Genomic DNA, 126,737 nt, shown 5'->3' with positions numbered 1-126,737 from the left:
CACTCATATCAGTAGCACCATCTAATGCATTACTATTTACCTCTGTAAACTGAACGCCATGGCACGATGGTACCAATATAACACCATCTCTCATCGCGTTGTTCATTTTTACGACATTGTGTTATTAACCTTATGGCCTGATAACATGTGTACAACATTCTTATTGGGTGGAATTGTGAGGGGGGGAAAAATCATGAGCTCACCAAACATATGGGTAGGGTGTGTTATTGTCTAAGTGAGATTACAGACGGACCGCTGTGTGAGATCAGAGGAGAGACTGGCTGAGGGAGAGGAGGGTAAAGAGGGGAGAGAGGGTGGGGACAGGGCAATATGGGGAGGGGTGACTATCTGACTCACAGACCTTCCAGTAAGTCCTATAGTCTCCCGTTATGAGTCAGCAGCTGCCATGATGGCTCCCCTTTGACCCGACTGGGTCCAACATCGGGACTTTCTCTGTTAGACAACTTAGACTTAACGACCCCGCAAAGTATTCTGTCTGCAGCCACTGTCGGAGGGCAACACTATGGATTACAGTCCCATACACACGCACACAGCACTATGGAAGGTCACAGAGCTCTTTGTGTCTCAGAGTGATGCCGGACAGTTACTAGCTGGATCGTAGCCAGGAGTTAGACACTCTTTTGGTGGAGTCTGGAGTTGTTTATATGCCCCCTACACCGCGCCCCTTCCTCCACCCTCTGTTTTCCTCCTCGGTCTGTTTTCAATGAGGACTTCTGGTAAAATGGAAAAGTGCCAGTGGAGGTCACCGTTTACTGATCAGGAAACTGGGGGAAATCATGCACCCCCACTTCCATGTTCCATGTCCTTTGCAGAATATTATGATACATAAACAAGAGGATAGCTGTGTTTCATTGGAAATGTGTGTGAGCCTAACCCGCAAGCCATGTCTCTGTTTGGAGATGGCCCAATGGGAACATCTGGGCTTGATGAGGTATGCAATTCAAAGGCCATTTGAAGGTGATTTACTGTACTGTGATTTACTACAATTTACTGAAAACTATGCATATGTTGCAGATGTGTTTCTCCTAGTTTTAGTGATCTTGGCACCCAGAACCAAAACTTGCGTGCACGTTGTGCAGCTCCTTAAGAGACCATCGTTTAAGTGGAAAATGCCTTGTATTTTATATCCATCCCCAACAAACTATCATTGTGTTCTTTTATTAAACCAGGGCCAGTCTGTAGGCGTTGTACAATGGGGTTTTGAGAAAGTATGTTTACTCCAGTGGCAAGGCGTGTTTGTACACCATGCTATTGTTTCACAACATGTGCTGTTTTCTTTTCTCTGTGTGCTGGGTAGAAAGTAATTGGGCTAAAAGTGTTTTTCAGGCAGGGCCAGGGCCTTGCTGCAGGTGCATGGTTAGACCCGGAGGAGGGGGAGGCATTTGAACGGGACACAAACAGGAAACGGTGTGTTCTCTGCAGGCTTGTTGTGGGACACTCTGGACTCACTGCCTGTGTCTGAAATTGGACCTAAAATGGTACCATTTCAGATATACCCATGGCCCTCACTATAGTTAATCCTCAGTCTGAGAAGTTCAGTGAGCCAGTCTGCCAAGTTAAACATTCTGTTTACTGAAGTGTGTGTGTGTGTGTGCGCGTGCGCACGTGTGTGATGATTTGGATTCATTCTATTATTATAGTGTCATGCATCTTCAAGGATGCACAGCACACATGGGCTTATTATAAGGGCACAAGGTGAGACCCAAATGCAGACACAGGAGGCAGATGGTTGAGCTCCGATATTTATTATACCAAAAGGGGTAGGCAAAAAGGCAGGTCAGGGACAGGCGAGAGTTCATAAACCAGGCCAGAGTCCAAGCAGTACCAGGAGATAGGCAGGCTCGAGGTCAGAACAGGCAGAGTGGTTAGGCAGGCGGATTCGGCGTCAGGGCAGGCAAGGGTCAAAACCAGGAGGGCTAGGAAAAAACAGAGACTGGGAAAAATAGGAGCTAGGAGAAAACGCTGGTTGACTTGGCAAAACAAAACGCACTGGCACAGGGAGACAGGAAACACAGGGATAAATACGCCAGGGACTAATGGGGATAACAGGAGACACCTGGAGGTGGGTGGAGACAATCACAAAGACAGGTGAAACAGATCATGGAGTGACACTTATAATAATAACGTTCTATTATATGTATTTTCTGTAGCAAAACAAACCAGTGGATGGATGTATGCACACATTCACTTCCATAAATACAATCATGCAAAACTAAAAAAACAAACATTGAAAAACAAAACAAGAACCTGCAATTTCAGCTATATAGCTTATCTTGTCAAACTTCAAGTTCTGGAAATAAAGGAACACTAATTTTCTGAAAAGCCATTCAAGTTTCTCTTTGTCGATTATCCAGAATAATTCTGGTGTCTGGTGTTGCATTTGATCAAACAAAGCTACTCATCATGTAAAGAACCGTAAAATAAAAACAGCAATTAATTCTCGACCTCCCCCAAATCAAAGACTGGACATAGCCGCTCCTCTTCATCTCTTCATCCCGTTCTCAACTGGGCACACAAGGACTTCTGATTTCTGGTTAGGTGAGAGGTGACATACAGTTGAAGTCGGAAGTTTACATACACCTTAGCCAAATACATTTAAACTCAATTTCACAATTTCTGACATTTAATCCTAGTAAATATTCTCTGTCTTAGGTCAGTTAGGATCACCACTTTATTTTAAGAATGTGAAAGGTCAGTATAATAGCAGAGAGAATGATTTATTTCAACTTTGATTTCTTTCATCACATTCCCAGTGGGTCAGAAGTTTACATACACTCAATTAGTATTTGGTAGCATTGCCTTTAAATTGTTTAACGTGGGTCAAACGTTTCGGGTAGCCTTCCACAAGCTTCCCACAATAAGTTGGTGGAATTTTGGCCCATTCCTACTAACAGAGCTGGTGTAACTGAGCCAGGTTTGTAGGCCTCCTTGCTCGCACACTCTTTTTCAGTTCTGCCCACAAACTTTGTATGGGATTGAGGTCAGGGCTTTGTGATGGCCACTCCAATACTTTGACTGTTGTCCTTAAGCCATTTTGGAGGTATGCTTGGTTGTCATTGTCTATTTGGAAGACCCATTTGCGACCAAGCTTTAACTTCCTGACTGATGTTGCTTCAATATATCCACATAATTTTCCTCCCTCATGATGCCATCTATTTTGAGAAGTGCACCAGTCCCTCCTGCAGCAAATCACCCCCATAACATGATGCTGCCACCCCCGTGCTTCACGGTTGGGATGGTGTTCTTCAGCTTGCAAACCTCCCCCTTTTTCCTCCAAACATAATGATGGTCATTATGACCAGAGGAAATTTCTCCAATTTCTCCTGTGTGGTCCCATGGTGTTTATACTTGCGTACTATTGTTTGTACAGATGAACGTGGTACGTTTAGAAATTGCTCCCAAGGATGAACCAGACTTGTGGAGGTCTACATTTTTTTTCTGAGGTCTTGGCTGATTTCTTTTGATTTTCCCATGATGTGAAGCAAAGAGGCACTGAGTTTGAAGGTAGGGTTTGAAATACAGCCACAGGTACACCTCCAATTGACTCAAATGATGTCAATTAGCCTATCAGAAGCTTCAAAAGCCATGACATCATTTTCTGGAATTTTCCAAGCTGTTTAAAGGCACAGTCAACTTAGTGTATGCCATCTTCTGACCCACTGGAATTGTGATACAGTGAATTATAAGTGAAATAATCTGTCTGTAAACAATTGTTGGAAAAATGCACAAAGTAGATGTCCTAACGGACTTGCCAAAACTATAGTTTGTTAACAAGAAATTTGTGGAGTGGTTGAAAAACGAGTTTTAATGACTCCAACAGAAGTATATGTAAACTTCCGACTTCAACTGTATATGGTTCTGGATCATAACTGTTTTTGATCAGGTTACATATACAGTGGGAGAACCAGTATTTGATACCCTGCTGATTTTGCAGGTTTTCCTACATCCAAAGCATGTAGAGGTCTGTAATTTTCATCATAGGCACACTTCAACTGTGAGTGACGGAATCTAAAACAAAAATCCAGAAAATCACATTGTATGATTTTTAAGTAATTCATTTCCATTTTATTGCATGACATAAGTATTTGATACATCAGAAAAGCAGAACTTAATATTTGGTACAGAAACCTTTGTTTGCAATTACAGAGATCATACGTTCCTGTAGTTCTTGACCAGGTATGCACACACTGCAGCAGGGATTTTGGCCCACTCCTACATACAGACCTTCTCCAGATCCTTCAGGTTTCGGGGCTGTCGCTGGGCAATACGGACTTTTCTATTGGGTTCAGGTCTGGAGACTGGCTAGGCTACTCCAGGACCTTGAGGTGCTTCTTACGGAGCCACTCCTTAGTTGCCCTGGCTGTGTGTTTCGGGTATTTGTCATGCTGGAAGACCCAGCAACGACCCATCTTCAATGCTCTGAGGGAAGGAGGTTGTTGGCCAAGATCTCGCGATACATGGCCCCATCCATCCTCCCCTCAATATGGTGCAGTCGTCCAGTCTCCTTTGCAGAAAAACATCCCCAAAGAATGATGTTTCCACCTCCATGCTTAACGTGATCTTGGGGTTGTACTCATCCTTCTTCTTCCTCCAAACACGGCGAGTGGAGTTTAGACCAAAAAGCTCTATTTTAATCTCATCAGACCACATGACCTTCTCCCATTCCTCCTCTGGATCACCCAGATGGTCATTGGCAAACGTCAGACAGGCCTGGACATGCGCTGGCTTGAGCAGGGGGACCTTGCGTGCGCTGCAGGATTTTAATCCATGAAGGCGTAATGTGTTACTAATGGTTTTCTTTGAGACTGTGGTCCCAGCTCCTTTCAGGTCATTGACCAGGTCCTGCCGTGTAGTTCTGGGCTGATCCCTTACCTTCCTCATGATCATTGATGCCCCACGAGGTGAGATCTTGCATGGAGCCCCAGACCAAGGGTGATTGACCGTCATCTTGAACTTCTTCCATTTTCTACTAATTGCGCCAACAGTTGCTGCCTTCTCACCAAGCTGCTTGCCTATTGTCCTGTAGCCCATCCCAGCCTTGTGCAGGTCTACAATTTAACCCTGATGTCCTTACACAGCTCTCTGGTCTTGGCCATTGTGGAGAGGTTGGAGTCTGTTTGATTGAGTGTGTGGACAGGTGTCTTTTATACAGGTAACGAGTTCAAACAGGTGCAGTTAATACAGGTGATGAGTGGAGAACAGGAGGGCTTCTTAAAGAAAAACTAACATGTCTGTGAGTGCTGGAATTCTTACTAGTTGGTAGGTGATTAAATACTTATGTCATGCAATAAAATGCAAATTACTTACTTAAAAATCAAACAATGTGATTTTCTGGATTTTTGTTTTAGATTCCGTCTCTCACAGTTGAAGTGTACCTATGATAAAAATGACAGACCTCTACATGCTTTGTAAGTAGGAAAACCTGCAAAATCTGCAGTGTATCAAATACTTGTTCTCCCCACTGTATATACAGTGCCTTGCGAAAGTATTCGGCCCCCTTGAACTTTGCGACCTTTTGCCACATTTCAGGCTTCAAACATAAAGACATACAACTGTATTTTTTTGTGAAGAATCAACAACAAGTGGAACACAATCATGAAGTGGAACGACATTTAATGGATATTTCAAACTTTTTTAACATATCAAAAACTGAAAAATTGGGCGTGCAAAATTATTCAGCCCCTTTACTTTCAGTGCAGCAAACTCTCTCCAGAAGTTCAGTGAGGATCTCTGAATGATCCAATGTTGACCTAAATGACTAATGATGATAAATACAATCCTGTGTGTAATCAAGTCTCCGTATAAATGCACCTGCACTGTGATAGTCTCAGAGGTCCGTTAAAAGCGCAGAGAGCATCACGAAGAACAAGGAACACACCAGGCAGGTCCGAGATACTGTTGTGAAGAAGTTTAAAGCTGGATTTGGATACAAAAATATTTCCCAAGCTTTAAACATCCCAAGGAGCACTGTGCAAGCGATAATATTGAAATGGAAGGAGTATCAGACCACTGCAAATCTACCAAGACCTGGCCGTCCCTCTAAACTTTCAGCTCATACAAGGAGAAGACTGATCAGAGATGCAGCCAAGAGGCCCATGATCACTCTGGATGAACTGCAGAGATCTACAGCTGAGGTGGGAGACTCTGTCCATAGGACAACAATCAGTCGTATATTGCACAAATCTGGCCTTTATGGAAGAGTGGCAAGAAGAAAGCCATTTCTTAAAGATATCCATAAAAAGTGTTGTTTAAAGTTTGCCACAAGCCACCTGGGAGACACACCAAACATGTGGAAGAAGGTGCTCTGGTCAGATGAAACCAAAATTGAACTTTTTGGCAATAATGCAAAACGTTATGTTTGGCGTAAAAGCAACACAGCTCATCACCCTGAACACACCATCCCCACTGTCAAACATGGTGGTGGCAGCATCATGGTTTGGGCCTGCTTTTCTTCAGCAGGGACAGGGAAGATGGTTAAAATTGATGGGAAGATGGATGGAGCCAAATACAGGACCATTCTGGAAGAAAACCTGATGGAGTCTGCAAAAGACCTGAGACTGGGACGGAGATTTGTCTTCCAACAAGACAATGATCCAAAACATAAAGCAAAATCTACAATGGAATGGTTCAAAAATAAACATATCCAGGTGTTAGAATGGCCAAGTCAAAGTCCAGACCTGAATCCAATCGAGAATCTGTGGAAAGAACTGAAAACTGCTGTTCACAAATGCTCTCCATCCAACCTCACTGAGCTCGAGCTGTTTTGCAAGGAGGAATGGGAAAAAATGTCAGTCTCTCGATGTGCAAAACTGATAGAGACATACCCCAAGCGACTTACAGCTGTAATCGCAGCAAAAGGTGGCGCTACAAAGTATTAACTTAAGGGGGCTAAATAATTTTGCACGCCCAATTTTTCAGTTTTTGATTTTGATTTGTTTTGATTTGTTTTTGATTTGTTAAAAAAGTTTGAAATATCCAATAAATGTCGTTCCACTTCATGATTGTGTCCCACTTGTTTTTGATTCTTCACAAACAAATACAGTTTTATATCTTTATGTTTGAAGCCTGAAATGTGGCAAAAGGTCGCAAAGTTCAAGGGGGCCGAATACTTTCGCAAGGCACTGTATGTGTGTGTGGGTCTCATGTATTAGTCTGGTGACTTGTCCTGATTTGGACATTAATGGGGTGCGTACAGCTGAACGGGAAAGAGAAGGGGGGATGGGGAGGAGGAGGGAGGGAGTGTTCAGGAAGAAGAGGAAACTAGAAGAGAACACCCTAGACAGAACTGTTCCCACAGACCCCCTCCTCCTTCGTCCATCCCCAACAAGAGAGGCGGTTTGGACTGGTCTGGTTCAACACTGAGTGCATCACAGCACGTCACAACAAATAATGCATCTTGCCTTGCCACAGCAAACATTGCCTGTGGGACAAGAATGTTTTTAGGACAGTTTGTTTTTGGAGGGGACTTGGCCACTTTTGCATATTTAGTCCAATTTCTGTCTATTTACTAAACAGTTGAGTTCCTAAATTATCCTAATTGCGGTTTTAATGATACCACTGTACTTTGCCTTTAGATTATAAATAGCCTTATCCCAGTTTTGTTTATACTTTTGCCAACTCCATTGCCATCATTGTCAAGACAAACATTTGGCATGACGAGTGACAAAGAGTGGGCATGACGGCTCAAACAGACTGGCATTTGGGCTATCTGCCTCCTGGTTTCAGACAGAATGATTGCTATCAAGCATTAGTTACCATGTCTTTATTTACCCTACGAATCAATATTATTGTCATCCTCTAACCCTGCTAGGACTGCCTGCGTGTGTTGGGCAATGGACAGTTACTTCTCTTAGTGCTTTAGGGTACACGGTACCCTATGCTAATTCAGTTAAATCAGCAACACAGTGAGAAATCATTCAATATGGCTTGAATGGGTACTTACTGTTCTGGAGGAGAGGAGAGCGTCATGCACTCGCTTACATAAGACCTCCTGTTCATACTGTAGCCTTCCGCCCGAAGGAAACATGAAATCCAGATTTTACTGGACACTCATCATACCCTCAGCCCCTGATTCACTACTCACCAGGCGTATGGTGTGTCGGCCTTAACAAGCCCCAGTGCAACCTGACATACTGAGATGACAGACACAATGAATGACCTAATGGAATAGAGTTGACGGAGAATCTAATGGGATTCCATAAGGAGTTCTATGAACTTGTTTTCGTGTTTGGTAGGGATTCTGCCCAAAGGGAACACGAAATCCAGATCTCACGAGACACTCATCATACCTTCAGACCCTGACTCACCAGGCTGTGGCATTGTGTAGGCCGCAATAAGCACCAGTGTCGACTAGCTGAGGCATACAGGGATAGACCGCCATAGTGAAGTAGTGAGCACAATACTTGTTACACTGTACTTACACAAGTAATTACACAGTAATAAAGGCATTGTAATGTGAAGCGTTATCCACCTTACTGTATGGCGCTAAATAATTGTGTAATAACATAGTAATAACTATGATAATTACTAGTATAGTAACCAATAACAAGAAAAACAATGACCTGGTTATTACCATGTTGTTACCCAATTATTCAGAGCCATGAATAAGTGCTACCAAAATATCTAACGGAATAGAGTTGATGGATAATCAAATACGCATTTTTTTTTTTTAACAAATCTTTGGAAGGAGTTCTTATAACTTTGACACCGTTCTGGTGTGTTCTGTGCTTAAAAATGAAACACGTTCAGCTGGGCTGACCCAAGCAGCACATTGTTTGTGCCCTGGCTGAAATGCTTTCCAATAGCCATAATTTGTTTCTCATTGTTTGTGTTGAGGTATGTGGAGGAGGAATGTTATGAATAGTGGAGTGAGGGGTTGAAGGCAGTGCCTCTCTGGGACTGTTTTCCTTTTAGGTCTTTAACAATGTATCCAACCTAAGAAAGTGGAAATGGGGCCAAATGGTCGGAACATTAGTAAGCGCAGCCGCTGTTGTCAGCCATTGTGCTTAGTGGCCCTGTCAGATGCATCAAAGTGACGCTTGAGAACGTGAGCAAAGCACTCTTCAAGTCACGACAGAAACAGATCACTTCAGCGCGGTTAACGTTGAAAGCGGAGTTTGAAAACAGAGTGTTCCAGTGGAAATCTCTCGTCCACTTTGGCAATACTTCTTTTTTTTAACACCCCACTCTTCCCCCATCCTTCCTTCCTCATCTTTCTTTCCCCTGTCCCTCCATGTCACTCTTCAGCTGAAGTGCTGATCTTAGGGAAATGGAATCAATCTGTCTATATGGGTGTGCACCATGTGTAAGTGTTCTGGACAACGTAAAAGCAGTTGCGTTTGTAGGGGCCAGGGGAACATTTTGATGTGAGAAAAACCACACACAGTGAAGGGTTTGAATAAATATTGTAGTTGGAGACGTCCCAATTAGAGAGTTATAGTAGGCTGGGTATCCACGCTGTTGGCTCCACCCTTCAGTGGCTACGTCCCGCCATTTGGGGGGGGGGGACACAGTGTTTTCTCAATAAGCCACAAAGGGCGGGGCCCCCCTCCCTCCTACCCTCCTCTGCCACCCTCTCTGGTTACGCCACATACGTACCACACTGCCACAGTGCACTATGGACATCAGTGGGATTAGATGAATCCACCACAGACTCCCTCCAGTCCCGTCTGAGGGACTAGTGAAGCACCTCTCTGCCGGAGACATGCATGGAAACAGACAGAATGGGGCCTCCGGGGCTTTGATTACTAATCCCTCCTGATCAGAGGTCCACACTCACTCAACACACTAACTTAACCTGCTCCAGAGCTGCAGGCAGGCAGTTAGGCAGACGGGCAGAAAGAGCAGAAAGGCAGGCAGTCAGAGAGAGCATTGCTGAGAGAACAGGCAGGCAGGCAGTCAGAGCAGGGTGGGCAAGCAGGCAGGCAGGCAAGGTGGGTGGGCAAGCAGGCAAGCAGGGATTTATAGAGCGCCGTGCATTTGAGTGATCTGGTCTAGTGAGAGACAACACACAGCCGGGAGAGAATCAGCTCGGCTCATCCGCTCACGCCAGATAAAGCACCAAGCAGCCCCCTCTCTCCACCCACCTTCCATCTCCTAACTCTCTTTATTCTAGCGTAAGACAAAGCAGTTGTGACTCAGACCCATTGCAAACCAAGTTGAAGTTAGTTAGACTAGAGAGATCTAATAACTAGAGACGTCCTCTATAAAGGGTGCCAGCTGGTCTCAGCATCACATAGCGTGAAGGGAGAGGAGGGGAGACGAAAGGGGAGATCAAATGTCAAAAGAATTCCAATGAGCACCCGGAATCTTCGAGTAGGGCTTCTCGGCTCGCTGTTCCCATTGAGAGATTTCCAGATCTCTACGGGAAGCTCTTACATTACAACAACTCAAGCACTGCATAAAGTACAGACCCAAAAAATGGGTCATTTTAAACTATTTCAACAGAAGAGTACAAGAACTCAAATATAGCATTGCAACAAAGTGCAGGTCGTCTGTAAAGACAGAAAGATTGCTGATCTTAAACAACTTTCAGCTGCATTTAAATGTCTTCGTTTTTTCCTCTGCTCCTCCAGAGTTGCGTAATCACAGTTCTTTAAAGGCCTCTCATCCACCACACATTCTTTGTGGTATAAAATGCTGCCTGCAGGCTGGAAAACCCCCAGAATGAGTGATTCTGTGGCACTGTAGCACTTAGCTCTGGCCTCAGCTCAGTGCAACAGTCAGGGGTGTCTTATGCAATCTCTTAGCCTACGCGAACGGCCACAAATAGTGTCTGCTATGCACTCACAGCCGTATGATTTCCCCCACATAGACATTTGCATTGCATCGATCTGGAGAGGCTTTAGTTTCAGTTGATAGATTATGCACTTTCATTCATCCACACACACCCATGAATAGAGCTGTTACCGTATCAGAGGTTGAATGGAGGTCATTGTGTAGGATAACTTTCCTTTTTCATAAAGCCACTTGGCTACACCCGTTCCAATACAATACATCTTAATTCATTTGAACGTAAAGTCTTTATGTTGCGCTGCCACAGTACAGTACCCAACCTGACAGTTGGCTCTCACCCAACCAAATTACATTAGCTTACTGGCTAACTGCATCCACGTTTATGTTCAACTTCACCATCATTCCTCTCTCTCCTGCCACAGCTAAAGGACTAATACGGTGTTGACTGTGGAGGGAACACTTGGTCTATAACGGACACACACAGGGCTCTCTCTCTATCACAGGATACAGCTGAGGCCTGCCTTATGTTGTGTTAAGTTTGAATAAGTCAACGGTCGCGCTGGTCTTAACCTCCTGTGCAGTGCAGTGGCCTGTTTAAGCTGTTCTCTCCCACACTCTCGTTTTGAAATGTACCAGGCTACTTTGAGTCAACACAAATTAAAATGCCCCTCTGTTACAAACCACAAACATGTTTAAGACTATATTATGGGATTAAAATTGATTTTCTCCCCAAATCTACTGTTGTTTTGTATGTCCCTAAATGGTTTAATACCTCAAAACATCAAATACTTGTTATATTTTTCAAATATAAAGTGTTTCACCTGCTGTCGAAGACTTAATGTTGCACATTACAGTATATCCAGTCGTCTTGTACAGTGTAACATACGTGAATGACCATGGAGTTAATGATTGAACAGCACTCTCTGATGGCCATATGTGGAATTGTCAGAGCAATGTGAATTTCTTGAACTACACAGATGTCGGATCTTAATTTGAACTCTCTCGTCGAAGGAGGAAAATAATCCTGCAGCAAGATGATTTGAATATCTAAATTTTTTTTTTTTTAAATCTCTGCCGGGGGCCAGCTGGAAGCGGCGTTCGTAGGCTACATGCAGGCTACAGGGCATCTTGTGTGAATTCATATTTGCAGGTGGTAGATGTATTTTTGAGCACAGGCACTATGGCGTTAGGGCGGTATTGTGCTGTTAGTGCTATACTATTAGTCTTAGTCCTGTATTGACACTTTGCCTGTTTGATGGTTCGTCGGAGGGCATAGCGGGATCTCTGATAAGCTTCCGGGTTAGAGTCCTGCTCCTTCAAAGCGGCAGCTCTAGCTTTTAGCTCAGTAGGGATGCTGCCTGTAATCCATGGCTTCTGGTTGGGGTATGTACGGTGGGGACGACGTCATCAATGCACTTATTGATGAAGCCAATGACAAATGTGGTGTCTGTGCTAGCAAAACAGTCCTCTAGCTTAGCATCTCCTTCATCTGACCACTTTTTTATTGATCTAGTCACAGGTGCTTCCTGCTTTACTTTTTGCTTGTAAGCAGGAATCAGGAGGATGGAATTATGGGCAGATTTGCCAAATGGAGGGCGAGGGAGAGCTTTGTATGCATCTCTGTGTGAGGAGTATAGGTGGTCCAGAGTTATTTTCCTTCTGGATGCAAATTTAACATGCTGATAGAAATTTGGTAAAACTGCATTACAGTCCCCGGCTACTAGGAGCGCCGCCTCTGGGTGAGCACTTTCTTGTTTGCTTATGGCGGAATACAGCTCATTTAATGCTATCTTAGTGCCAACCTCTGACTGTGGTGGTATGTAAACAGCTACAAAGAGTATAGATGAAAACTCTCTCGGTAGGAAGTGTGGTCTACAGCTTATCATGAGAAACTCTACCTCAGGCGAGCAATAGCTCCAGACTTCCTTAGATATTACAGCTGCATGTTGATATTGTCGTCGTTCAGCCACGACTCTGTGAAGCATAAGCTGCTACAGTTTTTGATGTCCCATTGGTAGGTTAATCTTCCCAATAACTCATCCATTTTATTGTCCAAAGATTGCATGTTTATTAGCAGAAATGAAGGGAGTGGGGGTTTATTCAATTGCCTCCTACTCCTCAGAAGGCAGCCTGCCCTCCGGTCTCTCTTTCTCCGCCTCCTTTTCACATAGATCACTGGGGGTCGGCGCCTGTTCCCGAGGGAGCCGTATATCCTCCGCCTCGTCAGAGTTGTGAAAGAAGAAAAAGGATTCTGCTAGTCCGTGGTGAGTAATCGCAGTCCTGATGTCTAGAAGTTATTTTCGGTCATAAGAGACGGTAGCGGCAACATTATGTACAAAAATAAGATACAAACAACGCAGATAAACGAACACAATCGGTTTGGGGTCATGTAAAACGTCTGCCTTCTGCTTCGGTGCCATTTTACTATTAATGATGACGGTTGTTGATGCCTATCTACTGTACATAAAATGATGGTTGTTGATGTGTATGGCTGCATTTCAGATACATTTTTGTACATTAGAATGTTGCAGTAATAGGACCTAGGCCTAGCTTTTGAGCAAGTGAGCAAGATAAAATTATTTTGATTGCAAGCCCTTATCCCTACGACTCGACTGCCCCCGCTTGGAGAGAAAAATAACTGTTAATTTTCAGGGACTAATGAGGCTCATTTGAATTTCCTGATGCAGCAGGAAAATTCTCAGTGACAAAATAGCGATCAAGTTAAGATTAGACACCTGTAGTAGGCTGATGTACACTACTGTGTCTTTTACCACAATAATGTTCATGGCTGAGTGATTATGCAGTATATGTCACTGGTGAAAACTGAATAGCAGTAGGCTAATTTCATGTCTACCGGTATGTAATAACAAAATGCATGTGTTTCAAGGGCGGGATTTTTTTAATTAGTTTTTGGAGGAAAACATTTATTTAGTGCAATAATGTTGTCCATGTATCAGTGGACTGCACTACACCAGTGCCTAGAAATGTATATTTACTGTCTATGGCCTAGCCCTAGGTGAAGTAGCAGGGCGGGACTATAGTCTATGTCCCTCCCCCGACGTTGTTTTGCATGATAGACGCACAGGTAGGCTACACAGTGCACTCTGCCATTAAAAGTTGTGAATGAGGGGATGAATTATAGTGCCACTTTGTGAAAACAATGGAGTTTTATCAAGTATCCAGAATTGTCTTTTAACAGAAAAGAATGAAAGAATAAACTATGGGGACCTTCCTAATTTTATTGAACAAGCTATTTATTATCAAGCTTTTTCTTCTGTTTCTCTCCAGCGGATAAGTCCGCGAAGGTAAAGTGCAGAAAACCTGTGTGTTTTTTTTTTGCCTTATCAAACGTTATCTCGAATTTTCCATGATTATTATTAAGGTATGATAATGTGATTTGCATCTATCTATTTCATTGTTGACTCACTTGTATGTTGCAATGTAAGCCAACTGTAGAAGCAATGTAATCTTTGTTTGCATGCGATTGCTTGCATTCAGGAATTTCGATGTTTAGATCAAACCACATTCATTTGTCAGATTGTAATAATACTGCCTGTTGTTCAGGCCCTGAAGCCAGCATATGCATATAATAATTGGTACCATTGGAAAGAAAACACTTAGAAGTGCGTAGAAATGTTAAAATAATGTAGGAGAATAGAACACAATAGATATGGTAGGAGAAAATCCTAAGAAAAAACAACTGGAATTGTCTTTTTCTGAGAGACCATCCTCTTAGAAATGCAAGAGAATGCTTGCATTTTGTAAAATATGGTGCAATTCCTATGGCTTCCACTGGGTGTCAGCAGTTTATGTTCAAGGATTCAGGCTTGTATCTTCAAAAACAAATAAGAAATAACAGTTTTTGTGAGGACACCGTCTTGGAAATCCGTTTCATGGCGTGTCAAGATGAAATTGAGCACCAGCTAAAATCGGTTTCCTATTGAACATACTTCTTTCCGAAATAAATATTCTAGTTTGATTACATTTTAGGGTGTCTGAGGAGTAAATACAAACATATTTTGACTTGTTGAAACAAAGTTTAGGGGTAGATTTTTGGATTTCTTTCTCTGCAATTTGAATGAGTGGATTACTCAAATCGATGGTGCCAACTAAACTGACTTTTTGGGATATAAAACATTATTTTATCTAACAAAACGACACTACATGTCATTGCTGGGACCCTCTGGATGACAAATCAGAGGAAGATGTGAATGTATGAAACTTGTGCCGGTGGAAAAATATTTTGATGTGGGGCGCAGTCCTCAAACAATCACATGGCATGTTTTTTCCCCCGCTTTGATAGCTACTGTAAATCGGACAGTGCAGTTAGATTAACAAGAATTTAAGCTTTCAGCCGATATAAGACTGGATTAAGGTACCTATAAGTAAGTATATGTTCCTAAATGTTTAACCGCTATAATAACTATTAGAATTTATTTGAATTATGTGCCCTCCAGTTTCAACAGAAGTTGTCCCACTATCGGGACACCGATCCTTATATGAATCCAATTAATTAGGATATCTAGACAAGGTAGGAGGACAACTCTGACACCAACCATGTCAAGAGCATGGCATATTATTTCTGTATGCAGAAGTCTCCATTCTCCAAAAACATTGTATGACTTTGATGCCCCAAACTGGACAGATGGTAACTAATAGTAAACTGTTTATAAACTAATGTAAAGTGTTATCCTTGTAACGTTCTGCTGTTTCCATAATAACAGATGTAGGCTATAGTGTCAGTGAGTTGCAACTGTCTGATAGTGTTTCCCCAAATAGACCTAGAATAGTCAATAAAATGGGTACTTTTTTTATGATGCTAATGTGATGCCAATGACTAACTCGTGAAAAACATGCAGTTCTGACTTAGACTACATGTTTTAGGTCAGCGTTTGCAAAGTTGTACTGTCTGGCCTTATTAAATGGCACATTTCCACTATTCAGTGTGCAATCATCAAATACCAGTTGTCACCATTAGTCTGGCCTTACCTGATCCTTTTACTCCATGGGGACTGGGTGGGGAGCATACTGTAGGTTGTCCACAAATGTTCTCTACACACTCTCAAGTTCCTACCATGAGTACTTAGTGTCACATATGCTCCCTCTCCGGCCTCTAGGTCACCAGGCTGCTCTTATGGAGCACACCTGTCACCATCGTAACGCGCACCTGCGTGTCATCAGAATCACCTGGACTATCACTTCCCTGATTACCTTCCCTATATATGTCACTCCCTTTGGTTCAACCCACAGGTGTTATTGTTTATGTCTCAGTTTCCTGTCTGTGCGTTGTTCGTGTTTCTTGTTTTGTTCATTTGTTTATTAAATTATACACTCCTTGAACTTGCTTCCTGACTCCCAGCTCACTCGTTACACTTCAATTCTTCCATCCATTGGCCTACTGCTCCAGATATTCAGAATCTGAATGATGTCTGGTCAGCACAAGATGTCAAGTTTTCCAGTTAGGCCCCAGTTAGAATAACACTCAGGGCACGAGACCTTACATTCATTTAATTCAGATACAGGCGACAAAGGTCACATGCTCAACAGTAGCGAGCACTTTGTCCTTCTGGCAAAGAGATCAATACTGTTAAATGCAACCTGGTATCAGAGCATTTGGTATCATTCTGTACGTAAACCAAGACACTCCATTTAGTGTGGTATGTGTAGGTCGTCATTGTAAATAATATTTTTTTCATATCTGACTTGCCTAGTTAAATAAAGGTTAAATAAAAACATGTTACGTTTCATATTAATTTGTCCATCATCCATTTCATATGAAATGTTACGAATTACAATTCATATATGTTACTAATTGCAATTTATAAAATTTGTTACTAATTTTAGATATGTACAATGTTACGAATTTGCAAACGTAGCCTGTGATATGTAACAAATTCCAATTTGCTGTTGCTAACATTAGCTAGGTGGATAACGCTAACGTTAGCTAGCTTTAGGGGTTAGTACCTAAAAAGTACCTAGTAAGTAGTTTCAAAGTTGCTAAAAACCTAAAGTTGCCACGAGATTCAAACATTCGACCTTTGGTTTGCTAGACATTCATGTTATATGCCGACCTATCCACCCCACCCTTCTTTCGTTATTGCCTCATGTAACCATACCAAACTAATTTGAGTGTCCAGGATTTACATTTACTATGTTTTTTTATTTAACAAGGCAAGTCATTTAAGAACAAATTCTTATTTACAATGACGGCCTAGGAACAGTGGGTTAACTGCCTTGCTCAGGGGCAGAATGGCAGATTTTTACTTTGTCAGCTCGGGGATTCAATCTAGAAACCTTTTGGTTACTGTCCCAACACTCTAACCACTAGGCTACCTGCCGCTCATGTTGGCTCTAGTCTATGAGACCAGGCTGTTAAATGGGATGCTGCAGAAGAGCATACCTAATTTTGCTGGCTGCAGTAAGCTAAATGTTTGTTGTTAGCATTCACATGTGCTTTAACAAAGGGAAAAATAAACTTGGACTAAATTGCTACACTTGCATACAGTGTTTTATGCAAGTTAACTAATTATGAATATCTAGATATTTTTTTTTACCCCGTTTTCTCCCCAATTGGTAGTTACAGTCCTGTCCCATTGCTGCAACTCTTTTACAGACATGCATCCTCTGAAACACAACCCAGCCAAGCCACACTTTTTCTTGACACAGTGCCTGCTTAACCTGGAAGCCAGCTACACCAATGTGTCAGCAGAAACACTATGTCATCATGCATTGCACCTGGCCTGCCACAGGCGTCACACTGGGACAGGAACATCCCTGCTGTCCAAACCCTCCCCTAACTCAGATGATGCTGGGCCATTTGTGTGCTGCCTCATGGGTCTCCCGGTCACAGCTGGCTATAACAGAGCCTGGACTCACACCAGGTTCTACTAGCTAGCACTGCGATACAGTGCCTTGGACCACTGTGCCATTCGGGAGGCCCCCAGGCTGGAATACCTTCTGAATGGTTATTATGGACAGGTCTCTTTTTCAAATGGTTATATTAATTATATTAGACATTTTTTTAGTGCGGACCAATCACACCTTTAATTCGTCTGAATTCATGTGTTTACGTACCAGCCAAACTTCTGGGAGAGCACGACGGTCCCCTTTTGATGATCTTTTTAAAATGGTACCACCAAAATGGTGGCACAGTGGTCTAAGACACTGCAGCTCGGTGGTTGAGGCTTCACTACAGACACCCTGGTTTGAACCCAGGCTGTACACAACCCGGTTGTGATTAGGTGTCCCATAAGCGGCGCACAATTGGCCCAGTGTCGTCTGGGTTTGGCCGGTGTAGGCCGTCATTGAAAATAAGAACTGACTTGCCAAAATAAAATATTTTAAAATGATCTTCAAATGAAAAATAATTAAATCAACGTAGGCCGTAGTGCAGATGAACCGTAGTTCACTTGAAGAATGGTCTGTGGCAATCGTTCAGAGTTCTAGGGGAGTCGCGTCAAGGCTACCCACAACATCCGCATAAGAAGAGACAGAGAAAACTGGTGACAGTAGGATGTCTGAATCATAAATAGCTTTGTCTGTCAGTCTATGTTAAAATTGTGGTATTTGTCGGTAGGTCTACTTAGGCTCAAAAAGTCCAGGGCCACTATTTTTAGGGGTAACAACACTGAAATGGGCCTTCCGTCACTTGGGTTTAGAGCAGTTTGCACTTATCAGTACAGAGCTTCAGGCCATGTTTCCAGAGTCTGTCAAACACCTCCTCGCACTGCTGCAAGTGAGAGTCAATATCTAGGGAGTCCACAATTATATCGTCATGGTAAACCAGTAGAGACTGCAATTTATCCACTCAGGAAATGTTGCATTAACCCAGTCCTTCTCAAATAGTGGGGGGCTCGGAGCGATGCCAGGGGGGCGCGTGTGACCCCAGGGAACATGCTTTTTTTTGCAGCAGGGAGTAGAGTTTTTTTGCACTGAACAAGAGCACACAGCACAGAGCAGGAGATATGAAGTGCAGATAACAAACCCTTAAGAGACACAATGGAAAAATATTTAACAGGGATGAAAAGAAAGGCGGAGAGAGACGGAGATAATGAGACAAACGTAAGTCTCCCGAAAGCTAAGACGATGAGATATGATGAAGCGTATGTAGCGCTTGGCTTCACTGTGACTACGGTGGGGGACGAGGAAATATGACGAAGCGTATGTAGCGCTTGGCTTCACTGTGACTACGGTGGGAGACGAGGAGATATGACGAAGCGTATGTAGCGCTTGGCTTCACTGTGACTACGGTGGGGGACGAGGAAATATGACGAAGCGTATGTAGCGCTTGGCTTCACTGTGACTACGGTGGGGGACGAGGAAATATGACGAAGCGTATGTAGCGCTTGGCTTCACTGTGACTACGGTGGGGGACGAGGAAATATGACGAAGCGTATGTATGTTGGCAGCAGGACAGCATGAAGCCAAATAAATGAAGGCGTCACATAAAGACATTACACCCCAATCACGCTGATAAGCTGCTTGAGTTTTTTCGGGGAAAACGTGCCGAATATTGCCAAAAATCATCCCGCTTTGTGAATGCTACTTCAGTAAACCAGCGAGCACTGATAGCATCATATAAGGTGGCGTACCAAATTGCCCAGTGCAAAAAAAGCCCCACTCCACAGCAGAGGAGTTGATACTGCCTGCAGCATTAGACATGGTCTCTGTCATGCTGAATGACGCAAGTGCTGCAAAAATAACAACTATCCCTCTGTCCAATGACACTGTCGCCAGACGTATAAATGACATTGCTAACGATCTTAAAGAACAGCTGGTAGATAAACTCAAAGACAAACGTTTCGCCTTACAGTTCGATGAAGCAACAGACAGCAACAAAGACTGTTTGTTTATCTCTCATGTATGTTTTGACATGACAAACTCCCTGTGTGAGGATCTACTGTTTTGTAAATATGTCAGAGACAGAGCCAGAGCTGAAGAGCTATTCAAAATGCTGGACAGCTTCCTGACTGAGAATGGGCTAAAGTGGGAGAACTGCATTGGGGTTTGCAGTGATGGTGCACAGACCATGGCAGGGATGAGAAAAGGACTTCAGGGCACTCATCAAGAAGGCCTCACCTAATGCTGAGTGGACACACTGTGTTATACACAGAGAAGCACGGGCATCAAGGCACCTTTCCTCTGAATTAAGTGAGGTTATGACTGACATTGTAGGTGTAGGCAATTTTATAAAGACCAGACCTCTAAAAACGAGTCTTCTCTGCTATCTGTGAGGAGATGGGAGCTGAACATCAAACTGTGCTGTTTCACAGTGAAGCAAGGTGGCTGTCACGAGGAAAAGTCTTGTCCTGAGTTTTTCGAGCTCAGAGAGCAGATAAGAATGTTTTCGGAGCAGGAGCACAAGTATGACCTCACAGAAAAAGTTAGTGATGAGAACTTCCTGGCAAAACTTGCCTACCTGAATGACATATTTGGAAAGCTAAATTAACTAAATCTACAGCTTCAAGGGAAAGATAAACACCTCCCTCAGGTCACAGACAAGATCAGCTCTTTCACTCGAAAGCTTGCAATGTGGGGCAGGCGACTTGATGAAGGAAATACTGATTCATTCGAGAACCTGCATGAATTTGTTGACACTACTGACTATGATGCCACCTCAGTGATTCCATATATTTAGGAGCATATTTCATCACTGATGGGATTCTTTAAAATGTACTTCCCTGAAAACAGTTCCAAATATGACTGGGTGAGAAATCCTTTCAATGCACCAGCTCCAACTGGTTTCAGCTCGGCAGAGGAGGACCAGTTCATTGATCTGACTCCACATTGAGTCTGACTCCACATAGAGACTGAGGTTCACATCACAGACACTGAATGAATTCTGGCTGAGTGCCATGGGCATTCTTCTTCCTTTTGCAACATCTAATCTTTGTGAGACTGGCTTCTCTGCTGTTGCTGCACTGAAGACCAAGTACAGGTCCCAGCTAAACATTGAGCAGGAGCTGAGAGTTGCAGTATCATGCTTCAAACCCCGCTTCGAAAAGCTGTGCTCTGCAAAACGTGCTCATTGTAGCCATTAATCCTGACTTCCTCATTTTGATTTAAAAAAATCAGCACAAATTGTTTTATTCATTTTTGTTTTATAGGTCAAAGTGTTTCATATATTGTGCTCCTGAGTTAATGTTGCTGATCAATTTGAATTTATTATTATTTATTGATTATATTTAATTGTATTTTTCAGTATCAAATGGTCAAAACATTTTTACAGTTAAAATACATTTCAGGCAAATTGATGCACTTTAAGTCTTTTCTGTTAGACTAAAAAGCAATGTTAATAAAGTTATTCTTTGTTGTAAGTTGATCTATAATTCTTTCTTTTTTCTTTTTTTGTTTTATTTAATGTTAATAAGGATACAATGTTATGCAGAGGTGTACTTATAGCAAATTTATAGACAAATGATACTATTTACAAATCCTATACTATTTACAAGTCTCGTCTGATGACCATCCTGACAGTAGTGGACAGGTTTTCCAAAGCCGCCCACTTCATTCCTCTCCCCAAGCTACCCTCTGTCAAAGAGACGGTGCAGGACGTATTCCGGATCCATGGACTCCCAGTGGACATGTTCTCCAACCGGGGTCCTCAGTTCTCGTCCCGTGTCTGGAAGGCGTTCTGCACACTCATTGGGTCATCAGTTAGCCTGTCCCAGTCCAACGGCCAGTTGGAGCGAGTCAACCAAGACCTGGAGACGACTCTTCAACTGCCTGGTCTCTGCCAACCCCACCACCTGGAGCCAGCAACTAGTGTGGGTCGAATATGCCCCCAACACCCTTCCATGCTCTGCCACGGGTCTCTCGCCCTTTGAGTGTTCCCTGGGTTATCAGCCCCAGGTCGGCATACCCTTGACCCAGATGTTTGTCCATCGCTGTCGTCGTACCTGGAAGAGAGCTCCCGTCGGGTCTTCTCAAGACCATCTCCAGGTATCGACGACAAGCAGACCGCCACCGGACCCTGGCTCCCGGGTATCGTCTCAGGCAGAGGACATGGCTGTCCACCCGAGATCTGCCCCTCCGGGTGGAGTCCCGCTGACTTTCCCCCTGGTTTATCGGCCCTTTCACCATCTCCAAGATCCTTATCACCTCTGCTGTTCGTCTTCTGTTGCCCCGTACCCTCCGTATACATCCCGCTTTTCATGTGTCTAGGATCAAACCCATGTCTCACAGCCCTTTGTCTCCTGTTTCCAGTTCGTTTTGTTTGTCAAGCCTACCAGCTTTTTCCCCTTGCTCCTGTCTTTTTCTAGTTTTGAACATTCTGACTGCCGTTCTGTACCTTGTCAAACAACCCTGGATTATTGACCTCTGCCTGCCCTGACCCGAGACTGCCTGCTGTTCTCTAATAAACTTTTGTTACTTCGACACTGTCTGCATTTGAGTCTTCTTCTGAAACGTGATAAACTCCATATCTGACATGGTAGAGGTGTCTTCTTTTTAAGCCCATAACCATGTGTGTGAGGTGTATACTTTTGTTTCAAAGTAGATTTGTTTAATACTACCAAGAATCACTCTGTGTGACCCTGATTTAACCTACTGCAGTAAAAGGAAAACAGGAAAACAGATAATGTCTTGCAGAGGAGAGCTAGTTAGAACTCTTCTGTGAGGAAGATACAGTAGGTGAGAATGATCAGAGGGCAGGCAAATTTTTAGTATGAGGGGAGAGGCTCTCTCATTCGCCACTCGACCTGTCTGTCTCCAACAGATGTGTATGATTGGTTCTTAGAGCTATTTAGATAATCTAGTGAATCCCACTGGTGAGATGTCTAAACTAATAACTGAAAGATACTACTTTTTGCTATTGTAAAATGCCAAACTTCCCAAATACCACCAAATAACTGAAGTAATCTCACGTCTTTCATCTCACCTCTTTTTTTTCAGGTAACCCATAAGGACAGCCTCCCCTCTGAGACAGTGTTCACGGTGAAGATGGCTCCATTCCATGGTTTCCTGCATAGGTCAACACCTGTGAGAAGATCACCACTACCAGGGGACCAGAGAGTTTATCCCAGGAGCATGTCAACACTGGCCACATCCAGTGCCTCCAGGTAATGGATTATATGACCAATGAGGACAACTCTGGAAAGTGTTTTCATGTAACTCTTTATATTCTGTTATTCAAATGCACATCTTGTCATGCAACGTTCTATTTGCAATTCAAAAGGAAATTAAATTCCAATTGATTTCATTTAAATGTCATTAAATTCAGGCGGATCCGGACTAGAGCCACGACATTTTCCTCCTGGACAAAGGCCAACGGCATCACAGAGGTCCATGACATCAGGGTCTCTGTGGATATCATCCCGCTCTATGTCTTTAGAGTGACCCCGGAGGAAGGGTCATCAGAGGCCCTGACCAAGGAGGTCATACAGGTCAACAACAGACACTTCTCTCAGCTCCACCTTACCTCTACCTACATGTACAAATGACCTTGACTAACCTGTATCCCCGCACGTTGACTCGGTACCGGTACCCTCTGTATATAACCTTGTCAATGTTATTTCATTGTGTTACTTTTTCAACAAAAAAATGTACTTTAGTTTATTTAGTAAATATTTTCAGAACTCTATTTCTTGAACTGCATTGTTGGTTAAGGGCTTGTAAGTAAGCATTTCACGGTAAGGTCTACACCATGTATTGAACATGCATGCATTCCTGGACTCATCATTCCTTTCTTCACACGCAAACAGGTTAGTAAAAGGTTGAAGGTCATCTACTGTCAATTCTTATCTTCTTCAGGAGGACTTGATTGATGTAGAACCCGTTCTACCGGTAGGGTTTTGAGAGTAGTGTCTCTGCTTGGGCAGATAGATTTCCTAACTTCTGGGTCATTTCTGTGGTTTCAGGTGGATTCAGGACATATTTATTATGTCCTTGATGGAAGTGATACACTGGCAGAGAACTTCAACATCATGGCCAAGGACACCGACATCCGGAAGCACAGCTAGCCCTACACGATGTTTGTCCATGTGATGCCTGTCAACGAGGAGGCCTCAGTCATAACAGCCAACGGGATATTAAGGTTGAGTGTTTTGGTGTGTTTAAAACACATACGTGTAATAACAGAGATGGAAGAACTGAAATACGCATTGGAAGGAACTTGAGAAACTGGCCCAAAACAGAGTGGAGAATGTATTACCTAAAAGTTGCTTTAGTCTCATGGTTTTGTGGATGCGATTTATGAGGAAAATGTGTCATTGGATTCTATCTTTAGGTGAGTTGAGGAAACTGTGTCACTGGGTACTTAGCAACATCTTTTACTTTTCTTCTGTCATGGAAAACCATTGTGTAAGTGCAGAGTGTTTAAAGAGTTTAAAGAGTTTAAAGTTTGCCCTAATTCATCCAATACTTCACATTCTCACAGCTACCCAACACCTCTTTAGAGTAGCTGAGTATGATAATAAGAAAATGAATGACCTATGGAGTATAGCGATCTGGGAAAGGAGATAATCCTAGATTTTTTTGTTCACATTTCTGAGCCACCATCCAACAGTTCAATCTGTGTTAATGAAGTGCCCAAAATGTCCACCAGGAGGCTCACATGAGCCACATTTATTTCCACCTACAGATCATTCAAGGGCATCATAGCACTCTACCCCACAGATATAATTGTGTCACCATTACTTCCAGGTGTGTGTTATGTTATGCCATGTTTTGTCAGGGTTTGGGTAATGCTTTAACCCTCTGTCCTCTACTGTACCTTTCCCCCCATACAGGTGTGGGTGAACTCAGTCACAGAGATCTGCGTAGATGACCTGAGTGTTGAGGACAGTGACTCTCCTCCTGAGGACCTAGAGTTCATCGTAACCCCGCCTAGCAACATACACCGGGCACTGAAGAGCTCCCCCTCCAGGCACATCCTGAACTTCACCCAGACACACAACCTTTGGGGACAGCCGGTGTTTGTGCACAGTGGTGAGAATGCTACAGTAGATAAATATCATTAAGGGTGTAGCTTTGCCCTGAGACATGGCTGTAGATTCTACAGTCCTGTTCAAGGCAAGGGGTCGCTGCACCTCTGCCCTTATGGCAGCTGAGGTTGGGTGTGCTGAATAGGACACTAAAAAGAAAGACTGCATGTGCAAGGGAGGATTTTTAGTGGCTTGTGAAAATATTCACCCCCCTTGGCATTTTTCCTATTTTGTTGCCTTAGAACCTGGAATTAACCGGGGGGGTGGGGGGGGGCATGCCTACCACTTTGAAGATGCTACAAAAAAAAAATAAACTTGAGCGTGCATAACTATTCACTCCCCCCAAAGTCAATACTTTGTAGAGCCACCTTTTGCAGCAATTATAGCTACAAGTCTCTTTGGGGTATGTCTCTATAAGCCCATTCTTCAAGGCAAAACTGCTCTAGCTCCTTCAAGTTGGCTGGGTTCCGCTGGGGTACAGCAATCTTTAAGTCATACCACAGATTCTCAATTGGATTGAGGTCTGGGCTTTGACTAGGCCATTCCAAGACATTTAAATGTTTCCCCTTAAACCACTCATGTGTTGCTTCAGCAGTATGCTTAGGGTCATTGTCTTGCTGGAAGATGACCGTCCCAGTCTCAAAAAAGACAAAAGATAACCCTATCTGATTAATTCCCTCCTTGCCTGGTCCATGAGATTTGGTGGGTGGCCCTCTCTGGGCAGGTTTGTTGTGGTGACATATTCTTTCCATTTTTTAATAATGGATTTAACGGTGCTCCGTAGGATGTTCAAAGTTTAGGATATTTTTTTATAACCCAACCCTGCTCTGTACTCCTCCACAACTTTGTCCCTGACCTGTTTGGAGAGCTCCTTGGTCTTTATGGTGTCGTTTGCTTGGTGGTGCCCCTTGCTTAGTGGTGTTGCAGACTCTGGGGCCTTTCAGAACATGTGTAAATGTACTGAGAACATGTGTCAGATCATGTGACACTTAGATTGCTCGACAGCTGGGCTTTATTTAACTAATTATGTGACTACTGAACTTAGGGGGTGAATACATATGCATGCACCACTTTTCAGTTTTTTTTATTTTTGATAATTTTTTTAAACAAGTTATATTTTTCATTTCATTTACCTGATTTTGTCTATTTTGTGTATGTCCATTACATGAAACGCAAAGAAAAATCTATTCAAATGACATGTTGTAATACAACAAAATAGGAAAAACGCCAAGGGGGATGAATACTTTGCAAGGCACTGTATGTTTGATAGTGAAATATATCACACCTGAGAAGAATGGTTTGGGATTGTTTCACCATAAATTAATAAAGATTGATTATTAATGCAGGTCCCCTGTCAGGAGGATTCCACTTCCAGGTCAATGATGGGGTGAACTTTACCCGCGTCAGATCTTCAGTGGTTCTCAGCCTGGAGAGTAACCACGCCCTCACGGTGTTCCCAGGTAACACAACATGAAATGGATATATAGACCTTGAACCAGACACTTAAGGTATTCCCAGGTAACATAATAGGAAATAGAACTAAAGCCTCATTCTCTAGCCTGGTCCCACATCTGTTTGTGCTGTCTTGTCAACTCACGTGACAGTGACCATAGGTGTTGGCAAGACAGCACGTACAGATCTGGGACCAGGTTAGTAAAGCCTTAGTCTTTCTGCTGCATAATAGAGTCATTCTCAGCCTGTACTGAGTCAAATGATCATGGTGCGAGCGGAAGGGGGCATAGTCCGACATTATACAGTAAAGCAGTCCAATCAGCCTTGAAACCATTCTAATAGTGATACAGTATGTGATGCTTCCTGTTATCTATGCATACTTCAACAACAAAGCTTATCACATGATATTCTCAGTTTGTCTGCCTCCTGTTTATGTTTTCAATAGTGCAATGTTCCTAGATATCCTGCCTAGCAGATGAGGCTTGTGGGAGGAGCTATACAGTGAGGGAAAAAAGTATTTGATCCCTTGCTGATTTTGTACGTTTGCCCACTGACAAAGAAATGGTCAGTCTATAATTTTAATGGTAGGTCTATTTGAACAGTGAGGGACGGAATAACAACAACAAAAATCCAGAAAAACGCATGTCAAAAATGTTATAAATTGATTTGCATTTTAGTGAGGAAAATAAGTATTTGACCACTCTGCAAAACATGACTTATTACTTGGTGGCAAAACCCTTGCTGGCAATCACAGAGGTCAGACGTTTCTTGCAGTTGGCCACCAGGTTTGCACACATCTCAGGAGGGATTTTGTCCCACTCCTCTTTGCAGATCTTCTCCAAGTCATTAAGATTTCAAGGCTGACGTTTGGCAACTCAAACCTTCAGCTCCCTCCACAGATTTTCTATGAGATTAAGGTCTGCAGACTGGCTAGGCCACTCCAGGACCTTAATGTGCTTCTTCTTGAGCCACTCCTTTGTTGCCTTGGCCGTGTGTTTAGGGTCATTGTCATGCTGGAATACCCATCCACGACCCATTTTCAATGCCCTGGCTGAGGGAAGGAGGTTCTCACCCAAGATTTGACGGTACATGGCCATGTCCATCGTCCCTTTGATGCGGTGAAGTTGTCCTATCCCCTTTGCAGAAAAACACCCCCAAAGCATAATGTTTCCACCTCCGTGTTTGACGGTGGGGATGGTGTTCTTGGGGTCATAGGCAGAATTCCTCCTCCAAAACACGGCGAGTTGAGTTGATGCCAAAGAGCTCAATTTTGGTCTCATCTGACCACAACACTTTCACCCAGTTGTCCTCTGAATCATTCAGATGTTCATTGGCAAACTTCAGACGGGCATGTATAAGTGCTTTCTTAGGCAGGGGGACCTTGCAGGCGCTGCAGGATTTCAGTCCTTCACGCCGTAGTGTGTTACCAATTGTTTTCTTGGTGACTATGGTCCCAGCTGCCTTGAGATCATTGACATTATCCTCCCGTGTAGTTCTGGGCTGATTCCTCACCGTTCTCATGATCATTGCAACTCCACAAGGTGAGATCTTGCATGGAGCCCCAGGCCGAGGGAGATTGACAGTTCTTTTGTGTTTCTTCCATTTGCGAATAATTGCAGGTGTAGGTCTACAATCTTGTCCCTGACATCCTTGGAGAGCTCTTTGGTCTTGGCCATGGTGGAGAGTTTGGAATCTGATTGATTGATTGCTTCTGTGGACAGGTGTCTTTTATACAGGTAACAAGACGAGATTAGCAGCACTCCCTTTAAGAGTGTGCTCCTAATCTCAGCTCGTTACCTGTATGTAAAGACACCTGGGAGCCAGAAATCTTTCTGATTGAGAGGGGGTCAAATACTTATTTCCCTCATTAAAATGCAAATCAATTTCTAACATTTTTGACATGCGTTTTTCAGGATTTTGTTGTTGTTATTCTGTCCCTCACTGTTCAAATAAACCTACCATTAAAATGATTGACTGATCATTTCTTTGTCATTGGGCAAACGTACTTAATCAGCAGGGGATCAAATACTTTTTTCCCTCACTGTAGGTGGACGGGCTCATTGTATGGAATGGGATAAATGGAACGGTATCAAACATATGTAAACCACGTTTGACACCTTTCCATTTATTCAATTGCAGCCATTACAATGAGCCTGTCCTCTTACAGCTCCTCCCACCAGCTTCCACTGCTGCCCAGATAGCTGCACCTGAAAAAAATAATAACATGAAATTGCTACTTGGACTGCCTGTCTGTGTTCTAATGTTATTCTAGTAACGTTACAACAGACAAAGAATTTTGGTCATGTCATTTATAGTTATAGCAGAAGTTTGTACAACATGCCTTTGACCAGACAGAGACGCACATGCTCAGAAGGTACACCTATCAGGAAGAGGCATCCAGAGAATCCGTTCAAGGAACCACTCCATAGATGTCATCCTTACTTTACACAATACTGTTTTTTTCTATGCAGGCTCAGTGAAGATCAACTCTCAGAATGAACTTCTGGTGGTTACCAATAACAACGGTGAGAAAGGAGGTGACCACTCGATTCTTTACAGTGTTACCAGTCCTCCAAAGCTGGGGAGCCTGGTCAGAAAACAGACAGGCAACTCTACCGCAGAGATCTCCTCCATCACACAATAGTGGAGTTAAAGGGGCAGTGGTGTCTAAATGTGATTTTTCTGTGTTTTACACCTACTCATTCAAGGGTTTTTCTTGATTTGTACTATTTTCTACATTGTAGAATAATAGTGAAAACATCAAAATGATAAAATAATACATATGGATTCATGTAGTAGCCAAAAAAGTGTTAGCATTCTCTCAACCATCTTAACCTGGAATGCTTCTCCAACAGTCTTGAAGGAGTTCCCACATATACTGAGCACTTGTTGGCTGCTTTTCCTTCACTTCCTTCACTTTTCCTGCAGTCCAACTCATCCCAAACCATCTCAGTTGGGTTGAGGTCGGGTGATTGTGGAGGCCAGGTCATCTGATGCCTCACTCCATCACTCTCCTTCTTGGTCAAGTAGCCCTTACACAGCCCGGAGGTGTGTTGGGTCATTGTCCTGTTGAAAAACAAATTATAGTTCCACTAAGAGCAAACCAGATGGGATGGCGTATCGCTGCAGAATGCTGTGGTAGTCATGCGGGTTAAGTGTGCCTTGGATTCTAAATAAATCACATACAGTGTCACCAGCAAAACACCCCCACACCATCACACCTCCTCCTCCATGCTTCACGGTGGGAACCACACATGATGAGATCATACGTTCACTGACACTGCATCTAACAAAGACATGGTGGTTGGAACCAAAAATCCATTTTGGACTCATCAGACCAAAGGACTGAGTTCCACCGGTCTAATGTCCATTGCTTGTGTTTCTTAGCCCAAACAAGTCTCTTCTTCTTATTGGTGTCCTTTAGTAGTGGTTTCTTTGCAGCAATTCGAACATTAATTACATAATTCATGCTGACTCCTCTGAACAGTTGATGTTGAGATGTGTCTGTTACTTGAACTCTGTGAAGCATCTATTTGGGCTTCAATATAAGGTGCAGTTAACTCTAATGAACTTGTCCCCTGCAGCAGAGGCAACTCAGGGTCTTTCTTTCCTGTGCCGGTCCTCATGAGCGACAGATTCATGACAGCGCTTGATGGTTTTTGCGACTGCACTTGAAGAAACTTTCAAAGATCTTGAAATGTTCCGTATTGACTCATCTTCATGTCTTAAAGTATTAATGGACTGTCATTTCTCTTTGTTTATTTGAGCTGTTCTTGCCATAATATGGACTTGGTCTTTTACCAAATAGGGCTATCTTTTGTATACCACCGCTACCTTGTCACAACACAACTGATTGGCTCAAACGCATTAAGAAGGAAATTAATTCCACAAATGAACTTTTAACAAGGCACACCTGTTAGTTGAAATGCATTCCACCTCATGAAACTGGCTGAGAGAATGCCAAGAGTGTGCAAAGCTGTCATCAAGGCAAAAGGTGGCTACTTTGAAATATATTTTGATTTGTTTATTAACACTTGTTTGGTTACTACATGATTTCAAATGTGTTATTTCATAGTTTTGATGTCTTCACTATTATTCTACAATGTACAAAATAGTAAAAAAGAAATAAAAACCCTTAAATGAGTAGGTGTGTCCAAACTTTTGACTGGTACTGTATTTCCACACAATGTGGTTGGAATAATACTGTGAAATTGTGGAAATTATGGTAATACCTTTTTAAGTGTAAGAACATTTATTGAAATGTCAGCTTGTTTTCCATGGGTGGAGTTTTGGCCTGGCTGGTGACATCAGGCCGCTATAAGTTAATAGACCGATAACAAAGAGTTTCAAACCTCTCTGCCAATAACATCAAGTTTTCAGGTTACATATCCCTCCCATTAATTAGCCTCTTTTCTTTTTTGAATTTTAAACCCTTTTCACCCCAATTTCGTGGTATCCAATTGTTAGTAGTTACTATCTTGTCTCATCGCTACAACTCCCGTACGGGCTCGGGAGAGACGCAGGTCGAAACACAACCCAACCAAGCCGCACTGCTTCTAAACACAGCGCGCAGCCAACCCGGAAGCCAGCCGCACCAATGTGTCGGAGGAAACACCATGCACCTGGTGACCTGGTTAGCGCGCACTACGCCCGGCCCGCCACTGGAGTTGCTAGTGCGCTGACAAGGATATCCCTACCGGCCAAACCTTCCCTAACCCTAGGCCAATTGTGCCATGGGCCTCTCGGTCGCAGCCGGCAGAACCTGGGTTCAAACCCAGAGTCTCTGGTGGCACAGCTAGCCTTAGCCCACTGCGCCACCCGGGAGCCATTAGCCTCTTCTAATTAGGCCCCTCACTCAGACCACTTCTATACAATCCTTCCAACATTATTGCTTGAGAAATTTATTTTTGCTAAGATGCTATATGTTTAATTTCAACCATTTTAATAAAAAAAAATAAGACTAAGATACTTAACTGTTACCCAAAATGATTTAATATTGAGATAAAGAAAGCTGCATTGGACCTTTAAGAGAGAGAGAAACCACTGTATTAATGCCTGGAATGGGTGTTTTCTTTATAATATTTAGTCATGTTGATTACAGTGACTATAATAGCCACTTGGGTGCTTCTACAGGTAATATGTACATGATGCATTTATAGTGTACTTGTAACTGCCCCTTGCATTTTGAAGTTACAATATCCCTGTCCTTCTCTTTCTCTGTTCTATTGTTATTTTAAGTGAATGAGGGACTGATTAGTTATGAGCAGACCCATCCTGAATCGGTGGGATGGACTACTACAGACTCCTCCACATTCACAGTGTGGTCACCACCTGAAACCTCTTCAACCCCACATTTTCAGCATCCATGTTTCCTATGAACCCTCTCCCGCAGAGCGCAACACCATCCTCGCTGCTAACACTGGCGAGTTCTGTATTCTGTGCGGTCAGACAGAGGGTTTGTTATAATGGAGAATTCCTGTAGTGGAAAAGTCCATATTAAGCTCTTAATAGCAGAATTCCTCCTTTGCAGAATTCTATTGCATGTGCATCCATTGTCCAAATCCATCTAAAGCTATTGTTTGTTTATTTGTTTATGTAGACATTTATTTCCCACATTTAAAATATAAAATCTGATTAGCAATGACAAATCGGATGTTGATGGATGTTCAAATAAAGCTGTGTGTGCTATTCTGTCTCGCCAGGTGCAGTGACTGAGGGTGGTTGCGTTGTGATAGACCAGATGAAGCAGCATTCCCCAAGAGAGGATGGCTTTCACTTCAGCAGTGAAGTCATAAACTTCTTTGAGGAAAAGCTCATGATCATTGGAAAGCAAATTTTGGACTCCTCTTTAAAATCTGCGTATTCCTCCAAAGCTCAGCTGAGTCTGCACAACTCTGTCAGGACCTAGGATCAAGGCAGACGCTCAAGTTTTTTAATACTACATCGCTCGACAAATTGATGAAAATAGTAATGCCTCTAAACCTTCAACCTGCATACTGGACCCTAATTTAAACTAAGCTACTGAAAGAGCTGCTTCCTGTGCTTGGCCCTCTTATGTTGAACATAATAAACGGCTCTCTATCCACCGGATCTGTACCAAACTCACTAAAAGTGGCAGTAATAAAGCCTCTCTTGAAAAAGCCCAAACTTGACCCAGAAAATATAAAAAACTATCGGCCAATATCGAATCTCCCATTCCTCTCAAAAGTTAGAAAAAGCAGTTGCGTAGCAACTCACTGCCTTCCTGAAGACTAACAATGTATATGAAACGCTTCAGTCTGGCTTTAGACCCCATCATAGCACTGAGACTGCACTTGTGAAGGTGGTAAATTACATTTTAATGGCGTCAGACCGAGGCTCTGCATCTGTCCTCGTGCTCCTAGACCTTAGTGCTGCTTTTGATACCATCGATCACAACATTCTTTTGGAGAGATTGGAAAACCAAATCGGTCTACACGGACAAGTTCTGGACTGGTTTAGATATTATCTGTCGCAAAGATATCAGTTTGTCTCTGTGGATGGTTTGTCCTCTGACAAATCAACTGTACATTTTGGTGTTCCTCAAGGTTACGTTTTAGGACCACTATTGTTTTCACTATATATTTTACCACTTGGTGATGTCATTCGGAAACATAACTTTCACTGCTATGCGGATGACTCACAGCTGTACATTTCGATGAAACATGGTGAAGCCCCAAAATTGCCCTCCCTGGAAGCCTGTTTCAGACATAAGGAAGTGGACGGCTGCAAATGTTCTACTTTTAAACTCAAACAAAAAAGAGATGCTTGTTCTAGGTCCCAAGAAACAAAGAGATCTTTTGTTGAATCTGACAATTAATCTTGATGATTGTACAGTTGTCTCAAATAAAACTGTGTAGGACCTTGGCGTTACTCTGGACCCTGATCTTTCTTTTGTCTAACATATCAAGACTGTTTCAAGGACAGCTTTTTTTTCCATCTACATAACATTGCAAAAATCAAAAACTTTCTGTCCAAAAATGATGCAGAAAAAATCTGGGTTAGACTCCTGCAATGCTCTACTTTCCGGCTACCCGGATAAAGCACCAAATAAACCTCAGTTAGTGCTAAACACGGCTGCTAGAATCTTGACTAGAACCCAAAAATGTGTTCATACTACTTTAGTGCTAGCCTCTCTACACTGGCTTCCTGTTAAGGCAAGGGCTGATTTCAAGGTTTTACTGCTAATCTACAAAGCATTACATGGGCTTGCTCCTACCTATATTTCCGATTTGGTCCTGCCATACGTACCTACACGTACCCTATGGTCACAAGACGCAGGCCTCCTTACTGTCCCTAGAATTTCTAAGCAAACAGCTGGAGGCAGGGCTTTCTCATATAGAGCTACATTTTTATGGAATGGTCTGCCTACCCATATGAGAGACGCAGGCTCGGTCTCAACCTTTAAGTCTTTATTGAATTAAGTCTTTATTGAATCTCTTCAGTAGGTCCTATGATTGAGCGTAGTCTGGCCCAGGAGTGTGAAGGTGAACGGAAAGGCCCTGGAGCAACAACCCGTCCTTGCTGTCTTTGCCTGGCCGGTTCCCCTCTCTCCACTGGGATTCTCTGCCTCTAACCCTATTACAGGGGCTGAGTCACTAGCTTACTGGTGCTCTTCCTTGCCGTCCCTAGGAGGGGTGCATCACTTGAGTGGGTTGAGTCACTGACGTGATCTTCCTGTCTGGGTTGGTGCCCCCCCTTGGGTTGTGCTGTGGCAGAGATCTTTGTGGGCTATACTCGGCCTTGTCTCAGGATTGTCTTTGATTGGTGGTTGAAGATATCCCTCTAGTGGTGTGGGGGCTGTGCTTTGGCAAAGTGGGTGGGGTTATATCCTTCCTGTTTGGCCCTGTCCGGGGGTATCGTCGGATGGGGACACAGTGTCTCCTGACCCCTCCTGTCTCAGCCTCAGTATTTATGTTGCAGTAGTTTATGTGTCGGGGGGCTAGGGTCAGTCTGTTATATGGAGTATTTATCTTGTCTTATCCGGTGTCCTGTGTGAATTTAAGTACAGTGGGGAGAACAAGTATTTGATACACTGCCAATTTTTCAGGTTTTCCTACTTACAAAGCATGTAGAGGTCTGTAATTTTTATCATAGGTACACTTCAACTGTGAGAGACGGAATTTAAAACAAAAATCCAGAAAATCACATTGTATGATTTTTAAGTCATTCTGAGCCCGAAGGGGGACCTGAGCCCTAGGACCATGCCTCATGACTACCTGGCCTGATGACTCCTTGCTGTCCCCAGTCCACCTGGCTGTGCTGCTGCTCCATTTTCAACTGTTCTGCCTGCGGCAATGGAACCCTGACCTGTTCACCGGACGTGCTACCTGTCCCAGACCAGCTTTTTTTCAACTCTCTAGAGACAGCAGGAGTGGTAGAGATACTCTGAATGATCGGCTATGAAAAGCCAACTTCCATTTACTCCTGAGGTGCTGACCTGTTGCACCCTCCACAACCACTGTGATTGTTATTATTTGACCCTGCTGGTCATCTATGAACATTTGAACATCTTGGCCATGTTCTGTTATAATCTCCACCCAGCACAGCCAGAAGAGGACTGGCCACCCCAGCCTGGTTCCTCTCTAGGATTCTTCCTAGGTTCCGGCCTTTCTAGGGAGTTTATCCTAGCCACTGTGCTTCTACACCTGCATTGCTTGCTGTTTGTGGTTTTAGGGTAACAACCTGACCAGCACCAAACCCAAATTATTTTAGTTCATCCTGGATAAGTTCGGCATTGCATACCAGCATGACGACTCCGAGACGATCCAAGACGTGTTCACCTTCGATGCTTGACTGAACCGCATTGGCCGTCCTCCCCAGGGACCCTCAGACCACAGCCTGATAGTGACAGAGTCCTTTGACCTCACGGTGACCCCCGTCAATGACCAGCCACCCCTGCTCCAGACCAAAGCCCCCAGTCTGAGGTTGGTGCAGGGGGACACACGGTGGTCTTCAGCCCTGAGAACCTCCAGGTGGAGGATCTGGATGCCCCTCCAGAGGAGATCCACTTCAAAGGTCTATACTTGTTTTTATTTTCAGTCATATGCTTCGTGCCTTGCTTTACACCCGCCCGTGCATTATTTATACAGGACTCACAGCCCCTCGTTGTTTATAACCTACTTATTATTGTTGTCATTATTACAGTGATTTTATTTTCACCGGTGTCGTTTACACTATCAATGTTTGTGATCGAATCAACGTAATATTAGCTCCTTTAAATGCAACATACCAAAACAAATCTAACTATGCACGACTGAGATTTTATTTTAGGCAAGGCGCATCGGAGGATTCTATGGCATTGACAGGCATGTGCGGTCGAGTGTAGATGCGCTTGTTTTGAGATCAAAGCGCAGATCCACGTGGAGTCGCGTGTGCACCTTTGTTGATATTCTTTGTTAGTTAGTGAACTATTAGCCCGGTTATAGCACCTTTCTGGATAGCAATGCTGGAGTGATTGCTTCCTACAAGAGCACAAAACGTGTACATTTCTAGCCATCTTTGAAAAGCTTTATGTCTTAAAGAGGCAGTGTTGTATTTTGAGACAGGCTTGAATAAGCTAAGAAGCCAATAGGCAGAGGATAGCATAGAGAACCGTACAAAAATGTAGGCTGTCATATTAATGGCATGGAAATAATAATATATTTTATTTTGTAAAGTGGTTTCTTGCATCACACAGCATTTTCAGTCACCTACTTGTCTGTAGAACAAATCGATAAAAAGGTTGTCAAGCCCCGCACAATGTTTTTAAAAAGTCTTATGGAATTAGGCCTACATTGAGCTATTTCAATCTATTTCCATGTGAAACTGTCAGGGGATTAATAAATGGTAGGCCACACTGATAGGCCTTCATCTCCAGATCTCAACCCAATAGAAAATCTTTGTAGGGAGTTGAAAGTCCGTGTTGCCCAGCAACAGCCCCAAAACATCACTGCTCTAGAGGAGATGTGCATGGAGGAATGGACCAAAATACCAGCAACAGTGTGTGAAAACCTTGTGAAGACTTACAGAAAGCATTTGACCTCTGTCATTGCCAACAAAGGGTATATAACAAAGTATTGAGATAAACTTTTGTTATTGACCAAATACTTATTTTCCACCATAATTTGCAAATAAATTCATTAAAAATCCTACAGTTGAAGTGTACCTATGATGAAAATTACAGGCCTCTCTCATCTTTTTAAGTGGGAGAACTTGCACAATTGGTGGCTGACTAAGTACTTTTTTGCCCCACTGTATATGGCTCTGTTTTTAGACTACAGTAGATCTGCCTTCAAGGTGTCTTTAGTTTAAATGCAGTCAGCCAGCCATCATGTGATAATGATACAATAGACTTGACTAACACACTCTTTTGTTTGTAAATAATAATACTTCATCCAGTATTTTTTGTATCCAAATGATAACTGTATCATGCCTGTGATTCGGGCATGCCATACCCGAATCAGTGTTTTAAATGACTGAATGCATAGTAGCCTACTGTACATACAAATAAATACAGTCTGCGGTCCACTATTCCTATGGAAATTAATATACAGTATTACTGTGTAAATCTGTTATCACTTTTCTGTTTGACTCAGTATCATATTGTTCCTAATTCTAGTGAAATTCAAATGAAGTGACTTGGCAGATGTCTCTGGCCCTGATACGTTGTTACCATGGTAAGTCTGTACTTAGATCAGATCTACACCCTCGGGGATAGCTAGGATGAGAACACCCAGTGTCTTTTCACACATACTCCACCCCCGTCGATGAGCATTCTGTGCTGCAGCTTGCAGAAATCACATTGTCATTTCAGAAGTTCTGCATGTATTGCAAAAGACGCAGATATCCTATACAATATATACGTAATTATTTGGCAAAATATCTGTGTATTTTTTCAAATTAAATATACATGATATATACAAAAGTATGTGGACACCCCTTCAAATGAGTGGATTTGTCTATTTCAGCCACACCCGTTGCTGACAGGTGTATAAAATCGAGCACACAGCCATGCAATCTCCATAGACAAACATTGGCAGTAGAATGGCCTTACTGAAGAGCTCAGTCATAGAATGTCACCTTTCCAACAGGTCAGTTTGTCAAATGTCTGCCTTGCTAGGGCTGCCCCGGTTAACTGTAAGTGCTGTTATTGTTAAGTGGATATGTCTGGGAGCAACAACAGCTCAACCACGAAGTGTTAAGCCACACAAGCTTACAGAACTGGACCACTGAAGCGCGTAGCGCATAGAAATCGTCTGTCCTCGGTTGCAACACTCACTACCGAGTTCCAAACTGCCTCTGGAAGCAATGTCAGCACATGAACAGTTTTTGGGAGCTTTATGAAATTTGTTTCCATGGCCGAGCAGCCGCACACAAGCCTAAGATCACCTTGTGCAATGGTTGGTAGTAGTGTAAAGCTCACCACCATTGGACTCTGGAGCAGTGGAAACATGTTCTGTGAAACACCATCTGGCAGTACGACGGACAAATCTGGGTTTGGCGGATGCCAGGAGAAAGCTACCTGCCCGAATGCATAGTGCCAACTGTAAAGTTTGGTGGAGGAGGAATAATGGTCTGGAGCTGTTTTTCATGGTTCGGGCCCCTTAGTTCCAGTGAAGGTAAATCTTCCGCTACAGCATACAATGACATTCTAGACGATTATGCGCTTCCAACTTTGGGGGAGGCCCTTTCCTGTTTCAGTATGACAATGAGATACTGTCATAATGAAATGGTTTGTTGAGATTGGTGTGGAAGAACTTGACTGGCCTGCACAGAGCCCTGACCTCAACTCCATAATTCACCTTTGTGATGAATTGGAATGCTGACTGCGAGCCAGGCCTAATCGCCCAACATCAGCGCCCGACCTCACTAATGCTCTTGTGTTTGAATGGAAGCAAGTCCCCGCAGCAATGTTCCAACATCTAGTGGAACGCCTTCCCAGAAGAGTGGAGGCTGTTATAGCAGCAAAGGTTGGGACCAACTCCGTATTAAGTCCCATGATTTTGGAACGAGATGGTCAATGAGGTCATGTAGTGTAGGTTGTGTTGATGTTTTATACTTTGCATGCTGTTTATTTTGTAACTTGTGCCAGCCCAGTATTGCATACCTTTAAACATCATCTTAAATGAGTAGCCTATGTTGGTCTTGACTGACCTTTTTAGTTTCCTTAAAGACTATAGTACAGCTTTTGTTTCTTTATATCCTTCCATTAAGCACTACACTTTTCCACCAGACCAGTTCATGGGGGCGATGTGGGCTGGACTGGGGAAGAGTGAGGTACACACGAGGGGGAGGATATGATTTCACATACACAAACTCTGTTTAAAGGGAACTCAACAAGGTTTAAGGAAGATTCAAAAGTAACATTCCACAAACATTGCAATATGCTTCTGATTACTATCAGAAAGGACATCGGGCCCATTTTTTTTTTTTTACAGTTAGGAATATGATTTAAATCAAGCTCTAACAGGCTTAGTCTGTTTCCACAGAGAGGGACAACCCAAGAGCCCCAGCCAGTGGAAATAAAATGTCTTCCTTTGTTCTGGGTAATGAATGGACTTATACTTCTTTGTGAGCATGAACAGTAACTTCAAAAAGGTGTCGCCACAAAACAGTCTTCAATGATTGTGGACAGTGGACATTACATAAACTGTCAGTTCGGATCACATTAATAATTAAACGGGTATGATGGTAGCGGAAATCCCTCCAACTGTATAGAGAGACCGTGTTTTTGACATTGATGCCATTGCAGTTTGGCTGCACAGTTCAGAAGACTGCTATAATAGTCTGTATTTCACATTTAGAAACACCCTTCACAGCCAGACTGCAATGTAGTCGATCTCAAACATGCAGTCCTTCTGAGAGAGAAGAACAACCAGCCTGTGTAGCAATGAGTCATAACTGAATCAGCTCGTTGTGCTGTGCTTTGAACTTTGCTCTGAGAGAGAGAGCGTATGACCAAAAGCCGTTTGGTTGCTGCTTTTCCTGACTAACTTAACCCACCCAGGCAATGTTTGTGAATGTGAACTTCCGTGAGGACAGACTTGAATAGGGGTCTGGAGGATTACTGTTTCCCTCTTACTTCAAAAACGTAATGTGTATGTCCAACGATTATCAGGACATGGGCAGTGCTTGATTTGGGCTGGAGCTGTCCGGAGAGCCATACCAGCGCCTCTATAAAACAAAGTAGCTCATCACCGGCCCAGAGCCAGGACTTGAACCAATTTTTCTCTGCAGATCCTCTCATGCTCTGTCAGGTTGGAAGGGGAGCGTTGCTGCTATCGGGTTCAAGTCCGGGCTCTGTCAGGGCCACTCAAGGACATTCAGAGATTTGTCCCAAAGCCACTCCTGCATTGTCTTGACTGTGTGTTTATGGTTATTGTCCTATTGGAAGGTGAACCTTCGCCCCAGTCTGAGGTCCTGAGCGCTCTGCAGCAGGTTTTGATCAAGGATCTCTCTGTACTTTGCTCCGTTCATCTTTGCCTCGATCCTGACTAGTCTCCCAGTCCCTGCCACTGAAAAACATCACCACAGCATGATGCAACCACCCCCATGCTTCACCGTAGAGATGGTGTTAGGTTTCCTCCAGAAGTGACGCTTAGCATTCAGGCCAAAGAGTTCAATCTTGGTTTCATCAGAACAGAGAATCTTGTTTCTCATAGTCTGAGAGTTTAGGTGCCTTTTGGCAAACTCCAAGCGGGCTGTCGTGTGCCTTTTACTGAGGAGTGGCTTCCATCTGGCCCCTCTACCTTAAAGGCCTGATTGGTGGAGTGCTGCAGAGATGTTGTCCTTCTGGAAGGTTCTCCCCTCTCTACAGAGGAACTCTAGAGCTCTGTCAAAGTGACCATCGGGTTCTTGGTCACCTCCTTGACCAAGACCCTTCTCCCCCAATTGCTCAGTTTGGCCGGGCCCACAGCTCTAGGGAGAGGCTTGGCGATGGAGGCCACTGTGTTCTTGGGGACCTTCAATGCTGCAGAAATGTTTTGGTACCCTTCCCCAGATCTGTGCCTCAACATAATCCTGTCTCGGAGCTCTACGGACAATTCCTTCGACCTCATGGCTTGGTTTTTGCTCTGACTGTCAACTGTGGGGAAAGGGAAAGGGGGATACCTAGTCAGTTGTACAACTGAATGCCTTCAACTGAAATATATCTTCCACAGTTAACCCAACCCCTCTGAATCAGAGGTGCGGGGGGCTGCCTTAATCGACATCCACGTCTTTGGCGCCCGGGGAACAGTGGGTTAACTGCCTTGTTCAGGGGCAGAATGACATATTTGTACCTTGTCAGTATTTATTATAGATCCAGTCTTCCTGGGGTCTGATAAAATTAAGGCAGTTATACAATTATTATTATTTATTTTTTTACATTACAATACATTCATTACAGAATAGTTTACTATTTACATTTTTGACAACTTTTACTTCAACTACATTCCTCAAGAAAATAATGTACTTTTAAATGTGCATTACTTTCTTTAGGAATGTAGTGAAGTAAAATTTGTCAAAAATATAAATAGTAAAGTACAGATACCCCAAAAAAACAACTTAAGTAGTACTTAAAAGTATTTTCACTTAAGTACTTTACACCACTGAACTTCGGTAAGCATAATCTAATGGATGGACTTGGGAAAAGACAGCTCCTGCACTTCTTTCATCCCGAGTCAAGCACTGGACATGGGTGAGCAAACACAACAAACCCAGTTCAGCAAGATAGCTGTATGCTAACAAGAACAACAAACCATTTAAATTCCTTTCAAGTGTTTCAGATGTAACTTGACCCAGAGCTAGTGGAAAAGGAATCTGGTCTAAATAATGGACGCAATGGAGGTGGAGTAACTTGACCTATTGGGAGAGGAGAAGAGATGGTGTCCTATATCAATAACAGTGGGCCTGGTAGTAGTACCTGAATTGCAGCCATGCTGTCTGCTAAATGTAGACCGGGCAAACATGAGAAAAAGGACTACACAGTGTTCCTTGTGTGATCAAGTGAATATACTGTGATAAAGGTTCCTTCTACATGTATTAGGCTGTTCAGGGGCGATGTGTGTCAAGTCATCTAGCACTACCCTAATCAACCTGGTAAAATAACTTACATACATTAGACTTTTGGCTGTCATCCGACAACTGTGTTTTGGGAGGATACCAATCAATGGTCCTTCAATCGTCAAATTCACATGCAGTACATGTGTAGGAGGAAGGATTTCATTTCAACAATGTCCTTCGACACCAGGGAATCCCACAGAGACATCATTTGCAGTATTATTCTGGCTGGAGTCTGGAGTTATTTGTGCGTCCATCTCCATTGGGAACAATACGAAGGAATAGAAAAGCAGGTGTTCTGTTCTCCTCCAGTGTTCTACAATCTTAAAGCTTGTTCCTGGCACAGAGCTCTCTGGGAGGTCTCAAATAATGAGGTTCAGAAACTACAACAGAATATTGAAATACCAACCCCCCCATGGTTGCCCCCTCTATGATAAGACACACACACACACACACACACACACACACACACACACACACACACACACACACACACACACGTCATTCATATTTGCCATGAAACTGAAATTGTTATATTTGTTCAGAGAAAAAGGCAAATAAGGGGGATTCAATGCAACAGGTTAAACATGTATTTTAAGAGATATCTTTGCAATTCTATACAGTTTCTTATGGAAGACATCCCACTCATTTCATGAAGTGACACGTCTTGTATGTGATGACTTAACATATCCCGTCAAGCTAGACTACGCGATCAGGTTTTGCGGACAACAACGTCAACGAAGGAGTGTCTTCAGTATCTTTCTACCCCATTTTCCCCCATCCGTCACTGCATCACCTGCATAGATCCACTCACTTCCCACTGTAGAATGGATGAATAATCTGGTCACGGAGAACTGAACAAGTCATTCAAGTGCCCCATCTCCTCCGAGGCACTTTATTTATCATCTCTAGCCATCTTTCTTTCTCTCCCTCTCTAAGTCCCCCTCCTCTCTCTCCCTCTGTCCCCGCCATCCTCTCTCCATCCCTCTGTAGCCACCCTCCTTTCCTCAGGTCCCTTATATTATGTATTCGTCGTACTTCTGCAGTGCCTCCTCTAACTTCCCAGTGATCTTCTGGAAGAAGCTGATCTGCTGCTGGAGGTGGTGTTGCATCTGGCTCTTGAAGTCACGTACGCGCGTACGGTGGAAGTGCTGGATCTCAGCCAGCGTGGCGCAGGAAATGATGTTACAACGCTCGTTGATGGTTGATCCCTCCCCTTCCTGCTTCTGGCACTCCTTCACTTTGGTAAGGGCACCTGAGGAGAGAGGTGGCGGAGAGGGAGAGGGGGAAAAAACGTGGGTGGGAAAGGGGGCATGGAAAGGGTTTCGAGAGAAGGGGTGTCAAAACTATTCCTTAAAGTGGGGGAAAGGAAAAAATGATATCTTTAGTCATGCAAACTCTAGTTGAATCCTAAATCTGTCTCTGAAAAGTTTTTACATGACTCAGGGAAAAGAGTTGACTGTGGTTTCATGCCCTTTCTGGCCAATAGAGTAGTAGACTGAAGCCAATGCTCTACTGTCTCACTCACACAGAGTTATAATCTTCTAACTAAAAGCAGTCTGTCTAATTTACAACTTATTGCACTGTGGAGTATTCAGGCTAAGAGGTTCTCCAAGGCCGCAAACACAGAGCAACCTTTTTACTAAGTGAATAGCTAAAGAACAGCGATAGTTTTACAAGTTGTAAATGAGATATGAACAGTACAAATGTTGCAGTGAAGGACACATACTTGAGCTTTGAATGTGTAAGTGGAAGATCTGACTTAAGACTTGGCCGCTGCCTTACTGAAATAACCTTCTCTACAGCCATTAGAATAGACCCTTATCTGGGGAATACAAAATACCACACACTCGTCACACTCACGCAGTCAGTCTCCCACGCAAACGTGGATGAATAGACATACTAGTGATGTGAAATGAACTTGGTTATTTTCAGCACTCGCATGCGATTACAGTACCAAAGCACCAATAAGTTGAACTGTTTCACCGGTGCCAGTGGGAAGAGATTTGCCCAGGCATATTGTGGAGCAGCTCCCCAGATCCCCACCCTTGGAGAGGAAAATAATTTAATCCTGAGGCTGCTTCCATTCCGACATTCCGACATTCCCAGGGCAACGCCGGACAAGGGGCCCCGGAATCTCCTCCTCCTCATTCTTTTCAGATGTAGGATAACCTAACCTTCGACGTCTCAATTGAACTTGGGACTGCATAGCGTGTAACAAACAGTTCCCCGTATTTGTGTATCTCCTGTGTGATAAATCAAAGTGACAAATCAGAGAATGTTGTCTTACTTGGTAAAAAACGAGAACGAGAGAGTTCCGTTGAACCGTGTGTCCTTCCTTGAAGACTAGGCCTATCTGCAGTATCTTCGAGCCCTGCGCTCTGATTGTAGGCTCCTTTATCAGAGTTCTATTCAAAAAGTTACATACTTCAGCATTTGTCAGATGTTCGTGGTTTTATGTGCCAAAGCCCCAACCTCTGATCTCACTCTCTAGAGTGGGTGTGAGACAACATTTCTGCAAGGACAGGTAATTACATATCATGCCTTCCAGTCATGTTCGAGTGCATTACTCAACAGCATAAACTGTAACAGCAAACTTTTGCCAGCAAGCACAAAAGTTTTACATAATACAAAACATGTGTGCATCAAGCTCCCGAGTGGTGCAGCGGTCGAAGGCACTGCATTGCAGTAGTAGACGTGTCACTACAGACCCTGGTTCGATCCCGGGCTGTATCACAACTGGCCGTGATCAGGAGTCACATAGGGCGGCGCACAATTGGCCCAGTGTCGTCCGGGTTAGGGGAGGGTTTGGCCGGGTCAGGCCGTCATAGTAAATAACAATTTGTTCTTCACTGACTTGCCTAGTTAAAGAAAGGTTACATAAATAAATGTTACATGAACTGACGCAACATTAAAAACATAAAGGATCTCGATGCAAGGGACTTCACGGAATGCCAGGGCAACATTGGTTTTTTCTCATCATTAACATAACATCCGCGTGACATGACCCCTATGGGGGTAGTGACCAAAGAAATCAAATACCTATGAGGCTACACTCAAATGGCCATGGTCAGAGGGGGCTTTGACTGGTCTCTGGACTATGGCATTTCTATGGCATAGACCAGAGACAGCTGTGACACCGTACTGTACCTTTCTGAACATGGATGATATCAGGGTAGTTGGCCAGGTGTCCCTTGTACAGGTCCAGCAGGTCCGATATGGGGTCCAAATCCTGTCTGGGCTGCTCGGCAAAGTAGTCTCCTATAACCTCGTAGGCCTCTCCTGTGAATGCTATGGCACGGTTCAGTCCTACGGAATAGGCCTGTTGGTCCATCTCAAAGGCTTGGCCCAGCAGTTTGAAGGACTGGCCCACTTTCTGATACTCTTTCTTGAAGCCGGTGATCTGCTTCCTGGCGAACTCGTTGATGGTAGCGTTGACTAACAGACAATTCTCATCCATCTTCTTGGTGAAGGCTTTGAAACCGTCTATTTTGCTCTCCACCTCCTGTAGGTCCAGTGGAACGGCCGGGGTGGAGATGGTCAGGAAGAAGTTAGCGCCAGTCAACTCATCCTTCTCCGCCTTTCGCTTGCCCATCTTCCACGTCTTCTCGTCTGTGCTGGGGCAGGTGAGGAAGTGCTGGAAGACATCACACCTGGCCAGGACAGGATGGCTCGTCATGTGGTTCATCCACCATATTAAACCTTTTCTGCGCTTGGAGACAAAGTCCTGTTCGAAGCGCCCCGTGGCCTGTTTCTCGGGCAGATGGGGGACTGATATGACAGGGAATCGTTCCACTAGGCGGGCATAGAGCCAGTCAAAGTGCTTGTACCTTCTATTCACCTGGCTCTGGGTATGAGAGGGCGTTAGTCTGTATGACATGTAACTCTTCATGCCTTTGAATTTAGTCTGTTTGGTGGGGTCATCGATAGAGCAGGCGAATGGATATGGGTCTTCTTGCCACTCTGGCCCATACTGGCCCATGACAACACAGATCTTATCCCCGTCCTTGACAAAGGCAGCCGCCTCGCCCAACACAAAAGCCTCTCCGCCTGATTTCACAAAGGTTGAAAACCTGTTGAGGTTTTTACTCACTGTGGCTGAACTTTTGGCTTGGGCACTGCTACGTCTCTCAGGTAAACTGGTAGTGACCGTGTATGCTGTGGAACTAGTTCCATCATTGTCATGTATCGTTCCAGGTTCATCCGCCACAGTCGAGCTGTCATCCCAGTCATCATCCCAGTCGTCATCGCTACCTTGACTGGTCGGGTAACTGTGGTGCTGTGGAGTTTGCACAGGATAAGCAGAGTGGGAAGAGTTCGGGACTGTAATGCTCTCAGCACGAGAGTGGGACTGGGAATGGTATGATGAATCATATCCACTTGATGGCAACTCGGCTTGACCATGACCTGCCGACATGCCATTGTTGTTGGAGGAGGTGTCAGATAAATCATTTGTGAGAATCTCCACATATGAGGCTGGAAAAAGACCAGTCTCCCCTCTGCTGTTAGTCCCCTCTAACCATCCCTCGACATCTTGTTCGCTGTACAAAGTAACAACTTCGTTCTCAGTAATCGATATCTCTCCTGGATTTTCGGAACTAAAGTCGTACAACGCTCTCGCTCTAAACGCCATAGTTTATATTTAAAAAAAATAGGAGCGCGCGAGACTGAGTACTGATATTAATTAGTCATGCGAGCGAAACATGGGATCACCGTTTCACTTTGTATTCAGCACCAACCTCTTTAGTTTTTAGTTTTAGTCCTTTGCAATCAATGCGGCTGTAGAATCTCGTCCGAAAATAAGTTTCGAGTTGTAAAACATGTGCCTGTAGTCTGTAAATTCATGCGTAAAAAGCAAAGAACAATGTCTTATTTTTCTTCATGAATAGGTAGGAGGGAGAAAGTCTTATTCCAGATGCTTCAGGCTCGTAACAGGACTAGTCCTCACACGTAATAAGCCTGAATAGTCGAGGGTGGAGCTAGTTCTAGGTTACATTCAACCTGGTTTTAATGTCTATGCATCCAAAAGGCAACACAGCAGCAGTCACCAACAGATTTGGTCAAGTTGCCATATTGTTGCCGTATTGTTACAATGTTGCCATATTGTTATGACGTCGTTATAATTATTATTACTGCACTATGCATGCAGTGTGCATTGGGATTTTGGAAAAATAAACGTAACCATTTCATGCAACTGGAGTCTGTCTGTTTTACTATTCTGAGAAGTTTTGGGCATTTGCAACATCTAGGTAGCCTCTACTGCGAGATTTTCACTGTCCCCGTATTTGTTATAGCATTCAAATTAACCAAGAATAATCTAAACCTGAAATTATACCACGGCTGTGTGATAATGTAACATAGGTCTGTGAAGTGTGGCCTAACATTGATTGTTTCTCTGTTATCTATGTTATCCCATAAGGTACACCTCATATTCATAGTTTATATATTGTACATTTTCATTAGGCTACAATGCAGGAGTGTAAAGTACTTAAGTAAAAATATGCCAAATCAAATGTATTTATAATTAAGCAATAACGGCCGAGGGGATGTGGTATGTGGCCAATATACCACAGCTAAGTGCTGTTCTTATGTATGACGCAACGTGGAGTGCCTGGATGCAGCCCTTAGCCTGATATATTGGCCATATACCACAAACCCCCATGGGTCTCCGGATCCTCAAAAAGTTCTACAGCTGTACCATCGAGAGCATCCTGACCACTTGCATCACCGCCATGTATGGCAACGGCTCGGCATCTGATGGCCATACAGAGGGTAGTGTGTCCGGCCCAATACATATATACTAAGCGGTGTCAGAGGAAAGCCCAAAAAATTGTCAAAAACTCCAGTCACCCAAGTCATAGACTGTTTTCTCTGCTACCGCACGACAAGCGGTACCGGGGCGCCAAGTCTAGGTCCAAAAGGCTCCTTAACAGCTTCTACTCCCAAGCCATAAGACTGCTGAACAATTAATCAAATGGCCACCCCAGGACATTGACTCGGTACTGGTACCCCCTGTATATAGTCTCGTAATTGTTATTTTATTACTTTTTACTTTCGTTTATTTAGTAAATATTTTATTAACTCTATTTCTCGAACAGCATTGTTGGTTAAGGGCTTGTAATTAAGCATTTTACGGTAAGGCCTTTAAAATATTTTTTAACCTTTATTTACTAGGCAAGTCAGTTAAGAACAAATTCTTATTTACAATTACAGCCTAGGAACAGTGGGTTAACTGCCTTGTTCAGGGGCAGAACGACAGATTTTTACCTTGTCAGCTCGGGGATTCGATCTAGCAACCTTTCGCTTACTGGCCCAACGCTCTAACCACTGCTGGTCTACACCTGTTTTATTTGGCTCATGTGACAACACAATTTGATTTGATTTATTGCTTTTAAAAACTGGTTACCAATGTAATTAGAGAAGTAAAAAATAAATGTTTTGTAATACCCGTGGTATACCATGGCTGTCAGCCAATCAGCATTCAGGGCTCGAACGACCCAGTTAATAAAGCAATTTTTACATCAGCAGATGTCACAAAGTGCTTACACAGAAACGCAGCCTAAAACCCCAAACAGCAAGCAATGCAGATGTAGAAGCACAGTGGCTATGAAAAACTCCCTAGAAAGGAAGGAACCTAGGAACAAACCTAGAGAGGAACCAGGTTCTGAGGGGTACCAATTAAGTCGTTTTTGAGGGTATCTGTACTTTACTATTTATATGTTTGACAACTTTTACTCCACTACATTCCAAAAGAAAATAATGTACTCCATACATTTTCCCTGACACCCAAAAGTACTCATTACATTTTGAATGGTAAGCAGGACAGGAAAATGGCCCAATTCGTGCACTTATCAAGATAACATCCCTGGTCATCAATCTGCTGCCTCTGATATGGCAGACTCACTAATCAAAATTGCTTCATTTGTAAATTATACTGAACAAAAATATATACGCAACATGTAAAGTGTTGGTTCCATGTTTCATGAGCTGAAATAAAATATCCCAGAAATGTTCCATAAGCATTCTCTAAAATGTTGCACACACATTTGTTTACATCTGTTATTGAGCATTTCTCCTTTATCAAGATAATCCATCCACCTGACAGGTGTGGCATATCAAGAAGTGTGCAATGGGTTTGCTGACTGCAGGAATGTCCATCAGAGCTGTTGCCAGAGAATGTAATGTTAATTTCTCTAGAGAATTTGGCTGTACATCCAACCTGCCTCACTACCACAAACCACTTGTATCACATCATGTGGTCGAGCGGTTTGCTGATATCAACATTGTGAAGAGAGTGCCCCATGAACAGAGTGCCCCAAGCACAACTTGTATCGTCACGTATAAACCACTAGAGGTCAAGACACGCACATTATTGGTGGGAGGAAATTCTCTTACTTTGAAGATACAGTTAATTGTCATGGTTTTCAAATAATAAAACCCCGATGTAACGATGGTGACTGGTTTAGTGTAGCAAATGGGACAGCCTTGCAAAAATGTTTAATCGTTCAAGTAAATGAAGCAAATACTGTACAAAGGTCACGCGAAGTCAAATGACGAGTGGGGGAGGTCATAAAATTCAAGAAAACCAACTTAAGTACGTTTCCGGGTTTCGACCAAGTTCCAAAACGGTGGTTGAGGTTTTGATTTGAACCCATCCAACTTTAATCGATAATATAGCATCAACAACATTTATTTTGATGTATAGGGTTTAAAATGTCTGCGATATATCATATAGTCAGGTGTATCCAAATTAAGACTATAGCCGGATATCACCGTTTCGCTCGAATATCTTTCATAATGCGACGCCTGATAAAGGTCTATCACTAGTTACCACAGCCACAAAATGGCTATATAAAATGGCTATATCGTAAAAATCCATGAAAAGACAAACGTGATTTTTGGTCTTAATATAAGGGTAGTGTTAGCAATAAGATTAGCAGTGTGGTTAATGTTAGGTTTAAATTGGATTTTACGAAAATAAATTATAGAAATGGGCGGGTTTAGCCATCATTTTGACTTTGTGTCTGTGGTAACTAGTGAGACCCTGAAAAAACTATCCATACTTCCTGCAACATATCCTGTACAGCCCAAAATCGGATTCTTGCTAGGGATAAAGACCAAAACAAAGCCAGGTGAAAAGAAGGTCGTGCATAGAATATCATGTTTAGATTTATGTTAGCTAGTCTATAAGAAAATAGCAATTGCATAACCCACAGGGTTTCAACGCGTCGAAACCAACACGCTCTGCACACATAGTGTCTATATTGCTGTTTTTGGCCAAGGTGGGGAATACAAAGGCTAAATAGTTTACACCAAAACAATATTTGAATGCATCCATTTTACCTGGAATACGCCGACCCCAACCAACTTCGTAGTTGAAATCTCATTTTTTTTGAAGAGCACGTCAAACTGAAGAATTTCATGGATTATCTGGTATGGTATTTTCCTCTGCTTTTCATGCTGCCATGTGTGACTTTAGTTTACCTTAACTTCAGACAATTAGCCAGTTTTTGGTGTTTTATAATTGATTGATTGAACACCGTATAAAGGCTTTTGGGGTCAGTCTATCGATCTGATCTGCTTGGAGGAGCGCTAGTTTATTGACCATTTTACACCAACAAAAATTGCAACCATTAAAACTGGGCCAACAAACAATCTTGGACTGCCTGTAGTTTTAGCCATAATAGGCTAGTAGCCTAGTCATAATGGCTATTAGACCGGCTGTTTAAAGCTTGAGCTCATTCTAATATTTTTTTTATCACATTATATGGTCTTCATCGTATGTATGTATGTATGTATGTATGTATGTATGTATGTATGTATGTACACTACCATTCAAAAGTTTGGTGTCACTTAGAGATGTCCCTGTTTTTGAAAGAAAGCACTTTTTTTGGTCCATTAAAATAACATAAAAATCATCAGAAGTACAGTGTAGACATTGTTAATGTTGTAAATTACTATTGTAGCTGGAAACAGCATTTTAAAAAAAATGTAATATATACATAGGCGTACAGAGGCCCATTATCAGCAACCATCACTCCTGTGTTCCAATGGCACGTTGTGTTAGCTAATCCAAGTTTATAATTTTAAAAGGCTACTTGATCATTAGAAAACCGTTTTGCAATTATGTTAGCACAGCTGAAAACTGTTGTTCTGATTTAAAGAAGCAATTAAACTTGCCTTTAGACTAGTTAAGAATCTGGAACATCAGCGTTTGTGGGTTTAATTACAGGCTCAAAATGGCCAGAAACAAATAACTTTCTTCTGAAACTCGTCAGTCTATTCTTGTTCTGAGAAATGAAGGCTATTCCCATGCAAGAAATTGCAGAGAAACTGAAGATCTCGTACACAGAACAGCGCAAACTGGCTCTAACCAAAATAGAAAGAGGAGTGGGAGGCCCCGGTGCACAACTGAGCAAGAGGACAAGTACATTAGTGTCTAGTTTGAGACAGACGCCTCACAAGTCCTCAACTGGCAGCTTCATTAAATAGTACCCACAAAACACCAGTCTCAACGTCAACAGTGAAGAATAGGCGACTCCGGGATGCTAGCCTTCTATGCACACCTGGAATTGTGCAACATTTGGCTATTTATTCTTTTCACAATTCTTCAAGCTCTGTCAAATTAATTGTTTATCATTGCTAGACAACCATTTTCAGGTCTTGCCATATATTTTCCAGTAAATGTCATTTCTCATTTCTCTCAACTTGGCCACTCAGAAATGGACTCTTTGGTAAGCAACTCCAATGTCAAATCTAACTTTATTTGTCACATGCACTGAATACAACAAGTGTAGACCTTACTGTGAAATGCCAAATGTGCATTTGGCCATGTGTTTTAGGACATTGTCGCGCTGAAAGGTGTATCCATATCCCAGTGTCTGGTGGAAAGCAGACTGAACCAGATTTTCCTCTAAGAGTTTCCCTGTGCTTAGCTCCATTCTGTTTCTTTCTTATCCTCAAAAAACCTCCCCAGTTCTTAACGATTACAAGAATACCCATAACATGATGCAGTCATTACTTGGCTTGACAATATGGAGAGTGGTACTCAGTAATGGGTTTTATTGGATTTGCGTCAAACCAAGCACTTTCTATTCAGAACCAAAGCTTAATTCCTTTGCCACATTTTTGTAGTATTACTTTAGTGCCTTGTTGCAAACAGGATCCATGTTGTACAATTAAAAAAAAAAAAATTATATTCAACGTCAGCTTTTTTATTTTTTCATCTACCAATAGGTGCCTGCCTTTGTGAGGCATTGTAAAACCTCTGGTGTTTGCTGTTGAATGTGTTTTTGAAATGCACTACTTGACTGAGGGACCTTACAGACAGTTGTATGTGTACAGAGATGAGGTAGTCGTTCAAAAATAATGTTAAACACTATTATTGCAACTTAATATGTGAATTGTTAAGCACATTTTTATTCCTGAACTAATGTAGAGTTGTCATAACAAAGGGGTTGAATACTTATTGACTCAATACATTTAAACTCTTCTTTTTTTATTCATTTGTGACGTTTTTGAAAAACATAATTCCACTTTGACATTCTGGAGTATTGTGTGTAGGCCAGTGACAAATCTAAATGTAATCTATTTTAAATTCAGTCTGTAACCCAACAAAATGTGGAACAAGTCCAGGGGTATGAATACTTAATGAAGGCACCGTATTTCCAAATATGTATGAAAGTTAGCTGGCTGACTCATTGATTCTGCTTTGTCGAAGGAGATGGCCACCCATAAGGTAAGCTCATGTAAATGTCTGAAGACATTCTAGGGGTCAGAATGGGGTATGGTGGACATCGCAAGATTGTGGCCATCGAGGGGGCTGTCTATACCAGCCCTGTTTGTGTTTAGGGGCTATATGGCTAATGCTTTTGACCTGTATGTCAGTATGACTGTCTTTTTCTTAGTTTACAGGCATATCCACAAAGTTCAGTACTCCTGCATGAATGCAGAATTACTCCATTCATTAGCTCGTTGTCCCTTGAACTGTAAAGGTCCTTGTGTTTTCTCCCATGGGAAGAACTGATAAGAAGTTGTCGTAGGATGGAGCTCTTCCTAAAGGAGTAACTAGGCTGAAAATATCACTGCAAATGTTGGCTGCAAACCAACCAAGGGAAAGATAATGATCTTGCAGTGAAATCAAATCCATTAAACAACAGGTGTGGACTAACAGTCAAATTTTTACTTACGGGCCCTTCCCAACAATGCAGAGATTTTTTGGGGGTGAGAAATAATAGAAAAGCAAAAAAGTAATAATAGATACAAAATGAGGAACAATAACTTTTTGAACCAGGTAATTGAGGTAGATGTATATTTTTATTGAACCTTTATTTAACTAGGCAAGTCAGTTGAGAACAAATCCGTATTTACAATGACTGACGACGCTGGGCCAATTGTGCGCCGCCCTATGGGACTCCCAATCATGGCCAGTTGTGATACAGCCTGGAATCGAACCAGGGTCTGTAGTGACGCCTCTAGCACTGAGATGTGGTACCTTAGACCGCTGCGCCACTCGGGAGCCATACATATAACTACGAATAATGTGACCGATAGTAAATTGTAGCAGTAGTAAACTGTAGCAGTAGTGTATGTGATGAGGCAAAAAAGTTAGTGCAAAATGGGTAAATGCAGATAGTCCGGGTAGCTATTTAATGAACTATTTAGCAATTTTATGGCTTGGGTAGAAGCTGCTCAGGGTCCTGTTGCGGCAGCAGAGATAACAGTCTATGACTCGGGTGGCTGGAGTCTTTGATCATTTTTAGGGCCTTCATCTGACACCGCCTGGTATAGAGGTCCTGGATGGCAGGGAGCTCAGCCCCAGTGATGTACTGAGCTGTCCGCAGTACCCTCTGTAGTGCCTCGCTGTTGGATGCCATGTGGGTGAAAATGGAGTACAGGAGGGGACTAGGCATGCACCGCTGATGGGCCCCCCATGTTGAAGGGTCAGCGTGGTGGATGTGTTGTTGCCTACCTTGTCAGGAACTCTAGGATCCAGTTTCATAGGGAGGTGTTCAGTCCCAGGGTCCTTAGCTTAGTGATGAGATCGGAGGGCACTATGGTGTTGAACACTGAGCTGTAGTCAATGAACAGCATTCTCGCATAGGAGTTGCTTTGTCCAAGTGTGAAAGGACAGTGTGGAGTGCAAGAGAGATTGCGTCATCTGTGGATCTGTTCGGGTGGTATGCGAATTGGAGTGGGTCCAGGGTGTCTGGGGTGATGGTGTTGATGTGAGCCATGACCAGCCTTTCAAAGCATTTCATGGCTACAGAAGTAAGTGCAACGGGGCAATAGTAATTTAGACAGGTTACCTTTGCGTTCTTGGGCACACGGACTATGGTGGTCAGCTTGAAACGTAGGTATTACAGACTGGGTCAGGGAGAGGTTGAAAATGTCAGTGAAAACAGTTGCCAGCTGGTCAGCACATGCTCTTGAGTACACATCCTGTTAATTTGTATGGTCCTGCAGCCCTGTGAATGTTAACCTGTTTAAAGGTCTTACTCAAATCGTCTACGGAAAGAATGATCACACATTCGTCCGGAACAGCTGGTGATCTCACGCATGGTTCAGTGTTGATTGCCTCGAAGCTAGCATTGAAGGTATTTCACTCGTCTGGTAGGCTCATGTCACTGGCATCTCGCGGCTGAGTTTTCCTTTGTAATCCATAGTAGTTTGCAAGCCCTGTAACATCCGATGTGCTTCAGAGCCGGTGTAGTAGGATTCGATCTTAGCCCTGTATTGACGCTTTGCCTGTTTGATGGTTTTTTAGAGGGCATAGCAGGATTTCTTATAAGCGTTTGGGTTAGTGTCCTGCTTCCTGAAAGCTTAAGCTTTTCGCCTTTAGCTCAGTGCGGATGTTGCCTGTAATCCATGGCTTCTGGTTGGGATATGTACGTACAGTCACTGTGGGGACAACGTCGTTGATAGACTTATTAATGAAGCCTGTGACTGATTGGTAAACTCCTTTAATGCCATCAGATGAGTCCCGGAACATATTCCAGTCTGTGCTAACAAAATCGTCCTGTAGCTTAGCTACTGCTTCATCAGGCCACTTTCATATTGAGCGCGTCAATGGTACTTGCTGATTTAAGTTTTTACTTGTAAGCAGTAATCGGGAGGATAGAGTTATTGTCAGATTTGCCAAATGGAGGGTTAGAGAGAGCTTTGTATGCGTCACTGTGTGTGGAGTAAATATGATCTAGTTGCACAGGTAACATGCTGGTAGAAATGACATAAGACTGATTTCAGTTTTCTGCATTAAAATCATCGGCCACTAGGAGCGCCGCCTCTGGATGAGAATTTTTGGTTTTGCCTATGACCCTATACAGCTCGTTGATTGCGGTCTTAGTGCCAGCATCGGTTTGTGGTGGTAAATAGACAGCTACGAAAAATCTAGATGAAAACTCTCTTGGTAAATGTTAGGGATGCACGATATATCGGTGAACATATCGGAATCTGCCAATATTAACTAAAAATGCCAACATCAGTATCGGCCCGATGTCTAGTTTAACACCAATGTGAAAAACCGATGTCAAAGCTGACGTGAATACCAATAGAACGTAATGACGCCACATAAAATGTAATACTACACGTGCAACACAGCATTCCTAACCTAGCACACAACGTCTGCTGTGTGGCTCGAGCAGTCAAAAAGTCGAGCAGTCATTTGAAAGAGTAAGAAAATTTCAGCGAGACAATTCAAAGGTGAAATCCATTAACGTCAAGATAATGGAATTCATTGCCCTTGACAATCAATCGGTCTCTGTTGTGGGTGATGTTGGCTTTCGCCGCTTGGCCTAGCACCGGTACACACTACCAAGTGCGCTATTTTTCAGATGTTATCCTACCGGAGTTACACAGTAATAGCATCACTGCTATTAACTTCACAAAATACACACTATGGAACACCGTTTAGAGCTTTGCTTGTGTCAAAAAAGATACATTAGCACTGTCAAAGCTATACAAAAAAAAGTCTGCAAACACCAGCCACGAACGATGTGTTTACAATACCGTGTTGGTAGTAAAGCATAATTTGCTCGACCTAAACTTCTGGGGTAGCTAGCTTTAGCTTGGTAACGTTACCTAGCTAGCACCAATACAACCAGCCTGAAAACAATGACCAGTAGAAACTGTAGTCATTTTCATTATTCTTAGCAATGATTTAGGAATCCTTGTGAGTAAGTATTAGCTAGGTTGCCGCTTGTTATTCACCTATTGAAATTGAACTTCAGTTCAATAAATAAATAGCTAGCCAGCTACTTAACCCTGTTTCCCAAAGCTAATGTTATTAGCAGCCAGCTAGCTTCATCTGTCTAGTGAGGCTCAACCGGCGTTTGCCTTCAAAATAAATGTGTCATTGGCAGTGATGCAAATGAATACAAATGGTAGAATTGTGCCATACCTTTATTTTGAAGGCTAACCGCAAAGGCCACTATTTTGGCTAATCCTTATTGTGGCTAGCTTCACATCGATGGGTCCAACCACCATTAATCAAATAAGAACTGTGTTATAGATTAGGGTTATTTTAAATATTGACCCCAAGCTATATAGTTAGCTAGCTAACTATAGCTACTGGAACAGATTTTTGTTTTTGGGGAAGAACATTGTTTGCATCTGTAACAGTATAACTTTAGACCGTCCCCTCGCCCATACCCGGGCGCGAACCAGGGACCCTCTGCACACTTCAACAACAGTCACCCACGAAGCATCGTTACCCATCGCTCCACAAAAGCCGCGGCCCTTGCAGAGCAAGGGGAACCACTACTTCAAGGTCTCAGAGCAAGTGACGTCACCGATTGAAACGCTATTTAGCGCGCACCGCTAACTAAGCTAGCCGTTACACATCCGTTACACATCCATCAGCTAGCTAGCTTTTTTTTTTATGACCAGCACTGTAGGTTCACAAGACAACTTTACCAGGATCATAGCATACGTATCGATGAATCCTTGTGACATATGAAATACGAGTGAGTGTAATCAATGTGTAATAACTACGTAAAAAATGTTTGAACGCGTTAAATTATTATGTGACATGCAGTCATATTCAGGTCCTGATTGGTCAACAAGCTTATTTCACATGTCAAATAGTGTTATTTTACGTGTATCTTTTTTGATTCGAACCAGGGACTGCCTCTTGCACTGAGATGCAGTGCCTTAGACCACTGCGTCCGTGTGTGTGTGTGTTAACTATTTAACTGTGCTAGAATGCTTAAAAGGCCGCAAAAATTTTAAATATCGGTATCAGGTTTCTTTGGCAAGGAAAATATCGGATATCGGTATCGGTGTATCACTAGTAAGTAGTATGGTCTACAGCACGTGCCAAACTCGCTCCACGGATGGCAGAGTGTCTGCGAGTTTTCGTTCCTCCCTTTTACTTGATTGATGAATTTTAAGGTCACTGATTGGTAAGGAACTAGGGCTGAGCGATATATCGAATTAATTTGATGAATCCTAATGTGTTTTTGCGCGATATTCCAAGAGCGTTTATGTCCGCTTGTTCTCATGTTGTATTTTTGGTCTCGTCTCTCTCGCCCCTTTTTGTCCTGTGTGCACCTCCCCAATGGGAGTCATTGTCCCAAAGGTGGGAAGGCAGGTGACAAACTTAGGAAAAAAAGGGATTGTTTGGGTAGGCCTTCTCTTATTACTGTTACAGATGATGAGGTTTTATCTTTGGTGTTGTGGTATGGGCAATTCCACGTTCACTTAAAATGTATGCCAAACAAAAAAACATTGATTTCACAGTTTAACAAACCATACAGCTCTATGCACAATGACTACTTTTAACAATTTACACTGAACATTTGACAAAAACACCATTTACTGGAAGAACTGTTCAGATGCCAACAGAGTTTTGGTAAAATCTCCTTCAGTTTTTTTTTTTTTTTATTGTTTCCACGTTTTTCAAAAACCCTGTTAAATATCTGAAACGAATTAAGATTCAACGATGTCTGCAGAAAGAATGGGGTGTCAGCTATGACATGACACTGACAAAATGTATTTAGATTATTGAACTACAGTAAGTGTAGTGGATTTACACCCTGTAACTCCTGATCTGTGCAACACGGAAATGCATAATTATGGATATGGTGATGAATCCTAAATAGGAACAAATGTATAAATATGCAATATCCACCTTTGCATATTTGAGGTATTATTTTATGCACTGGCTATTATTTGCCCCCAAGCATGACGACATTTGGTTGCGCCGGACCAAATCTGAACGTAGACGTCTGTTTCACAAGTTCGGACATCAAAGCACAGCTAAGTAGAGTACAGCACATAACAGTAGAGTATACTAGTGTACAGTAGAGTAGGGCTGGGCGATATGGCCTAAAACTCATATCTCTATTTTTTTTTCTAACCTTTGGGTGATTCACGATATGCATCTCGATTTAAAACAAATTAGAATTATCTAAATAAACGTTGTACAATTTTCAAAGTCAAATATACTGCATTGTAAACAGCAATAATCGAATGAATTCAGAGTTTGAAATTATACCTAGGCTGAAATATATGCCTTCCACAACCGTAAGACCCCACTAATCATTTCATTATTTTGTCAGTAATCACTGATCTGGCTTTCAGGTCTGTGTATAAAAACCACGCATAATGCACATTCAGTAATAATCTAGCAGGCATTATAGAAAATGAACACCGCTAATATTTATAAATCAAGTTTAGCCAAGTTGGATCTAGGTATAATTTCACAAGCTCTGAATTCAGCTAACAAGGTAAAACAGTTGAATGGTTATGAACACACCCTTCTGTCCGTCTCCAACTGCCTCCAACAGCATGCCAGCCTGTCCACTTTGTTCAGATGTTGAAATAAAGTGGCCTACCTTATTTCTCGGAATGAGAAGGAGTTGCCAATTCCTTATATAATTGTTTTATGCTTATTGCACATTTATAAAACACAGACTAAACCGCTAGTATGATAATCTTTATTTGATTAAAATGTTACTAGCGATACGTGGTACCGTAATTGTGCACGAAACAAACTGAGTGTTAATTTTCCAGAATGAATGTTCATTGGTACATGCGTTTTATTATTGTCTATTATGATTGAAATTTGTGGAGTTGAAGCATATACAAGGAAAGGTTAACTTCTCCTCTATTACAGTAAAAATGATGTCTCCGTGTTTCGGTGTCCAAATTGCGAGTTGAAGCTGTTTGTCAGAGAGGAAGAAGTGATCTCTCATCTTTTGTTGTTGTGAGTGGTAGAGGGAGGGGCTTGGGAGAAAGAGGCGAAGAGAGAAGTTTCACTCTCCTAAAAATTTGTCCCAAAATAAGCCCCATGCGCTTATTTTGAACCAAAGCTTGTCGCCTGCCTTCCTGCCTTTGGGACAACGACTCCCATTGTTAGGGTGGAGACCATGAGAATCTCGTCATTATATACAGATCTCGGGTGTAAATGGGAAGGTGCCCAGCACAGAAGGAGCAGACGAGACCAAAAAAAAAACACATGAGAACAAGTGGAAATGAACGCTCATAAAAACTAAATTTACAAACAACCTCGATTCTGCGATACAGGCATTTGGAATATCGCACGAAAACATACATAGGAATTAATCAGCTTCATTCAAAATATCTCTCAGCCCTACAGTAGAGTTCAGTGCAGTAGAGTATAGTTCAGTACTCAACTCTAATGTATAGTACTGTACCGAACTATACTTACTTACTTTTCTCTACTGCGCTCTACTATGCTGTACTGTATAGTATTGTGCTGTCCAAACTTATGAACCCAACTGTGGTTTGTAACTACTTTAATTTCCCATTGTAGCCAATGAATTTGCAGAAGAATTGATAAACAAAATTGATATCAGTAAAAACACGACAACTAACTGATAAGTCTACTTTGACCTGTTACTTCTGTGAACTTTCATTATCCTCCTTCCTTATGATGGAGAGAAATTAGAAAATATCTTAAAGACACAGTCAGTGCCTTGAGAAAGTATTCACGCCCTTTGACATTTTCCACATTTTGTTGTTTTACAAAGTGGGGTTAAAATGGATTGAATTGTAATATTGTTTTGTCAACAATTGTACACAAAATACTCTTAATGTCAAAGTGGACGGAAAAATGTAAAAATAAAAAAAATTATGTAACTAATGAAAAATAATACACTATGTTTTGATTAGATAAGTACCCCCCCCCCACCTTAGCTACATTCCCTTTCTTTTTATCCTGAAAACTCCCCAAGTGTACAGAGGAGTTGGCAAGACGATAGGATAGTGATATTACTGTGCATGGAGAGGGACTGAACCCCACTAGACTGGATCACAGGCAATAAACAGTTAAATTAAAGATTAGCTACTCGCTCTCCACTCTCCAGTCAACTCTCTACTTAACCTCAAGGATTACAATTTTCCATAGAATTTGTTGAGGGAAAACATTATTGGAGCCCTGCAGTGCATCACAGCTGTTATGATGGAAAAAAAAACATCCACGGGAGATTTTCAGCTTACATGGAATGGGTGGACCCGTTGCCCTTAACGGTTGGCACGGAGACGAGTGTTTTTTCAACTGCCAGTTGTGTTTTTTCAGATAGCTTGGCTTCCTCCACTGTGTGAGGTGGAGGAGAGGGTGGGCGCTTCTTTTATTGTTATTTTATTCACATTTTTACAACTTCTGTCTTTTCCCATCACCACAGTCCTTTCATTTGTTGTATTATGGACACGGATTCATTTCTGGATTTGACCTGACATTGTCAAATTCATTTTTTTTGAATGGCACAAAGTTATCTGCCCTTAACTCACAGAAGGAACAGGTCACCTCCATGAAAGAGGCTGTTGATTCGGGTCAAGAAATGTATATAGTGCACTACTTTTGACCAGAGCCCTTTGAGCTCTGGTCAAAAGTAGTGCACTTTATAGGGAATAGCATGCTATTTGGGATGCAGCACCACCTGTTTAACGCAGATGATCAGATGGTGACCTTTGATCACTGAAGAGATTTGAATGTCCACAATGCCTGAATGACTGAGCAGGGCAATAGGACGAAATATCCACACGGTTCAGTTGACGTCATGGCCACACTTCATGCTTGCAGCCAGGCCTAGTTTTGTTACCTGGATCTTGGGAAAGATCAGCGATATCACAAAGGCTGCGTTCACACCAGCAGCCCAATACTGATCTTTTTTTCCCCACTAATTTTCCCCACTTTTGACCAGTTACCTCAGATCTTTTCACAGCAGATCTTTTTCTGAGCTGATTGGTCTATGGGCGATTTCCACGGCAGCATAAGCTATTCTCACGTTGAAACTTCATTGGGAGGAAGGATGTTGTATCACATATCATTTTATATTGTTCATTATCTCAAACTGCATACTCATCGGATAAACTAGGTCTACATCCTCTTAAGGAAGTGAGGTCATTTTGGATCTAGAAGTCTTAATTTCAACTCTCTTTCTTTGGATGGGATTTAGAACCACAGGTGAAAAACAGTTCAGTTCTAGAGTCTCAAACATTCCACTCTCGCTTCCTGTCCTCTCAATGATTTTCTAGGCCTATTACAAAAATAAGTACCTTTTCTTGACTAGTGAGTTTTGAGTCAAGTATCTGTCCTTTTTTTATGTCTTCTGTTTTTCACAAGTCAGTCTTAGTAAGACATCCTTATAATAATGACGCGTGGACTTTTCCAAGTGCCTCTGCCTCCTTTCATCCAACAGTGTAGCTTGCAGTCCAAGAGTCCCTGAAGAACTCTGAGAAATTGGTTATTGGTGAGCGGTGTGGAAACCAGTTTGTAAAACATTACCAAGACAGGAAGGAGTGAGAGACTAGCCCATTGGTTCACATTCGTAGGGAAAGGTTTTGAGGATAGGAGTGTGACACAGACCATGAGAGAACAGACTGTAAACAGAGGTACCTTTTCCAGATCTGCTTCTAATAAACTCCTCTGCAGGGCCTTGACAGACTTGACCAGCTTACTGTAGCTCAGTGGAATCAGGGTTTGGAAGGCCGGAGGACGGTAGATGTTTTTTTGCATGTTGTTATAAGGATTTTCTTTTTTTTAACTGGACATGTTGACTGTATTATGAAGACCTGTTAATCTTCAAACTGGACATCGAGTTGACGGGACCGGTTATGTGTGATCCGCTAGTCTAACCCTTTGTAGATCAGACATAGCCTAGCACCCATAGGTCTCGTATAGTCTGCTGAATCACCAGTGTCATAACTGTCGTTTGATCGAAATTAGTGTGAACAGATTTCCTGTCTCTCTCTCTCTCCTCTCTCTCTCTCTCTCTCTCTCTCTAGCCTCTACTTCCCAGATGAAGTTGCTGAGAGCTGGCGATGGGCTTCGTTGGATCATAACTCTGACTAGAGTCCTGTCGCTTTCCTCCTGCTGCTGCTCTGTCTCACTCTGTTCTGTCTTCCTCTCTGACTGTGTCCTCTTGTCTGTTGCTGTCAGTGGCTCGTTAAGTTGTTGAGGAAAGCGCTTGCCTTTAGCCGTGGACAATGTCTGAGTGCATGCATCTCACCCTATGCATTTGCAGGATTGGCGCCTATACGGTAAGGACAACAGCATGTGTCTTTAGCATAATAGCTTTGAGTGCACCTTCCTCCGTCTCTGTCCTGTCTGTTGTTACGTTGGTGATAAGTCTTATGTCGGTTGATAAGATTGTGTGATCTTCCATGACCCCCCCCATGAAATGTATATGAACTATTTCCTTCTGCTCCTCCCTTGGAATGTGCGTTGATTGTATACTTGGCCTATTTTGTGCTTGTACTGTAGCTAGAGAGAGCAGCTAGTGCTGTGGGCAGAGAACCACCTCTGCTCCAAGGCCTCCTCTCACACTCTAGGCAGGATTCCAGAAGAGAACTCTGATCAGGCATGTCCAGTCGTGCCTTCCTTCAGGAATGCTCTGGTCTGTCTGGCACAGAGTGATCAGCTGGAACCCACCTGATCTCTGACATTCCAGCTGTGCTGGGAACGAATCTTTTGATCCCAGAAGTCGGGTGGCAACGCTTCCCCTGCTGCTGGACTGAAGTGCATCAGATGTGTGTTAAAGGAGCTAGAGTAATATGAGTGTGGTGGTTTGCTGGGTTTATGTTCAGTACGAGGTTGCAGTATGACATGGAATCCAACCAGTGCCAGAGTGTGGAAATGTCTTAGATGTTGTGCTTGGACTGGAGTCAGTTGTTTATCACGTGTGTTTTATCAGATGTTCCTGGGCCAGTTGACCTTTTGAAAGATGATGACCTATCAGCAAGCCATCCGATGGAAAAAATGTTATGACGCTGTTATTACAGTACACTGCCTGCTTCGTTTAACACTTTTCAGCAGTTATGTTTGAGTGGTTTTGAGCTATTTTTCTTTAGGGGGGGGGGGGCTCTGGTTAGGCCTAGGCCGTGTGATAATAGGTAGGTTTGGTTGAGTGGCCAGCGCTCGTGGCTGTGGGTGTTAATGTCTGTCATTAGAGCTCACTGGTCTTTAGTGGAAGTGGTAATTGTGTTTTAAAATCGCTTTTATCTGCCTGATCTCTCCCTAAAGGGGGAAACGGGATAACCGGAACCTTGTTCTAGAAGTTCACAGATATCATCATTATTCAACAGCCTTGGGGAACTGTGCTCAATGAACTGTGAAAAAACAGACATATTAGGCTACTCGAAGACGTGTCACATGCAGTAGGCAACTAGGCCGATTATTATTATTATTATTATTATTATTATTATTATTATTATTATTTGACCCTGCTTGTCATCTATGAACACTTGAACATCTTGGCCATGTTCTGTTATGATCTCCACCCGGCACAGCCAGAAGAGGACTTGGCCACCCCTTATAGCCTGGATCCCCTCTAGGTTTCTTCCTAGGTTCCGGCCTTTCTAGGGAGTTTTTCCTAGCCACCGTGCTTCTACACATGCATTGCTTGCTGTTTTTGGGGGTTTAGGCTGGGTTTCTGTACAGCACTTTTTTCACATCTCAAGTTTCCTACGACAGGGAATTTGTAAAGGCCTGAAAGCTGTCAGTTCAAGCGTGAATGGTGAGACTTAGGCCTATGGTGATTATGAAATATTTATGTGGTCTCAAATCCCAACCCCTGTTATGTGTTGGTATACAGTTGATGGGTCATACAGTGGAGTGGAGATAGGTGATGTCTGGACTCTGGAGGGAGGGGGATGCTGAATACAGGCTACTGGGCTCCACCCAGCTCACTGCACTTCCTCACTTTGATAAAGCAGGATGTGGCAGGCCGGCCTGTCGGTCATTCCACCCCACCAAGGGGAATATCCCACGGTTCAGTTATTCAGCTGAGATTGACCCTGTCGTTATGCGGCCAAGGCAACCACCCCTATGGCCTTCTGGGAAATGAGGGCCTTAACAAGCCCAAACAGGAAGCTATTGGAGAAAAACATCCACTGAATGGGCTGTTTGAGTTAGGGGAAACAAAGATTGATGTCTGCTTTGTGCTTCTCACGGGTCTGGAACATTAACCCATAGGCCATGGTGGAGGCAGCATTGTTTGCCAGATGTGAGACGGGGTGGCTGCGGCAAGAGACTTTGGTGGAGGAGGTAGACTGACCAGTCAGTTATCCAACATACTGACTGGCCATTCTACAGTTAATCAAATGTTTATCCAACCCCTTTCGTGAACAAGATTCTGATTTACTCAGCTGATGATTTACAGATTTAGCTCATGATTTACCCTCTCAACAGCTTTTTCTGTTTTGCTCAGAATTTGAGTTACGATCATGCACCGTGTGTACAAAACAGTAAGGACACCTGCTCTTTCCATGACAGACTGACCAGGTGAACGCTATGATCTCTTATTGATGCCACTTGTTAAATACACTTCAATCAGTGTAGATTAAGGGGAGGAGGCAGGTTAAGAAGGATTTTTAAGCTTTGAGACAATTGAGACATGGATTGTGCGTGTGTGTACCATTCAGAGGGTGAATGGACAAGACATCATATTGAAGTGCCTTTGAACGGGGCATAGTAGTAGGTGCCAGGTACACCGGTTTGTGTCCAGAACTGCAACGCTGCAGCGTTTTTTCACACTCAACAGTTTCCCGTTTCGTATCGAGAATGGTCCACCACCCAAAGGACATCCAGACAACTTGGCACAACTGTGGGAAGCATTGGAGTGCAACTCAATTAGGACGGTGTCCTTAATGTTTTGTACACTCAGTGTAGATTAGCCAGAGCTCTGAGCCTTAGCAAGACTGTCTGAATGCAGGGCCAGCCAGGGAGAAAAAATGCATTGCTTCCCAAATGGCACCCTATTTTCTCTAGTCAAAAATAGTGCAATATATAGGGAATAGGTTGCCATTTGGGATTCACACTAGCTTTCTCTGCCAAACCGAACGGACGGACGGCATGTGAATGATACTGGGCTATAGACAGCAGGGGACCACCTCACAGTTTAGCTCTTAGCAGGAGCTTTGCGGAGTCTGACGCTAGTCGTAACATCCTGAAATATGAATACAGAAACATCCCTCTGTTGCATCATGTAGCACTCTACTTCACCACTGAGTGGAGAGAGAGTACGTACTGGAGAGGGCTAATGTCCTCATGTACACTTCTCCAGGTCTATTGGATGATATGGCATCTATACTGTACAGATTTCCTGATTTCCTTGGGCTATGGTATCTCAAAGACATATATAATCTCTTTCAGACATGTCGTGTGAAAAGAAAGGGATCCAACTTCTTTCTCGTAAAGGTGCGTCTATAGATCAGCATTGATGATATGTCCATTCACAGCAGACAGGGATTTAAAGACCAAATATAGTTTGAAGTGATTTAAGCATCTCTGCTATGTGTTTGTGTGCTGTTAATGTGTATTTCTGTAGCCTTTTGAATTTTTTCAATTCCAATTATGCACTTCCTCAGTTCAGTTGAGTCCCAGTCTTTATAACCTCCAATTCAAAGTCCCTTTCCTGTTTCCTGTTGTTCCCCCGGTCTCGTCCAGTTGTCAAACTGGACGGATTCTCTGGCCTTGGCCTGGCACTGCCCACGGTTACCATGGCGACCAGAATAGGAAAACTCACTTCACGCTGCGGGCTACTTCCTGTTGCGATTCTGTACCTGTGGTTTTGCATTAGGTCTAGCCTCGTGGTTCAGCCTGTTTGTGCTTTAGTGGCCAGTCAACGTTTGTTCATTGCAGTCTATGGTTCATTGTCATGCCAAACAACAACAATCATCATGATGTATCATAAATAGCTGTATGTTACAGCAAAGAGCCAGGCTAGTTTTGCATTAGCGAAGTTCTTCCCCCATGTGCAATACAGGATGTTTGTTCAGTCTGAATAATTTAGTGTGTTTGTAACCAGGGTTCCATCCAACCTTTTCATGCAAGTGAATTACATGTCGGATAAATACAAAATGTCACGGCAGGCATGATGGAAACAGCACATTTTGTCGGTAAGCTTTCCAAATGTCTTTTTTATTTTATTTGAAATATGCTAGACAGGGTCTGATCTTTTTGTGTCGGCAATATTAATTATGCGAGAAATGGCAGTGGAAACGACATGTCGTGTGGACCTCCCACTTACGCCTCAGGAAAGCATGCAGTTTATTAGGCTACAGGTGAAATAGATTATGATGCAAGTGCAAGGGGGTGAGCTTGATGCTCCTTTCCAATCAATATTGAGGGTCTTATTGTGGTGGCGTGATGATCAATGCCTGGCTGCCGTTTGACAAGTCAAAAAGAAAGCCTTGCTATTTTGTCCATGATAATCATGTAGGCTGTATCTGCGAGTTGTTGGGTAGAGTGCAGGTGTCAATACCACAGTGGGCACATTCGCTATATAATGTAACAAAACCATCAGTGGAGTTGAAAATACGACGATAAACTCATTTAACTTGTAGTTTTTATTCGGTAAATGGGAATTTGAACGCAAAAGTTATTTTTTATGGGCACTATGTCATCACGCACAGCCTTTTATTCGTCCATCTTTTGAATATTCACATGAAAATCTGTCGCCAACTGGATGGAAACCTAGCTATTGTGATGACGAGGCAAACCTGAAACTACCAGATCTTTTAACTTTTACACTGTCTCTCTGATTTAGGATCCTAAGCATTTCCGTGTAAAAAGCCCCATGAGCACTAAAATGTGAAGTTCATTGGAGGAGCATGTCAAATTATGTCTTGAATGAAAGGTAAGAGTCTATTTTTGAGAAATTAAGGCATACAGTGTTATAATCAATCAAATATATACACTGCCTTTTGGCAGTGATTACAGCTGAGTTTTTCTGGGTAGGTCTCTAAGAGCTTTCCACACCTGTAACATTTTCCCATTTATTATTTTCAAAGTTCTTCAAGTTCTGTCAAATTGGTTGTCCATCATTCCTTGACAACCGTTTTCAGGTCTTGACATAGGTATTTAAACAGATTAAGTCAAATCTGTAACTCAGCCACTCAGGAACATTCTCTGTCTTCTTGGTAAGCGACTCCAGTGTAGATTTGGCCCTATGTTTTAGGTTATTGTCCTACTGAAAGGTGAGTTCATCTCCCAGTGTCTGGTGGAAAGCAGACTGAACCATGTTTTCCTCGAGGATTTTGCCCGTGCTTCGCTCCATTCCGTTTATTTTTTATCCTGGAAAAACTCCCTAGTCCTTAACAATTACAAGCATACCCATAACATGGTGCTGTCAATTAGGTTAGTATTGTGGAGTAGCTACAATGTTTTTGATCCGTCCTCAGTTTTCTCCTATCGTAGACATTAAACACTGTAACTGTTTTATAGTCAACATTGGCCTCACAGTGAATTCCCTGAGCGGTTTCCTTCCTCCCCGCAACTGAGTTAGTCTGCTTTTTAAAATGTTTTACCCATACGGTACACCCAGTTAAACATCTGTCTCCTTGTTCTGTCTGTGGCTATACAAGTACGGTTGCAACACACATTGCTGTTGTGTTATCAATAGACATTGTTTGACATGACAATGTTGAATCTTGATTCTTGGTTTTGTATAGCTCTGTAGCTAATGAGTGTATGCATTCACAGTGGAAAGCTACAGAAGCCTGTCCTACCTGTTCTGTGCTGGGGGTTTTTAATTACATTTTTATTTATTTATTTAACTAGGTTTGTATAGCTATCATTCAAGTAATTGTCCTTGAAACCGGTTTATTTTTTTTTATAGTTGGACTTAAAAGACTGTCAAAATACCAGCAAATCAGCTACAAGTGATTTCATTTAGTAAATCTGTTCCAAAGTATTCCCACGCATAATAAAGAGATGTTATCATATACAAATGTAAGCAAGGCTTGAAATGATTGTGTTTTAGTCAAATAGTATAACTGTTTGAGCTTCTTGCAGGCCAATTTGCAGTCTACAAATGATTTGTAATTATGTTCCAGCCCCCAGACCATCTGCTCAAGAAAATGTCAGCCCTGTTTTGCTCAGTGCCTATAGAAAGTCTACACCCTTTTGAACTTTTTTCACACTTTTTTCACAAATATATATTTGTTCCAACAGATCTACACAACCTACTCCACATTTTCTTTTTCGAAGTGAAAGAAAGTTATTGAACGTATTTGGTTGGCCTTAAAGCTGTGAATCATGTTGAATAAAACTCTTTATCAACTTTGCACAACTCACTTCTGTCACCATGAAGTGCTTTCCGAGGCTAGTCAAAGACCACATCACCTCCTCTCTCACAGACACACTCAACCCCCTCCAATTCGTCGACCGCTCGACAAATCCACGGACAACGCAGTCGCCATTGCACTGTACACTGCTCTTACCCACCCGGACAAGGAATGCATATATGAGGATGCTGTTCATTGACTACAGCTTGGCCTTCAATACCATAGTGCCCTTTAAAATCACAACAAAGCTCACAGCCTGGGTTTAATTTCACAAGCCCTGAATTCATTAGATTATTATTGACTGTTTGAAATGCAGTGTATTTTACCTTTAACCTCTACGGGATCGGTGTTGCTAACGTAGGCTAATGTGATTAGCATGAGGTTGTAATTAACAAGAACATTTCCCAGGACATAGACATATCTGATATGGGTTGAAAGCTTACATTATTGTTAATCTAACTGCACTGTCCAATTTACAGTAGCTATTACAGTAAAAGAATACCATGATATTGTTTGAAGAGAGTGCAAAATTATGAACTTGAAAATGTATTAATAAACCAATTAGTCACATTTTGGCAGTCTTGATACAACATTTTGAACAGATATGCAATGGTTCATTGGATAAGTCTAAAACTTTGCACATACACTGCTGTCATCTAGTGGCCAAAATATAAATTGTGCCTGGGCTGGAATAATACATTATGGCCTTTCTCTTGCATCTCAAAGATCAGATGTGTTGATATTCTCCTACATTAATTTCCAATTTCCATAAACTTCAAAGTGCTTCCTTTCAACTGGTATCAAGAATATGCATATCCTTTCTTCAGGTCCTGAGCTACAGGCAGTTAGATTTGGGTATGTCATTTGTAGGCGGGAAAAAAAGTGTCCAATCCTTAGGGGATTTTTGTTGTTGTTGAGATATATATATTGTTTATTGTCCATACGCTATTGAAAAAATTGAGATATGAGTTTTAGGCTATATCGCCCAGCGACTGAACTTCTCCCTACAAAACTGGGTCCTGAACTTCCTGACCGGCTGTCTTCAGGTGGTGAAGGTAGGCAACATTACCTACTCCACACTGATCCTCAACATGGGGGCCCCACAAGGGTGCATCCTAGGGCTGTTACGTTGTCAGTATTCCCGCCACACCGGCGGTCACGAGTAATGATGTCAGTCAAATTCCACGTAACCGTTTAGTCACGAAATTAGGCTCATCCAAGCTCTGATGCCGCTGATGATCATTAGTAGCCTACCAAACTTGCTAACTGCCTGGTAACCAGCACTATATTGTCCCTCTAATCACTCTGACTTTCCTTGCTTTGTCTAACAACTTCCTTGCTTTGTCTAACAACAAATAAGTTGTGTGGGTCAGAGTGCAGTATTTCTTTAGTTTAATAGAAAAACTTTGTTGTTGCCTATCAACTTGACTCGGAGGGAGAACTTCTTCATGTCTCGACAAATTCCCATGATTTGTGAATCTGTTTTCGAACCGAACAGCTAGCGCTAAGATTTCTAATGCTTCCCCTGTCTGGACGACCTGGAATGATAGTCGATTTCTAATGCTCACTAGCTTCGTCGTCCTCCTCAAAATCACATTCATTGCGCTAAATAGCTCAACTGGCTAGTTTGCCTGTCTGTAAAGAGGAATGGTGAGCTGTATGCCTCTGATTGGATAGAGCAAATTTAGGAATAAAAAGGTATCAGCTGTTTGTTGGAGTTTAGAGTGACAACATGGCTAGATAACGCCAGCTAACAGCTCTCTGTGTCAGCATTGAGCAGCCCAAACGGAGCTGTTGCTATGTATACTCAGACGCAGAGGGCAAAAATTATGACCAGGGTGAAGAGTGACTATAATTACTTAACACAACTACTGACCTCAATTACTGACCACAACCACACAACTACTAACCACAACAACGCAACTACTTACCATAACACAACCACAGACCACAGCTACAATTACTGACAACAAGCACACAATTACTGACCACAACCACACAACTACTGACCACACTACTACTAACCACACAACACACTTCAACCACTGACCTCAACTATTGACCACAACTACCGACCACAACCACACAAATATTGACCACACAATTACTGACCACAACTACTGACGACAAACACAACTACTGTCCAAAAAGACTGACCACAACCACACAACTTCTGACCACAACCACACAACTGCTGACCACACAACTACTGACCACACATTAAATAACTCTAACTACTGACCACACGCCTAGTGACCATACAACCACTGACCTAACCTTCTGACCACAACCAAACTACTGACTACAAATTACAACTACTAACCACAACCACACAACTACTGACCACTACTACTGATAAACTAAAGACCACTGCTGACTAGGGATGGGCATATGAAATGATTTCACTAATCTAGTAATATAATTATTAGTACAACTTTTTGTTTTACTTCTTCCACTACCACAAAAAGTATTTTAAAGAGCTTTAGCAAGCCCCACAACTTTACTTGTAAATTTACCATCTAGTTCAGAGTAGATATTTAAGAGTTTTTGGAAAACTGAGGGAGCTTTTTACCGTCATTCTGTTACCAAACTTTACATCTGCACTGTTCTTTGAATAAATGTTTTTTTTTGTGTGTTTTAAAAAAAAACTTTCAGTGTAAATTCTTAAATGTAGTCCTTGTTCATAGAATTGTATGATTTGTTTAACTTACAATCTATGGTTTTTGTTTGGCGTACTTTTATAGTGAAAAATGAGTCCGCCTCATTCTGTTACCGTGGAATTGCCCTCCTTGATCACCTTCTTTACCTATTATCTTTACTATCAACACAAAGCAAAAACAAATCTTTACATGCTAAGATGAGGCATTACAGTTATTGTGTATATCTGACATTCAGAGAATGTGACCCACCAGCCGCTTGCTTGTATTCAGTCAGGTTGATGCTGACTAACAAGGTGTCAATATTTTAATAACAGAAGGATAAAGTCCATTCTTCACATTGTTTGTGTTGTCATGGCACTGATTTCTTAAGTTTACAGCAATTGGGGGCATGGGATAGGATGGGTAGTTTTTAACCCCCATTTTGAAAAGCCTGCCTTCGAGGGTGGGAACAAGGATGTATGGCTCCCTTCAGGCTGTAGTCTTTACAAAGCCAGGGAAAATGAGTCAACCTAGATATCCTGCAATGTCCTGGCAGATAGGAACATCATTGAGAAAAGTCCAATTGCTCTATTGAACAAGGACAGCCATATCTACTCGCGTGATCGGCGAAACACAAAGGCCACAAAAATTGATACAAAACATGACTCCATTCATTTTTAGATCAGACAGCAATCTCAATCAACCAATGACATCATTGGTTGAACTCTCCCGGCACGAAAATTCTAAAATACAGCTATTGTGCATATTAATGTCTGAAACGCCCTCTCATCATTCCCCTCGTCATTCATAATTATGTAGGGAGACTGGAACAACACCCCAGATTGTGTCTAGCTGTGAAGTTTCCCTTTAAAAAATGCAATGTCATTGTTTGAAAAGATTTTATGACCTATTTTGATGTTGATCGTAAAGGGTTGGAGAGTGAGCTCGACCCAGTCCCTACCTACAGTTGATTGTGCTTCAGTCTATGGCACATACAGGATATATAAAACATTTTAAAAAAAGATTTTAAGCACTAGGCCTATTTTGATGTTGATTGTTAAGTTTTGAAGAGGGCTTTGCCCCTACCTACACTTTACTAAGTTTGTCATGGACCAGGCTTTTCACACAGCCATTATGCCTTTGACACTCAGGGGGTGGGCGTGCCATGAGTCTGGCAAGTGAGTCTTTCCTGGACCCTGTGTGTCCTCAAGGCAGCATTTTTCTGTCAGTGAGGAGGTAAAAATGCTTCCTTAACAAAGCCTGGTGTCATCCGCTCCGATGACATGGAAGCAATCTCACACGCCTCAATTTCCTTCTTTCTGGGATATTTTCAGAGTCGGCTAAGAATAGGCCAGAGAAATCTCTCCGGTCACAGCAAGCAGCCTACACAACGTCTATTATTACACGATTAAGGCAGTCTTTGTTGTTGTGTAGTACTGTGGACTCAATGCATGTGGTTCATTACCTAGGTAACCACATTGGCTGGATGTCCTTTTCGGTGGTTGACCATTCTTAACACACACAGGAACGTGTTGAGTGTGCAAAACCCAGCAGCGTTGCAGTTCTTGACACACCCAAACCGGTACGCCTGGCACCTACTACCATACACCATTCAAAGGCACTTAAATATTTTGTCTTGCACATTCACCTTCTGATTGGCACACATACACAATCAATGACTCAATTGTCTAATATCTTTCACCTGGATTACCTTGGTCAGTCTGTCATGGAAAAAGCATGTTCCTAATGTTTTGTACACTCAGTTTATGTTTATGTTAGTGTGGGTGTGTCTTGTTGCTCCTGACCACCTCTTATAGCAAGCCTGCAATAGGGGTCTGCAAGGACTTCCTCAGGTATGACTCATTGGCTATTGATCAGCTGGTTCAACCTGTTGTTCATGCTCCTAAAACCCCCACAACCCACGGGAGCCCAACTACAAACACACTAGTCAAGTTGTCTGTTTGTTCTTAGACTCGCCTGTCTGTTATAGGACTGCTAGAGCTTTGTCATCTGATCTTGAAATTCTCAGTAATGGAATAACTTGCTGGCACATGCCACCTGGTGTTGGAGTTGAAATAATAAACTACACTGAACAAAAATATAAACACAACATGTAAAATGTTGGTCCCATGTTTCATGAGCTGAAATAAAACATCCCTGAAATGTTCTATACACACAAAAAGCTTATTTGTGCCGGGGACAATAATGCCACAGATGTCTCAAGTTTTGAGGGAGCATGCAGTTGGCCTGCTGACTGCAGGAATGTCCACCAGAGCTGTTGCCAGAGAATTGAATGTTCATTTCTCTACCATAAGCCGCCTCCATCGTTTTAGAGAATTTGGCAGTACGTTCAACCAGCCTCACATTCGCAGACCACATATGTAACTACGCCAGCCCAGGACCGGCTTATTCACCTGCGGGATGTTCTGAAACCAGCCAACCAGACAGCTCATGAAATTGTGGGTTTGCACAACTGAATCATTTCAGTTGAAACTGTCCCAGGGAAGCCCGTCTGCGTGCTCGCCGTCCTCACCAGGGTCTTAAACCTGACTGCAGTTTGGCATCGTAACCTGCTTCAGTGGGCAAATGCTCACCTTCAATGGCCAATGGCATGCTGGAGAAGTGTCCTCTTCACAGCTAAATCCCGGTTTCAACTGTACTGGGCAGATGGCAGACAGCGTGTATGGCGTCGTGTGGGCGAGCAGTTTGCTGATGTCAACGTTGTGAACAGAGTGCCCCATGGTGGCAGTGGGTTTATGGTATGGGCGAGCATAAGCTACAGACAAAGAACACAATTGCATTTTATCGATGGGAATTTGAATGGACAGAGATATCGTGATGAGGTCCTGAGGCCGGCCCATTGTCGTGCCATTCATTCACGGTCATCACCTCATGTTTCAGCATGATAATGCATTGTCCTGCATTGACGTATACGACAACACATTCCATTTCCCACCAATATCCAGCAACTTCGCACAGCCATTGAAGAGGAGTGGGACAACATTCCACAGGCCACAATCAACAGCCTGATCAACTTTAATGCGAAGGAGATGTGTCACGCTGCATGAGGCAAATGGTCACACCAGATACTGACTGGTTTTCTGATCCATGCCCCAACTTTTTGTTTGTAAAGATATCTGTGGCCAACATATGCATATCTGTACTCCCAGTCATGTGAAATTTAAATAAATAATCATACATACATACATACAGTGCCTTGCGAAAGTATTCGGCCCCCTTGAACTTTGTGACCTTTTGCCACATTTCAGGCTTCAAACATAAAGATATAAAACTGTATTGTTTTGTGAAGAATCAACAACAAGTGGGACACAATCATGAAGTGGAACAACATTTATTGGATATTTCAAACTTTTTTAACAAATCAAAAACTGAAAAATTGGGCGTGCAAAATTATTCAGCCCCCTTAAGTTAATACTTTGTAGCGCCACCTTTTGCTGCGATTACAGCTGTAAGTCGCTTGGGGTATGTCTCTATCAGTTTTGCACATCGAGAGACTGAAATTTTTTCCCATTCCTCCTTGCAAAACAGCTTGAGCGCAGTGAGGTTGGATGGAGAGCATTTGTGAACAGCAGTTTTCAGTTCTTTCCACAGATTCTCGATTGGATTCAGGTCTGGACTTTGACTTGGCCATTCTAACACCTGGATATGTTTATTTTTGAACCATTCCATTGTAGATTTTGCTTTATGTTTTGGATCATTGTCTTGTTGGAAGACAAATCTCCGTCCCAGTCTCAGGTCTTTTGCAGACTCCATCAGGTTTTCTTCCAGAATGGTCCTGTATTTGTCTCCATCCATCTTCCCATCAATTTGAAGCATCTTCCCTGTCCCTGCTGAAGAAAAGCAGGCCCAAACCATGATGCTGCCACCACCATGTTTGACAGTGGAAGGAGTATCAGACCACTGCAAATCTACCAAGACCTGGCCGTCCCTCTAAACTTTCAGCTCATACAAGGAGAAGACTGATCAGAGATGCAGCCAAGAGGCCCATGATCAATCTGGATGAACTGCAGAGATCTACAGCTGAGGTGGGAGACTCTGTCCATAGGACAACAATCAGTCATATATTGCACAAATCTGGCCTTTATGGAAGAGTGGCAAGAAGAAAGCCATTTCTTAAAGATATCCATAAAAAGTGTTGTTTAAAGTTTGCCACAAGCCACCTGGGAGACACACCAAACATGTGGAAGAAGGTGCTCTGGTCAGATGAAACCAAAATTGAACTTTTTGGCAACAATGCAAAACGTTATGTTTGGCGTAAAAGCAACACAGCTGAACACACCATCCCCACTGTCAAACATGGTGGTGGCAGCATCATGGTTTGGGCCTGCTTTTCTTCAGCAGGGACAAGGAAGATGGTTAAAATTGATGGGAAGATGGATGGAGGCAAATACAGGACCATTCTGGAAGAAAACCTGATGGAGTCTGCAAAAGACCTGAGACTGGGAGATTTGTCTTCCAACAAGACAATGATCCAAAACATAAAGCAAAATCTACAATGGAATGGTTCAAAAATAAACATATCCAGGTGTTAGAATGGCCAAGTCAAAGTCCAGACCTGAATCCAATCGAGAATCTGTGGAAAGAACTGAAAACTGCTGTTCACAAATGCTCTCCATCCAACCTCACTGCGCTCGAGCTGTTTTGCAAGGAGGAATGGGAAAAAATTTCAGTCTCTCGATGTGCAAAACTGATAGAGACATACCCCAAGCGACTTACAGCTGTAATCGCAGCAAAAGGTGGCGCTACAAAGTATTAACTTAAGGGGACTGAATAATTTGGCACGCCCAATTTTTCAGTTTTTGATTTGTTAAAAAAGTTTGAAATATCCAATAAATGTTGTTCCACTTCATGATTGTGTCCCACTTGTTGTTGATTCTTCACAAAAAAATACAGTTTTATATCTTTATGTTTGAAGCCTGAAATGTGGAAAAAGGTCGCAAAGTTCAAGGGGGCCGAATACTTTCGCAAGGCACTGTATGTATACTACATGAGCCTGCCATCTGTTTCAGATTTTTATTTTTTATTTTAGATATTCTATTCCAGACTGGTCCTGCCATAACCATATCTCATAATAGTGATGTGAGAGAATGAGCTTTTGGCCTTTCATCAATTAGATTTGCTCACCTCCTTCGCCCTCTCTCCTCCACTCTGACCTCTCTCGCCTCCTGAAAAAGTTCAAAGATAATCGAGGAGAGTTGATGTGAATGGAAATGCACTTGAAATGAAACGGTCGTTCTCCACTCGCGCATCATTAGCCAAATTTTACGTTTGCAAGTGCTCATAACGGGGACGACACTCTTCCATAAGCCTACTAACGAAATGACACACTCCTCAACCACTTATAGAGTTCCGGGTTATGGAGGAGAGAGGATGGAGGAGACCAGACAGAGAACGGTCTTTTACCCAAAAGAGAATCTCCCATATATTCAGTGTAGGTTGGCGCAGTTCCTACAATCACCACCAGGGCGCAGTCTCGTCCCTTGTAATGGTAGCCAACAGTTACGGAGCATTGATTACACTGTCCCTGTGTTGTTATCAGTTATATACTGATGTAGACTTTCAAAATCTCAGCCTGACCTACCTTTTAATCCTTTCCTGTATATGTTATGTTATGATACATTTTAAGTTGTTATTTCAGACTCTGGTAGACACGCAGGTCTGTAAGTGGGTATGTACCAGTGATGCACGTGCTTATCTGGTGCAGCATCTGTGCATCATGAAAGGTTTGCCTTGTCTTATCTCGTAGCACAAAAAGGAGGTCAGTGGGGCTGCCATTTTTTACAGAGCAGAGCATGCTTCTGGTTTGGGTTTCTGTGTTTGACCTGCGTTGTCTGCTGAGAGACCCTGCGGAGAGTCCACAGTAAATCTACAGAGTCTGACCCGTGTCATGTCCTTTATCAGCACCCAGAGAAAGGCGAGGGACCTGGGATCTGTTTATACTGAACAAACCGGAGACAGGAGGCCGATTTGCTTGTTGTGTAGGAAGAAACATGACATCACCTCTATCGGGGCCCTTACTGTCCCTGTGTATGCTCTGTGCGCGTGCGTGCGTGAGACCGTGGCCAGCGTCCCTGGCTTCTATTTCAATAGGAGGCCCCCCTTTCTCTTTGATCTTCCGTGTTGACGGAGTAGCAGTCCCTCAGTCCCTTGACCATGTTGCATACCACATCTTGAGGTTTACTTCACTCACAACATCCTGGGCCCCTACACAAGTATCAATGTGTCCACTCTTACTATGCACAGGGTGCCTGTAGTGTGCATTCTATAGGCTATATACGACTCCAAGGTTCCTTATATCACAGTGGTTATGTGAGTTCAAAGGACATGTCGTGTGGCTGAGCACATCTCAATTGAAATGAAAGCGGAGAGAGAGAGCGAGAGGACACAATGTTTTTTCCTCTCCAAATCTTACAGTATCTTTGGCTGGAAACAGATGGCGTTAACAGATGTGATCCTGCCCGGCGTCTCCAGAGTGGCGAGTGGCGTGCTCAGTGACAGAGCAGACGTCAGTAGTGTCACAGAGTCGATCAGTGGGTGACGTGGGTGCCGTGGGTGCCGTGTCCAAACGCCAAAACACGGACTCGATGTGCACTAGCGCTGGCCCATCACACCTCTCACGACTGTCCTCTGACTCTGTGTCCCTTCTCTCCGCCCCTCTTCTCCTCCGCTCTCAATCACCTCTTTTCTCTCTCTTTCTCTCTCTCCGTCCCCCTCTCCCTCCTGCCTCCAGTGTTTCAGGACACTGTGCTGTAAAGGACAGCCCCCTCCCAGACCAGAGTATGACCTGGTGTGTATTGGACTCACAGGCTCTGGGAAGACCAGCCTACTGTCAAGACTCTGCAGTGAAGCCACAGACAACATTGGGCCAACCACGGGTGAGGTTCGACTCCACCTGATGAAATCACAGTCCAAATGCTCCTTGTACAGTTCTCTTTACTCTGCATAACGTTTTTTTTTTTGCAGTAGAGCAGTCAAGTATCCTATGCATTGAATCAATTTAGTGTCAGTAGTTAAGTGGTGAGCTTTCGGGACCTATTCCCTACCTGCAGAAAAGAGCACAATATGAGTATTTTCCAGCACTTATACATGTACTTTCTCTTGCCTCTTTTTAAACAATGTCTGCCACGTCTTCCTGTGTGAAGCTTTACATTTAATTCTCCTTTCTAGGTTTCAGTATCAAAGCTGTCCCATTCCAGAATGCCATTCTGAACGTGAAAGAGCTCGGAGGTATTTATTTTCACCTATTTTCCATTATGATGTGAACACAATGTTCCCGTTGTCAGGGTACTCAAGTTTTGTAGTTCAGTGGGCAAAACATTTTTTTTTTGCACTTATTGAGTCTTCTTATTGGACAAGTGTCAATGGGACTTCCTCCGTTTCACAAAAAGTTGACTCCCATTCCGTGCCAACTGAACATGACCCTAGCTGTGCACAGTCCAAGAATATCTGCAAAATCTAAACATATAGGAAACCCTAAAGGTCCTAAAACAATGTTAAGGAACTTTTCCTTTGCTAGCTAAATGTTAGAATCCCCTAAGATAGTAAATGTTATTGAGGCCTCGAATGACACACATCCTCTGTGAAGATGAGTCATAGTTATCTCTCAACTGATGATCTTTGCATCAGAAAGCAACGTGTCAGACAGACAACACGCAAATGAAGTAGCTAACACATCCCCTCAAATGTCACTCGCCCGCTGGGCGTGCAACTGTGTGTCAGAGAGGCAGTAATGCGTAAGTCCTTTCTGTGATGTGGGTGGGGTGAGGGGGGGTGAGGTGGGGTGGGGGGGGCGCTGTATGACATCATTGGTGTGGACAGGGACTCTCCCTTATTTCCAGACAGGGATCACCTAGCTGCTGGTCTCTGAAACTGTGTCCCAAATGGCACCCTATTCCTTATTTAGGGCACTACTTTTGACCAGGACCCATAGGGCTCTGGTGGACCATATAGGGGGATAGGGTGCCATTTTGGGATGCACCCTGAAGTTGGGAACATTCAGCCTCTCATCCTACAGTTAGAAGCTGGAGACACACACCCCAAAATGTTGACAAGGTGCAGAGTAACAGTCCGTAAATCTGGGGGGGGGGGGAAAACAATGATCGCCGCACCCTCTAATCAGTTTAATGTATTAGGCTTACTCCCTTATTCTTTAGGGACCAAACCAAGGTTTCGAAGAAAGCATTTGTGTGCTGAAATGTTAAGGACACACCATAACGAATGCCGGGCCTTGCGCAATAGATCACCTGCTGGGCGTCGACGAATGGTGGTAATTCAACATGTAGAATTGTCGGTAAATGAACAGAAAATGATGGCCGATGATGTTGTTAGATAGAATGGCCACCCGGCACCCGCTGCTTTTAGCCATTTCGTCGGCACTGTCTATTTTGTCATTTAGTCCATCACTAAAGAATGAATCATTGGGTGTCTGGTGTAGTTCGGGAGACAGTACTGTAATTTTTTTCTAGGTTATCTGTGGGGTGTTTGGAGGTCAACAGGTCAAACAGTACTGGTAATGTTTCTGTTTGGGTTTCACTCTCTATCTCCATGACTGTAGTCTTGTCTGTCTGCTACGGGTTTTAGTGTTGTTGGTTCGTCTGCCCCCTGGCTGGGATGTTTTTGGTTTGTCTCTCTCTCTCTCTCTGTGTGTGTGTGTGTGTGTGTGTGTGTGTGTGTGTGTGTGTGTGTGTGTGTGTGTGTATTTATGAGAGATGAGATGGGAGTTCAAAGCCAGTTTCCCATCAATGGGATGGTGACACCATACTGTGTGTGTGTGTGATTCCTCTGTCCGCCTGTCTGTCTGTAGCTAGGTTTCCATCCAATTGGTAACAGATTTTCATGGGATAGGTTCTTTAAAAAATCTGTATACAAAATATATGCACATTTTCCCACAAGGTATGTTTCCATGAAAATGACTTGTTGAGAATAAAATGAATTCTGTGCGTGACGATTTAGTGTATATATAAGCACTTTTGCACTTAGTTTCAGTGCTCGTTTGCAATTTCAACCTGTTATAGTTGGCAGCACTTTTTTTCCAGCGCCAGGATTGGTAATTTACCTGTCTTATATGAGCTCGCTTGCGCCTAGGTTATTCAAAGATCACGTTTGGGAGCAAGAAAACATTGAGAGGACATCTACTTTAAAAAACAACAACATCTATGTAGGCTACTGTATGTTATTTTAGCCAGCTCTTATTGTTATTTTGGATGTGTGTTAAAAACCCCTCTGTGTACAGTAGGCCATATGCCCATCATGAAATCGGCGATGCGATAATCCTGTGACGTTCCTAAATGTAACATATCAGCTGGTGACTCCAAGTTTACTTCGACGTGATGCTATTAGGTCAATATTTACACCCAAATACATTTAGTTTATTTATGCCGTATAATCTATTTCGCTGACTTTTTTGTTGTTGTTGATGTTGCCCACCTTGTCGAGCATATTAATATGCGCCATCGCTCCTCCCATCTTTCCCCACGATGCTTTGGAGGAGTGACAAGGGGGGGGGCCTTCCCACTGGGCAACACACTGGTTGACTCAATGTTGTTTCTACGTCATTTCAATTAAATTAAAAACGAAAACGAACGTGGAATGAGATGTTGAATTGACGTCTGTGCCCAGTGGGTTGGACCTTCGGTAATAAGGTTGAGAACAAGGTGAGGAACTAGAATGTGAGGAATCGTTGAAAGATGGAATTGAGTTCGAGCCCGTCTACCTGGTCGGTTGGCAGATCGCTCTGGGAAGATGCTCTGAATGCCCAGATGCTCCGGTTTAGAGTAGACCAGTGTGTAGCAGTCAGTCAGTTAGTGTGTAGCCCAGGCATCTGAAACCACTTATCGCACACTCTTTATTTTCCTCAGAAACCAAGCATGATGTAATGCCATTTTGTGGAAAGTGTGGTTTCTGTTACTGTCACACGTGATTGTAACACAATATGTTTTCTGGTAAACTGGCTTGTGGTCATGTTTTTGTTACACTAAAGCTACATCTAAGTAGAGAGTGAGATAAACACAATAGCCAATAACCTACATTGTTACAGGAATGACTGGAGACTTGTTGCTATAATAGTCTGTAAAACATCACTCAGCAGGATGACGTTTGAACATTGGTTTCGATATTCATCCCCAGATTCATGTTGTAAATTCCTCAAAAGCCTCGGAGCACAACCACCGAAGTCGCTTTTGGTTTTTGTAGCTAGAACCAGGAGGAGGCAGAATTGAACAGGCCGGGCCACAATAGTGATGGATAGCCTAGCTCTTATGCTTGGCAGATTTTTCAGCATCTGTTCTTGAGCAATACATTAGTCCTTGATAATATGGCCTGGTTGAGACTTAACTTCCTTCCTTCCTCCCCTCTAACCTGCATCCCCCTCACACAATTATTGGAGGTGTTTTGAAACGTAATAGTCAATCTGTAAGCTGTTTCAGCTCATAATACTACTGCCACGCAATATTACTTAATTTTAGAGCAGGCATATTGGTCAAGTGTTTGGGGGTAGAGTTGTTCATGGATTCCCACAGGGTCGTAGTAGGCTAATCGCCTGTAAACACTTGGAACGAGGGGCGGCGTTTCACCGTAAAATAGCCTGGGTCGTGTTCATTAGGGCCCTTTTGTACGAAATGTTTCAATGTGGTTTGCAATGGAAAACGAAAACAAGCCCAGGTAGTCCGTCCCTGTTTCAGAAATGTTTCCTCCATTTGATGCCCTAAGGACTGCCACCGAGATGAGGAACCTTTTTTACTAGCGATGATGGTGGGTGTGGTCAAATTGCAGTCAGGTCCACTTTTACTATAGCCCCAAAGATGGAAGAGTTAAACCATGGCTTCCTCTTCCTCTTTAGATTTCAGGAAAAAAATAAGTGGTTGTTTTTCCAGCCACACTCAGGGAGAGTAATTTAACTGACACAACTGACCCTTTTCCTATGGGTTTCTGGTTCTATTCCACCACTCTGTCACTCACGCTAACCAAAGCCATGCCCTGCCTTGTGAGCCTTGGTGGCCACATTTTTGTACCCCCAAATTGCTGTGCAGAAAAGGAACCATATGTTCATTGTAAAAGAAGAAGGTTCATTTGAACTGTGCTGTAGAGTGGCCAGCATAGGAAACTGCTTTAATGTGCTCTCTGAGTTGTTTCTGCTTTAAAGAGAATCTTGGGAAGCCTCCCAACTGGCACACTATTCCATTTAGAGTGCACTACTTTTGACCAGGCCCCTGTTGGGCGCTGGTCAAAAGTAGTGCACTATAAAGGGAATAGGTTGTCATTGGGCCACAGGTTTTGTGTGTTGAACACACTTCATTTAGACAGACATGTCGTTTTCCCCACCGGGCCCCCCCAACGCAGTGCAGAAGGCTAAAAGTTGGCATGCAGTCCTGAAGTCTGAAGAATATATAATGCAATATCCGCAAAGATTTTATGAAAGGAGGGTGGAAGCATTTGCAAAATGCACTCCAGACGTGCTCCGATTTGAAACGATGTTGAAATTCGATGCATTTTTACCCTTTCTTGCTGGAGGTCTCCATTACTCATAGGTATTTATTTGTACCCTTTCTTGCTGGAGGTCTCCATTACTCATAGGTATTTATTTGTACCCTTTCTTGCTGGAGGTCTCCATTACTCATAGGTATTCATTTTTACCCTTTCTTGCTGGAGGTCTCCATTACTCATAGATATTAATTTTTACATTTTCTTGCTGGAGGTCTCCATTACTCATAGGTATTCATTTGTACCCTTTCTTGCTGGAGGTCTCCATTACTCATAGGTATTCATTTTTATTTGCCAGATTATCAACGTACAATTGAATTAGGTGGAATGATCCTCTGGAGTTTGAGGTTGAAAAGCCAGTTTAGTTGCAGAAAAATGTGACAGGCACTAAAATAAAACATTTGAATCATTTTTGACAAGTGTGTTAACTTTGATAGGAATGCTGCAGCCAGAGCCAATAGTGTGTGTGTGCAGTGCTGTGCTTTCAGAAAGTGTTCAGACCCCTTGACTTTTCCCACATTTTGGATACACTACAGCCTTATTCTACAATGGATTACATTTTATGTTTTTCCTCAACAATCTACACACAACACCCCATAATGACAAAGCGAAAACAGGTTTTTATTTGCACAAGTATTCAGACCCTTTGCTATGAGACTCCAAATTAAGATCAGGTGCATCCTGTTTCCATTGATCATCCTTGAGATGTTTCTACAACTTGATTGGAGTCCACCTGTGGTACATTTAATTGATTGGACATGATTTGGAAAGGCACACGCCTGTCCATATAAGGTCCCACAGTTGACAGTGCATGTCAGAGCAAAAACCAAGCCATGAGGTGGAAGGAATTGTCTGTCGAGCTCTGAGACAGGATTGTGTCGAGGCACAGATCTGGAAAGGGTACAAAAAATGTCTCCAGCATTGAAGGTTCCCAAGAACACAGTGGCCATCATTCTTAAATGGAAGAAGTTTGGAACCACCAAGAATCTTCCTAGAGCTGGACTCCCGGCCAAACTGAGCAATCAGCGAAGAAGGGCCTTGATCAGGGAGGTGACCGAGAACGCAATGATCACTGATAGTGCTCCAGAGTTCGTCTGTGGAGATGGGAGAACCTTACAGAAGGACAACCATCTCTGCAGCACTCCACCAATCAGGCCTTTATGTTAGAGTGGCTATACGGAAGCCACTCCTCAGTATAAGGCACATGACAACCCGCTTGGAGTTTGCCAAAAAGCACCTAGACTCTCAGACCATGAGAAACAAGATTCTCTGGACTGATGAAACCAAGATTGAAGTCTTTGCCCTGAATGCCAAGCATCACATCTGAAGGAAACCTGGCACCATCTCTACAGTGAAGCATGGTGGTGGCAGCATCATGCTGTGGGGATGTTTTTCAGCGGCAGGGACTGGGAGACTAGTCAGGATTGAGGCAAAGATGAACGTAGCAAAGTACGAAGAGATCCTTGATGAAAACCTGCTCCATAGTGCTCAGGACCTCTGACTGCAGTGAAGCTCCCCATCCAACCTGACAGAGCTTGAGAGGATCTACAGAGAATAATATAGATGTGCCAAGTTTGTAGCGTCATACCCAAGAAGACTCGAGGCTGTAATAACTGCCAAAGGTGCTTCAAAAAAGTACTGTGTTAAGGGTCTGAATACTTATGTCATTTTTATTATAATTTTTTTTTTTTTGCAAAAATGTCTAAACCTGCTTTTGCTTTGTCATTATGAGGTATTGTGTGTAGATTGATGAGGGGGGGGGGAACAAATTAATACATTTATCTTAAGGCTTTAACATAAAATGTGGAAAAAGTTAAGGGGTCTGAAACTTTTACGAATGCACTGTAAATACAGCGTATATGTGTGCGTGTTGGTATAGTTTGTATAGGGGGCCTGTATCGATTTTTGAAGGGGCTGATTAAATTAAGAGATACTTGAACTGGTACTGTGTGTGTGCCTTACTGTCCATGTGTGCGTCGCCAGGAGTGGACTCCATTTACAAGTACTGTGCTGGTACTAACTGTGTGTGTGTACGTGTGCCTGCATTGCTGTGTGTCTATGTGTACATGTCTGTGTCTGACTGCCTGTTCGCCGCTGTCTCCAGGAGCGGACTCGATAAAGAAGTACTGGTCGCGGTACTACCAGGGTTCCCAGGGGGTGGTGTTTGTCCTGGACAGCGCCTCCACAGATGAGGATCTGGAGATGGCCCGAACTGAGCTTCACTCTGCCCTGCAGCACCCCCAGCTCTGTACCCTGCCTTTCCTCATACTGGCCAACCACCAGGACAAACCAGCTGCTCGCACCACACAAGAGGTAGGCCGAACGCGCACACCGGTGCACACTCACACACACCTGCTACACGCTCTGAACAGGAGGAAACAACCAATGATGCATATCAACGCTATAGATTATGGTATAATATATATTTAGTAGAATATGTACACTGAGTGGACAAAGCATTAGGAACACCTTCCTAATATTGAGTTGCACCCCCATGTGCACTCAGAACAGCTTCAATTAGTTGGGGAATGGACTCTACAAGGTGTCGAAAGTGTTCCACAGGGACGCTGGCCCATGTTGACTCCAATGCTTCCCACAGCTGTGTCAAGTTGGGTGGTGGACCATTCTTGAAAAACCCAGCAGCGATGCAGTTCTTGACACACTTTAACAGGTGTGCCTGGCACTTACTACCATACCCCGTTCAAAGGCACTTAAATCTTTTGTCTTGCTCATTCTCCCCGTGAATGGCACACATACACAATCAATGACTCATTTGTCTCAAGGCTTAAAAATCCTTCTTTAACCTGTCTCCTCCCCTTCACCTACACTAATTGAAGTCGATTTAACACGTGACATCAATAAGGGGTCATAGCTTTCACCTGGATTTGCCTGGTCAGTCTATGTCATGGACACTCAGTGTATATCTATGGTAAAGATAGACTAGCTACCCATCCAGGGGGTGTACTTGTACATCAAGCTGCCTCAGGGTACAGGGATGTTCTGGCCCAGACAAGGCAACTTATGGCAACACTGACATACAAACTAACACCAACCCTGGACCTGGTGACTCAGCTTCACACTCAAGTAGATCAATTATGGTAACATAACACTTAGACAGTGGGCTTTTTGCGCACCTCTTTTTGCACATTTTGAATTCAAACAGACGACGAACACTAAAAACCATACCTAGCAGGCAGAATTTGGCACATTACGCTCAGGTAAAGACGTCTTCCCCATACAACCAGTATACGACCTGCCAACGGAGTCATGAAAGACATTGTAATGATTTCACTCTAACCAGTTATAGATGCTGGTTATAGGCCAGTAGACACCATTATAGAGTTCTAACTTACAGAGCCTTGTAAAAGTATTCAGGCCCCTTGGATTTCTTCACGTTATAAAGTCAGCAAAAAAAAGAAAAGTCCCCTTTTCAGGACCCTGTCTTTCAAAGATACTTCGTAAAAATCCAAATAACTTCAGATCTTCACTGTAAAGGGTTTAAATACTGTTTCCCATGCTTGTTCAATGAACCATACAAAGTTAATGAACATGCACCTGTGGAACGGTTGAAGACACTAACAGCTTACAGGCGGTAGGAAATTAAGGTCAGAGTTATGAAATCTTAGGATACTAAAGAGGCCTTTCTACTGACTCTGGAAAAACACCAAAAGAAAGATGCCCAGGGTCCCAGCTCATCTGTGAGGCATGCTGCAAGGAGGCACGAGGACTGCAGATGTTGCCAGGGCAATAAATTACAATGTCCGTACTGTGAGACGCCTAAGACAGCGCTACAGGGAGACAGGACGGACAGCTGATCGTCCTCGCAGTGGCAGACCACGTGTAACAACACCTGCACAGGATCGGTACATCCGAACATCACACCTGTGGGACAGGTACAGGATGGCAACAACAACTGCCCGAGTTACACCAGGAATGCACAATCCCTCCATCAGTGCTCAGACTGTCTTCAATAGGCTGAGAGAGGCTGGACTGAGGGCTTGTAGGCCTGTTGTAAGGCAGGTCCTCACCAGACATCACCGGCAACAATGTCGCCTATGGGCACGAACCCACCGTCGCTGGACCAGACAGGACTGGCAAAAAGTGCTCTTCACTGATGAGTCGCGGTTTTGTCTCACCAGGGGTGATGGTCGGATTCACGTTTATCGTCGAAGGAATGAGCGTTACACTGAGGCCTGTACTCTGGAGCGGTGTCGATTCGGAGGTGGAGGTTCCGTCATGGTCTAGGGCGGTGTGTCACAGCATCATCGGACTGAGCTTGTTGTCATTGCATGCAATCTCAACACTGTGCATTACAGGGAAGACATCCTCCTCCCTCATATGGTACCCTTCCTGCAGGGTCCTCCTGACATGACCCTCCAGCATGACAATGCCACCAGCCATACAGTGCTCGTTCTGTGTGTGATTTCCTGCAAGACAGGAATGTCAGTGTTCTGTCATGGCCAGTGAAGAGCCCGGATCTCAATATCTTTGAGCACGTCTGGAACCTGTTGAATCAGAGGGTGAGGGCTAGGGCCAATCCCCCCAGAAATGTCCAAAAACTTGCAGGTGCCTTGGTGGAAGAGTGGGGTAACATCTCACAGCAAGAACTGGCAAATCTGTTGCAGTCCATGAGGCGGAGATGCACTGCAGTACTTAATGCAGCTGGTGGCCACACCAGATACTGACTGTTGCTTTTGATTTTGACCCCCCTTTGTTCAGGGACACATTATTCCATTTGCGTTAGTCACATGTCTATGGAACTTGTTCAGTTTATGTCTCAGTTGTTGAATCTTGTTATGTTACAAATATTTACACATGTTAGGTTTGCTGAAAATTAACGCAGTTGACAGTTAGAGGAAGTTTCTTTTTTTTGCTGAGTTTGTGTTACAAAGTGGTATTAAAATTGATTAGTCTTTTTTTTTTCAACAATCTATATAAAATACTTTAAAAAAATATATATAGTCATTGCATAAGTATTAAGCACCCTTTGTTTAGGCAAGCCTAAATTAATTCAGGTGTAAAATTTGGCTAAATAAGTTACTATGAGTTACTATTTTAAAACAGTTACAGCGTTCAATGGCTGTGATGGGAGACAACTGAGGATGGATCAACAACATTGTAGAGACTCCACAATAATGACCTAAAGCGTGAAAATAAGATCTATCTCAAAACATGCATCTTGTATGCAACAAGGCACTAAAGTAATACTGCAAAAGAACTAAGCAAAGGAATATACTTTTTGGCCTAAATGCAAAGCCTTATGTTAGGGGCAATTCCAATACAACACATCACTGAGTAACTGCCTCCTTTTTTTCAAGCATAGTGGTGGCTGCATTGTGGTATGGGTATGCTTGACATCGGCAAATACTGGGGATAAATACTCAGGATAAAAAGAAACAGGATGGAACTAAGCTCAAGCAAAATCCTAGAGGAAAACCACACCACAGACTGGGAGAGGAATTCACCTTTCAGCAGGATAATAACCTACAAGGCCAATTACACACTGGAGTGGCTTAACAATAAGTTAGTTCCGTTAGTTCTGACGAATACTTATTTTCCACCATAATTTGCAAATAAATTCATTAAAAATCCTACAATGTGATTTTCTGGAAAAAATTTTCTCGTTTTGTCTGTCATAGTTGAAGTGTACGATTGTATGTGTATGATGAAAATTACAGGCCTCTCTCATCTTTTTAAGTGGGAGAACTTGCACAATTGGTGGCTGACTAAATACTTTTTTGCACCCACTGTATATTTCACTTATTTCATTTTTATTCATCTTAAAACATTTTTTTAACATTTCTTCCACTTTGACATTAGAGTATTTTGTGTAGATTGTTGACAAAAACAAAAAAAATCTACATTTTACTCTCACTTTATAACACAATAAAATGTTAAGAAATCCATGGGCCCGAATACTTTTGTAAGGCACTGACCTGCACTAACTTCTGGTTGAAGATTACAATCAAATAAACATGTTTTAGACAATCAAAAAGAATATGAAGCTCTAAAAGACATCATAATGATATCATTGCAACTCACAAATTGAAAATCACATTATTGTGGGAGCACCTTCTCTAAGAGTATGAATTAGGCTTTTTGAGCGTTGAATCCTAAGCAACCTGCCTACACCTTGTTTGAATTACGATAGACCAACAATAGGCAGTGCCTACTTCTCACACAAAACATATTGTTTTTGTGTTTAATAGAATCAGAATTCCATGGTGCCCCAGCGCAGCCCTGTGATTACAGTGGCGGTCAGGCAGTCGTCATGGATACCACTCTAGAGTTGTTTTAAGGTTAGCCGTGCTCATGCGAGCTAAACCAATTAAAGTAGCTGTCTGATTACCCTTGTTAACCTGCCTATTTTAAAGCAGCTGGTAAATGGTAATTGCGTTACTGCCTCAGCTGTGGCTGGCGGTGTGGTTCTGCTGCGTTTTAGTTTTGACAACGAAGAGGATTTGGTCATGGAGGCTAAGTGTTTGTTTGTCAGGTATGTGAGGCCTGTGTGTTCCAGAAGTTAGTGTCGTGGACCCCGGCACACATGTATACGAGAGTCGCCATTGGTGTGGGTTTGAATCCAAACCGCTGCCTTTCTGACTCGCACTCTGTCCTACCTTTCCTGGCTCCTCTTCGCGGTCCTATCCCAGTAAAACAACACACAAAAACACAGGGAAGAATAAAGGTCTGTGAGGTCTTTAATCATGTCTCGTCTCACACCTGCCCTCACCGCACTTCTCTCCTGCTGTTTCAGCTAGGGACTGTAGAGTTCTCATATTGATCTGAGGTAAAAAAAAAAACAACAACAAACAAACAGTAAAAGTTCTGTCCCAAGTTGTAAACAGGATGTACATGAATTGTTATGTCTTGCGATCAGTCCCGATTATATCCCAAATTACATCTTATTCCCTATGTAGTGCACTACTTTTGACCAGGACTGACTGGGTTCTGTTCAAACATAGTGCACTATATAGGGAATAGGGTGCTATTTAGGATGTAACTCCTGTCTGTCTCAGTCACTGGTCTTTGACCCTGCCTGGTACACATATCCTAAAATAAAGGTTCACCCATTTTGAATGTTATATTGTTTTTTGTGCATCTCTGTGTGATGTTCTATCCATTCCCTGGGTAATTTCATGTTTTCATGTGTATCTGCGCTATTGATGTTCAAGCAGGCAGAAATCCGTCTGGTGTTACGTAGCACTGTCGCTTTTAGATCGAAAATGTCTCTCGGGAGGATGTCTTCTCTCGAATGAGCCATTGATCATATGTTTTTCTTACCTCGAGAAATTTGTAATTTTAACGGAGGGTCTAGCACATTTGCATTGTGCAGTTGCCATAGATATTATACAAAGGAGATAGGAATCCAATGAATGAAGAAACGTTTCACGCTGCACCCAGCAGACTGTCGACCAATCGCGTCCACGTTATCATGCTGTGCCACGCGATTGATAAACTAATCGTCATGCCATCCCTACTCAAAGTCAGTGTATATGTCGAGAAAAAAGTATATGTTGAGAAACGTGCCTATTTTCTTCTAAAGTATGTAATGTCACGATTCCAAAGATATACGATACTACAGATGGGAAGATAATTATCTCACATATCGGAAAATATGTGTAATGTTGTGCTTCTTGTTAGAAAATTCATGTTGGGTTTTTGAGTTTAAGCCCAATAGCCTCCTTTGTCCCAAAACCGCCCAGAATGCAATTACGCGCCATATTGATGTGACATGGGCAACGTTTCCCATCTCCTCAGAAGTATATCTGCCGTTGCGAATGTTAGACTCCAAATTGTTAAGCACATCGATCTGCAGGTTTGAACATGGTGAGATTGTGGACTAATTGTGCAGTTTGTTTAGGCGATTTTTAAAGCTAACTAGCTATGTTACATGCTGATATTGTATTTGGTATCATTGTGTGTAGCTATGTTTGCTAGCAAGCTAGCCATCCAGCATGCCCATAGAGAGAGCATTGCATTTTGGATTTTGTAGAGGAATTGAGCTGCAACAGATTTCCACAACAATTTTCCATGTTGCTACCAACCTCACTATATGAAACATTTGTTCACCAAAAAAAAACATTCTCACACATTAGTGTTATTTAGTACTGTAAATTTAAGGAATATGTGGTTTTGGGTGGATTTTTCCTTATTATTGGGTGGATTTTTCCTTATTATTATTATTATTATTATTATTATTACTATTACTATTTAGTTTGAATGGATTCACTAGCAGCTATCACTGAAAAAGACTGAGGGAAAACAGCATTCCCGAGTAGGGTTGCAAAGGGAGGGTACGGTGACTTCAGAAAGTATTCATACCCTTTTGACTTATTCCACTTTTCATTGTGTTACATTGTGTTACAGCCTGAATTAAAAATGTGTTAAGACATGAAGGTCAGTCAATTTGGAACATTTCAAGAACTTTGGACCGCCACAGGAAAGGAAGACCCGGAGTTAGCTCTGCTGCAGAGGATAAGTTCATTAGAGTTACGAGCCTCAGAAATTGCAGCCCAAATAAATGATTCACGGAGTTCAAGTAAACACATATCACAAAATCAACTGTTCAAAGGAGACTGTGTGAATCAGGCCTTCATGGTCAAATTGCTGCAAAGAAACCACTACTAAAGGACACCAATAAGGAGAAGAGACTTGCTTGGGCCAAGAAACATGAGCAATGGACATTAGACTGGTGGAAATCTGTCCTTTGGTCTGATGAGTCCAAATTTGAGATTTTTGGATCCAACCGTCGTGTCTTTGTGAGACGCAGAGTAGGTGAACAGATGGTCTCCGCATGTGTGGTTCCCACCGTGAAGCATGGAGGAAGAGGTGTGATGGTAATTTGCTGATGACACTATGATTTATTTAGAATTCAAGGCACACTGAACCAGCATGGCTCCTACAGCATTCTGCAGTGATACACCATCTCATCTGGTTTGTGCTTAGTGGGATTATCATTTGTTTTCAACAGAACAATGACCCAACATATCTCCAGGCTGTGTAAGGGCTATTTGACCAAGAAGGAGAGTGATGGTGCTACATCAGATGACCTGGCCTCCACAATCACCCAACCTCATCCCAATTGAGATGGTTGGGGATGAGTTGGACCGCAGAGTGAAGGAAAAGCAGCCAACAAGTGCTCTGCATATGTGGGAACTCCTTCAAGACTGTTGGTGACGCATTCCAGGTATAGCCGGTAAAGGCAATGCCAAGAGTGTCTAAAGCTGTCAAGGCAAGGGGGGCTACTTTGAAGAATCTTAACAGATTTTTTGCTTACAACATGATTCCATATGTGTTATTTCATAGTTGTGATGTCTACACTATTATTCTACAATGTAGAAAATAATAAAAATAAAGAGAAACCCTGGATTGAGAAGATGTGTCCAATCTTTTGACTGGTACTCTTAAGTATTCACACCCATGAGTCAATACATGTTAGGATCCGCTTTTGCATCAATTACAGCTGTGAGTCTTTTTGGGTAAGTCTCTAAGAGCTTTGCACACCTGGATTGTAGAATATTTGCACATTATTCTTCTTAAAATTCTTCGCTCTGTCAAGTTGGTTGTAGGTCATTGCTAGACAGCCATTTTCACGTCTTGCCATATATTTTCAAGCCGATTTGAACCTTTTCACACATACCAACAAATGGGTGTCCCTGCAGCGTACCCTCAAATCGGTATGACTAGAACACTTATTTAGAAAGTACAGTTTCGATTGACGCAGCAGAAACAGAAACATTTAGCAGAAACACAGTCCTTACAAAGTTACAGTTAAAGTCGGAGGTTTACATACACCTTAGCCAAATACATTTAAACTCAGTTTTTCACAATTCATGACATTTAATCCTAGTAAAAATTCCCTGTTTTAAGTAATTTAGGATCACCACTTTATTTTAAGAATGTGAAATGTCAGAATAATAGTAGATTTATTTCAGCTTTTATTTCTTTCATCACATTCCCAGTGGATCAGAAGTTTACATACACTCAATTAGTATTTGGTAGCATTGCCTTTAAATTGTTTAACTTGGGTCAAATGTTTCGGGTAGCCTTCTACAAGCTTCCTGCAAGAAGTTGGGTGAATTTTGGCCTGTTCCTCCTGACAGAGCTGGTGTAACTGAGTCAGGTTTGTAGGCCTCCCTGCTCGCACATGCTTTTTCAGTTCTTCTAGGATTGAGGTCAGGGCTTTGTGATGGCCACTCCAATACTTTGACTTTGTTGTCTTTTAGCCAATTAGCCACAACTTTGGAAGTATGCTTGGGGTCAAGCAAAGAGGCACTGAATTTCAAGGCCTACCTTCAAACACATCCACAGGTACACCTTCAATTGACTCAAATGATGTCAATTAGCCTATCAGAAGCTTCTAAAGCCATGGCGTTGTTTTCTGGAATTTTCCAAGCTGTTTAAAGGTACAGTCAACTTAGCGTATGTAAACTTCTGACTCACTGGAATTGTGATACAGTGAATTATAAGTGAAATAATCTGTAAACAATTGTTGGAAAAATTACTTGTCATGCACAAAGTAGATGCCCTAACTGACTTGCCAAAACTATAGTTTGTTAACAAGGAATTTGTGGAGTGGTTGAAAACGAGTTGAAAGACTCCAACCTAAGTGTATGTAAACTTCCGACTTCAATTGTATGTCCTGAATGTGACCAGTTCAGTAGCGACAACATACACAATCATCCAAACCGGGAAATTGACATATCACAAGCGGAAACTGCTATATGAATTAGCCAATAGCAATTACTGTTTAATTCATCACATCACGGGTGAGCTCAACATTGTAAATAATTCAGTAAAAAATAAAATATGAAAGTAATCCGACGATGGGTAGTTTGTGCGCGCCGCCATGTTTGTTTTTCTCCTCAACCATAGATGATGATAAGAGGAGACAAGATGAGTTTGGTCTGTTTGCAGTATGCATGTTGAAGGGTTTGATCATTCATTATGATCATTCACTTCCAGAAGTTTACCCTTCACATCATTATCACATCTTAGGTCTGACAGACGTTTACGTGATACCCAGCATGCATTGTATAATGTCAACAAACATTGCGCCATAGGTGGCAAATAGCTTAGCACTAGCTCATTATAATAGTAGAATGTTCCAGAAAGTATTTTACACACATCATAGGTGCCCTTTACAATCTATGCAATAATCAGTGCATTATTTGTCACCAGTACTTGAAAACGTGAATAAAACTGTAAATACATTATGCTCCATACATTCATACTGTATGCTACAATGGAAATGACAACACAATATGCCGAAAATACGGCACTTACTTTGATAGGAATGCACACATGTCCAAAGTTATTATTTGTACGGAAAACAACAAGGTAGGCAATGCGAGCACCAGCCCGAAAATGTGCCAATTCGTGCAAGACTGCGCAAACTTTTGCATACTTGATCTGCTGAAACATTGTTAAAGTGCTTGGGCTGTCCTCGAAGAGAGAAGTTTGTCCGGCTCAGTAAAGCCTCAAACATAAATTGTCCGCAACACTGAAATGGGCTCCTTCTATGTGTTTTAATGAGGTGGAACACACCTCAATTCAAACTGTTGTTAGAAAGTAAAACTTGGTAGAAAATCATTTGAAATTGACAAATTGAAACGTAACACTATCAAGGCTAACTGTCATGTTGCGTAACAATCCCATTTTGGAACAGTGAGTGCATTCTGACATTACGTGCATAAAACAACTCACACTTTGGAACTCACATAATGGGTTAAGTAAAAACTGTAACTCGGCCACTCAGTAACATATAAAATTATATTTTGGTAAGCAACTCCTGTGTATTTTTGGACTTGTGTTTTAGGTTATTGTTCTGCTGAAAGGTGAATTCATCTCCCCGTGTCTGGTGGAAAGCAGACTGAACCAGGTTTTCCTCTAGGATTCAGCCTGTGCTTAGCTCTATTGTTTCTTTTTATCCTAAATACAACTCCCTAGACCTTGCCGATGACAAACATACCCATAACAGGATGCAGCCACAACCATATCTTGAAAAATGGACAGTGGTACTCAGTGATGTTGTGTTGGATTTGCCCCCAAAATACCGCTTTGTATTTAGGACTTAAAGTTAATGTCTTTGCCCCATTTTTTTGCAGTTTTACTGTAGTGCCTGCCTTATTGCAAACAGGATTCATGTTTTGGAAAATGGTATTATGTATAGGCTTACTTCTTTTCACTCTGTCATTTAGGTTAGTATTGTGAAGTAATGTTGTTGATCCATCCACAGTTTTCTCCTATCACGGCCATTAAACTCTGCAACTGTCTTAAAGATTCCGGTAACTTTGCAACCTTCTTCATGACCTGCAGTCGGCCTGTCTCGATGCACTAACCAGAGGTGCAGATGTTTTCTGTCATCTTTAACACTGCATTATCTCTCAATGCTTTTTGTCATAATGTACTTTTTCACATTGCCAGTTTTCTGAGTCTCGGGGTGTTTTGTGGTGGAAGTAGATCAGGTTTGAATGGAATGTTTTCTAGGTGCGCAGTTTGTAGTGAGCATGGAAATTGTGTGTGTGTGCGTGCTTGTGTATTCGCTTGCTCGAATGCGTGTGTTCGGCACTGCAGGTCATGGTGAAATGGGTCTGTATCAGGCTGGGGCTATAGAAGGCTCCAGGGGGGAAGTGAAAACCCAGAGCTCTAATGACCTGGCTGAGCAGTAGTCCTAGGTGGGTAGTAAATATCAGCCCCTTATAGAGTATCACCTCACCTCCCAATGTGTGCGTGCGTGCGTGCGCATGCTCCTCTCTTTCTTTATACACTGTGTGTGCACTTTCTTGGGCAGTGTTGCACTCAGATTTGTCTCAGATCAGCTGCAGGAGGCTTGCATATGATACCAACAGCTGATGATGTGCAATGAAACTAACATGGAAAAACTTCAATCGGCCACCGTAATCGAGACTCCCATCTGATTTATAACCCTGCATGTGCACACTGCTAGAGAGGGGAGATTAGCACACCATGCACAATGTATCTAACTTTTAAAGGTAGTTGAACCAGTCAGTCTGAATCGTTACAATGGTCTCCTTCTCAATGAGGTAAATCCAACTTTATTGTGCTTTCTCTATAGAAGTGCACAGTATGTATCCTGCGGTTCAGCTGGACGCGGTTCAGCTGGACTCGGCTCAGTGCAGTCAGCCAAATGTATGGTGCAAAAATGTGCGACTCACTTGCATGAAATACAATTCCCATATTCTACCGTTCCTGTGAGGTGAAATTTTTCTTCCGAAATACTGCCCTCAAATATTTCACCTTTGCAATTCACACACCTCTGGGATGCGGGCAGTAACGGATGGAGTATCCATCCGATACATTAGAAGCGATGGGGATGTGTGTGTGTTTGCATGGGTGTGTGTATGTTTGTATGGTGTGAGTGTGTGTGTGCGTGCGTGCATGTACTTGTGTGTGTACATGATGAGCGAGGATGTGGGGGCCAGTGGCCTGTTCCATGTGATACTTAAGGGGGATAATGATGATGGATTATCTGGCTGGCTCGGAACACGTTGACTTGGAACGACCATTTGATAATGTGTTTTTGTCCAACAGTACTCCCTGCTGTGTTTTGGGCAGTAATATTGTATTGTTTAGCGCTGCTGTGGTTGCCTGACAGGCAAGGCAAGTGCCTCATTGAATTATGGTCCTCTTGGTTGACTTTTGTAACTTGATTTGTTGTAGCGAAACATTTGTTCAGCATTAGAGGTCAAATGAGCTCGAGTCAGCTTTCTTTCACTACCTGTCTTTGTTCTGGGAACATCAAAGCCCATAACAGTTTGACAACTAGTAGTTATGTATGGGGAATGTAGTCTGTGTAGGTTTTGATGTATGCTGTAGGTTAAGCTATAGAGAGGGTTTCACTCAGTCCAGGGCCTCATTCTGCCACCTTCTAGCAGGTAGGATAGCCTTTGTCCAGGGTTAGCCTATTTCTCAATAGTCTAAAGTCTCTTTCTAGTCTAGCCTCATCCCTGACCAGGTGAAAGCCAGTCTTATGATGAGCCTTCACCTGTGTGATCTTGCTTTAAAAGGCTGCATCATGAGACACATCAAGAGCATTATCCCAGACACCCTGGACCCACTCCAGTTTCGCATACCGCCCCAACAGATTCACAGATGAAGCAATCTCAATTGCACTTCACACTTCCCTCTCCCAACTGGACAATAAATGAAATAACTATGTGAGAATGCTGTTCATAGACTACAGCTCAGCGTTCAACACCATAGTCCCCTCCCAAGCTCATCACAAGCAAGGGACCCTGGGACTGAACACCTCCCTCTGCAACTGGATCCTGGACTTCCTGATGTGCCGGCCCCAGGTGGTCAGGGTAGGCAACAACACCTCTGCCACGTTGACCTTCAACATGGGGGGCACCTCAAGGATGTGTGCTTAGTCCCCTCCTGTACTCCTTGTTCACCTACGACTCCATGGCCACGCATGACTACAACACCATCATCAAGTTTGCTGACAACACAATGGTGGTAGGCCTGATCACCGACAGCGATGAGACAACCAATAGGGAGGAGGTCAGAGACCTGGAAGTGAGGTGCCAGAATAACAACCTCTCCCTCAACATCAGGAAGACAAAGGAGCTGATCGTGGACTACAGGAAAGAGGGCCAAGAACGCCCCCGTCCACATCAACAAGGCAGTAGTGAAGCTGGTCGATAGCTTCAGGTTCCTTGGTGTCCACAAGGACTTAACATGATCACACACCCGCACAGCCGTGAAGAGGACACGACAGTGCCTCTTGCTCCTCAAGAGGCTGAAAAAAGTTGTTGACTGGCTGTATCATCGCTTGGTATGGCAAATGCACCGCCCCCAACCGCAAAGCGCTAAGGAGGGTGGTGTGGGCATCCCAGGACATCACGGGGGCCGAGCTCCCTGCCATCAACGACCACTATATCAGGCGGTATCAGATGAAGGCCCAAAGAATTGCCAAAGACTTCAGCCACCCAAGCCATAGACTGGTCACTCGGCTACCGCCCGGCAAACAGTACTGGGGAATCGCCACTAAGACCAACAGGCTCCTGGACAGCTTCTACCCCTAAGCCATAAGACTGCTAAAGAGCCATAAAACTGCTAAATAGTTCATTAAATGGTTACCGGGACTATCTGCATTGGCCTTATCTTGCACTGACTCACATACTAGACTATATACACTGAGTGTACAAAACATGGTGTGGGGGTGCTTTGCTGATGACACTTTTGGTGATTTATTTAGAATTCAAGGGACACTTAACCAGCATGGCTACCACAGCATTCTGCAGCGATACGGAAAAGCAGCCAACAAGTGCTAAGTATATGTGTGAACACACCTACCCTTGAATGAGTAAGTTTGTCCAAAACTTTTGACGGGTACTATAAAATATATACAGTGGGGCAAAAAAGTATTTAGTCAGCCACCAATTGTGCAAGTTCTCCCACTTAAAAAGATGAGAGAGGCCTGTAATTTTCATCATAGGTACACTTCAACTATGACAGACAAAATGAGGGGGAAAAATCCAGAAAATCACATTGTAGGATTTAATGAATTTATTTGCAAATGATGGTGGAAAATAAGTATTTGGTCAATAACAGAAGTTTATCTCAATACTCAATATACCCTTTGTTGGCAATGACAGAGATCAAACGTTTTCTGTAAGTCTTCACAAGGTTTTCACACACCATTGCTGGTATTTTGGCCCATTCCTCCATGCAGATCTCCTCTAGAGCAGTGATGTTTTGGGGCTGTTGCTGGGCAACACAGACTTTCAACTCCCTCCAAAGATTTTCTATGGGGTTGAGATCTGGAGACTGGCTAGGCCACTCTGGGACCTTGAAATGCTTCTTACGAAGCCCCTCCTTTGTTGCCCGGGCGGTGTGTTTGGGATCATTGTCATGCAGAAAGACCAAGCCACGTTTCATCTTCAATGCCCTTGCTGATGGTAGGCTTTGTTACTTTGGTCCCAGCTCTCTTCAGGTCATTTAGTAGTTCCCCCCGTGTGGTTCTGGGATTTTTGCTCACCGTTCTTGTGATTATTTTGACCCCACAGTTTGAGATCTTGCGTGGAGCCCCAGATTGAGGGACATTATCAGTGGTTTTGTATGTCTTCCATTTCCTAATAATTGCTCCCACAGTTGATTTCTTCAAACCAAGCTGCTTACCTATTACAGATTCAGTCTTCCCAGCCTGGTGCAGGTCTACAATTTTGTTTCTGGTGTCCTTTGACAGCTCTTTGGTCTTGGCCATAGTGGAGTTTTGAGTGTGACTGTTTGAGGTTGTGGACAGGTGTCTTTTATACTGATAACAAGTTGAAACAGGTGCCATTAATACAGGTAACGAGTGGACAGAGGAGCCTCTTAAAGAAGAAGTTACAGGTCTGTGAGAGCCAGAAATCTTGCTTGTTTGTAGGTGACCAAATACTTATTTTCCACCATAATTTGTAAATAAATTCATTAAAAATCCTACAATGTGATTTTCTGGATTTTTTTTTTTTCTTCTCATTTTGTCTGTCATAGTTGAAGTGTACCTATGATGAAAATTACAGGCCTCTTCTTTTTAAGTGGGAGAACTTGCACAATTGGTGGCTGACTAAATACTTTTTGCCCCACTGTATACATATACATATACACACGCACTACCGTTCAAAAGTTTGGGGTCACTTAGAAATATCCTTGTTTTTGAAAGAAAAGCACTTTTTTTTGTCCATTTTAAAATAACATCAAATAAATTAGAAATAGAATGTAGACATTGTTCATGTTGTAAATGATTATTGTAGCTGGAAACTGCTGATATTTAATGGAATATCTCATTTGGTGTACAGAGGCCCATTATCAGCAACAATCACTGTTCCAATGGCACGTTTTGTTAGTTAATCCAAGTTTATAATTTTAAAAAGGCTAATCGATCATTAGAAAACCATTTTGCAATTATGTTCGCACAGCTGAAACTGTTGTTCTGATTAAAGAAGCAATAAAACTGTCCTTCAGACTAGTTGAGTATCTGGAACATCAGCATTTGTGGGTTTGATTACAGGCTCAAAATGGCCAGAAATGAAAGCTATTCAATGCGAGAAATTGCCAAGAAACTCAAGATCTCGTACAACACTGTGTACTACTCCCTTCACAGAACAGCTCAAACTGGCTCTAACCAGAATAGAAAGAGTGGGAGGCACTGGTGCACAACTGACCAAGAGGACAAGTACATTAGTGTCTAGTTTGAGAAACAGACACCTCACAAGTCCTCAACTGGCAGATTCATTAAATAGTACCCGCAAAACACCAGTCTCAACGTCAAATATCTATTTTCTACATTGTAGAATTAATAGTGAAGACATCAAAATTATGAAATAACATGTAGTAACCAAAAAAAGTGTTAAACAAATCAAAATATATGATATATTTTACAATCTTCAAAGTGGCCCCCCTTTGCCTTGACAGCTTTGCACATTCTTGGTTTTCTCTCAACCAGCTTCACCTGGAATTGCCTTTCCAACAGTCTTGAATGAGTTCCCACATATGCTGAGCACTTGTTGGCTGCTTTTCCTTCACTCTGCGGTCCAACTCATTCCAAGCCATCTCAATTGGGTTGAGGTCGGGTGATTGTGGAGGCCAGGTCATCTGATGGCCAGGTCATCACTCTCCAGCTTGGTCAAATAGCCCTTACACAGCCTGGAGGTGTGTTGGGTCATTGTCCTGTTGAAAACAAATTATAGTCCTATGTGCAAACCGGATGGGATGGCATATCGCTGCAGAATGCTGTGGTAGTCATGCTGGTTAAGTGTGCCTTGAATTCTAAATAAATCACAGACAGTGTCACCATCAAAGCACCATCACACCACCTCCTTCATGCTTCACGGTGGGAACCACACATGCAGAGATCATCCATTCACCTACTCTGCGTCTCACAAAGACACGGCGGTTGGAAGCAAAAGTCTCATTTGGACTTTCCACTGATCTAATGTCCATTGCTCATGTTACTTGGCACAAGCAAGTCACTACTTCTTATTGGTGTCCTTTAGTAGTAGTTTCTTTGCAGCAATTTGACCATGAAGGCCAGATTCACGCAGTCTCCTCTAAAAATGTTGAAATGTCTGTTACTTGAACTCTTAGGAGCATTTATTTGGGCTGCAATTTCTGAGGCTGGTAAATCTAATGAATGTATTCTCTGCAGCAGAGGTAACTCTGGGTCTTCCTTTCTGTGGCTGTAACAAAGACGCTGTGAGTTGAAGCAGGTGAAACATTTAGTAAAACAACAAACATGGAACGAGACAACATAACAGTATCGTCTATGCGTAAACACATGAACTGGAGAAAGAATACAGGGGAGGTAATAAGTGAGGTAATGGAGTCCAGGTGTGCCTAATGATGATGAGCAGGTGCATGTAATGATTGATGCCAGGTGTGCGTAATGATGGATCTCAGGATCGGTGGTTAGTATTCCGGAGGAGCGGGAGTAGACGTGGCAGTGGCGGTCCTCATAAGAGCCAGTTTCATCATAGAGATTGATGGTTTTTGCAACTGCACTTGAAGAAACTTTCAAAGTTTCAAAGTTTCGCGTTGACTGACCTTCATGTCTTAAAGTAATGATCGGGTGTTGTTTCTCTTTGCTTATTTGACCTATTCTTGCCATAATATGGACCCTAATATTTACCCTATTTGGTAAATATAGAAATATTTTACTTACACACATTAACAAGTCCAATACAGCAAATGAAAGATAATCATCTTGTTAATCTACCCATCGTGTCCGATAAAATTTAAAAAATACAAAAAATAATAATAATCATGTTTTACAGCGAAAACACAACATAACGTATATACTGCTCAAAAAAATAAAGGGAACACTTAAACAACACAACACCAAGTCAATCACACTTCTGTGAAATCAAACTGTCCACTTAGGAAGCAACACTGAATGGTAATACATTTCACATGTTGTTGTGCAAATGGAATAGACAACAGGTGGAAATTATAGGCAATTAGCAAGACACCCCCAATAAAGGAGTGGATCTGCAGGTTGTGACCACAGACCACTTCTCAGTTCCTATGCTTCCTGGCTGATGTTTTGGTCACTTTTGAATGCTGGCGGTGCTTTCACTCTAGTGGTAGCATGAGATGGAGTCTACAACCCACACAAGTGGCTCAGGTAGTGCAGCTCATCCAGGATGGCACATCAATGCGAGCTGTGGCAAGAAGATTTGCTGTGTCTGTCAGCGTAGTGTCCAGAGCATGGAGGCGCTACCAGGAGACAGGCCAGTACATCAGGAGACGTGGAGGAGGCCGTAGGAGGGTAACAACCCAGCAGCAGGACCGCTACTCCGCCTTTGTGCAAGGAGGAGAAGGGGGAGCACTGCCAGAGCCCTGCAAAATGACCTCCAGCAGGCCACAAATGTGCATGTGTCTGTTTCTGACCGTTTGAGCAGACTCCATGAGGGTGGTATCAGGGCCCGACGTCCACAGGTGGGGGTTGTGCTTACAGCCCAACACCGTGCAGGACGTTTGGCATTTGCCAGAGAACACCAAGATTGGCAAATTCGCCACTGGTGCCCTGTGCTCTTCACAGATGAAAGCAGATTCACACTGAGCACATGTGACAGATGTGACAGAGTCTGGAGACGCTGTGGAGAACGTTCTGCTGCCTGCAACATCCTCCAGCATGACCGGTTTGGCGGTGGGTCAGTCATGGTGTGGGATGGCATTTCTTTGGGGGGCCGCACAGCCCTCCATGTGCTCGCCAGAGGTAGCCTGACTGCTATTAGGTACCGAGATGAGATCCTCAGACTCCTTGTGATACCATATGCTGGTGTGGTTGGCCCTGGATTCCTCCTAATGCTAGACCTCATGTGGCTGGAGTGTGTCAGCAGTTCCTGCAAGAGGAAGGCATTGATGCTATGGACTGGCCCGCTCGTTCCCCAGACCTGAATCCAATTGAGCACATCTGGGACATCATGTCTCGCTCCATCCACCAACGCCACGTTGCACCACAGACTGTCCAGGAGTTGGTTGATGCTTTAGTCCAGGTCTGGGAGGAGATCCCTCAGGAGACCCAGGCGTTGTAGGGAGGTCATACAGGCACGTGGAGGCCACACAAACTACTGAGCCTCATTTTGACTTGTTTTAAGGACATTACATCAAAGTTGGATCAGCCTGTAGTGTGGTTTTCCACTAACTTTGAGTGTGACTCCAAATCCAGACCTCCATGGGTTGATAAATTTGATTTCCATTGATCATTTTTGTGTGATTTTGTTGTCAGCACATTCAACTATGTAAAGAAAAAAGTATTTCATAAGAATATTTCATTCATTCAGATCTAGGATGTGTTATTTTAGTGTTCCCTTTATTTTTTGAGCAGTGTATTTGTTAGATCACCACCAAATCCAAAAAAACACACAGCTGTTTTTCCCAGCCAAAGATAGTCACAAAAGCAGAATTAGAGATAAAATTAATCACTAACCTTTGATAATCTTCATCAGATGACACTCATATGACATCATGTTACACAATACATTTATGTTTTGTTCGATAATATGCATATTTATATCCACAAATCTCGGTTTACATTGGCGCCATGTTCAGAAATGCCTCCAAAATATCCGGAGTAATTACAGAGAGCTACGCCAGATAACAGAAATACTCATCATAAACTTTGACGAAAGATACATGTTTTACATATCATTAAAGATACACTGGTTCTTAATGCAACCGCTATGTCAGATAAAAAAAAAACGTTACGAAAAAAGCATACCATGCAATAATCTGAGACGGCGCTCAGACGTAAATATATTTCTCCGCCATGTTGGAGTCAACAGAAATTCGAAATTACATCATAAATATTCCCTTACCTTTGATCTTTCATCAGAATGCAGTTCAAGGAATCCTAGTTCCGCAATAAATCGTTGTTTTGTTCCATAATGTCCATTACTAGTGTCTAATTAGCTACTTTTGCTAGCACGTTTAGTTCACATGTCCAAAAGCTGGCGCTGGTCCAGGCGAACGCGGACGAAAGCTTCAAAAAGTTATATTCCAGGTCGAATAAACTGGTAAACTAAGTAGAGAATCAATCTTCAGGATGTTATTATCATATATATATATATATATATATATAATAACGTTCCAACCGCAGCATTCATTTTTGTCTACAGAGTAATGGAACGCAAGGCGATATAATGACTACTGCGTAACCAGGAACTGGCATTCTGCCAGACCAGTGACTCAAATAGCTGCCATACGGTCCCACATCACACTAGAGGCTTCATTCCACGTTCTACTGACTGTTGGCATCTAGTGGAAGGTGTAGGAAATGCCAACAGATCCATATCTTATTTGGATGTGAATAGGCGATGAGTCAAAAATCAACCAGCCCCAGAATTTCCACTTCCTGTTTGGAAGTTTGCCTGCCCTATGAGTTCTGTTATACTCACAGACATAATTCTGAAAATGATCACAAGAACGGTGAGCAAAAATCCCAGAACCACACGGGGGGGACCTAGTGAATGACCTGCAGAGAGCTGGGACCAAAGTAACAAAGCCTACCATCAGTAACACACCACACCGCCAGGGACTCAAATCCTGCCATGCCCCCCTGCTTAAGCCAGTACATGTCCAGGCCCGTCTGAAGTTTGCTAGAGAGCATTTGGATGATCCAGAAGAAGATTGGGAGAATGTCATATGGTCAGATGAAACTCCTCGTGTTTGGAGGACAAAGAATGCTGAGTTGCATCCAAAGAACACCATACCTACTGTGAAGCATGGGGGTGGAAACATCATGCTTTGGGGCTGTTTTTCTGCAAAGAGACCAGGACGACTGATCCGTATAAAGGAAAGAATGAATGGGGCCATGTATCGTGAGATTTTGAGTGAAAACCTCCTTCCATCAGCAAGGGCATTGAATTTGAAACGTGCCTGGGTCTTTCAGCATGACAATGATCCCAAACACACAGCCCGGGCAACGAAGAAGTGGCTTTGTAAGAAGCATTTCAAGGTCCTGGCGTGGCCTAGCCAGTCTCCAGATCTCAACCCCATAGAAAATCTTTGGAAGGAGTTGAAAGTCCGTGTTGCCCAGCAACAGCCCCAAAACATCACTGCTCTAGAGGAGATCTGCATGGAGGAATGGGCCAAAATACCAGCAACAGTGTGTGCAAACCTTGTGAAGACTTACAGAAAACGTTTGACCGTCTGTCATTGCCAACAAAGGGTATATAACAAAGTATTGAGAAACTTTTGTTATTGACCAAATACTTATTTTCCACCATAATTTGCAAATAAATTCATAAAAAATCCTACAATGTCATTTTCTGGATTTAGTTTTTCTAATTTTGTCTGTCATAGTTGAAGTGTACCTATGATGAAAATTACAGGCCTCTCTCATCTTTTTAAGTGGGAGAACTTGCACAATTGGTGGCTGACTAAATACTTTTTTGCCCCACTGTACACACACACTTTTATAGTCATTAATTGCTGCTATATGCTGCTTTGTTTTATTTTGCCTAGTCACTTTACCCTGCCTTCATGTACATATTTTCCTCAAATACCTCGTACCCCTGCACATTGGTCTGGTACTGGTGCTCCCTGTCTATAGCTTAATTATTGTGCATGTTATTCCTCATGTGTTAATATTTTTCTTTGTTAGAATTTTTTTACTCTGCATTTTTACTCCGTTGCATGTGACAAATACAATTTGATTTGACCTTTCAAGTCTTTTCCAATCAGTGCAAATTACGGTAAAGAGACAAGGAGAGGAAGAAGCTGTAGATAATTGAGATGGAGCCCAGGTCTAAGAGGACTGACGGGGACGGCTTAAGCTAAGGGAAGGAGACAAGGAGAGTAAGCCACTGTGGACTTATGAGATGCGCCCTTAGCAGAACTGACAGGCAGACCCAAGCAAGACCCATCTGGATGGAACGCTTGTTGTGGACACTAGGAAGCACTTATCTATGTGTGGCTGCAACCTGCATGGTCTGGGTAACTAGGGCTCTACGGGTGAAAAATGAAAAATAGTTTGTTGGAATTTTCATTTTGATATTACGGCAGATCAGAAACAAATACGATATGCCACAAACTGTGTGCCAGTCTGCACCACGGGCGGTAGGCGTAGTAGGTTGGTATTGGACTCGGAAAATCATTTGGGTCTGGAATCAACCTGCTCTTGTTCCCTCCTGAAACTCAAGTGGAATGTTCTGGATTCTATATTCCAGTGGGCCAACAACGCTGTGAAGGGAGGCAGACATGGGTTCAAATACTATTTGAAATTGTTCAGATACTTTGTGTGTTTGCTTTAGCCTGCTTGGAGTTCCCGGTAGGCTGGTTTGGCACTTTTGGGACTTTTCTATTACAGCAGGCAAGCTCAATCGAGCACAGCAAAAGTAGAACAAATTATTTTGAATAGTACTTGAACTCCGGTCTGTGGAGTCTGTTGGACCAGAGTCTGTGGAGTCTGTTGGAATCTGTGTTTGTGTCCTTGTTTGTCCCTGTGTTCAGCAATTCCGACAGACGGCACGCCCTCCGCTCTCCGCTCCGACCACAACGGGCCCGTTTGTTTTCTGCAGAGGGATGGGAATTCACTCAGGCGACGTTGGCATCGATGCCTAATATGGGTGCCAAGGCCAGTGTCTGATCAGCAGAAGGAACACCAAACCACACACACCAAACCACAGCAACAACCCCCGTCCTCCCTCCCTCTGTCTGTGAGGAACCCCCCTCATCCTTCTCCTATGACACTTCCTAGTGTGGGGAAGAACCACCATGGATGGTAATACCGCAGGAAGCACACAGAGGCACAGTGACACCCCTTTCTCTGTCTGAAGCCCAAGACAACAAGGCAAGGCAACATGTCTTGGCAGTCCCTTTTATAAAGAACATTTTCACTCTTAGCTTTAGGTAGAACGAATGCCAATATTTTGGGGTAAGAAAGACAATCACCTCAGCTGCCTCCTCAATGTACTGCTGTGTGCGTGCCTGTGTGTATGCATCCCCCCCCCCCCCCCCCATTCACATCATGAGCACACATGCACAGTCGGTGAGTAAACCTCTGTGCTCTTATCCTCATTATAAAACTAAGGCTTTTGCTCTTTTGATTATTGATGTGCGGTGCCCTTAAGCCTCCACTCTCTCCATAACTAAACCCCCATGGCAGCTGAAACTCTACCCAGCCCAGGCTTGACTATCTGGGGTAATTTACTGCCCCCCCCCTCTGCCCTCCCTCTGTGCAGTAATGGGGGTCAATGCCTTTCCTTTAAAATAATCTGCTGGAGTCTCACCCCTCCTCCCCCATCTCCCTTCCTCCTGTCCCTGATCTGGCTGGTCATTTCGAACAATAATAGAATTACTTCAGCTTGAGAGACTAGACAGAGCATCTCTACCCAGCATCTGCACCTAATAGAGTTATGACTGACTGATAGAGATGGATGCCTAGGAAACGCGCAGCACGTGGGGCCGCTAGTAGAGGAAGACCTCGTCCAGATCTCTCTCGCGACCTTCTGGTGTGTTCTCTGTCCCGAGGTCGCTCGTACCGCAAGTGTAGCGTAACCGAGATGCTCGTATACCCTTTGATACGTAAAACTGTTGCAGGGGAGTGATTTTTACCCGTAAAGATACAGCGCTAGCCCGATCAGCGTTATTCTAAATGCACTGCTCAAAGTGAACAGTACCCACGCTTTAGATGTAAAAAGAGAGGGGGGGGGGGAGGAAGAGGAGAGGAGAAGTAAAAGAACGAGAGAGCTTTTCATTGCGTTCAGGCTCGATCATTTAGACAAATTTGTTTGGGGGGGGGGGGGGGGCTATAGATGTTATTTTCTACTTATTGAATGATGCGTTTGAGAGGCGGCAGACAAAGGCCATGTTGTGTGTCTCACAGACAGACAGAGGCGGGACTGTGACAGTGGCATGTCCTGGGGTGTGTTACATTCTGTCTGCCCTGAGAGCGGGAGAGCGGCAGAAAGAGAGCGAGAGAGGGGGGGGGGGAGGGGGAGAGAGTTTAAGGGAGAGCGGGAGAAGGGAAGAGGAGTCCAGACACCATTGTGTGGCGCTCCCATTCTTGGAGAAAGGTCGCCGCGCCAGTCGGTCACACAGAGAGGGGTTGTCATGACTGGCCAGGTCCATGCACGCACGCACACACTGTCTGGTGGCATTGGCCAGGTCTGCTGAACCCACTGGCTCCTTTTGTTGCTGTCCCCAACGCCACCTGTGTTACTTCTACCTTTTAACAGCTAGTACTGTCTAGACTGCTGCTGTCACACAGGCTGGACGTGTGTGTGTGTGTGTGTGTGTGTGTGTGTGTGTGTATGTGTGTGTGCGCGTGCGCCTCTGACATGCATTTACAGACACACACACACATTACGTATTGGCCTTCACTGTCATTAAAGGATGCAGTCATACATATGTGTGGATACATGGCTGATGTATACGTCTCGACCGATAATTATATAGACATTCAAACCAACATCGTGCATAATATTTCCTCCCACCAGGCCTAATGTACCTACATATTGCAAACAGCCACTCAAACCAACCGCATTGGGCTAAATGTAAACTTCACCTATTGCAGAGCGACAGTTCCACATTCTTTACCCACGATGCTCGAGTAACAGGAACAACACGGGCCCTCTGTCCCCCCTGTTCCCCTCGACCCTGTCTTCACCGGCCAGACAGCCTGCTGACATCTATCTCACTATGCCGTGTGTGTGTGTGTGTGTGTGTGTGTGTGTGTGTGTGTGTGTGTGTGTGTGTGTGTGTGTGTGCGTGTGCGTGTGCGTGCGCGTCTGGCCAGATCCCATTTGGCCAGAGCATGCAGACTAATCACATTAACTGCTAGCTAGACTTCTTCTCATGGCAGTAGAGTAGACAACTTTCACCAATAGGTATTTTTATCCAATTAGATTTCTAGGTCTGTATGTCTGAGTGGGAAGTCTGGTTTTGTGAGTGTGTGTGTTACTGGGTGCACGGCATTGTGTGTGTGTGTGCATGAATCGATGGATGAATTGAACGTGTACATGTGTGCGTGCGTGGTGCTTATATCGATTTAGTAATTTATTAGGATCCCCATTAGCTACTGCTGACGCTGCAGCTACTCTTCCTGGGGTCCACACAAAACATGACATAATGGTTAACATTAATAGACAGGTACATCACAAGGATAGAACTACATGCGTTTATAATTGAGGTCTGCAATAGCTCCTGTGTTCCCAGGGGCGCCTCTGTCTGATGGCCAACCCTGGAGGGAGTGTGTTACTGTGGCTGTGGCATGTGTTCGAGTGGAGGAGCCTTCTCTGCGCCAAGATGTGTGTCTAACTGGACTAGGTTGTGTCCCAAATGGCTCCGGTCAAAAGCATTGCATTATATAGGGAATAGGATGCTGTTCGGTACACACCCCTAGACTGTGTGCCCCCGACCTATGGAGGCTCCTGCCGCACCCCGATGTGTTTCAGTTGTTCTGGCCCTCTGGCGCTGAAGCCTCTGAGGGCCCCAACCAGCCGGACCCAGTCTACTACACCATGTGTGAGTTATGGACTACCTACCCCAGCCCCAGCCACCCACTCCACTCAGCAGCCAAAACTCACACACCAGCCTTGCGTAATGGAGTGGCGTCACTAGTCATGACGTGAGGAGAGATTCATCACACAGATGAATGATGGCACCAGATGGGGCCTTTTATCTCAGGTGGGCTTATGTTGGCCACTGTTGCTCACGGGCTATCACAGCCTCTCAACCCCACTCGCACATAACATTTCACTGTAGACTCCGGCTGCATTCCAAATGGCGTACAGCGCCATATAGGGAATTAGGGGTGCCATTCAGGACGTACCCTCAATCTGCCATTTTTTTTTTTTTTTTTTTGAAAGGGGAGACTGGAACCGAAGGAATGAGAGAGGAAAAGAGGTAAGTGCTCCGCAGAAGCTTGCCGTTAGATTTGACATGGCTCATAAGTGGTGTGCGAGCGCAGCGTTTTATCGACGCATGTGTGGGTACTCGTACATAGTACCTACATACGTGGGCTACCTAGGTTAATACCTCATCCAGGCCTTGTTCTCGGTGCTCTGTGAACATTTGTTGTGCGACATGTCTGTAATATATGCCGTTCGATTTCAATATGGTGCGTACGTAATACACAAGAACGCCAATGTACATACAGAGCAATTTCATGGAACACACACAGGCCGTGTTCGGGAATATTATGTGTGCGTGGCGTCTCTGCCGTTTTTAAAATGTGAATCGGGGGTCTTGGCTCAGCGTTGGTTACTGAGCTATGTTTTTACCGCTGAGGAATCCCCAATGCTTGGCCCTCCTACTGCTCCACCATGAAATATTACTCCCTCCACTGCTGTGGGGAAATAGCAGGGATGATCCCAAGGCTTGTTTGTGGAGGTTTACAGGTCTAACAGGCGGTTTGGGTTTTTGGAACGGTCCGGATTTTCCACCGATTTTATACTAAACTGGAGCTACCCCCAAAAGATCCGACCTTGGTCTGAAATATGAGAGGCACGTCGGGCCATCACAATTGAATCTCACTTTTCAGATGGGAGCCGTTGTTGTTGTTTGGCGTGCTGAAGATCTTTTTCTGAGATGTTTTCAGAATTACGGATTTACATGATCTTCCTGGCTACATTCCCCCCCCCCCCCCCCCCAATCAGTGAGATATTTAGTCAAATATTGCATGTTACTTTGGCTGTCATCAGCCTCCACTTAATAAGAACGGTCCTGGAAAGGTCTCCCATGACTATGAAAGTTATGTGGAATGTAAGCCATTAAAAAGACATCAGTTTTACCTCGTGTGTGTAAATCCCCTTCAGATTGATTGGTAGATTTCAGAGTATCTTGGTGTTAAAGTATTGGGTCACCTGTCAATCAATGAGTTGTTTTCTTTGTGAAGCCTTGCGTGGATTTCTCAATTTATGGATGAATAGATGGATGGACAGGGTGGGGAGGGAGGAAGGGAAGGCGGGAGACCTGTGAGGGCTGGTGTCTGGGGCCCTCTCCTTTTCACTGATACTGCTGATGACATGGCATGTTGCCAGCTCCCCAGCCCAGCTCCAGCCTCAGGACCAGATGTTTGCTGTCAGCCCGTTCAGGCGGCTCGTAGTCGTAGCCCCCCTGTAAAATTGAGTTACTGTAAATCTACCAGGGGTGTTTCGCTGCCTCCTCCACATCCCCTCGAGGCCTGTTGGGAAACAGGTCTCCTTTTTAGAGGGAGGCCCCTGTTTCTACACAGGGGGTTATACAGGAGTCACTCAGCAGCACCCTATGGTACCAATAGGGTCTGTCAAAGTGTTTTAAGAGGTCAAATCCTTGATTTCTCCTGTCTTTGATTCCTCACCTCCCTCTCAAGGCGCATTGGAGGAAAGGCTTAAACAGAGCTTAAACAGTCAGTCAGCACCCTGTTTCATACCTATACCCATATCAAATCTACCATTACTCTCTGAGCAGAACAGGAAGTTACTAGCTACTTCAGGGTCATATTTAGTAGGGCACAAGGAAAAACAAAACAAGCATTTCTTATGGAACAGCTTTAGGTAATACCTTCCTGTTTCAAAACATTTTGTCTACTGGACATGACCCAGTTGTCTTCCAGATGCAGGTCTGGATTTGCGCAGTTGTGTACTGTCACCACGGGAGGAACAATCATGTTTTGGAAGAGTTTAGTTTTTCTTTCCTCAAATGAACTCTTACCACTTTGATCATTATGTTTAAAGCACATGGCCCTTCCTCAGGCTAACACCATCTTACTGTGGTTTCAGCTCCCAGCCTCCCACCGTTTTTCAACAGATCTTGATCAGATTAGATCTCGTCAGCCCTGGAAACACATATCCTATTGATCCCAGCTTTGAGCGGGTTCTTCTGGGGCTGTGTGACTTATAGGTCACGCCACCACAGTCCGTAGAGTCAAACAATAGAAATATAATGAATAGAAAAGGAGTCCCCATTCAAGTTGACGATGGCATAATGGGTGGACTGGTGGACATTGAGATTGTACCCATAGAAGCAAAGCAGGAAGTGAAATCGGGAAGTGTACACATCAGTCTGTGCTGTGATTTGTTGAATCGACTCATCTGACATTACAGCAAGTACATTCCATTGCATGAGCCACATCAGTTAGCAAAATGTTAATTAACATTCTACAGTACCATGGTAATCCAGCATCAGTTGCTGGAACATTCTGCATTACCATGGAAAATATTGCATCACAATTCGAGGCAGCCGCTGCGAGTGTACCCATGAGTTTACCAGTCAAATTGCCAGGGAGGGAGGTTCCAAGCCCGTTCTAATCATTCTATTTCTATGCCTTCAACCCTTTATCTGCTGTTCACACTGAATGACCTTCCCACATCCACTTCATCTTATTAGCCTCGCACCCTATACTTGCTGTGTGTCAGCTAGCTCCGCCTACATCTAAGTCAGGCTAAGCGAAGCGTGCCAGCTTGCCCATCATCATGACCCTGCTGAGACATCAAGCAGAGAGAAACTCATGTACCTGACAGGTAGCTTTGTTCCCAGGCTAATTGTCTGGTGCACAAGACTAGCTGATAGGTAAACCCCAGTCTGTAAAGAGAAACCCTCTGGTCTTACTGATTTGTCCCACCAACATCTCTCCTCCGGCTTGTTAGCAAAGTCTTGCGTTAGCTAGCTCAGCCTACACGTGGGCTAAGTTGGGCCAAGCGAGGCTACCAGCTTGCCCATCTTGACCCCGTTGAGATGTCCGGCAAAGAGAGACTTGTGAATGGGAAGGTTTCTGCTGTGTCAGCCTTTTCCACCAGACAGTGGATTGTTGTACTGTATCAGGCTAGCCTCGAACCCTTCTGACCCCTAACCTCTCTTAACCTAGCCTTCATCGACCTGTTGCTTTCTCCATGTTGAATTTCGTCAACATTCTTCCCACTGTTACACACACACAGTACACACACACAGTACACACACACAGTACACACACACAGTACACACACACAGTACACACACAAAAATAAAAACAATAGACAAAAGCTGCGGCTCCTTCTAAGCCTGTTCTCTCTTTCTCTCGCTCTCGCTCTCTCTCGCTCTCGGAGGAGGAGGATTGTGTAATTTCATAGCAGCGAGCGATGAAGTCCCAGACAGGGAAATCTTAATCAGCATTCTTGGCATGCTATGGGAGCTTTGGCTCAAAGGATGTTTTGTTTGATTATTTATTTATTCTCTTTCTCTCTGCTCTGAAAGGAAAAGGGCAAGAGCAGCTCCAGCACTTTCTGTAGAGCTTTTTACAGCCTGTCAGTGCAGATTCTAGTCTCTCTTGTTCCTGTCGGTTTGGCCATCAGTGCAGTGTGGTGTCCTAGGGTATCCTATGATATCCTCCCTAGTCCTATTCTCTGAATGGGTTTGAACATGATACCCCCCCCCCTTCCTCAGTCTGCACAGAGAAGAGGAAGTTGTCCCTACTGACTGGCACTGACAGACACACAGGCACACACAGCCAAACACTGGACTCTCCTCTTTAAACACAGATGGACAAGAATCTGTTGGAAAAGTTCACCGTTAAGACTCTGTTTACTCAGATAGTTTTATTTATTTGACCTAATTTCCTATTATTTTTATCCAAGTGCTGAGTCATGTTCCTTAGGGCACAACGTAGCAAAACATTTTTCTGTGAAAACCCCCCCCCCACCCCCCGAAAACCAGCATTTAGCAGCGCCTCGTTTCGCTCCGTTTCTAACCGTTTTCTTGCCCTACTTACCACGACCCTGCTATAGTATCCACTATCCAGGCCAGTTGTATTCCAAATGTGAAAAATGACTCCTCCGAGTACTGGCCTGTCACTCGGGTGAGGCTTTGCCAGGTATTTATTCATGGCCTGTGCGGGGTCAAGGTTCTCCAGACACTACTCTGCTCTCTCAGATCATTATTTCCCGGAGAGGGCAACAAGTAGCATTCCGTCACCACACTGTCTGATGACCAGGAGACCAACATGGCCTTACATCACCTTGATAGTAAACTCTCACTGAAACAGTCTGATTTCCTACTTAATGGCTATAGAAATATAATTATATTTCCATGCCTCATCACCCCCCCCCCCCCCCCCCCCTCTGGATGTAAACCACCACAGAGACTGACCACTATGGCCTTAGGCTTACGGATTCATATATAAGTGGTCCTGTATATGTGGTTCCCATATATTCCTGGGATGCCTGGTACCAAGTAGTAAACCTTCCCAGAAACGGACTTCTATGATGGCTTGACCACCTATCAATGTGAGTCAAGTGTTTGCGCAGTAGTTTTTTTAAAGTGTTGAGCGAATCGTAGCCGTGTTTTATGTTGTTTTTTTTCCCCCCACATTTTTGACATAGCTGGACACTGTTCTTGTTTTCAAAAGTGTGTGTATTTCAGCTCAACTGGGAGTCAGCGGAAACCACAAAGGTAACCTTTCTCCCATTTGATTCCTGGATTGATTGTTATTGTTTTGCTCTCGTGCAGACTTTCAACATGGGACCCGCGTCCATGGTTGGACGTAGTTGTATTGCTTAATTTCTTTAGGCACTCTTTTTAAGTACAACTTTGGCCTAGTTTGTGGTCTCCACTTGGCTCTTGTTAGATGGAATGCAAAGCTTTTGGCAGATATTGGTGTAATTACATGGGAATGAAAACTATTTATTCAAAATCAGCTATCTTATACTATGCTGTACACCCGCGCATCAAGAAGGAAATACCAAATGAGATGATGTTACAGATATTTATTCACTGTCATGTGTTTTTCAATGTGTCCAAACCGCTGACCTCTCACTCTCTCTGTGTCTCTGTCTCTGTCTCTCTCTCTCTCTCTCTCTCTCTCTCTCTCTCTCTCTCTCTCTCTCTCTCTCTCTCCTCTCTGTTGGTTTCTGCTCTCCTCTGTCTCTCTGTCTCTGTCTCTCTCTCTCTCTCTCTCTGTCTGTCTCTCTCTCTCTCTCTCTCTCTCTCTCTGTCTCTCTCTCTCTCTGTCTCTCTCTGTCTCTCTCTCTGTCTCTCTCTGTCTCTCTCTCTGTCTCTCTCTGTCTCTCTCTCTCTCTCTGTCTCTCTCTCTCTCTGTCTCTCTCTCTGTCTCTCTCTGTCTCTCTCTGTCTCTCTGTCTCTCTCTTGTTGAAATGTTACTTGAAACGATGGTGTTAACCCTCTGTCCTCTCTCCTTCTATGTCTGCTTCTCTGCTAGATAAAGAAGTATTTTGAGCTGGAGCCTCTGGCCCGAGGGAAGAGCTGGATTCTAGAGGGCAGCTCAGTGGACAACATTGATGCCGTGAAGCAGAGCTTCACTCAGCTTATTGAGCTGCTGGAGGACAAGGACCAAGACACGGGCAGGATATGAGCCGGGATGTGCACATCTACTAGGAACTACAAATCCCACAGGAACTACAGACTCCACATAAACTGCACATCTACAGGGAACTACAAATCCCAGAAGACCTGCCGAGTACATGAACTACAATCCCCATAGGTCCTGTACATCTACTGGGTACTACGAAACCAACAGGTCCCACAGGACCTGCTGAGCTACAGAGACTACAAATCCCACAGATCTCACAGGACGTGCTGAGCCACAAGAACTACAAACCCCACACGGTCCTGTTAACCATAGGAACTATAAACCCCACGTCAGTCTGTAGTCGGACCGAACAGGAGCTACATCATAGCTACAAAGCCAACGGGATGGCAAACCACAATGGAGCAACCTGATCCCAGAGGAGTCATAGAGCATGGAGTCATTCCCCGCCACCGAGAACCTATGGGCCTCCAGGGTTTTCATGGTGAGAGGAGGAAAAGTCTACTACGGTTTTCTAGCTGCAGAGACCTAGTGGACTGCACGAAAGAAGGACCACATTTCGTGTTGGGAAATGCATTGCCTCCACTCAAAATAAATATCCCTATTTAAGACTTAAGCGAACACCAGTGAGACACTATCTGCCATGTGTTAGTATCATGCTTGTGTTTCACTCGTCACTGTGCTCTTGGATGACTAATAGTTGCACATCGCCACGAGACTGTCTATAGGAAGTGAACACGTCTGCGGGGCGTTTAGAGTCACTGGAATAGGCTTCATCTCTGTAGCACATTTCTTACAGAGAACGCATTTCGGCGTGCTTGACAAATACAGTATCGAAAGGGGAGAGCTAAGAACGCAAGTATGGGTTCTCTACAAATATACACTGAGTGCACAAAACATTAGGAACACCTGCTCTTTCCATGACACGGACTGACCAGGAGAATCCCGGCGAAAGCTATGGTCCCCTTTTATGAATCCACTTCAATCCGTGTGGGCGAAGGAGAGGAGACGGGTTAAATAAGGCTTTTTTAAATAAGCCTTGAGAAAATCGAGACATGGATTGTGTGTGTGTGTGTGCCTTTCAGAGGGTGAACGGGAAAGACAAAATATTGAAGTGCCTTTTGACCTGGGTATGGTAGTAGGTGCCAGGCCCAGTGGTTTGTGTTAAGAACTGCAATGCTGCAGGGTTTTTCACACTCGAACAGTTTCCCATCTATATCAAGAATGATCCACCACCCAAAGGACATCCAGACAACTTGATACAACTGTGGGAAGCATTGGAGTCAACATGGGCCAGCATCCCTGACGAATTCAGGCTGTTCTGAGGGCAAAAGGGATGCAATCGGTATTAGGAAGGTGTTTGTAATATTTTGTACACTCAGTGTATCATGCTCAATAGTGATTTGTCCCACAACGCGTTCTGGTCTGTAACAAATGTTTCTACTTCACTGCCTTAATGTGTTTTAAAGCCAAACCTTTTACAAGTGTTGGTTAGAACTCCACAACATCAATTTGCTGGACGCAGATAGAGGTGAGACGAGGCTTTTAATTCAAACTGAAAGGTTCTCCCTTTGTTTTCACTGAAATACATATTGTGTAGAATTAACTTTAGATGTTATGTTTTAAGAATTTGAGTAATTTGATAGTCTTGTTACTGAGGGGCAAAGCTCCTGCCCCTCTTGTGTATTAAGAGAAAGTGTAGTGTGTGATTGGATGCGGTTTGCACGGCACAGCCAATTCAATTGAAGTCAGGATGAAGATTTTCAAAGAATAGTACAGAGTCTTCACAGTGGACGGTGTGTTTCATGTACAGTGACGATGTTGCTACTGTCACTTGAATGTAAGAAAAACACACCTGTTACCTGAGCGTGTCAACACCTAATGTTGTCAATTAGTGCCTCAATGCTGTCGATCATGCATTATTATAACCAATGTTGTCAATCATCTGCGACTGCTGTTCTCTGCTGATGACGTCATGTGTTTGGTCGCCCCCCCCCCCCCCCCCCCCCCGAACCTTTGAGGTAAACCTCCGTGGTTACCAGACCAGCCGTGTGCCACAGGTGTGTCTCAAGAGTGCTAGATCTAGGATACCTGGTATATGTTTAGTCTCTGTAGAGCGAAGTATACCAATATCTAAACACGTTGTTGTATTTATAGTAACGTATCGATCAAATGTTTATACCCTGATAGCCAAACTCTTCAAACGGCCTATTTTCTAATTCATTTATATCTATATCAAGATCAATTTGTACATTTTGTTACAGATGGTTTTGTTATAATCTGCAAGGGCAGGCACGTGTCTGTGTTTATACTGGAAGAAGAAATTGCCATTTAACAGTTTGCTTTACTGGCTTAGTCTATTCTGAAGGTCTACTGTGTATATACATAATTTATGCATAACTCCACTTGGCAACATGGACAATAAAGACAACAACAACAAAAAAAGGACATTTGTGTTCACTCCATCAATTATTTCATTGTGTCAGGTTGCTAGGATACCTTAAGTATCAAGAATCAGAGCCATATAAAGAGGTATGGCTCTGTCAAGAACTATCTAATACTCTATTTCAAACCCTCTTTTGAATGGTGTACTGTAGATGTACTGTAGTATGGCTGCAGTTTACCAGATTTTAAAAAACGAAAGATCCTAAGAAAGATATTCAAACCTCAAGATGAATAGTATAATTTCATAAATTCTATTTTGTCACCAGATAATTATTTGTTATCTTTCTTTGAGCCCGGAAACACAAAGGAAAATATGTGAAATGATTGCTACCCATTGATGTTGATGATGATGTGTCACTGTAAAATGGAGCACCCCAATTCACCCCAGACCTCGAGGAATTTGACATTTACAAGTACGTTAACGTGCAACTTAAATACTAATTGTTATTCTGGAGTCATTGATAGGATGTTTTTAATGTTATTCTCTCGATCAGATTTAGTTTGACATTTGAAAAAGCATGATTTTTTAAAATTATTCTGTTGCATTTATTTCTTCCCCTGGACTAGACTGAGCTTATTGTGAGTAGGAACAAGGAAACCCTCTCCCCGCAGCCTGCTACACTGAGGCCACAAACCCTCTCCCAGCAGCCTGCTACACTGAGGCCACAAACCCTCTCCCAGCAGCCTGCTACACTGAGGCCACAAACCCTCTCCCAGCAGCCTGCTACACTGAGGCCACAAACCCTCTGCCGGCAGCCTGCTACACTGAGGCCACAAACCCTCTCCCAGCAGCCTGCTACACTGAGGCCACAAATCCTCTGCCGGCAGCCTGCTACACTGAGGCCACAAACCCTCTCCCAGCAGCCTGCTACACTGAGGCCACAAACCCTCTCCCAGCAGCCTGCTACACTGAGGCCACAAATCCTCTGCCGGCAGCCTGCTACACTGAGGCCACAAACCCTCTCCCAGCAGCCTGCTACACTGAGGCCACAAACCCTCTCCCAGCAGCCTGCTACACTGAGGCCACAAACCCTCTCCCAGCAGCCTGCTACACTGAGGCCACAAACCCTCTGCCGGCAGCCTGCTACACTGAGGCCACAAACCCTCTCCCAGCAGCCTGCTACACTGAGGCCACAAATCCTCTGCCGGCAGCCTGCTACACTGAGGCCACAAACCCTCTCCCAGCAGCCTGCTACACTGAGGCCACAAATCCTCTGCCGGCAGCCTGCTACACTGAGGCCACAAACCCTCTCCCAGCAGCCTGCTACACTGAGGCCACAAACCCTCTCCCAGCAGCCTGCTACACTGAGGCCACAAATCCTCTGCCGGCAGCCTGCTACACTGAGGCCACAAACCCTCTCCCAGCAGCCTGCTACACTGAGGCCACAAACCCTCTCCCAGCAGCCTGCTACACTGAGGCCACAAATCCTCTGCCAGCAGCCTGCTACACTGAGGCCACAAACCCTCTCCCAGCAGCCTGCTACACTGAGGCCACAAACCCTCTGCCGGCAGCCTGCTACACTGAGGCCACAAACCCTCTCCCCGCAGCCTGCTACACTTAGAGCCATAAGCAAGAGGAACTGCTCATAGTATTTCTCTAATGGTGACGCATTCAGTACAGTTTACGGTCAGGGCTTACCCCAAGTGTGTGTGTGTGTGTGTACATGCATGCGTGTGTGTGTGTTGTGTACAGTGATGAGTCATACAGTAGACAAGTATACAGTCAGGGCTTACCCCAAACAAACATATCTTAATTGTCCTGGCATTCAGATCAAAGAATATAAAAAGATAGAGACATCATATCCAAATAAGGACTTCCTGACAGAAAATGACCCTGTGACGTCAACATGGTATTCACTCGGCACGAAACGGAAGAATATATGTCGAAACGGTTAGGTACTATCTGAACATCTGAACTTTATCCAATAAACACTAATTTTAGTTTTCTGTTGCACTGTTTGCAACATTTTGCTACTATGTGCCCTGTGAATACGACCCATGTTTGTCAAGCTAAACAATAACATGGTACTTCTAATAGGGACTTCCTGACAAAAAAACGAACACCTGTGACATCTTGTCTGACAGGAGATAAATAGGGGGCTCCGAAATGATTGACACCCTTGATAAAGATGAGCAAAAATAACTGTAAAATAATTAAATCAATACTGAGCTGTATTTGTATTTAATTATATAATTATGTTTTAAAAAATATATATACAATTGTTTAAAGAAAGTGATTATGTTTAAAAAAAATAAAAAATACAAATGTTTAAGGTAGGGGTATAAATTGACACCCCTGCTTTCAACACCTTTCAATACCTCACTTTATGAGGATAACGGCACTGAGCCTTTTTTCTCAGATGTTTGATTAGATTGGAGAACACATTAGGAGGGATCTTAGACCATTCCTCCATACAGAATCTTTCTAGATCCTTGATATCCTTCATCTGCTCTTACAGACTTCCCCTCTTCAATTCAAACCACAGGTTTTCAAATCAAATCAGATCAAATGTATTAGTCACATGCGCCGAATACAACAGGTGTCGACTGTACAGTGAAATGCTTACTTACGAGCCCCTAACCAACAGTGCGGTTTCAAAAAAAAAGAAAAAAAGAATAAGAGATGAAAGTAACAAGTAATTAAAGAGCAGCAATAAAAGATCACAATATATACAGGGGGGGTGCCGGTTAGTTGAGGTAGTATGTACATGTAGGTAGAGTTAATTAAAGTGACTATGCATAGATGACAACAGAGAGTGGCAGTGGTGGGGGGGGGGGGGGGCAATGCAAATAGTCTGGGTAGCCATTTAATTAGATGTTCAGGAGTCTTATGGCTTGGGGATAGAAGCTATTTAGAAGCCTCTTGGACCAAGACTTGGCACTCCGGTACCGCTTTTGCACGGGTTTCAAGTCCGGAGAGATGGCCATTGCAAAATATAGATTTTGTGGCCAATTGATGTGTGCTTGGGGTTAATGTCTTTTTGGAAGATCCACTTCAGGCCAATTTTCAGCCTCTTGGCAGATGCAACCAGGTTTTCGACTAAAATGTCCTGAGTACTGTCCAAAGTTCATGATGCTGTTGAGTGTTGACCTTAACAAGGCCCCCAGGACCAGTGGAAGCAAAATTTCCCCGTTACATGAAATATCCACCACCATATTTTACATTAGGAATGGGGTTCTTTTCTGCTTCCAAGGGTCTTTTTTTTTGCTTCCAAGAATCCCGGGACCCTTGTTAAGGTCAACGGCATCATGAACTTTACCCAGTACAAGGACATTTTAGCCAAAAACCTGGTTGCCTCTGCTAGGAGGCTAGAACTTGGTCAAAAGTATATCTTCAAGCAAGACAATAACCCCAAGCACACATTAAAACCCACAAAGAAATGGTTAATTGGCCACAAAATCAACATTTTTTGCAATGGCCATCTCAGTCTCTGGATTTGAAACCCATTCAAAATCTGTGTTTTGAATTGAAGAGTCCATAAGTGCAGACGAAGGATATCTGTAATCTGGAAGGATTCTGTATGGAATGATCTAAGGTCCCTCCGAATGTGTTCTCCCTCATAAAACATTTTAGAAAAAGGCTCAGTGCAGTTATCCTCGCAAGGTGAGGAATTGAAACAGAGGTGTCAATCATTTTTACTCCAACCTTTTAAAAAAAATGTATTCTATCACTTGTTGAACAAAAATCTATTTTCTCTGAGCAATTGTGTCAGTATAAAATATAATTATATAATTAAATAACAGTATAGTTCGGTATTTGAATTATTTATTTTATCCAGTTATTTTTGCTCATCTTTATCAAGGGTGTCAATCATTTCGGAGCCCACTATTTATCTCGTGCCAGACAAGACGTCACAGGGGTTCGTTTTTAGTCAGGAAGTCCCTATTACCATGTACCATGTCATAGCTTGACAAACATGGGTCGTATTCACAGGGCACATAGTAGCAAAATGTTGCAAACCGCTGTGCGACGAAAAACTAAAATGAGTGTTTCTTATTGGATAGAGTTCAGAAGTTCAGATAGTACCTTACCATTTCGTCATATCTTCCATTTCGTGCCGAGTGAATACCGTGTTGACGTCACAGGGTAGTTTTCTGTCAGGAAGTCTTTATTTGGATATGTTGTCTCTTATCTTTTTACATTCTTTGATCTGAATGCCAGGACAATGGAGAGATGTTTGTTTGGGGTAAGCCCTGACTATATGACACTGTGTTCTATATTCAGTGCTATGTTCTTGCATGTCTAAATGGTGACATTCATACATGTAGGAGTTCACACTGCTTGGTTGATGACCATTTGATGGAGCTCTATATGATATGCGTGTCAGACTAAGTAATGTGTTCATGGTTGAAATGACATACATTAGTTGGCCTTGGTGTTGCATGGATTGATGGATCGAATCAATCTATTTTATAGTTATATAATACTGTACATAGGATATATAATCAATGTTACTGAACAGAATATAAACCTTCCCAAAATATGCAGTCTAGAACCACAGTTTGTAGGACAGGATAGAGAAATTCTTTCCTCATTTGTGCTTAAAGTCATTCTCTTTGTTTCTAGCTTAACGGAGCTTGAAAACATTCTCTCACTGCTGTGAAATGCTAATGACTTGAAATGAAACAATGGTACTTTTACTTTCTTCGATCATTCTTATAACAACACGTATTCTGTCTCGGGCGAGAAACTATATTTAAAAAGTAGTTAAGTCCATTTCCAATTGCTCCGACTGTCTCTGTCCCTGTCTGTCCCAGACAAATATTAGTATGCAGACAGATGAACACTTGGGATTAATCTGAAAACTTAGACCATGTCTGAACAACTTTACAAAGCCGTCTGCAAGACAGAAACTTTAAATCTGTTCTCGCTTTTATCCAGCGAGGGTCTGGCTAGACAGTGTTACACTAATCTCCTTTAAAAAGTCTAATCCTCCATTTCCAATACACCTGGACATTAGCACATCATTTCCCAGGAAAGTTTCTCAGCAAAACAAGACTAAAGAATGACTCTCACCCAGAATCACTTACTTTTCTGACACATCTCGCAACCCTGAGGAAAATATCAATCATAATGCCGTAATGTAACATTTCATATAATGTTCACAGAGTAGAAAACGTATTATACTTCTATAGACAATGGAATATTTCACGTATAGGTGATTAAAATAACATATTAATAAATGTAAATGACAAAAAAGTGATCCATGGGGTGTTATGGAATTGTGCTCTGTGTTCGCTCACTTCAGACACCTTATAAACAACATTTTAAACTGGGTGGTTCGAGCCCTGAATGCTGATTGGCTGACAGCTGTGGTATATCAGAACGTATACCACGGCTATGACAAAACATGTGTTTTTTCTGCTCTAATTACGTTGGTAACCAGTTCATAATAACAATAAGGAACCTCGGGGGTTTGTGATATATGGCCAATATACCACGGCTAAAGGCTGCGTAGCGTCATGCCTAATTGCTTAAGTATAGTACATTTATGCCTAAAACCTAAGTTAGCAGCTTTAAATAAACAAATAGATATCGCTGTGGCCCCTACCACAGTACAACACTGACATCCTTGTTGCAAAACTTTGGGTCAACGTGACCCAACTAACTGTCCATGTCGTACTAGACGTTTGCTCAACTTAATGGCCCCAATGAAAGAGGAGCAGCAGCATTCCGTCAATCTTTCATCTCTTCATTTAGAGAGGCTGATTGTATATGGGATCAGTGAGGCATGCACGCACACTCACTCTTATGGGACGTGTTAGCCCGTATTCACAAAGTGTCTCAGGATCAGCTTTGCTTTTTAGATCATAATTATGTGGACAGCGGGGACCTGATGTCCTGATCCTAGATCAGTGCTCGTACTCTGGGGGGCGCTTTCTGAATTTGAAGGTTTATTGTCATGACTCTTGCCTTTGGAGAAAGAACTGAGCGATTCCCGCGAGATGGTACAGCTGCCAAATCCAAATTGGCAATATTCAAAACATGTATTAAAAATGCTGGTCTAGATTTAAGGTTAGGATTAGGCAATAGGGTTAGCAGTGTGGTTAAAGTTAGGGTTTTATGACTTTGTGGCTGTGCCAGCTGGGGACCACTCTACAGAGCTGCCTCCAGTGTAAGATTCATGACAAGAAATGCCAACCTGCTCTGAATACGGGCCGTTGTGTGCACTTTGAAACGTGATCATAGGGAAGGGAAGTCAGAAATGGGATTTTCAGCTCATTTTAAACATCCTTTTCACATTTCCAGAGGACACCTTTTCTCGTTCCCTGTCAGATATAAAAGGCCAATGGGAAAAGTGTCTGTCGGGCCAAAGACTGCAGCCGGGGACTACCGCCAGTCCGCTGACCATATGTTCTGCTAATTGATGAATGCTTTTTTGCTGCATGTTGATTTTTGGTTTCAAAGTAAATTTTGCCCCATGGTGCGGTTATGTATGGGCAGGCATAAGCTACAGACGATGAATCCAATTGCATTTTATCGATGGCAGTTTGAATGCACGGAAACGTGACAAGATCCTGAGGCCCATTTTCATGCCACTCATCCGCCGCCATCACCTCATGTTTCAGCATAATAATGCACGGCCCCATGTCGCAAGGATCTGTACACAATTCCTGGAAGCTGAACATTTCCCAGTTCTTCCATGGTCTGCATACTTACCAGACATGTCACCCATTGAGCATGTTCGGGAAACTCTGGATTGATGTGTTCGACAGCGTGTTCCAGTTCCCACCAATATCCAGCAACTTTGCACAGCCATTGAAGAGGAGTGGGACAACATTCCGCAAGCCACGATCAACAGCCTGACCGACTCTATGTGAAGGAGATGTGTCACGCTGCATGAGGCAAGTGGTGGTCACACCAGAAACTGACTGGTTTTCTAATTCACGCCACTATCTTTTTTAAAGTTATCTGTGACCAACAGATGCATATCTGTAATCCCAGTCATGTGGAATCCATAGATTTAGAGTTTAATGAATCTATTTCAATTGACTGATTTCCTTTTAATGAACTATAACTCAGTAAAATAATTTTGTTCAGTGTATATTGATTTAACTGGACTAACAGGTTGTTACATAAATCTAATTTCAACATATTCATCAGAACTACAGTACCAGTCAAAAGTTTGAACACACCTACTCATTCAAGGGTTTTTCTTTATTTTTACTATTTTCTACATTGTAGAATAATAATGAAGGCATCAAAACTATGAAATAACACATATGGAATCATGTAGTAACCAAAAAAGTGTCGACCAAATCAAAATATATTTTAGATTATAGATTCTTAGAAGTAGCCACCCTTTGCCTTGATGACAGCTTTGCACACCCTTCATAATATACACTATCCAAGCAGAAGATACACCTTCAATTGTAGATATTTGGTTACGTTCATAATTCAATATCCAATTTGTTTACAAATGAATGCTTGATTTGTTGCATTCCCGTCTCCATCTCAACCAAAAATTGGTTAAAGAATAGTACTAAATCAAATCAAACTTTAAATGCGCTTCAAATCAAGTTTATTTCGATTTAGTCCTATTCTTCAAGTTAGAGTTTTGGTGGAGATGGAGACGTGAATCCATAATATTAATAATTTATAGATTCACTTTGAAATCAACCAACCATGTACAAGACAACATCCAAAGGTAAAATTATATTATTAATATAATGAATTTGGCATCCTAAGGGCTAATGCTAACTACTTCTAAACTTCCAAAGATCAAACCAACCATGGATGAATGATAGTGTACCTACTATACCTACTAAGCTTCCCTTTGAGTTGATGGTGTCTAATTGGGCAAATCAAATGTCAGTGTAGCCTACATAAACCCAACCTCACTCCGAATTTACTTTCACATACAGCTTGTGGAAGAAAAGTTAAAGGACTTACTTTCAACTGTTTAATGTTAATTAGGTTCTCTACGCAAATAAGTATGGAACCTGGTCAATGTCTAAATGTGGTGGGATGATAGCTCAGCTGAAACGAACACACATTGTTTAGAAACATAAGCAGGAAGAGTGTATTACCCCTCATATACCAGTAGGAGTCCCTGTTCGAGTAGAACTCGTTGGACTGTGGCTTCTTATTTTACTTAATATTTATCTTTATTTCAGCTGATAGCATTACGCTGAAACAATGACGTTGATTCAAACATACCATTTTACTATCAACATTGACACAAGGTCAAGTAAAATATGTCTACTCAAATATGAAATTCCACCATCCAATGTACAGTATATTGAATATAGGATTTTAACGTTTAAGTGGAATTTTTATTGCAATTTTAAAAGTTTGGGGTCACTTAGAAATGTCCTTGTTTTTGAAAGAAAAGCACATTTGTTAGTCCATTAAAATGTCAAATTGAACAGAAATACAGTGTAGACATTGTTAATGTTGTAAATGACTATTGTAGCTGGAAACGGCAGATTTTTTATGGAATATCTACATAAGCCAATTATCAGCAACCATCACTCCTGTGTTCCAATGGCACGTTGCGTTAGCTAATCCAAGTTTATCATTTTAAATGGCTAATTGATCATTAGAAAACCCTTTTGCAATTATGCTAGCACAGCTGAAGGCAGAGTTGCAAAGAAAAAGCCATATCTCAGACTGGCCAATACAAATAAAATATTTTTAAGATGGGCAAAATAATAGACACTGGACAGAGGAACTCTGCCTAGAAGACCAGCATCCCGGAATCGCCTATACTTCACTGTTGACATTGAGACGGGTGTTTTGCAGGTACTATTCAATGAAGCTAGTTCACAGCGTTGTATGAGATCTTCAGTGTCGTGGCAATTTCTATCATGGAATAGCCTTAATTTCTCAGAACAAGAATAGACTGACGGGTTTCAGATTGAAAGTCTTTATCTGGCCATTTTGAGCCTGTAATCGAACCCACAAATGATGATGTTCCAGATACTCAACTAGTCTAAAGAATGCCTTCAAAAATGTTTTCTAATGATCAATTAGCTTTTTAAAATGAACTTGGATTAGCTAACACAACTTGCCATTGGAACACAGGAGTGATGGTTGCTGATAATGGGACTCTGTACGCCTATGTAGATATTCCATTAAAAATTAGCCGTTTCCAGCGACAATAGTCATTTACAACATTAACAATGTCTACACTGTTTTTCTGATCAATTTTATGTTATTATAATGAACAAAAGATGTGCTTTTCTTTAAAAAGAACTATCCGGTTTCAGGTAAGACTGAAGTGCAGACTGTGTTGAAGTAACAATGTTTATTGTAACAACCTCAGCAGGCAAACGACAGGTCAAGGCAGGCAGGGGTCGATAATCCAGAGTAGTGGGGCCAAGGTACAGGACGGCGGTCAGGGTCAGGAATCCAGAGTAGAGGCGAAGGCACAGCATCAGGACAGGCAAGGGTCAAAACCAGGAGGACGAGGAACGAACAAGACAAGCTGGCAACAGACAAACAGAAAACACAGGTTTAAATACACAGGGGATAATGGGGAAGATGGGCGACACCTGGAGGTGGGTGGAGACAAGCACAGAGACAGGTGAAACAGATCAGGGCGTGACAAAAACAAGGACATTTCAAAGTGACCCCAAACTTTTTAACAGTAGTGTACATCTGATGATTTTGTTGAAATTAAATTGATGTAACAACCTGTTAGTCAGGTTAACTCAAAGTATTAAGTTGAAGTTTTACCCTAATTTCAATGTTGACAACGCTGGTTGAAATTAGATGAAAACAGTACTAGTTGATTACTTTTTTCAAATCCAGTGTATTTTCCGCATTGATTCCATTTCACAATACATTGACAAATTGCGTTGATTCAACCAGTGTGTGCCCAGTGGGACTGTACTGTTTCAATTTCAATAGATCCCCAGTGTTCGTTCATTCCTTTTCCAGAGTGTACAAGTGGTAGCGTACACGCTGTGCTGTGATGTGCTCCCAGCTCCCAGCCAGCCCCCTGCCCTGCGGAGACCTGCTGTGACTGACTTGATACAGTCCTTTTCCACAGAAAGCTACACATTTTCACACGTTTCTATTGAACTCCTAAGAGGAGCTCAGCAGGGCTCTGTGGCGTGTCCGGTTGGGTCTGTCTGCCAGGGCTAGTGGGGTCGGGTCTAGTCTGTCAGGGCTACAGGGGTCTGTCTGTGAACAGGAAAGAGGAAAGGATTCATATAACACGCTCATCTGGTCCGTCTAACTAGACTAGTCCAAAATGGTCCCCAGTTTCTGGCAGA

At 43.0% G+C, this 126,737-nt stretch overlaps 2 protein-coding genes across 3 annotated transcripts; one reads left to right on the top strand and one right to left on the bottom strand.

Moving 5' to 3' along the window:
* Positions 1–40,467: 40,467 nt before the first annotated feature.
* On the bottom strand, positions 40,468–46,258 carry snx18b (sorting nexin 18b). Its single transcript, XM_021603073.3, has 2 exons — positions 44,319–46,258; positions 40,468–42,423 (listed from the first exon to the last, which is right to left on the bottom strand). Exons 1-2 carry the CDS (start codon positions 45,799–45,801, stop codon positions 42,185–42,187), a joined length of 1,722 nt encoding a protein of 573 aa, XP_021458748.3. The 5' UTR covers positions 45,802–46,258; the 3' UTR covers positions 40,468–42,184.
* A 2,532-nt stretch (positions 46,259–48,790) lies between these two features.
* On the top strand, positions 48,791–116,513 carry arl15b (ARF like GTPase 15b). Of its 2 annotated transcripts, XM_021603075.3 has the most exons (6): positions 48,791–49,601; positions 61,419–61,673; positions 77,091–77,235; positions 77,528–77,587; positions 83,943–84,151; positions 113,961–116,513. In XM_021603075.3, exons 2-6 carry the CDS (start codon positions 61,620–61,622, stop codon positions 114,111–114,113), a joined length of 621 nt encoding a protein of 206 aa, XP_021458750.1. In that variant the 5' UTR covers positions 48,791–49,601; positions 61,419–61,619; the 3' UTR covers positions 114,114–116,513. The 2 variants fall into 2 exon arrangements, with proteins under 2 accessions (XP_021458750.1, XP_021458751.1); XM_021603076.3 differs by lacking the exon at positions 61,419–61,673 and having other exon boundaries at positions 49,189–49,601.
* Positions 116,514–126,737: the final 10,224 nt, after the last annotated feature.

This window comes from Oncorhynchus mykiss, chromosome 5 (genome assembly GCF_057628025.1).
Source record: "Oncorhynchus mykiss isolate SJ-2025 chromosome 5, ASM5762802v1, whole genome shotgun sequence".
In the NCBI taxonomy this organism is placed as follows: domain Eukaryota; kingdom Metazoa; phylum Chordata; class Actinopteri; order Salmoniformes; family Salmonidae; genus Oncorhynchus; species Oncorhynchus mykiss.
Note: the sequence above shows the minus strand (reverse complement) of the source record. Positions and strands in the feature narration are given on the sequence as shown.

Coding starts and splice junctions, on each gene's coding strand:
- arl15b (XM_021603075.3), top strand. CDS start 61,620: ATGTCTGAGTGCATGCATCTCACCCTATGCATTTGCAGGATTGGCGCC. Junction 61,674..77,090: donor GCAGGATTGGCGCCTATACG/GTAAGGACAACA, acceptor TCCTGCCTCCAG/TGTTTCAGGACACTGTGCTG. Junction 77,588..83,942: donor GAACGTGAAAGAGCTCGGAG/GTATTTATTTTC, acceptor CGCTGTCTCCAG/GAGCGGACTCGATAAAGAAG.
- snx18b (XM_021603073.3), bottom strand. CDS start 45,801: ATGGCGTTTAGAGCGAGAGCGTTGTACGACTTTAGTTCCGAAAATCCA. Junction 42,424..44,318: donor TATCATCCATGTTCAGAAAG/GTACAGTACGGT, acceptor CTCTCTCCTCAG/GTGCCCTTACCAAAGTGAAG.